Raw genomic sequence first — 118,751 nt, forward strand, 5'->3', positions numbered from 1 at the left:
TGTACCTCTCAATTAATTTTATCATATGTTTGATTTACAATTGAAAATATCTTAAGTTAACGATATCATATCCTCAAAAGAAGTCATCTGGCGCTTAGTCATCACGCAAACATAGAACGGCTTATATTTAAAAAAATATAAAAAACGTTTCAAAATTAAAATAAAATAAAAATCGCATAATACATAATTGCTGATAGGTATCTAAGCTATCTTATCATTGAAAAACAATAAATGTGCTGTTTTCGGCCCAAATTTCATTTCTTACTCCAGTCTTCATTGAATCAATATATTGGATCACAAAATTACAAATCAACAAATTTATTTTTAGAAACTGTTGCAGGAATAAGTGATGTTTAAATAGATACCATAAATTCCAACAATAGTTCTTTTCATTTTCAATTACATAAAAAACAAACTTGGTATACTTTCATTTGCCCCTCAGTTGAGATTGTTGAATCGAGCCGTGCTGAAGACACACGGATATGGTGCTGACAAATCTAGAAACATAATCTGGTCGAATCTAGATTCGAACCCACAATCATAGGTTTCTGGTGTGCCCAAGGGACGCAACGCTGCACAACGAATTACGGCGCCTTGGATGACTGGGCCACCCGTGCTTGGAACAAGGAATAAAAGAGCACAGTCATGACACCATAAGAGTCACCAAGATACACATTACATGCATCAACTACTTTGTTACGGTTGCTGAAAGTAATAACTGCACTTTTGATTGCATTATATTTAAGCCGCCACCTATTTGCATACCAGTGACCTATTTGTAACAGTCTTTACAACCAAGCTGGAGTGCTACATTCTCGTGGTGTCCTGTGCAAGAAGATTGACACACGGATATCTTAATCCAAAGTTAAAATTCGCAAAACAAATCTTTAATGGAGAAATGAAAAACATATGTACTTTATATTTTCCAATAGAAAAAACGACATTTGTCCTGTCTGATTAAAGGCTACAATCAGATTTTGTTCTTTTTATATGGACGATTCCATCCCCAAGTGGAGGTTATAGTTTTGTTGTGCACTTAACCAGAAATGTTATAATCTAGAACAGGGTGTCAGTTTGTCAACGGGCACATTCTAATCTGGCCTTTCGCCCAAGAGAACTTAAAGGACAATTATCCTTATTTGACGATATAAATACCTAATTGGATAAGAGCTCAATTGAGGAAATACTGTTTCACCCTGAAGTACAAGGTTGCATGTCAGCAGAGGAGGGAGACATACAAAACATGGCGGACCTCGAGAGCAAGGAAGTTACAGGTCCAAGCACCGTAGTTGCAAAAGAAGAGCAACCCCTTCAAACTACCCAAGAGTCTACTGCATCGGAACCCGCAGTGTCTACTCATGTAACTAGCTTTGAATTCAAGGAACAGGCAGTTGTTTCACAAGGCATGGAGCGGGGCCATTGGGCCTGTAATGCAGAGTTTATTATGGCCGCGTTGGCCGTCACCACAGATTACAGTCTCATTTGGAGGTTCCCCTTTTTGTGTTACATGAACGGAGGAGGTGAGTGCCCAAATTGTACTGCTCATGTTTATATCTTTCTCGGCTCGGGGAACATTGCAGATTATAAAGATGCCAATCCTTCACTTACTTCATTCATTCATGTGGACACGTAGGCAATATTAAGTTTCTGACGGATATGAAGCTTCCAATACATAGGTATGTAGGCAGTATTCCGGTACTTACAGGTAACACCATAGACACGATTAAGGTATATATTTCTATGTAGACATGTACATAATATCAAGTATTATGTAGAAATTTACATAATATCAAGGAATATGTAGAAATGTACATAATATCAAGTTATATGTAGAAATGTACATAATGTCAAGTAATATGTAGAAATGTACATAATGTCAAGTGATATGTAGAAATGTACATAATATCAAGTAATATGTAGAAATGTACATAATGTCAAGTAATATGTAGAAATGTACATAATGTCAAGTAATATGTAGAAATGTACATAATGTCAAGGAATATGTAGAAATGTACATAATATCAAGTAATATGTAGAAATGTACATAATATCAAGTTATATGTAGAAATGTACATAATATCAAGTAATATGTAGAAATGTACATAATGTCAAGGAATATGTTGAAATGTACATAATATCAAGTAATATGTAGAAATGTACATACTATCAAGGAATATGTAGAAATGTACATAATATCAAGTAATATGTAGAAATGTACATAATGTCAAGGAATATGTAGAAATGTACATAATGTCAAGTAATATGTAGAAATGTACATAATATGAATAAAGACCACAAAAGGAATACATATTAAGCCACTTACATATATGAATGTAAACAATATTTAATGAATTTAAAGTGTTTGAAAGGAGACAACATTAATGTTCTTACATTTTATAATGTAGACATATTAGACTTCATACACGTAGAAATGTACACACTGTTGCTAAACAAATATGTAGACGTTGGAATATGTTGGAATATGTACGAAGCGACAAAATTCGTTTCATAATCACAGGAAGTTTCTGCTACAAACAGAGTACTTTATACGATTCCGACTATATCATAAACATGAGTTTAGGAATCACTATCATATCGGGAGGATACCAAGTTTTCGCGACACCCGTGACAAATACATGCAAAGGCAGAGTATATAAACGTAAGGATGTAGTTAATATTAAGATAGGTTACATGTAGGCATGTAGTCAATACGTAGTTACTCACGTGAAATAATTCTGGCAGAATTAGTGAGTGAGTGAGTATGGTTTTACGCCGCTTTTAGCAATATTCCAGCAATATCACGGCGGGGGACACCAGAAATGGGCTTCACACATTGTACCCATGTCGGGAATCGAACCCGGGTCTTCGGCGTGACGAACGAACGAACGCTTTAACCACTAGGCTAACCGTCCGCCCCGGCAGAATAAGTCCTTACATACAGGTATGTAGATAATAATTATGCACGTTGGGCATGTAATCATAATCAAACTACCTATATTTGGGAGTCGTGTGCCCTAATTAATCTCAGCCAATATTTACTGTTTTTCATATACAACGGAGAGTGGTATCATTTCCCGTGCGAAAGGCCAGTTCATACCTTATTACACTCCAACATTTAAATATGCTTTTACATGCTAATTGATCCACGGTTTTGATCGTGCCATACTGTTGGACACCCGATACACAATAGAGAAGTATTAGTTGAACGTGTGTCCTTGGAAATAGCCCGGCAAATTTTACTTAGTGACATGATCATATGCACGTGAGATCATTAGCTGAAGTAGCTATTCAGATGGGCGTGATCTGAGGATGATATACAAGAAACTATTATGCCCAGATTAGAGCTTGGACGAGTCGGAATTTACTACCCGGGTACCCACCCCCCTATTACTCGACCCTACCCGGATACCCACTGTAGGTCTCAAGAGCATTTTATTTACCATAGCACTGGCAAAACGTAGATACATGTATTAAACAATCTGGTCATGCATACACTGAAGTTGACTCAAGTTATATCTTTATTCAATGATATGAAAAGTCAGAAGGAATGGGTGCATAGTCAGAAAGAAATGAGAACATTTGTGACTTGTAGTGTAACCACAGAGTTCTAGATACCTTCCATCACGTGACTAACCACGGGTCCGAGTAGTCCTGTGGATACCCGGGTCCTACTCAGTACCCACCCGACCCGGGTAACCGAGTTACCCGTCCCAGCCCTAGCCCAGATGCTTATAACCTTTCACAACGTAAACAGGTTATCCCTTTAAGATCCATGTTTACTGTGAATATACCGTTAGACCTCAGTTATCTGCATATGACTGCATGTATGGAATTGCGTGTACAGTTTTATAATCGTGTACCAAAAGCTACTATAGCTTCAACGGCCAATAGCTGCACTGGTGAAGTACTTCCAGGCTGCGCATGTGAGGAGGACCTGGTTTACAAGATTTTGTCACTGTGCAATAGAAAGGCCCATGTTGTTTTGTTGGCAGTGCTAACGTACTTATCACAGGCATCGTGTAGTACGTGGAATGTGATTCTCGTCTTTCATCTGCGGGTTCATGTCAATTACAGATGACCTTATCATTAATTACATGGTAGTTGCCGATTACGACTGTTAAACTCACCGGGGCTAATGGTAACTTACTGGCTTCTCAGGGTTACTCTAATATTAATAGTGTTGTGCTTATTGCTCATAAAATTATTTCAAATTATTATTAGTTCTCCCAATTGGCTAGCTATTTGTTGAGTGTTTCATCGCCTGTTGTAGGGTCAACATTTTTCCACTGCATAAGGGTCCGGTCATTTAATACGGTTAGGTGGGGGTGGGGGTGGGGTATGTGTGTGTGTGTGGGTGTGTGTGTTTGTTGGTGTGAGTGTGGGTGTGGTATGGTGTGGTGTGGTGTGGTGTGGTGTGGTGTGGTGTGGTGTGGTGTGGTGTGGGTGTTGGTGTGAGTGGGTGTGAGTGTGTGTGTGAGTGTGTGTGTGAGTGAGTGAGTGTGTGTGTGTGTGTGTGCGCGTGTGTGTGTGTGTGTGTGTGTGTGTGCGCGCGCGTGCGTGCGTGTGCATGTGTATGTGTGTGTGCGTGCGTGCGTGTGTGTGTGTGTGTGTGGTGTAGGTGTTGGTGTGGGTGTGGGTGTGGGTGTGGGTATGGGTGTGGGTGTGGGTATGGGTGTGGGTGCGTGCGTGTGTGTGTGTGTGTGGTATGGTGTTGGTGTTGGTGTGGGTGGGTGTGGGTGTGGGTATGGGTGTGGGTGTGGGTGTGGGTGTGGGTGTGGGTGTGATGGTGTTATTTCGGTTACTGCTTCAAGGCACATCTTTGCTCTCTGAAAGCAGGAACTGGACCATTTTTCATTTTATAACACAATGTTTTAGGACATCAAACATGCTCTGAATACACAATGCCATTTAGAAAGTGGTCAAATGTAACAAATGTTATATTTGGGATAACACTTTCTTAGTAAAGTACAGATTCCCGTCCGGGATTCGAACCCACACTTGCCAGAGTGAGGCACCTAATCGCCAGCACACAAAGTCAGTGATCTTACCAACTCAGCCACCGAGGCTTCCACAAAAAATGAAAGTCGTCAAAATCGTAACAACTGCTGGGACAGTATTATGCCGTTATTGCGACAATATTCTGATTTATCCGAGAACTTATTAATTGATGTTATATACATCACTGTGTACATTTGTAGATAATTGTATTGTTGGATGACGGAGGACAATGTGTTAAGATAAACATAATTTGACTTAGTAGGATTCACGACGGTCAAGAACATTTGGAAAATTACTCCTGCAGTTTTGAAATTCTACATTTTGACAAGAAAAAAAGAAAGCTGAAGTTACAAGTGAGGTTTTGGGCATTTTATTTAAAAATTAAAATGCTGAATTACGAGAGCGACTTTGATCTTTTGACTTTTTACGCCCAACGCAATCTGTTTCGTGGGATAATCAAGACTAATTAGTCTCTGGCCTTGACGTTCTACATAATTCTTCAAACAGAGTGTTAAAACTTGGAACACAATATCTATGTTGAGCTTTTGATGTCTTATTCTCAATAATATTGAAAGCTGAATTGTCAAACGTTAGCGGACACCATATCCGATTTCGCCGAAGTGGTAAACTTTTACCCCCCGCGTTCATCAAACTGAAACGATGTTACATAACCCACTCACTCACTCTGTCACTGTGTCCTACTCCCCAGTTGTCTTCATGATCCTGTACGCCATCTTTCTCCTTCTGATCGGAGTCCCCATCTTCTACATGGATCTAAGTCTGGGGCAGTTCTGCGGCAGAGGCCCAGCCCACATCTGGAACTTCAGTCCACTCCTCAGAGGTAAGGTCACACTTAAAGAGGCACAACCATTGTATAAAACACATGTACCATCTACACTCTCATTGTCTGGTAAGCATTATTTCAAGAAACACATGTGCCATCTACACTCTCATTATGTGGTAAACATTATTTCATGAACCACATGTACAATCCACACTCTCATTATGTGGTAAACATTATTTCATGAACCACATGTACCATTCACACTCTCATTATGTGGTAAGTATTATTTCATGAAACATGTGTACCATCTTCACTCTCATTATCTGGTAAGTATTATTTCATGAACCACATGTACAATCCACACTCTCATTATGTGGTAAACATTATTTCATGAAACACATGTACCATCATCAATCTCATTATCTGGTAAGCATTATTTCATGAAACATATGTACCATCTATACTCTCATTATCTGGTTAGCATTATTTCATGAAACAAAATGTACCATCTTCACGCTCATTATCTGGTTAGCATTATTTCATGAAACACATGTACCATCTATACTCTCATTATCTGGTAAGCATTATTTCATGAAACATGTGTACCATCTTCACTCTCATTATCTGGTAAGCATTATTTCATGTAACATGTGTACCATCTATACTCTCATTATCTGGTTAGCATTATTTCATGAAACATGTGTACCATCTATACTCTCATTATCTGGTAAGCATTATTTCATGAAACATGTGTACCATCTTCACTCTCATTATCTGGTAAGCATTATTTCATGAAACATGTGTACCATCTTCACTCTCATTATCTGGTTAGCATTATTTCATGAAACATGTGTACCATCTATACTCTCATTATCTGGTAAGCATTATTTCATGAAACATGTGTACCATCTATACTCTCATTATCTGGTAAGCATTATTTCATGAAACATGTGTACCATCTATACTCTCATTATCTGGTAAGCATTATTTCATGAAACATGTGTACCATCTATACTCTCATTATCTGGTAAGCATTATTTCATGAAACATGTGTACCATCATCACTCTCATTATCTGGTAAGCATTATTTCATGAAACATGTGTACCATCTATACTCTCATTATCTGGTAAGCATTATTTCATGAAACATGTGTACCATCTATACTCTCATTATCTGGTAAGCTTTATTTCATGAAACACATGTACCATCTACACTCTCATTGTCATGAAAACAAATCTGACAATACATCAGAATCATATTTTGTTAATTATATAGCAATATGAAGTGTTGAATGTGATTGGGAATATATAATAATGGCGGCTGGATATGTTTTTGATGAGAGAATAGAGATACTTGATAAGTGTTAGTGTGAGGCTTCAACTGTATAAACCTTTGTTGAAAATTTAAATTCGAGTACACATGCTTACCAGTGAGGTGAAGTGAGGTGAAATTGGGTTTAACGTCGCGTCCAAGATTATTGCACTTATATAGCGACGTGCATTCACGTGTATGTGTGTGTGTGGCTGCTTGTACTAGTCCGGACTGATGCCGATTTATAGTGCTAGCTCACTGAGATACCATGCCGCAGTTTAACATGAATACCCCACTCAGACACAGTATACTGACTCCGAGCCGACCAGTCCTTGTTTTAGCCCCTTAATGCCGAGCGCCATACAGGGTAACAACAAGTACAATCTTTTAACGTCTTTTGGTATGACGCGGCCCGGGATCGAACCCTGGACCTTCCGCTCTCCGGGCGGACGCTCTACCACAAGACCACGGAGGCGGTCGCTTACCAGTGAGAACCAGCGCGTTAGTGGAGATCGGACTGCAGGCGATCGTCGCCGACGTAGCATCAGGTTTGCCGCTGTACAAAGCGATCTTAGCGCTAATGTGATCGTAACTCCTATACCTTAACATAGGCTTATGAGGGGCGGTCGGGTAGCCTAGCGGTTAAAGCGTTCGCTCGTCACGCCGAAGACCCGGGTTCGATTCCCAACATGGGTACAATGTGTGAAGCCCATTTCTGGTGTCCCCCGCCGTGATATTGCTGGAATATTGCTAAAAGCGGCGTAAAATCAAACACACTCACTCACTCACTAATATAGGCTTATGACGGTCGTAGCGCTAAGGTTGGTTTGAACAAGGCACCCTGATCATTAATTGATATCGCAATATCTATACTTTAGATATTGACCCGTGAAGATCCGGGGTAGAATAGGTCTTCAGCAACCCATGCTTGCCGCAAAATGCGACTATGCTTGTCGAAAGAGGCGACTAACGGGATCGGGTGGTCAAGCTCGCTGACTTGGTTGATGCATGTCATCGATCCAAAGTTCGTGGATCGATGCTCATGTTATCAATCACTGGATTGTCTGGTCCAGACTAGATTATTCACAGATCGCAGTCATACAGCTGGAATATTGCTGAGTGCGGCGTTAAATAACAAACAAACAAACTTCAGATATTAAATACATATGAAGCGAAATGAATTTGTATTCGGTCTTCTGTAGATTTCACAAATTCAAGTTTGCAAACTACCTTTGTTTTGTCTGTTCCAGGCTCACCTCTCATTGTTGAGCAGGTATTTGACATTTTTAATAAAAAATACAATCAGTCTGTGAATCATCTATTTTCTGGTGAAGGTAACGACTGGGTGATTTAGTGATGTATGTCTCCTATACGTTGCATGTATTATCTCGTCCACATAATTAGGCACATTCATTCATTCATTTTGCCTATTACGCTCAATGGAATCCTTTTCAACGGATAATCGAGTCTGATTCTTCTCTGGCGTTGAGTTTCATAATTCCATCACGTGCTTCGTGACATTTATGTAAACCTCAGATTAAGTGCTCAGTTGTGCTGTCAAATCAAGCTCCAGGTGTACAGTGTATATCCAACACTATTTTACTATTTTTTCGAACCACAATTTGTCATAGGGAGTGTACAAATACGGTCATTGCAGCGCCTATCTATGTGGTGGTCGCTTAGATAAACTGTATTTCTTCCCCGTTAGGGCGGTCGGGTAGCCTAGTGGTTAAAGCGTTCCCTCGTCAAGCCGAAAACCCGGGTTCGATTCCCTACATGGGTACAATATGTGAAGGCCATTTCTGGTGTCCCCCGCCGTGATAATGTTGGAATATTGCTAAAAGCGACGTAAAATCAAACTCACTCACTCACTCTTCCCCGTTACAGGGATAGGTTTGTGTTTGACGGTTCACTACAGGTGCAAGCATGACGCACGCAGGGTCATTGAGATATTCTTCCCGCTCTGTTGTTACGATAAGGGGTGGTTGAAAGTTCTGAGCCTCATTATGATGGACCGAGTTGAGTCAGCTGGTTGATCATTATAATTCAACATAACCCCATCCGAGGTCGACACCATGTTAACATGCCCGCATGGCTGGCTGGCGGAGTTCAGCTCAGATATTTGATGACAGCTCGGTAACCATTTTCAACAACAGAGAATATCTCGTCACTTTGAAGCATGCAGAACTAGGCTGCCTAGGCCCACTTGCATAAAGCGATCTTAGCGCTAAGATGATCGTAACTCCCATACGTTAACATAGGCTTACAATAGTCTTAGCGCTAAGATGATCGTAACTCCCATACGTTAACATAGGCTTACAATAGTCTTAGCGCTAAGATGATCGTAACTCCCATACTTTAACATAGGCTTACAATAGTCTTAGCGCTAAGATGATCGTAACTCCCATACTTTAACATAGGCTTACAATAGTCTTAGCGCTAAGATGATCTTAACTCCCATACGTTAACATAGGCTTACAATAGTCTTAGCGCTAAAATGATCGTAACTCCCATACTTTAACATAGGCTTACAATAGTCTTAGCGCTAAGATGATCGTAACTCCCATACTTTAACATAGGCTTACAATAGTCTTAGCGCTAAGAAGATCTTAACTCCCATACTTTAACATAGGCTTACAATAGTCTTAGCGCTAAGATCACTTGGTGCAAGTGGGCCCTGGTTGTGTATTTGGTTCAAATGCAGTCTGTAAGTATGGACAGCATTGTACTTACCACGTGAAATAGTGTTAAAGGTGTTCTGTACATCCGTCGTAGTAAGGATCAGATCTATTCTCCCACTCCTCGTACATGTCCATGTTTGGGGATAATCGTAATAACATTGTAGTCCCCCCTTTCTGGTACAGGTGCATGTGAATGAGTGAGTGAATTTGGTTTTACGCCGCTTCTAGCAATATTCCAGCAATATCACGGCGGGGGAAACCACAAATGGGCTTCACACATTTTACCCATGTCGGGGATTGAACCCGGGTCTTCGGCGTGACGAGCAAGCGGTTTAACCACAAGGCTAACCGACCGCCCCTACAGGCGTGTGTACGGGCATGAGGTGGTCTTATGAAAATTGGCAAGGGCAAATAGCTGTGGAAATTATATGAATGGACCACTGATTATTAGTGATGACACCAGGTGTTGGCGAGAAGTGTAAGCATGGCCTGCCCGACCGGTAGAACCCAACACATTATTTCAACTGCCATGCGACGTCAGCCAATCCAGCGATCGATGAACCAGAAAATCCAGTGACACGAGTGTACCATTACTGATTTTGTTGAAACTAAATTAATATTAACGATATGTTAATCTTGAATTTTAAAAACCGTGTTCTTATTTTCCTTGTTGCAGGTGGTGCAGATATAGGCAGGGACATGAGTGGTCGTTGTCAAAACTGTATTCTTATTTGCCTTGTTGCAGGTGTAGGCGTGGGAATGGTCGTCGTGAATGCAGTGATTCACCCAATGTATGGCGTCATCCCGTCATGGGGGATGTACTACCTCTTCCAGTCAGGGTCCACCGCCCTGCCATGGTCAACCTGCAGTAACTCCTGGAACACCCCATCATGCGTCGAAGGTCAAACCCTACCCTTTAATGCGAGTGGAAACTCCTACGTGTTTGGTAGCCCGTCGACCCCTGGGCTAGAATACTTTAAGTAAGGCACTTAAACAGTTGGAAAAAAATCACACAAAAAACAGGCATATGAATGCCGACTTGGTTTATCGGCAATATTCTGTATTATGATTTCGAATAAATATTTGCACAATGTAGACATCTTCAGTATCATGGTATTGTTTTCATTTAGAAGTATTCATTTGTGGATATAGATGTGCAGAGTTGCGTCCCTTAGCCATGTTAGGATCCGAAATTTGTGGTTTAGAATCCTAGATTCACCATTATTATTATCCTTGGCCTTCAGCACTAGTCCCGTGGTAGTTGGTATCCTTTGTGTTATAAAGTGTCGAACAGCAAGGACATGTTTGTGTCAACATTTTTTATTTCTTCCCCAATTAATCTGACACGACGTGATATAACTGAAATCTTGTTTGAGGCAGCTTTCAATCCTTTGTAACTCGTTCACACATCAAGATTAAAACTGTGTTACCGGTGTCAAGCTTCACATATTTCCACTGGCGACCTTTCCCATCTCAGCCTTCACGTCAATGCCTTCTGTTCAGAAACGCTTATATAACATTAATTTTGATGTTTAGAGGATTTTCATAAGATACTCCTTTCCCAACAAGGTATGTTTTTATTTAAAACATTAAAATGTTGAATATACAGTTATCCGAACAACGTGGTCACTGTGTATATGTTGATGTCATCTTTATTGATGAGTGAATGGCTTGCTTTAAAGGTCAAGGTCATAACAACATAAATTAACTTTGAAAACTGCCCGTGACGCAAATAACAAATGACGAGTATATGCATATTCACCTAACTAGGCATACGTGACCGCTTAGGCAAGATCTACAGTTGATCTCTTTTTGACCATCTTTGGGCTTTCAGTTCTATTTATTCTTCATTATCAATGACCATTTTATAGAAGCAAACTATACATTTCATAGGATTGTTAGCTAATATTGCAGTAACACTTCATTTTAAGGGTAGAAAAAATGACATATTACTGCAAGATATTTCGAAATTAGATTTAACCTAATATATTTATTTTCATTTATCTACCTACACTGTAAAAAAGTATATTATCGCCTTTATTTTTTAATTTCTTTTATATACAGAATGATAGTCAGATCACACTTTGTCTCCAGCGGAGAGGAGCATTTTAACATAGATTTTAGATGGCGGTTTGTGTGTGTGTGTGTGTGCGTGCGTGCGTGCGTGCGTGCGTGCGTGCGTGCGTGTTCGTTTTCACCTTATTTGAATCTTGCAACATGCAGGTATATTTATGTAACCTCATTAGATAATAAAATGAAGATGTGTTTATTTCCTTTATATTGCAGTAATCGAGTCTTGCAAATTTCCTCTGGAATCGAAGACCCCGGGGGACTTCAGTGGGAGCTGGTCGGATGTAGGTTCGGCACCGTGGTTCTCATATTTGCTGCTTTGTTCTGGGGAGTTAAGGTTATTGGAAAGGTATGTACGTTACATTAGTTATTTGCACCCACAACATAGCACGCGTGGCTTGTTGAATGACAAGGATGGGACCAACACATTGTACTCGTGTGGGTCATCCAACCCAGGCGCATCTTCCAAAGGCAAGAGAGGTAACTGACTATAAAAGTCCAGTTTCCACCCTTGCCGAACTAGGCTGGTATTGTGGAGTTACATTTTGGCTGGACTAATGAGTCTGTGCATAGTCCGATCAAAACCGCGCACCGAAATCGAATTCCGGTTCGTAAACCGTCGTGCAGATTTCGGTCGATTGCAGGATTTGCAAAGTATGTGCACCGCCAACTCGTTGTCAGCAGATATTTTTCAAATCTTTTCATGTTTTTAATTAATGTGCTCGCGTGATTTGATGCATTTCGCGATGTAAGACCCGTTTTATCACAATATAGATCTTGATTATCGATCAGATCGTCCTGACTGGGCGCCACCATTTTGTGTGAAGTGATACGAGAGGTGGAATCTGATTGGTCCATGGAGAGGCTTAGAAGGGCCATCACTAGAAACAGCCATTGGTGGCGCTACGATCGAGCCCAGTAATCCCAGCCTAGTTCGGCAAGGGTGGAAACTGGACTTTTAAAGTCAGTTAACTCTCTTGCCTCGGGAAGATGACCCAGGCGATGATCACCCTGGGATTGATTGTTGTTGCAGACAGGATATTTTCTTCAGTCACTGCGTCAAGATATACACCTTTTCCTCTGACATGGAGCCTAACAATAAAGTTTGTATTAAACGCAAGAAGGTCCGTTGTTCACTATAGACTGACCGTCTCTCCAGGTGGTGTTCGTCACGGTGCCACTCATCTTCGTCCTCCTTCTGACACTGTTTATAAGAGGCATGACGTTACCCGGATCACTGGAGGGTATAAGGTACCTCCTCTATCCCTCCTTGGGGCGTCTTTTGTACAAAGAGGTAAGGTTTGCTTTACGTGTTTACATGAGTGTAGTTTTACGCCGCTTTGAACAATATTTCAGTTAAATCACAAAAAGAAAAAGTGTCTCAGACATTTGTTTATTTGAACTCTGGTTAAACTCGAGGATAACAATTTAGACGAACTTTAGATTCGAACGCACAATCAGCGGATCCAAACATAACTTAGGAAGAGCAACCCTGTTGCGCACCCCTAATTTTAAGCCATCTGTATCGTGAACGTGTCAACCCGTCACTCTATTATGTTTCATTTTCACGTCATGTCTTGTGAGACTTTGCTTGCCGTAAGTGGCGACTAACGCGATTCGGGTGATCAGGCCCCCTGACTTGGTTGATGCATGTAATCGTATCCCAAGTTCTTTGATCGATGCTCATGATGTCAATCACTGGATTGTCTGGTCCAGACTCGTTTATGTAAAGACCGCCGTCATGAAGGTGGAAAACAAAACAAACAAACATGTCTTGTAGAGTGTGCACCCCACCCACCCCTTTTCACAATTGTGGTTCCTGTCTGGTACCAGATCACATGAAGACACAGAGAAAGGCGTTGTCATGTTACATGTTTCATATTTTACACTGGTTAGAAGAAACACGTGGGGCGAAGGGCTAGCAGTGGTTAAAACGTTCGCTCGTAACGCCGAAAACGGGCTCTACATGTTATAAAGGTGAAGCCAATTCTGGTGTCCCCTGCTGTGATATTGCTGGAATATTGTTAAATATAACTCTACAGTTAATTAATGATCGATAAACGTTTGTTGACCTTTTTCATATACATGTAATTCATCATACCATCTTCAGTTGTTTCATGAGACTATATTTCCATTCAGACGTGGAGCTCTGCATTTCTCAGTGCAATGTATACAACAGGGATGGCAACAGGCATCATCAGCACTCTGGCAAGCTACAAACGCTTCACCTCTTCAGCACTGAGGTCAGCTGTATTTTCATCAGTTGAAGCTTACCCTGCGACCGCCTCCGTGGTCTAGTGGTAGAGCATCCGCCCGGAGAGCGGAAGGTCCGGGGTTCGATCCCCGGTCGCATAATACCAAAAGACGTTAAAAGATGGTACTTGTTGTTATCCTGTCTGGCGCTCGGCATTAAGGGGCTAAAATAGAGACTGGTTGGCTCGGAGTCAGTATACTGTGTCTGAGTGGGGTATTCATGTTACACTGCGGCATGGTATCTCAGTGAGCTAGCACTATAAATCGGCATCATTCCGGACTAGTACAAGCAGCTTCACACACACACACACACACACACACACACACACACACACGGGCATGCGCGTAGCTATATAAGTGCAATAATCTTGGACGCGACGTTAAACCCCATTTCAACTTACCTAGGCGTCACCAAAGAGGGCTGAACACATGAATATCACATTTCTATAACATGTTTTACATGTCCATGATACCCGTTTGAAATTCGAAAAGGCAACGTCATAAGCACGTGTTTTGGGGAATCTCAAGTAACAACTTCATTACTTGATCCATGGGGTATATTCCACTAAATGTGGCGACAATAGATATATTTGCATTTTTAATCTTCAAAAGTTCTGGACAATATGCAAAAAAGTGAAAGCAAATGTCATATTAAGGTTACCGAGAAACAAAATGTGAGATGTTGGACTCCAAAGAACGATTTGTGTTCCGCTCCTTTCTGATCTGTTTCGTTATGCTTACGAGTTGGAATATCTGTTCGGATTGGCGTAATCAAAACAAAGGAATTTGGACAAGAAGATACAGCTCCAGGTATATCGACGACCTGATATTGTTCAATATTGGTCAATTAGTCACTTACTTGTCACTGATTTACTCACCTGAGCCAGAAATAAATGATCCCGTGAAACCCTTCATTTAGATCTATGCAGAAAGATTCAGAGGCACTAAAAACTATCCAAGACAAGAGGGGACTTCAACTTTCCACTTATGTCGAGCAATATTCCTGCAGCTCCAGTTAACAACTCTTGAGGTAAAATCGAGCATGCTCTTTCTACCCAGATTTGAAAGAGCGTCATACGATTCTTGCTCAAAAGTTGTTTGATCAAGGTTACAACATTCAAGTAAAGCTTTCATAACGTTTAAGGGTAGGCATGTGGAGGACATTAACAATCTGAGGCATCACTGACAAGAATGATGTCCGATGCAATTCCCTATTTGACTTCTACCATATGTTCCGACTCTTGCTCAAAAGTTGTTTGATCAAGGTTATAACGTTCAAAGCCTCAGTAAAGTTTTCCAAATTTGAAGTGACAAAGTAATGTCCCATGCAATTCCCTATTTTGACTTGTACCATACGTTTCTTTAGACGAACAATAAGCTTGCAGTTGCATGTGTCTGTGACAGGTGCCATCGGTGGGGCAGGATACGCTTACCTTGTCGCGAACACCTGATATCAGCACTATCTTATAGTGGTTGAAAAACACATGCTTATGATATAGCGGGAATCGTACATCGGACTCTATTTTAGCAGATAGTTCAAATTAATATGGGAAGGGTTTTGTGGCTTTTATTTGTAAAATATACAGCCCCCATGTCGACGTCTTGGTCCCATGTGTCTGATACTTGGCCAGTCGTTACGATGACTGAATCTGCCATTCTAAAATATAAGTAATAATGCAAAACACACCATATCAATATGAAGGTAGTTACACACATCCTCACATTTAATTGATTTAGTTTTATGAACAGGTTTTATCAATGACATAGCAATTGATCCACCACGACTTCTATTGCTTTCAGACATCCTTTACAGTTAATTTAATTAATTTGATTAATTTATTTTTGAACAGGCATTCTCATTGGCATACGAAATGATCCATCACGGCTTTTGTTGTTTTTAGAGACTCCTTTATAGTGTATGGTGTAACGCTGGGCCTGGGTATTGTTACCAGTGTTATGATGTTTGGCTTCTTCGGGGCTCTTGCACAGATTAAAGGTGTGGGGATAAATGAAGTTGTAGCTTCGGGTAAGTTTTGCAGATGCATCGTATATTGTTTGTGAGATAGTGAGTGAATGAGTGAGTAAATAGGGTTATTATCAAATTATTATCATACTCTCGGTTACATCACTGGGTAGGAGGGGCACCCTAGGTCCTAGAGGCCAAGACCATGGATCATAATCAATGTCAATCTGAGAACATGACTCCAAGTCATCGGATCCTCCTGCAAGTTGCACAGGTTGATGCGGTCAGATGCCACATTCAGTCTATTGTAACAATCATATCTCACAAGAACGAGTGCAGTTTCCTCTGTGTATCTACACATACGAGTTTAGAATTTCATCTAACATGAATCAATCTTTCTCACATCCCTTTTTCTGTACTTTTTATTATTTTATTTTACTTATTATATTTTATTACAGGTCCAGGAGCAGTGTTCGTTGCAATGGCGGAAATGATTGCACATCTTCCAGTACCCAACTTCTGGAGCTTTATATTTTTCTTCATGCTCCTTTTGATGGGAGTCAACATACAGGTACAGCATATACCCGATACCACACTATGAACACATACTAATCCACGTGTGACTGGTGTGGTGCTAATGTTCTAATCAGTATTCACTACAACCGTTTCTGTAAAACTGCAACTGGAAGAACCACTCGTTCACGCTTGTTTAATATTACAGGTAACGAGTTTACGTCGCAAAAGCAATTACTCGTAGCTGCTGTCACTCACACATTTACATTTTCGACATCTCATCTAAAATTACAAGGCTCCTAAATCTGAAACTGTGTATGAATGAATCAAACTATATCATGGCGCTCACAGAATTCTGATCCGATTTTTAGAATGGCAGTCGCGACAGTGATATTGAGCGGGCCTTCTTCTTTTGAATTACTGAGCTATTTATCCGTGTATGATTATGAAAATTGACATGTTTGTTGTTGTTGTTGTTGTTGTGTTGTTTAACGCCGCACTCAGCAATATTCCAGCTATATGACGGCTGTACATAATCGAGTCTGGACCAGACAATCCAGTGATTGATGCCATGAGCATCGATCCACGCAATAGGGATACAATGACATGAATAAACTAAGTCAGCGAGCCTGACCACCTGGTCCAGTTAGTCGCCTCTTTTGACAAGCATACTCGCCTTTTACAGGCAAGCATGGGTTGCTGAAGACCTATGAAGACCTATTCCAGCTATGTGACAACTGTCTTTAAATAATCGAGTCCGAAACAGTCAATCCTTTGATTAACGTCATGCACATCGATCCACGAACGAATGAGTCAACCAAGTCAGCGAGCCTGACCACCCGATCCCGTTTTACCGATCGCCTTTTACAGCAAGCATGGGTTGCTGAAGACCTATTCTACCCCAGATATCTTCACGGGTAGATCGTAAACAGGCTGAATCTGGGAATCCAACCCATGTAAGGACGTTAACCCTAAACACGGGATTTCACGGCCTCAGACCACCGGACCACCGTGCCACATATATGTTTACAGAAAAGATGCTAAAATTGTTCATATCCCGTCTTGAACCCACGCAAACGTTACAATGGAGGTTAGACTAGTCATTCATTGTATTCTTGTTTGACCAAAGTCCCTGGTTCGAAATGTTCAATCATGATGTTCCATTTCGCCATACAATACGAGGTGAGGTGAGGTGAGGTGAGGTGAGGTGAAATGGGGTTTAACGTCGCGTCCAAGATTATTGCACTTATATAGCGACGTGCATGTACGTGTGTGTGTTTGTGTGGCTGCTTGTACTAGTCCGGATTGATACCGATTCATAGTGCTAGCCCACTGAGATACCATGCCGCAGTTTAATATGAATACCCCACTCAGACACAGTATACTGACTCCGAGCCGACCAGTCCTTGTTTTAGCGCCTTAATGCCGAGCGCCAGACAGGGTAACAACAAGTACCATCTTTTAACGTCTTTTGGTATGACGCGGCCGGGGATCGAACCCCGGACCTTCCGCTCTCCGGGCGGACGCTCTACCACTAGACCACTGAGGCGGTCACATACAATACGAAGATATACAGGTAACACTGCGAATCTGTTTCAGGTCCTTGGTGCAGAGGTTGTAATAACGGCAGTGCTTGATAGTTTGCCTCGCCGATCTCGGCTGATAAGACTCGCCATCACCGCAGCCATCTGTGGCGGTTCCTTCCTCTTAACCCTTCCTTACCTTGCCAAGGTAAGGCTAAACTCCTCACAGCAACCTTTTATCTAACGTTTAGCAATGAAGTAACTTTAAATGCAATATATATATCCACTTAAACGAATACGTAATTTCTTTGACATGATACCAAGTCTATTAATTCTTAAATCTGTATTATGGCATATCCCTGCACGAATTTGATTTTGCAGTATACAAAATGCAAAATACATTGTCAGCTCACCTTACTGAAAGTTATGTTTTGGCCTATTTGCCAGTCTTCCGTCGAAACCCTAATCTTCTCTAGAGAAACATCAGCCTCGATTGTCCCACGAAACAGATTCCATCGGGTGTAAAAGTTAAAATGGAGGTGAAAGTCATATGAATGGATCACTGAAAATCCAACCACAGCATGGACGAATATGAGCACCACACTGACCCTTTTTGCAAAATGTATTAATATTATTTTGTATTTGAGGAGTAAGAAATGAAGTTTTACATGTGTGCTCCGATGTTTGCGATTATTTAAATTTTGACCTTATTTGACCATTACACTTTGACCTTGCTCCTTAATACCCTCTGCCCTTATCGGTAAACAACTGATGCAGTAGGGAGATTATTCCATAGCAAGATATGGGAATGAGAGGGAGGAATTGCTATACACACCAATATTTCACTGCTTATCAATGCAAACGCACAGCAACGCCTTGTTTATGGTGCAACTATCTTAAGCAGGAGACTACCATATAGGTAAAATAGATCATCACCCTTTACATTTCATTTGATGACATCTCATGTATTTGGATATTATTTTCTTTTTCAGTGTGACACGAATTATCGAACAGAATTAATTGTCCGGGAAATATACTTTAAAAAATACTTTAGATTGTGGAGAGAAAAAAGTCTCTCACAAAATTAATTTTGATTTAGACTCACAGTTTTAACTTAAAATAAATCTGGTTTTTAGTTGTAGATGAAAAATATCTAATCTCCGTACAAAATCCCAATAAATGCTCTTCTGAAGACTTTGTATTTTTAATGATGAAACACTATATTTGTCTTAAAACATAAAATCGATAAATTTCACTTATGGCTTTGTCAGTCATGTAAACAATATATTTTTCAGATCAATCTGATGAGATTACATCGTTATCTTATTGTTATCTTATTATTATTGACACAAAACGTCAAATATTCTCTACTGGATTGAAAATGGCATCCATATACTTTGCACATGCAAAGAGGACAATCGCCAGCGCCTTGTGGTCAAATGAACCTTGTAGTTTCTGCTATGTCAGGCATTCCTATACACCCTGAATATATAACTAAATAATGGAAAATTTGATCTACATCATATACTTCTCGATTCCATACCAAAAGTCATTAGGGGTAAAGTTTCAAAAAGATGCATTGTAGAACATTTATACATGCTTTGTGTATTATCTTTGTTTTTCATTTTCAGGGCGGAGTGTACTTTTTCACTATGGTCGATGTCAGTGTTATGAGGCTTTCTTTCTTTATACTTGGTTTCCTCCAGTTCCTGACAGTCGGATGGATATATGGTATGTGAACTGAAACACGCTTAAGTCACCTCTCGGCTCTTACTGCTGATGGACCGCCTCCGTGGTCTAGCGGTAGAGCGTCCGCCAGGAGAGCGGAAGGTACGGGGTTCGATCCCCGGCCGCGTCATACCAAAAGACGTTAAAAGATGGTCCTTGTTGTTACCATGTCTGGCGCTCGGCATTAAGGGGCTAAAATAGAGACTGGTCGGCTCGGAGTCAGTATACTGTGTCTGAGTGGGGTATTCATATTAAACTGCGGCATGGTATCTCAGTGGGCTAGCACTATAAATCGGTATCAGTCAGGACTAGTACAAGCAGCCCCACACACATACACACAAACACACGTGCATGCACGTCTCTATATAAGTGCAATAACGACGTTAAACCCTATTTCACCTCACCTCACCTTACTGCTGCTGACAGAGGCACTCATAACATAATGTAAAATTTGTTTGTTTGCTTGTTGTTTAACGTCGCACTCAGCAATATTCCAGCTACATGACGGCTGTAAATAATCGAGTCTGGACAAGACAATCCAGTGATTGACATCATGAGCATCAATCTACACAACTGGGATATGATGACATGCATCGGCCAAGTCAGCGAGCCTGACTTCCGTTCCCGTTAGTCGCCTCTTACGACAAGCATCAGTTGCTGAAGACCAGTTCTAACCCAGAATCTTCACGGCTAATACCCTCATTCCACTAAGCGGGACTCTGTGTCGCTCTTACAAATCGGGGGCGGTCGGGTAGCCTAGTGGTTAAAGCGTTCGCTCGTCACGCCGAAGACCCGGGTTCGATTCCCGACATGGGTACAATGTGTGAAGCCCATTTCTGGTGTCCCCCGCCGTGATATTGCTGGAATATTGCTAAAAGCGGCGTAAAACCATACTCACTCACTCACTCACTCTTACAAATCGCCATATATCGCCATTTTGAGCGCTAAGAACTCCAAAAGCGTTAATGGATCGCTTTCAGATCTGTAACTAATCTCCTTGATCGTCAAGGTCGCCGCCTGTGAATTCCCCTGCAGATCAGTAAAAAGATGGTACTTGTTGTTACCCTGTCTGGCGCTCGGCATTAAGGGGCTAAAATAAAGACTGGTCTGAATGCCGTCAGATCGCTACTCGATCGCCGAGATCGCCATCGGAGCGCTACTTGATCGCCAGTCGTATTCAGAGCGCTACTTGATCGCAATGCTCATGGTATCAATCACTGGCTTGTCTGGTCCAGACTCGATTATTTACAGATAAAGCTGGAATATTGCTGTGTGTGGCGTAAAACAACAAACCAACCAACCATAAGTGGACAGAGACAGAGAACCGCTTAAGGTGACCAGGAAAATGCATACACTTGTATTGTATTACCGCTGTAGTCTTATTCAAACGACGTGTAGATGTATTTGTGTAGTGACAACATCGCAGACAACAATAATACCACGGCAAGGAACGTTATATTTCAGGTATGGATCAGTTTAGCAGAGACATCAAGATGATGACCGGTCTACGACCTCCTGTCGTCTTGAAGTTCATCTGGTGTTTCGTACTTCCTCTCCTTATCCTGGTAATGTCAAGAGTGCCTGAGTGAGTGAGTGAGTGTATGGTTTTACGCCGCTTTTAGCAATATTCCAGCATTATCACGACGGGGGACACCTGAAATGGGCTTCACACATTGTACCCATGTCGGGAATCGAACCCGGGTCTTCGGCGTGACGAGCGAACGCTTTAACCACTAGGCTACCCGACCGCCCCCAAGAGTGCCTGAACATTCATAAGGAATTTGTAGTGCACTCAGGATTGTCTTTGATGCTTGATATCTTTGGCGATGTATGTGTCAGAGAGGAGGGTGTATTGGGCTTAAAAATATTAAGGTCTTTTGAATAAATGCGACAAAACCCTTTCCATATAGAAATAGAAATCTATTGTACGATTTTACGATTTCGACTACATGATAGTCTATTGATGTGTACGTGTTTATGAATCACTATCAAATAGTGATGATACTAGGTGTTCGCGAAAGGTGCCACCCATCACAAACACATGCAAAGACAAGTCAATTGTTCACCTGAAAAACCACGGGAACATACGGTACAAGTCAAAATAGGCAATGACATCGGGAATCATTTTTGACACTGATGCGTAAAATTTGGAAATGTCCTCCACATGTCTACTATAAAACTTGTAGTTTGTCAACTCTAACACATCCTGCTAATGACTCATGTTAATATGATTATGCATAAACAAGATTAAAATATATAGATTAGGTAACTAGTTTTGTGTAGCAGCGCCATGTTTTTCTATGTGAGCACACAAAAGGCTTGGCAAGCATGTAAACGTCACAATAAACATTACGACTGTAATATAATTTCTGATGCTATTATCATGCATTACCTTGAGTTCGATAACAACGTTTTATCATAGAGGTTTTATTCATGTTCCTTCATTAAAAGAGTTTTTATGATAAAAATTATCATTTAAAAACGGTAACTGTAACAGCACTTCTCGTCTTTCCTTTCAGTTGTTGTTTTTGCTGTCGCTTATACAACATTACCGGCTTACTTATGAAAGCTACAGTTTCCCCGTGTGGGCTGAAGTGATGGGCTGGTTCATTTCCCTGCTGCCACTCGCACCGATTCCAGTGTTTGTTGTGGTCGCGATCATTTTTACTGGTAATCAGGTAAGATAAAGAGAGAGAGTGGGGGAGAGAGAGAGAGGGGGGAGAGAGAGGGGAGAGAGAGAGTGAGAGAGAGAGGGGAGAGAGAGGGGTAGTGAGAGAGAGAGGGGAGAGAGAGGGGTAGTGAGAGAGAGAGGGGAGAGAGAGGAGAGAGAGAGAGAGAGAGAGAGGGAGAGAGAGAGAGAGGGAGAGAGAGAGAGAGGGGGAGAGAGAGAGAGGGGGAGAGAGAGAGTGAGAGTGAGTGAGTGGAGAGAGAGAGAGAGAGAGAGAGAGAGAGAGATTGCCCAGAGCCGTTGATGTATAAGTACTTTCAGTAAAGTTTAAATCAGTGCATGTAGGTTCGTACGTAACCATTGCTTGGTACGTGAGGAATGTATTCCATTGACTGTATTTTTCTGTATGTTGAATATTCAGCCTCCTATGAGTCCAAAGCCCGACTGGGGCCCAGCTGACCCAGCCTACCAGGCGGAGTATGACAGGCAGAGGTCCCGGAACATAACGCTGACAGAAAGAATTATGGCAGTCTTCAGAACCTGATGTTATCGTTGGTCTTTGAAACGTGTTTTTCTTCATTCTGGATGAACTTAATTTCTTCATAAAGACTTCATATATCTATTTCAATGATAATATCCATAATATTGCATGCAAACACAAAAATAATCATATTTAACACAAATCTGTATTATTTGTTGTGTTAAGTAAACAATGTTGCCTCATTCTGTCACGGATTCTCAATGTTACTGAAAAGAGTCTGTTAATTGGATCAGCTCGTGGGAGTTATTGTCAAGAATTAGGATATCTCCTGTGCTGTTTGTGGAGGTTTGGGCCATGTCAGAGCTCGGTCTCCTGTGTTGGTTGTGTTGATACCTCGAGGCCATGCCAGAGCTCGGTCTCCTGTGTTGGCTGTTGTGATACCTCGAGGCCATACCAGAGCTCGGTCTCCTGTGTTGGTTGTTGTGATACCTCGAGGCCATACCAGAGATCGGTCTCCTGTGTTGGTTGTTGTGATACCTCGAGGCCATACCAGAGCTCGGTCTCCTGTGTTGGTTGTTGTGATACCTCGAGGCCAAGTCAGAGCTCGGTCTCCTGTGTTGGTTGTTGTGATACCTCGAGGCCATGCCAGAGCTCGGTCTCCTGTGATGTAGGTTGTGACACCTCGAGGCCATACCAGAGATCGGTCTCCTGTGTTGGTTGTTGTGATACCTCGAGGCCATGCCAGAGCTCGGTCTCCTGTGATGTAGGTTGTGACACCTCGAGGCCGTGCCAGAGTTCGGTCTTCTGTGTGAGTGCAGGTGAACAGCTTCTCACGCACCACTGAAGTGGAGAAGGGTGTCCTACCTCACCGAGAATCAAGTGACTACTGATAAAATTGATACAGGCCTGGCTCCTTAACACTCCCCTGTTGATAATATTTCAGAATGTTCCTGTCAGCTATTAGGAAATGTGATTTGGAACCTGTTACCAGTGTCTCAGGACAGACGAGGACGTAGTAATGTTTGCTTTTATATAAGTTTACAGTAACAACAGGACATCCACCATGGAACATCCACAGCTGTCTGACTATCGCTTAACTGCGTCATTTGATGTGGTATCCGTAACGTGACAATGTTTGAAGATGATTTGAATTTTGAGCTGTAGTATGTCGTGAGCCTATTGGCGTTGCTGTCTGCTGCTACAATAACTTAAATGCAACCAACAGTCAACATGGGCACTTCAGTATGAACCTGTATCCTTTTCTGTCTTACTGTCCATAGTGTGATAAATTACAGGCATGCATTCATAAACACTGTATGAATAAACCATTTCTGTTCTTGTTCCATTCGTTGTTGTTTCTTTTGGTGTTTTAAGCAGCATTCAGCAATTTTCCAGTTATATAATGTCGGCCTGTAAATAATCGAGTGTGGACCAGACAATCAAATGATTGACATCATGAGCATCGATCTACTCAATTCTGATACGATAACATGCATCAACCACGTCAGCGAGCCTGACCACCCGATACCGTTAGTCGCCTCTTACGATAAGCACAGTCGTCTTTTACGGCAACCATGGGTTGATGAATGCCTATACTTCCCCGGATCTTCACGGGTCACATGTTTAAGGACGTCAACTGTAACTTTCTGCAAAGAAACGACCTCTTTTTATAACTGTTTCACATATATGATTAAATCTAATAAACGAATGTAAGAAGAGGTAAGATTGTTTTTGAGTGGTGTAGTATATATAATAATATTAAGATTTTGACTTCAATCTTCTCCGTAATCGTGACAAGAGGGTGTGAATGGAAGAGGTCCGTTTTGTGACTCCGCTATCATCGGAGAAACACTTTGCCACCAATACCAATGTGAAACTTTAACGTGTAAACCACGATTGTTAGTTTCATTAACAAGGTCAAATTTGAAGTCAACTGTTTGTCTCTGATGTTCCCATTTAACGCCTTCCTAAAATGTGCTAGCAAAGTGACTCGTGTTGTCATTTCATAACGTCAGGTAACACTTTCTTACACAATGTTTAGTAGAAATCGTAATACTAATGGTGTCTCACCGTCCCTCTGGATTCTCGTTGCTAAATCCAATTGACATTTGTGCACAGATAGTTCCTCACCAAACTTCTTTATCAGTGTCTGACTTGATCTGAGAGTTATTCATGAGCATCGTGTCGCCCTTCGAGGAGAGGCAAACTGGTCGCCATTTTTCTGTTTTCGGTTATCTGAAAAACGTGACTAATGACTTCTTATTCCACTATCATCACCACTGTCCCGCTGAGAAACGTCACCAATGACCTCCTATTCCACTATCATCACCAATGTCCCGCCGAGAAACGCCAAGACCCGCCATTATAGTGTTTAATGGCAGCTACCAGTGAAAGATGGCAACACGGCTGATTATAACAGGACTTGTTTTTTTTAAATCTAGTGAGTGGCTGAAGGAGTTGGGTTTAACGCCGCTTTTAACAGTATTCCAGTTATTTAACTGCCCTTGAAGACCTTGGGTGAGTGAGTGAGTATGGTTTTACGCCGCTTTTAGCAATATTCCACAAATATCACGGCGGGGGACACCAGAAATGGGCTTCACACATTGTACCCATGTCGGGAATCGAACCAGGGTCTTCGGCGTGACGAGCGAACGCTTTAACCACTAGGCTACCCGACCGCCCCTTGAAGACCTTGTGATACAAGGTACAGGGCATAAAGTTTACCAACATGTCTGTAATATTCAAAGTGGAATGGACGAGCAGCAATGTGCTCAATACACAAGTGCAAACAAAGTGTGACAGAAATGCGTGTCTGATATGAATTTTCTGATACTAGGATGTGGGGGAAAGTGTGAGTGAGTGAGTTTGATTTTACGTCGCTTTTAGCGATATTCCCGCAATATTACGGTGGAGGGGGGCACCAGAAATGGGCTTCACACATTGTACCAATGTCGGGAATCGAACGGGTCTTCGGTGTGACGAGCGTACGCTTTAACCTCTAGGCTACCTGACCGCCCCTGTGGGGGAAGGAGGGTGTAGGTAGCTGGGTGGTGATTGGTGGCAATGGTAGATAGTGGAGGATGCCAACGCAATCGTGAGCAGAGGATCAGGGGAACTCAACAGGGAATATAGGGGAAGAACAATTCAGGCAGGATGTCGGAACCTTTACGGAATTATTGTGTCATCGTGATAAGAATTATTTTCTTTATGGTTGGGTTGCTGTAGTTATTGGTGGACCAGTGACTGACAGGCATTGTTGGTAATCCTGGCAGACGGCTACATCAGGTAAGTTAATGCATGAGTGAATCTGGCTTATGCATCCTTTAGCAGCCTTTATTCTCGTAATCAAAAGCAACATAGCACTTTCTATGGTCATAAGAAATCTCTGCTAAAAGCAGAATGTACGATTCTGACTATATCATGTGCATGTTTATGAATCACTTTTAAACAGTGATGACACCAGGTGTTCCCGAAAAGGTGAGTGTATCCTGTCTCACACACTTGCAAAACCAATTCAATTGTTAAAGGCAAGGTAAGTGTTGAAATGCAACAAAAACCATGGACACATATGGAACAAGACATGTCTACCATAAAACATTTTGAGAGCTTTACTGAGGACTTGAATGTTGCAACAAATGTTCCTTAAGATATGCATTTGTTCCCTTCTACACCATCCACGGTACAATGAAGGACGGTAACAACACAGCTGTGTGCGGGCCTATGTAAACAGGATCCCTGGTTACATTCTCTTCTACACCATCCACGGTACGATGAAGGAGGGTAACACCACAGCTGTGTGCGGGCCTATGTAAACAGGATCCCTGGTTACATTCACTTCTCCACCATCCACGGTACAATGAAGGACGGTAACAACACAGCTGTGTGCGGGCCTATGTAAACAGGATCCCTGGTTACATTCTCTTCTACACCATCCACGGTACAATGAAGGAGGGTAACACCACATTTGTGTGCGGGCCTATGTAAACAGGATCCCTGGTTACATTCTCTTCTACACCATCCACGGTACAATGAAGGAGGGTAACACCACATTTGTGTGCGGGCCTATGTAAACAGGATCCCTGGTTACATTCTCTTCTACGCCATCCACGGTACGATGAAGGACGGTAACACCACAGCTGTGTGCGGGCATATGTAAACAGGATCCCTGGTTACATTCACTTCTCCACCATCCACGGTACGATGAAGGAGGGTAACACCACAGCTGTGTGCGGGCACATGTAAACAGGATCCCTGGTTACATTCACTTCTCCACCAATGAACATTTTGATTTGTTTGCGCATGTGGAACAAGACTTATCTGTGGTGTTTGTAATGTTGAGCCTAAGTGTAATTACAGTTGCTGTTGCTGTGTGCAAGTAGCGCAGTCCATTTGTCATATGTTCTACGCAATTGGGATACACTGACATACATCAACCAAGTCAGCGAGCCTGACCACCCGATCCCGTGAGTCACCTCGATTATTTACACACCGCCGTCATATAGCTGGAATATTGCCGAGTGCGGCGTTAACCCACCAACAAACAAAACAAACAAAACGTGCTATCAAAATAACACTTCACAAAACAAACAAAACGTGTATCAAAATAACACTTCACATAAGCAAGAATTTACTAAGATGTGATCTTGATCTTAAATCATCGCCAACGGCAAGATCTATGCAAATACTATGTGGGATACTTAATTACATGTGTGTACACATAGACAATGAAGGTGGTGATGAGAACTTAGGTTTCAAGTCTTGTTCAAGATTATTTCACTTGTACAGCGACGTGCATGCACGTGTGTTTGTGAGGCTGCTTGTTCTGGCCCGGGGTTCTGCCGGTTTTAAATGCTAGCCCAATGAGATACCATTCCGCAGTTTAACATCGTACTCATACTGACTGCGAGTCGACCAGTCTTTGTTATATCCCATTAGCCGAAAGCTATCCTTGGTAAACACAGTGCCACAAGGGACCGAACCACCGACCTGCCGCTCTCTGTGCAGACACTCTTTCCACGACACCACACGGACAGTCTTGACCATGAAGGAAAACGCCAAAGCCGGATCAAAGAAGACACTCAACTTGTGTCATGATATGTTTATGTATTTGAGTCTTAACTTCCACATTCATCTTCAGCAAAATTTAAATACCTTTACATATCTGTCTGACGTAACATACAGTAAACCGTCACTGTCAAGACAGATGCCATTAGGAGACTGAAGACCATCCTGTTCTTGGAGAACATATCTGACAAACTGACCAGATTCTGTCAGCTGAACCACACTGTTTGAGGTTTCATCGACCAGCAGAATGTCTCCGGTCTTGGTTGTAGTGATACCTTGGGGACATATCAAAGTCCTGTCTCCTGTGGGAGTGTAGGTGAACAAATCGTCTCCTTCATTTGTCACACATACAAGGGAGTGTACTTCTTCATTACAAAGTATCAGGTTGTTGTTACTGGTGACATGGATATAGTCTGGACTCCCTATCACACCCGTGTTGATGGACCTCAGTAGGTTCCCTGCCATGTCCAGTATGTCGACAGTGGGGTTATATGTACCTGCCACCAGTTGTGAAGGACCCAGACAGGCGAGAGCGCAGTACTGTTTGTTTGTTTTGAGAGTTGAAAGCAACACAGGATCTGGAGTTATATCAACTGTAACTATTTCACTCCTGTCTGGAATACTGACTGCTATCTGACTCCCACTTAACGTTGCTATTTGCCATGGATAATCAGAAAGCGGTAGATGTTTTTCAAATGATTTGGAATTTGAGGAGTAATATATTTTGAGTTTATTGTTATCACAATCTGCAACTACTGTTACTTTGATGTCATCAACCATTACCACTGTGATGTCATGCAAAAAAGGATCGCATGTGTCCTCATCCGCTTTACAGTCAATGGTGTGATGTTGAACAGGAGGAGAATGGCGGTCACCAATGTCATGTACGACTTCAACCTCTCCCAGTTGTAGCTCATCAACTGCTTTACTCAGCTTGTCCATGTCGTGTTTGAGGACAACCCTTCCTGGTGCTGGCATGTTGTCCATGTCTCTGTTGTCCGTAGATGCCTCACCCATCGACTCATAGACGGCATACATGTCCATCTCACAGTTGGATGTCACAGCAGTGGCTGTGGACTCATACTGCTGCTGGCATACCTGAAGCTCATTCTCCAGGAGTGTTATATCTGCTTGTAATTTCTGAGTGTGATTATTACAAAATTCATCCACATCCTCAAGAAGATGCTTCTCTTTCTTTAGGATCACTTCTACCAATGTTTCCCTTGATTTTCGGATATGATCTTTAACCCTGTGTCCATTACTCCTTATATTTTGAATTGTAGATTTTCTCAAGTCGATGTAGTTTTTTGTATTTTCAATGTTGATTCTAAGTTGCTCTGTTTTGTTTGTCAGGTGTTCCTTCACAAGAGGAGTCATGCTCTCTATAGTTTCAACATCCTTACAAGCCCTGTGTTTTATACAGCAGCATATTGTGCATATCGCCTGCTTGCAGTCTTTACAGAACAGTTTCACCTTTTCATCTCTGTGGATCTTACACATAAAGCGACGCCTTGTCCTTACTTTGGTAGGACCAGACAAATCCACTACTTCATGATCACGTGACATTGGCATCATGTTGTGCATCTTGACACATCCATCACAGAAAACATCATCACAGATAGAGCACCATGAAGTGGCTGGAGTTGTCTTCCCTTGTGTTTTGCAAACATTGCAGATGTTTATATCTGAAAAGATATTTTTGAATTATATATCGCGTGTATATGTTAGTTTGTTGTTTAATGTCACACTCAGCAATATTCCACCTAAATGACTGCGGTCGGTAAATAATTGAGTCTGGACCAGGCACTCCAGTGATTGACATCATGAGCATCAATCCACTCAACTGGGAATGGATGACATGTCCAGCCTGACCAGTCCATCCCGTTAGTGGCCTCCTACGACAAGCACAGTCGCCTTTTACAGCAAGAATGCTTTGCTGAAGACCTATTTTAAGCCAGATCTTCACATGTCTTGTGTGCATGTTACTCAAAAACAACCAATTTATTGTTTACCTAACAATAAATGAAGTTGTAAATTCAGCAATCACAGACATTGGCAGGACTAACAAAAGTACAAGTAAGTTTCTCAGTTATTCTGTGTGTGTGTGTGTGTGTGTGTGTGTGTGTGTGTGTGTGTGTGTGTGTGTGTTTGTGTGTGTGTGTGTGTTTGCAGAGTTTTACCTTGACATACAAAAGTTGGGGTACAGGGGACCCCCAATAATAAATTGTAAGGGTCCACTTTGGCAAAATGGGGCTCTAGTAAAGTAATGAAATGGTGTAGTGTACTACACATTTAGATAATTATTTAGAACCTGGAATGAATCAATGATTATGTGGACAGTGGTCATGATTGAATGAATGTTATTGTGCGTCCCCTGGGACGCAGTATATATTTTTTCTGCGTCCATTCTCTACATTAGTGCGTACTGGATGCACATTTGTGCATCGGGTAAAACCCTGGTGTGTGTGTGCTTATCCCTCTGATAAAGAATAATAATTCTTGTTACTGTTAATCCTTTGCCTACCATACAGAATTCTGTACCATGTTCAATATTCAGTCTTGCTTGACAACGGTATAAGGATCTATACCGTGTTGCTATTACAGCATAATAAAGAGGTTTTAGCCCATAAATAATTTTGTGTGTGTCTACTTTGACATCCGTCAACTTCTAACTTCTCTAAGAAATGCCTATCAAACAATTTAAATGTGTGCATGTATATGTTAAAATAGACAGACACAGGTTCTTCATTTACACTTGTATTCAAAAGGACTGCCAACACAATACACCTCTTGCACCCACACAGGTTGTCACTCAACTGCCTGGCTAGAGCAAACCAAGATGGCCGCCGTAAAGTCATTCTCAAATCATAGACGGCAGTTTCGTATTCGAGGGGAAGTTTCGTATCCACACATTAACATACTCCCCTTTTTTCTTTTTTCTTTTTAAATTGACATCACATCTGTACAAGTATAAAAGTAACTGTACATTCAAACATGAAATATTATCTTTTGTTTTATATGATTGAAATAAAATATTTAGTTTTTTTTACAACATGAATTAAAAACTGAACGAATAAAAAAGTTTCATATCACAACACTACTTCAGTCCATGAACTGCATTATTTCTTGCAGTTAGACGACAACTGTAACATCACACATGTTAAATGTTCAATTGTCCAGTCTTCAAGATCTCCAGAAGTTTCATCGCAGATGCTCCTCTTTTTGTCAAACTGTCAGCAAGCTGGTCACTTGATTTAACCCAACACACCTTGGAGATTTCTTTTCTTTCTAGCATTTGCTTTATTCCTGCAATGTCTATTCTCAGACGTTTTTCACTGACAGATTTTGTTGAGTGAATGTTCTCACAGAGTGACTTATTGTCAGTGTAGCAATCAATAGGGATAACATTCTTTCCCAAACCATTTGTAAGAATTTCACTGATGAGATATCCAAGACAACTCACTGCTTCTAGTCCATCTACCATGGCAAGGGCCTCTGCAGCAAGTGTGCTGCGTACCACTCTTCTGATTTTAGTAGCCTTCCAAACAAGGGGACAGCACATGTTGTCCTTGCCAATTAAGAAAATGATGAATCCACCAGTACTTGACACACCATCACTCAGATTGCCATAGGATGCGTCACTGAACATCAGAAGACGAAGATCATCTAGCTTCCCCATTTCCTTGAAACAAAGTCTGCATTCTTCCAACTTTATTTTTTTAATGGTTTTGTTTGCTCTTATCAAATCTTCAACTGTTGGCTGCTTCATACAAACACTCAACTCCAGCACATCAAACATGACATCTGGTCTTGTCTGATTTGCCACCCAGCTTAATTGGCCAATAGAGCTTCTACATTGAGTTGTCTCTTCCTTCGTCAATGGTTCACATTTCTGTGATGCTCTTGACAGGTGAATTGGTATACTGGTCAGATTCTCAATGTATGAAAGTTGATCCATCTTGATTTCTCCCTTGCTCTGCTTGATTTCCAAACCAATGTACTGAAAAATGCCTGTTGCTTGTTTTCCAATCTTAAAGGTCTGTCGTATCCTTCCAATAACGAGACTCTCAAAATCTGGTGTCCCTGCCCATATGAAATCGTCCACATGCATTAGGAATATACCGGATAAATTTCCATCGACATGCCAATAGAAAAGAGCTGGATCAATCTCAGATTGCTTGCATTTCAAGAGTTTGAGTACTTCACAAACACGGAAATACCATGTTCTAGATGCATCATTCAAACCATAAACACATTTCTTTAACTTCCATATTTTTCCTTCTGCGTCAGACTCTTTTGGTGGCTTTAAATACACTTCTCTCTCAATGCTTTTCCCTTGCAAGAATGCGGCCTTTATGTCAATGGTTCTGCATTCCCAAGACTTCATACAGAAAATTGCCAAAATTGTTCGAAGAGTATCTTTACCTGCTGTTGGCGAATCACTTTGCACACACTGCTTTTCTTCAAAGCCTCTTGCAACAAGTCTTGCCTTGATTTCTTTCTTTTCTCCATTGACCTTTTCAGTTATCACCCATCTTGTAGATATACATGGCTGACCACAATCATGCACCTCTTCATAAACATCAAACAATTCCCAATTTCTAAGTTCGGATTCTTTGGCAATTTTAACAGCTTTATCCTCATGATTTTTACAAGGGACAAAGGCAACATTCACATCTTCAGCTGACATGAAACTGTCAGTTTCAACCTTTTCCCATCGCTGGACATCAGTTTCAAAGTTCAATGTTTTGACCTCTTGACTATCAGTTTCACGGACATTGAAATACCCTTTATACTTTCCTGTAGCCTTGCCACCTCTACTGATCACCTCAGCTTCTTTCCACTTGTCTGTATTTTGTGGCCAATAATTTTCCCTGTCTTTCACCTTTGGAAATGTTATGATGCTTGGATCATTTTTGTCTTGGATACTATGCTCACACTTGTTCTTCTCAACACCAGAGAGATCATTATCACAGTCTTCCTCATGAAAATTCTCAGTCTCATGCTCGTTTGGACATGTTGGATAGATCACACCATTTCCTTCTTCATTGCTTTCCATGACCTGATCAGGTCTATCATGTCCTTGATTTTGTACCTTATGAAGCCTACAAGTGTGAACCCTGATGTAAATGTTTCCATGCCTAACAAAAACGATCTTGCCATCTTGACCTAACACCTTCCCCGGTCCCTTCCACTGATTGTCTCTCATGTAATAGACTTTTTCGCCTGCATGAAAAGTGGTACCTGATGGTCGAACATTATGCCTCAGTGCCCTCCGAATTCGTTCAGAGGATTCTGTCTGAATGAATGCCCTTCTTGCAGAATGTAGAGAATTCAAATGCCTAGCAAATGTTTCACTGATGGTGGTCCCCTCCAAAGCTGGAGGTTTATCTGTAAGTACAGAAGGCATGTTTGGATTTGAGCCAAAAACCAATTGATATGGACTCCATCCATGTACCATTTGCAGAGAATTCTTTGCGTTGATAGCCCATACTAATGCAGTTTCCAAGTCCAGACGCGGGTCATCTTCCATAATCTTCTCAACACAATTATCAACAACCGAATGATTTCTCTCACACACCCCATTCTGCCATGGACTGAAACCTGCAGTGTTCATAACTTCAATGTTCAGATTTTCAGCCATATCTCTGAACTCTGCATTTGCAAATTCACCACCATTATCTGCCAGAAACTTTTTCGGAATTCCAAATCCACTGCCTATCCATAGTTTTAGGATTTTATCAATGATTATCTCAGGTGTCTTTCTTCTGATGACGGCTGCTAAACTAAACCTTGTTGCAAGATCAATCAGGTGCAGGAAATACACACCTGGTTTCCACACTTTCAAGTCCATAGCTACAACTTCATTGAATTCAGTTGCTAAAGGTAGGCACACAACTGGTCTTGGTGGAGTTTTCTTGAACTTTGAGCAAATTTCACATTCACGAGTAACTTCATCAACCAATTCATGACAAGACTGATCCTTCACTCCAGCATCTTCCAGTAACATTGCCAACCGTTGGCTAGACGGATGAGCAAATTGTTTGTGCAACTTCACTATTGTTTTCTTCTTTTCTATCTTCGTCTTTCCAGTGACTGTGAACAAAACTTCAAATGTATTGTCCACAGGTACCCTTGAATGAACCAATGGGACACAATAATGCCCAGATGAGGTACATTGTAAGTCAATTTCATTTCCAAAGAAAGAGGCTTTATCATTTTCAAGGTCCATGATAACTTTTGCAGCTTTCATTGCAGGCTTTCCAAGAAGTAAGGGTATGTCACTCTCAACTACATCCGTCGTAACAGTACATTTTACCCCAGCTATCTCACATGGAAGCGTAATCTTTTCCATTGATTTTAGACGCCTTCCACCTCCAAATTTAAACAAAGTCTCACTTGGACATCTTGTCACTTGTTCAAGTTCATGTTTATCAAGAGTATCTATGAAACACTTCACCCACACCTCACCAGCTACTGTAGAGCTACATGCACTGTCTAGGATTGCTGTATTTAATGTTTCACACACTAATACCTCGAGTTCTTCATTTTTGTTTCCTGTGAAGAGTACAAATTCTTCCTCCTTTCCACCATATTTTCTTTTGTCCATATTTTCATAGGAGTCGGGGCAATCTTTTGCAAAATGAAATATTGACTGACAAATTTTGCAGTGAAGGGGTCTGCCATCCCTTCCCAAGACATTCTGAACTCTCTTCCCTCTTGCACTTTCTGTTCCATCAAACACATCACTGCTGTTTCTACGTGCACCAAACTGTCCTCCATAACCTCTAAACTGTGAATTGTTCCCCCGCCAACCATAATTCTGGTAATTTCCATAACCTCCCTGACCTCTTCTACCTCTCTTACTACGCGTGTAGTGTGCAGATTCTTCATAGACAGCATAGACTGGTTCAACTTTAATTTCTGATATTGGGATCATCTTCTCTTCACCACCTGATGCTGGTAGGGACTGTTTCCCAAAGAACTTTCTCATCGAAACACTCATCTGTTTGAATAGGGTTGCCTCATTAGTATAATCTACCCCAGTGAGCACCAATTGTCGTTCTGTGTGACTGAGTCCAGCATTCTCAAGTAATTTGAAAGCCAATACAGATTGTGGTAGACTCATTGTGTATTTTTTAGTTCTGTTATAAAGTTTTTCAAATTCTGTGACATAGTTCTCCATGGTCATTCTTTCCAATCTTCTAAATCTGTCAAATTCAATGTAAACTTCATAAGCCTCTGAAAGTTCATCTTTCTTATATACACTGTCCATAAACTGTATGAATGTTTTCACACCATCTTTCTGATTCAATTTTGTGACACCTAATTCACTGAAAACTTTATCACGAATTGTACCTTCATTCTCTGGCAGAGATAAAGCCAAAGCAGGTCCCTGTTTTTCTTCAGGAAGGTCTGTAACAGTCATCCATACACGGATTTCTTCAATCCATCTGTTATAAGGTTTGGCCTCTGAGAATGTCGGGGGACTCTTATAGCTACCACTTGACGCCATGTCTTCTTTCTTGTCTCTCTATTTTTTTTCTTCTTCTTTTTTTTTTTTCTACACCAACAATTTTTTTTTTCCAGCATACAGGAAAAGGTCAGGGACAGGTGTCAACCACGCTCTGCTACCATGTTAAAATAGACAGACACAGGTTCTTCATTTACACTTGTATTCAAAAGGACTGCCAACACAATACACCTCTTGCACCCACACAGGTTGTCACTCAACTGCCTGGCTAGAGCAAACCAAGATGGCCGCCGTAAAGTCATTCTCAAATCATAGACGGCAGTTTCGTATTCGAGGGGAAGTTTCGTATCCACACATTAACAGTATAAGCCTGGTAACATTTTTTCAGAGTGTTTTTTTTAAATCTTTGATTATATTTTTACGCGGAAGATGATTTTTTCCCCGAGGACTACTGTTTTAAAAAACGTGATTTTCGGCGTTTCCGCGGAGATTTCACATCCCTGCTTGTTGGTTTGTAGTTTAACGTCGCAGTCAGTAATATTCCAGCAAAATGATGGCAGCCTGTAAATAATTGAACCTGGACCAGACAATCTAGTGTATAAGTCTTGGAGGCGGGGTGAAATGGAGCTTAACGTCGGGCACAAGATTATTGCACTTGTATAGCGCCGTGCATACACGTGTGTGACCCACACACGTGTATGCACGGCGCTATACAAGTGACATACTGTGAGTGTGGCTGCTTGTACTAGTCCGGACTGATGCCAAATCATAGTGCTTCCCACTGAGATACCATGCTGCAGTTTAACATGAATACCTCAGTCAGATGCAGTAAACTGACTCCGAGCCGACCAGTCATTCTTTTAGCCCCTCAATGTCGAGTGCCAGACAGGGTAACAACAAGTACCATCTTTTGACGTCTTTTGGTATGACGTGGTAGGGGATCGAACCCCAGACCTTCCGCAATTGGGATCGATGACATGCTTCAACCAAGTCAGCGAGCCTGACCTCCCGATCCCCTTAGTTGCCTCTTACGATAAGCTCAGTCGCCTTTTACAGCAAGAATGGGTTGCTGAAGACCTATTCTACCCTGGATCTTCACGGGTTGTCTTCTTTGGGATGATATACATGTCCTATAGGAAGGGCATTTTTCCTAATAGTCAGTGTTTGAAATAAATTATAATGCCAGGCTGCCATTAGGACCCACAGACTTTAGAAGCTGCAGGTCTTGACTAAACTCTTCGGGCACTCATTTGTGTGACAAATAAATCGACATGAAAATTTACTGTAGTCCATGAGGACCCATATAAATTTGAAAGGCATCAGACCTTACGGGTAGGCGCTTATTTCAAACACATTGTCACTCAGAAAAATAATGGCTAATCACCTTCTACTGCCTGTGTTGCCGGTACAAAGTCGTCCATCAGCCCCTGTATCACGTGGCTGGGCTTCAGCTGACTGACCCACTCCTCTAGGGGACTGTCAGGGGTGAGCGCCTTCGTCAGTTGTCTACAGGTTGGACATGGGATGGACTTAGCCTGTATTGCTCCTGGGCGCGTTTTGGTGTATTTCAGCAGACAGGATTTGCAGAATGTGTGATTGCACTGAAGTGTGGCAGGGTGTGAGAACACCCCTGTACAGATGGCACAAGAAAGGTGCTTGTCTGTCAGCTTCTTGTATTTAGAGGTCGCCATCTAAAAAAAGTAAATGATTTGTTTAATTGCACCTTTTGTGGTAAATAGCACCAATGGGTGGAAACACCAGTGCATAAAATGTGGCAGAATCTATGTTGGGTTTTTATTGAAAAAAATATGTTGTCCCCAAAATTTTTGAAAAATTAATTATGCCTTAGACTGTTGAAAAGAATTAGATCATAGTTATGAATAAAATACAGAGATCTATCTGGTCTTGTACCAGTAGCTGAAAAAATATCTAATCTTGATACAAATTCCCAGAGCCCATTCCCCCCACCCACCCCAAGCAGATCAAATGGTCAGTCCCTGAATAATCAACAGAACAAGAGTGACTGCCACACATCGAATATGGTTTTCGGGTGTTGTGAGCAAAACGAGATTAGAATCTACTCTTGTTACCGTAGCATTCACTTGGGACGTGATGTCCATATACACCAACAAGTTGAATTACTGACTATAATGTAGCAATTAATATCATATTTTAACAACAGACGGACTTTACAATAAGTAAGTGAATCTAACTGGAGAATGTGAAGATACAAACAAAACAACCAATTTACCCGGTAGGCCTACTAGATCTACTAGCCTAGTTCGAGAATCTGACCTAACCTCGAACTCTTTAAAGTTATGCCTCTAGTTCTGTTTGTGTGAAGCAAAATAAGTCAGACCTAGGGGGGGCATTGGACATTGAACACTTTCATTCAAAATCAGGTAGTGCCAATCACATGATAGCTGTCAACCCCTGGATGTCTAAATGAGTGAGCGTGAGTGAGTGAATATGGTTTTACGGCACTTTTAGCAATATTCCACAAATATCACGGCGGGGGAGACCAGAAATGGGCTTCACACATTGTACCTATGTCGGGAATCGAACCCGGATCTTCGGCGTGACGAGCGAACGCTTTAACCACTAGGCTACCCGACCTCCCCTCTAAATGAGTGAGAAGCCAGGGTGCAGGGGCTGCAAGGGGTTATAGCTAAAACGGCCCCTCAGCAAAACGGCACCTGGCGAAAACATCCCCGTTTGGCGAAAAAGGCACCTCGCCTCAAGTGAAAAAGGCTACTATTGCCTGGCGAAAACGGCACCCTTTTTTTTCACCTTGGTAAAATAAATGAAATTTAACGTACATGGTCGCTTGCAAACACCAATAATTGTGAAATGTTAAAACTAGTTTACATTAGAAATAACCTCTACTCCAACTATATTCCAACTTAGCCTATACGCAACTCAACTTATTCTGAAAACATAACATCGTCTCTTATAAACACTAATAAAAGTGAAATGTTAAAACAAGTTTACAGTAGAAATTAGCACCCTACTCCAATTTACTCGCCGACTCTGATTTGGAGGCGCAACTAACTTATTGTGAAAATATTATATGCTTTGAAGTAAAATAAATGAAATTAAACCCACATCGTCTCTTACAAACACCAATAATTGTGAAAATTTAAACAAGTTTACATTAGAAATAAGCACAGGAACTCGTTATTGGTCAGTAAATAAAAATATATACCCCCTATATGTAAGTAGAGTACATATAGACTATAGAGGGTATATATTTTTATTTACTGACCAATAACGAGTTCCTGTGGAAATAAGCCCCCTGAGCCAGCTACTGTCACAATGCTTGGTGGTACATGGGCCGATATTGTAAACTGTGATGAAGATGAAAACTGAAGAATTGTGTATATGTGAATGTATGAGGTTATCTGTGAACAACTGGAAAACAGGAAATAATATGTAAATACATCAAATAATATGTAACAAATAAAATAAATCAGATATACTACCACATAAATCGTTCTTATCGTTATTAGAAATAGAGGTGCCGTTTTCGCCCGTCACATAGTAGCCGTTTTCGCCAGAGAAATCGGTGACGTTTTACTGACGTGCCGTTTTAGCCTGCACCCGGCTCCGAGCTCCGCTGAGTCTTGGGCTAAGCGCAGGGGGACTAAGCATCCCCGGCGAAAACTGGTTTTAAATGATTTTAAGACCATTTTAATGGTCTTAGATAGCATGTATTCTGAAATAACAACAAGTAATTGCGCGAAAGGGGAAAGATGAACCCAGTCTCGCCGTATTGGTTGCAATCGCGACAAATCGAAAGAAAAAAGCGTTTCAAAATATTTTTATCTACATTTTATATGAATACATGAGAATTTCCCAATCTTTCGTGTGAGCGTGACATAGGTGATAAATGCGTGAGACTCACGCGAGATGCGTGAGAGTTGACAGGTATGCAATCACATGAAGCTTTCAACATTACACCTACCTCTAGCCTCCTTGTGCAGTTCGATGGCGTCTATGTTGTCACGTGGTATTGTTCTACGCTGTGCGTGAGAAGTGGGCACATATTACAAACTGGTCTACATAAGCAATAAAGTCACTCAGTCGTCCATCTTTAGTTACTCGTGTTGTGTGGCAGCCTTGTACGCATGACAGATCCTTAAGCCAGGCGACTAGAGCCTTCGGCGACTCTTGTTTACAACGATGGGACTTGTGGGTAATTGTATCGGAATTGCATGCATTGTCATATATGTCTAAGTGTGTTTTTTATATTTTGGTTTAACGTGAAATGTGTCTTATACACTGATTCTATGTATGAAAAATACTAAGTATATTTTTAAAGTCTAATTTCGATCCAGCAATTCTATCAAACATTTTGGCACAATAAGGAGAGGGAGACATTTCTACCCCACGGTCACTTCTTGCAAGAAGATTTTACAGACGCTTTAGTGACTATTGAAGAGGCAATGAATATGGTTTTACGTCGCTTTGGGCTATATTCCCACAAAAACGATAGCAGGGGACATCAGGAATGGGCTCCCAAATTCTCCCCATGTGGGTACTCGAGCCTGTGCGGGCGAATGTTATTTTTTAATCTTGACATTAATTGCACATAAGTTTAAGAGTGCATAGTAGCTTTATCGGCTGGTATCTCTTTCAACAGGGTGAATATATCATGTAGTATTATCATGAAAATGAAGCAATGTGCACACTTTATACAATGAACCGCCAAATAAAGTATACCAATTTTGATGAAAATTGTAAGAACTGTTGATTATGTCTATTTAACCATCACTCATTTCTGCAACAGTTTGTAAACAGTAATCTGTGGCTGGGGAGGTTGGGGGAGAAATGAATTTGCAACCACATGGTCCCTACCATGCTCGAAATGTCGTAGTGAGTGAGTTGGGTTTAACGCCGCTTTTAACAGTATTCCAGTTATATCACGGCGTGTCAGCTTAATGTGGGAGGAAAGCCCGAAGTGATGTAGGGCTCAGACGTTTACCACTTCGGTGAATCCCACGAGCACGGGTAAGGTGCTGACAAACATTGAAACTTAATCGGGGCGAACCGGGACTCGAACCCACAATCAAATGTTACTTGGTGCTCAAGGGACGCAACTCTGCACAGCGAATCGCGGCGCCTCAGACGACTGGGCCTCCTCTGTCCCTCGAACTGTTGTACATTTGTGTAAATATATTAATTTTCAAAGATAATATGTCTAAGATACCCATCAAACATAAGGTAAAATCAACTGAGAGGTATAGTTTCTTAAAGCATATTTGTGTCACTCTCCACCTCTCCTTAGTTGACCTTATATTGACCTGATGGTGCCGCACGTGTTGACAGGAATTTGCGTGGTTCCTGTATTGATTTCGGAAGGTCCTTTGATTCGGAGTTTATCCGAGCTGGTCAATTTATTTTCAGCATTTTTTTCAGATGTCGCTCCTCGGTGTTTCTTGGCTGCGTTAGCTGAGCCGGTGTATATTTGTACATTCGTAGGTTACCGGAGGCATGGTTCGCAACAGGGCATAAGGGGGGACTAGACACGCGTCCTATGTCTATTTATAGAATTGTGGGTTTCCTTGACAACACGTCCATTGGGTTCATTCCCGCATACCTGGTCTATACAAATAGTTTACCAACACCTGGTAGTATATGTATGTCGCTAAACAAATAGCACACACCACCTGGTAGTATATGTATGTCGCTATAGAAATAGCTTACCAACACCTGGTAGTATATGTATGTCGCTATAGAAATAGCTTACCAACACCTGGTAGTATATGTATGTCGCTATACTAATAGCTTACCAACACCTGGTAGTATATGTATGTCGCTATACAAATAGCTTACCAACACCTGGTAGTATATGTATGTCACTATACAAATAGCACACCAGCACCTGGTAGTATATGTATGTATGTCGCAATACATATAGCACACCAGCGCCTGGTAGTATATGTATGTCGCTATACATATAGCACACCAGCGCCTGGTAGTATATGTATGTATGTCGCTATACAAATAGCACACCAGCACCTGGTAGTATATGTATGTCGCTATACAAATAGCACACCAGCACCTGGTAGTATATGTATGTCGCTATACAAATAGCACACCAGCACCTGGTAGTATATGTATGTCACTATACAAATAGCACACCAGCACCTGGTAGTATATGTATGTCGCTATACAGATAGCACACCAGCACCTGGTAGTATATGTATGTCGCTATACAAATAGCACACCAGCACCTGGTAGTATATGTATGTCACTATACAAATATCACACAACACCTGTTAGTATATGTACGTCGCTATACAAATAGCACACAACACCTGGTAGTATATGTATGTCGCTATACAGATAGCACACCAGCCCTGGTAGTATATGTATGTCGCTATACAAATAGCACACAACACCTGGTAGTATATGTATGTCGCTATACAGATAGCACACCAGCCCTGGTAGTATATGTATATCGCTATACAAATAGCACACCAGCACCTGCTAGTATATGTATGTCGCTATACAAATAGCACACAACACCTGGTAGTATATGTATGTCGCTATACAAATAGCACACCAGCACCTGGTAGTTTATGTATGTCACTATACAAATAGCACACCAGCACCTGGTAGTATATGTATGTCACTATACAAATAGCACACAACACCTGGTAGTATATGTATGTCGCTATACAAATAGCACACAACACCTGGTAGTATATGTATGTCGCTATACAGATAGCACACCAGCCCTGGTAGTATATGTATGTCGCTATACAAATATCACACAACACCTGGTAGTATATGTATGTCGCTATACAGATAGCACACAACACCTGGTAGTATATGTATGTCGCTATACAAATAGCACACAACACCTGTTAGTATATGTATGTCGCTATACAGATAGCACACCTGGAAGTATATGTATGTCGCTATACAAATAGAATACCAGAATATATATGTGTATGTATGTACAGTAAACTACGGTTATAACGAACTGACGGGAACCACTTATTTTAGTTCGTTATAACTGTAGTTCGTTATGTGCATATAAACATCGAATTGACTGGACCAGATCACAGTTCGTTATATCCGAACGTATATTTTGTACATGTGGTTTTCATTAATTTTTCGTCATCATTAATTTCTTTGTACATTTGTCAAATTAAAATTTGCTCTATCAATAATTATGTTATAACATCAGGGATGTTTTTTGTCCAATACATTTAAAACATCATGAAAATAATCTCTGACATCATAAATGACGGCACAAAAAAGGAGAACGTATCCTCATTAACCCAAACTTCTCTAAAATCTCTTATCGCTTTAAGAAATATCTTTATACGTTTTCTGCATACAATATGGCAGAAAACCCAACACGGCCCCCACCCCCGCCTTAACATGGCCACCACTCCCGCCTTAACATGGCCACCACTCTCGCCTTAACATGGCCCCCACTCCCGCCTTAACATGACAAATGCCTCAGCTATTCTCGCTTCACCCATAGCCCGTATCTGATGTCAAGGTCGTTTCCCCAACTCCGCTGGGCAACTTGTTTGCCAGTGCCTTTCAGTGGCGACGGAGAACCCTGCTCACAACTAATAGAGACGCTCTTTCGGACATCACACGCAAAGGAGTCAGTATACTATTATTTTATTTCTATCACCTCCCTGTATTATTAAATGTCCGCTTTTACGGGATTGCAGCGATATTGCATCATAGTTGCAGTCTACGACCACGTTGTTTTGAAATTATCGGGTCTATTTATAGAGAATATTCACAATACGGAGGACGCCGCCGTTGCGTAGTCGTGGGCAGGGACATTGAACATCTCTACCACGGTAGGGGAAAGTGCGTTCGACGTTTGGTACTTGCTGTGGTTCAGTCAATCTGATAAATCCATGTCCAGGTACCGGGATATCGTAAAAAACAAGACTAAACATCTACAGTACGGATACCGTTTATTGTAAGCACTTTGAATGTAGGCATCTATGAACAGTGTTCGAAATAGACATCGGCCCGTAGGCCCGAGGCCGACAAATTTGTTCACGGGCTGATAGTTTTAAATTTCAGCAGGCAATTACGGCATTCAGTTTATTTAAGTTATTATTTATTAAGCCTTTTTAAAGTAATGTGATAAACATAACTATGGTATTTATAAACAGTAGGATGTGACCTTTCAAATGGTGTATGCTTCATCTATCACCTTGTGTCTCTGTGAACTCGGTGTGATAGCAGTAAAAGCTTCTGGTTGACTGGTTGTGTTTTGTAATTTCTATTGCAGGAGTATGTCTCACTGCTTCAGCTGAAATGTTTGGGCCTACAGTTTTTCCACTGGGCCTACAGTTTTTCCACTGGGCCTACAGTTTTTTCCACTGGGCCTACAGTTTTTCCGCTGGACCTACAGTTTTTTTAATGTGCTGGCCCTCAGTTTATTCTGCTGAGTTTCAAACACTGTGTATTAATGTTCTTGGATAAATGACATCGACTGTGATCTCATTGTCACTATTTGTTGTCTAAGGCGCCGCAATTCGCTGTGCAGAGCTGCGTCCCTTGGACACGCCAGAAACCTATGATTGTGTGTTCGAATCCCGGTTCGCCCCGATTATGTTTCTAGGTTTGTCAGTACCAAACCCGTGCCCGTGGGTTTCACCGAAGTGATAAACGTCTGAGACCGACATCACTTCGGGCTTTCCTCCCACATTAAGGTGACACGCCGTGCTATAACTGGAATACTGTTAAAAGTGGTGTTAAACCCAACTCACTCACTCAAAAGTATAACATTGGATCACATATAAATATAAATGTACATCATTTTTTATCTCATTTTAATGATATATAATTTAATCTCATTTTGTCCATAGCAGCATAACGCCGTGATGTGACTGGAATAATGTTGAAAGCGGTGTTAAACCCAATTCACCCCAACCATAGAAGCATAACATGTTTCAGTACATTTACTCGAGATGTACCAACTCGGATACATTTTCCGTGCACTCAGTTACCCACATGGTGTGTCTGTGATCGTCCTCCAGGACACGGATTCTGGCACCGATGTTGACGTTTCTGCGTTTACTGGGAGCTGTCCGGGCCCGTTTAACTGCATGTACACACCTCTCTGACGTCACCGACTGCTACATTGCGTCGATGTGATGATGTCATTTCCGGATCAAGATGTGCGCAGCGGAAATACCACTCTCGAATGTTGGTGTCAGGGAACTCTTCACCCACTGCATTATGGGCTGCAAGTCTAACTGAAACACAGCAGGGTTCAGGTGCAATCCCAGTTTTTGAAAAGCTAATTGGATATATTCAAACACTCAGACGTAAGTTTCTTCTTTTCTGTTCGGACCGCCTTCGTGGTCTAGGGGGTTCGATCCCCGGCCGCGTCATACCAAAAGACGTTAAAATATGGTACTTGTTGTTACCCTGTCTGGCGCTCGGCATTAAAGTGCTAAAACAAGGCCTGGTCGGCTCGGAGTCAGTATACTGTGTCTGAGTGGGGTATACATGTTAAAATGCGGCACGGTATCTCAGTGAGCCAGCACTATAAATCGGCATCAGTCCGGACTAGTACAAGCAGCCACACAGACACACACACGTACATGCACGTCGCTATATAAGTGCAATAATCTTGGACGCGGTGTTAAACCCCATTTCACCTCACCTCTTTTCTGTTCGGTTGTAGACAGTACAGATAGGTGGAAAGACTTAAACTCGTGCATCTCCATGAGTGGTATACGTCTGGTGAAAGAGGTGTAGATAGTGTGTAATTATGGTACGGTAGATTCGTACAGCAGCTCAAAGTTCCTGTCGAGGGTGAAGACCAGTAGTCTTTCGCTTCAGTGACGAAGATATGTGTGTAATCACCTGATTATAGTACGGTAGATTCGTACAGCTGCTCAAAGTTCCTGTCGAGGGTGAAGACCAGTAGTCTTTCGCTTCAGTGACGAAGATATGTGTGTAATCACCTGATTATAGTACGGTAGATTCGTACAGCTGCTCAAAGTTCCTGTCGAGGGTGAAGACCAGTAGTCTTTCGCTTCAGTGACGAAGATATGTGTGTAATCACCTGATTATAGTACGGTAGATTCGTACAGCTGCTCAAAGTTCCTGTCGAGGGTGAAGACCAGTAGACTTTCGCTTCAGTGACGAAGATATGTGTGTAATCACCTGATTATAGTTCGCTAGATTCGTACAGCAGCTCAAAGTTCCTGTCGAGGGTGAAGACCAGTAGTCTTTCGCTTCAGTGACGGAGATATGTGTGTAATCACCTGATTATAGTACGGTAGATTCGTACAGCAGCTCAAGGTTCCTGTGAGTGGTGAAGACCACTCTTTCGCCTCTGTGATTATACCCATTTTACATCCCGGTCCCAAGACCTTTATCGATGTCGCGGTTCTGCAGTAACCTTTTTTTTAAATTCGACGTCTCGGTCCTACACCTTTGGAGGTGTTACTGATTGATGCAAACAACTGAAATAAACCCCTTAAATCTACCTTCCCCACAATTTACCGTGTAGCTTGTAAACAGAACACGTTCTAATGGGGACATTCGTGCAAATGAACTTTAAAGACAATTATCCTGATTTGACTACATAGATAGACAATTGGATAAGGGCTCAATTAAGGAATATACCGTTTGACCCTGACAATACATGTTTACATTTCAGCAGAGGAGGGCGACACACGAAACATGGCGGAGCTCGAGAGCAAGGAAGCTACGGTTCTCAGCAACGAATTTGCCGAGCAAGAGCAACCTCTTAGAACTACCCAAGCGCCTTCTGCATCGGGACCCGCGGTACCTATTCATGTAACTAGGTTTGAATTCGAGGACCAGACAGCTGTTTCTCAGGGCATGGAGCGGGGGCATTGGACCTGCAATGCAGAGTTTATCATGGCCGCGTTGGCCGTCACCACAGATTACTCCTACATATGGTGGTTCCCCTATATGTGTTACAGCCACGGCGGAGGTAAGTGATCAGTGTTAGAATGTCTTGCTCATATTCATACCATTTCAGGGGGCACGGGTGGCCCAGTAGTCTAAGGCGCCGCGATTCACTGTGCAGGGTTGCGTCCCTTGGGCACGCCAGAAACCTATGATTGTGGGTTCGAATCCCGGTTCGCTCCGATTATGTTTGTCAGCACCGTACTCGTGCTCGTGGGTTTCACCGAAGTGGTAAACGTCTGAGACCTGCATCACTTCGGGCTTTCCTCCCCGACATTAAGCTGACACGCCGTGATATAACTGGAATACTGTCAAAAGCGGCGTTAAACCCAACTCACTCACTCACTCATACCATTTCACGGATCGGAGAACATAACATATTCTAACCATGCCAACCCTTCAATTATTACCTAACTTCACGTTCATTTAGACACGTACGTAGGCAATATTAGAGTTCTAACGTGTTCGTGTACGCATTATTAGGGCGCTTTCATGTGGGCAATACATATACGTAAGGTGAGTACAAGTTGACAACTTGAAGGTACACTTAGATAAATAGACAATAATTGGGTACTTGCAGGTAAGAATTTAGACAATTTACAGGCACTGTGATGTGGAAATGCAGACAGTCTCGTCTAAATACAATGCAACCATGACACAATATGACTGGCAAAGTATATAAAATGTGAAGCTTGCCTTTCATCCCAGTCAACCCTGGGAGCACTGGTTACTCAATCGTCAAAGTCACCTTAATGCTCTGTGCCAGAATGCATGATCGCTGGTTCTAATCCAAGAATCCCTTTTATAATTCTTGGCAGCACAATAGCTCAAATTCATGATATATATTGAATGATATAACACGAGGAAAATATTGTATACACCGATCCTCGGCGTCAGAGGCATTTGCTTACTTTATTTACTTTTGTTTGTTTGATTGTTGTTTAACGCTGCACTCAGCAATATTCCAGCTATATGATGGCGGTCTGTAAATAATCGAGTCTGGTCCAGACAATCCAGTGATTGACACCATGAGCATCGACCCACTCAATTGGGATACGATGACATGCATCAACCAAGTCAGCGAGCCTGACCACCCGATCCCGTTAGTCGCCTTTTACGAGAAGCATAGTCGCCTTTTACGGCAAGCATGGGTTGCTGAAGACCTATTCTATCCCGGATCTTCACGGGCTACTTTATTTAGTACTGCTTGAATAAAATAGTCTTTTGAAATCATAACAACTACTGGGACAGTATTGTATCGTTGCGAATTTAACGTTTAGCGACAATATTTAGGTTTGTACGAGAATATATTTATTCATGGAATGTACACTTTCGGAGATAAATGTCTAGCTGGATAACTCACAAGGGATGTAATATGTTAAAATAGCTCTTGCAGTTCTGAATTAGTTCATGATGACAGAAAAAGAGAAAGCTGAAGTTAAAGTGAGGTTTTGAACATTTTATTTCATTTTATTTGAACAAAGCTAAAATATTGAATAACGAGTTTGAGGTTTTGAGTTTATTTTATTTCAAAACTACCGTCTGTCGGCTTTATGACGGCGGTCTGTAAATAATCGAGTCTGGACCAGACAATCCAGTGATTGACATTCTGTCATGTCCTACTGCCCAGTTGTCTTCATGATCCTGTACGCCATCTTTCTCCTTCTGATCGGAGTCCCCATCTTCTACATGGATCTAAGTCTGGGGCAGTTCTGCGGCAGAGGCCCAGCCCACATCTGGAACTTCAGTCCACTCTTCAGAGGTAAGGTCACACTGACAGACACAACCATTGTATAAAACACATGTACCATCTACACTCTCATTGTGGGGTAAGCATTAATCATGAAACGTATGTACCATCTATACTCTTATTGTCTGGTAAGCATTATTTCATGAAACATGTGTTCCATCTTCACTCTCATTATGTGGTAAGCATTAATTCATGAAACGTATGTACCATCTATACTCTCATTATCTGGTAAGCATTATTTCATGAAACATGTGTACCATCTATACTCTCATTGTCTGTTAAGAATTATTTCATGAAACATGTGTACCATCTATACTCTCATTGTCTGGTAAGAATTATTTCATGAAACATGTGTACCATCTATACTCTCATTGTCTGTTAAGAATTATTTCATGAAACATGTGTACCATCTACACTCTCATTAACTGGTAAGCATTAATTCATGAAACATGTGCACCATCTTCACTCTCATTATGTGGTAAGCATTAATTCATGAAACGTATGTACCATCTACACTCTCATTGTCTGGTAAGCATTATTTCATGAAACATGTGTACCATCTACACTCTCATTGTCTGGTAAGCAGTCCTCTCTCTCTCAGCCACACAGTCAGTCATATCTTATCTCACTTTGTCTCTCTTTCTCTCTCAGCTACAGCCAGTCTCCTCTCCCCTTCTGTCTCTCAGCCACACAGTCAGTCATATCGTATCTCACTCTGTCTCTCTGTGTGTGTGTCTCTCTCTCTCTCAGCTACAGCCAGCCCCCCTCTCTCTCTCTATCTCTCAGCCTCACAGTCAGTCATATCTTATCTCACACCGTCTCTCTTTCTCTCTCAGCTACAGCCAGCCCTCCTCTCCCCCTTCTCTCTCTCACTCACTCACTCACTCTCTCTGCCACACAGTCAGTCATATCGTATCTCACTCTCTCTCTCTCTCTCTCTCTCTCTCTTCTCTGTCTCTCAGCTACATCCAGTCCCCTCTCTCTCAGCCACACAGTCAGTCATATCTCTCTCTCTCTCTCTCTCTCTCTCTCTCTCTCTCTCTCTCTCTCTCTCTTAAAGGTATGGGCGCTAGGTGGCCGAGTAATTCCTCCTAGCAAGTGTCGGTAGGCGCTGGAATGGTCTTTAAGAGCCTGTAACAGTAACAGGGTAGGGTTGAACGTAATGGAACCTGCATTTCTCACCTTTTACGGGTTAGGTTGGGGTTGGTCATCAGGAAGACTGTGTTTCTTCCCTTTTTGTTGCAGGTGGAGATATAGGTAGGGACATGAGTGGTCGTTGTGAAAACTGTATTCTTATTTGCCTTGTTGCAGGTGCAGATATAGGTAGGGACATGAGTGGTCGTTGTGAAAACTGTATTCTTATTTGCCTTGTTGCAGGTGCAGATATAGGTAGGGACATGAGTGGTCGTTGTGAAAACTGTATTCTTATTTGCCTTGTTGCAGGTGCAGATATAGGTAGGGACATGAGTGGTCGTTGTGAAAACTGTATTCTTATTTGCCTTGTTGCAGGTGCAGATATAGGTAGGGACATGAGTGGTCGTTGTCAAAACTGTATTCTTATTTTCCTTGTTGCAAGTGCCGATATAGGTAGGGACATGAGTGGTCGTTGTGAAAACTGTATTCTTATTTGCCTTGTTGCAGGTGCAGATATAGGTAGGGACATGAGTGGTCGTTGTCAAAACTGTATTCTTATTTTCCTTGTTGCAGGTGCAGATATAGGTAGGGACATGAGTGGTCGTTGTGAAAACTGTATTCTTATTTGCCTTGTTGCAGGTACAGATATAGGTAGGGACATGAGTGGTCGTTGTGAAAACTGTATTCTTATTTGCCTTGTTGCAGGTGCAGATATAGGTAGGGACATGAGTGGTCGTTGTGAAAACTGTATTCTTATTTGCCTTGTTGCAAGTGCAGATATAGGTAGGGACATGAGTGGTCGTTGTGAAAACTGTATTCTTATTTGCCTTGTTGCAGGTGCAGATATAGGTAGGGACATGAGTGGTCGTTGTGAAAACTGTATTCTTATTTGCCTTGTTGCAGGTGCAGATATAGGTAGGGACATGAGTGGTCGTTGTCAAAACTGTATTCTTATTTTCCTTGTTGCAAGTGCCGATATAGGTAGGGACATGAGTGGTCGTTGTGAAAACTGTATTCTTATTTGCCTTGTTGCAGGTGCAGATATAGGTAGGGACATGAGTGGTCGTTGTCAAAACTGTATTCTTATTTTCCTTGTTGCAGGTGCAGATATAGGTAGGGACATGAGTGGTCGTTGTGAAAACTGTATTCTTATTTGCCTTGTTGCAGGTACAGATATAGGTAGGGACATGAGTGGTCGTTGTGAAAACTGTATTCTTATTTGCCTTGTTGCAGGTGCAGATATAGGTAGGGACATGAGTGGTCGTTGTCAAAACTGTATTCTTATTTGCCTTGTTGCAAGTGCAGACATAGGTAGGGACATGAGTGGTCGTTGTGAAAACTCTATTCTTATTTGCCTTGTTGCAGGTACAGATATAGGTAGGGACATGAGTGGTCGTTGTCAAAACTGTATTCTTATTTTCCTTGTTGCAAGTGCCGATATAGGTAGGGACATGAGTGGTCGTTGTCAAAACGGTATTCTTATTTGCCTTGTTGCAGGTGTAGGCGTGGGAATGGTCGTCGTGAATGCAGTGGTTCATCCCATGTATGGCGTCATCCCGTCATGGGGGATGTACTACCTCTTCCAGTCAGGGTCCAGCGTCCTGCCATGGTCAACCTGCAGTAACTCCTGGAACACCCCATCATGCTTCGACGGTCAAACCCTTCCCTTAAATTCGAGTGGAGACTCCTACATACCTAGAAGACTGTTGTCTCCTGGACAAGAATACTTTGAGTAAGGCCCAGTTGGAAACATATCATGTTCAACACCTGTATGAAGGCCAACTTTGTATATTGGCAAAGCGCAATCATAATATATGAACGGGGCGGCCGGGTAGCCTAGTGGTTAAAGCCTTCGTCACGCCGAAGACCCGGGTTCGATTCCCGACATGGGTACAATGTGCGAAGCCCATTTCTGGTGTCCCCCACCGTGATATTGCTTGAATATTGCTAAAAGCGGCGTAAAACCATACTCACTCACTCATATATGAACACAGTGACGACATCTACAGTATAATGTACATTATACTGTTTTTTAATGTATAGTATCATTAGTAGAGATAGTTGTATAGGGTTGTGGCCCTTAGCCATGTGAGGATCCGGTCACTGTGGTCAGCGGATGGAACTTACACAAATTCTTCTTCAACACTACTGAGGATAGCAGTATGATCACATGTTCTTCATGTTTTTGGCAACGAAAGGAGGCTTTTTTTATTTTAAAAAAATGTAGCCTTCGCATCAACGTTTTCTGTTCGGAAAAGATTTAATAAACATCCTCCTTTCTAAGAAAGTCAATTTGTCATTTAAAATTGAAATGGCAGGCATGGCAGTGTTTGGAAATAAGTTTAAAATCCAATTAAATCTGTACTGTTTCATTCACACTTGAACTAACCTGTGTATATATTTATGTCGTCTTCAATGACGTATGAATGGCTAGCTTTAAAGGTCAAGATCATGACAGCATGAAATAAGTTTGTAAACTGCTTGTGACGCAAAAAACAAATAAAGTTTGTATAGTCTTCTAACTTAGCACACATGACATCCTTGACAAGATCAATAGATGATAAGAATTTGGTAGAACTTTATGACCATCGTTGTGCTTGCCGTTCTATATATTCTAGATTGTCAATAACTATTTTATAGTAACAAACTGTATATTTTATAGTTGTCCTAACTTTAATTGTAAAATATTTGCAGAAACCTCTACAACATATTTTCAAAATATATTTTACTCTATGTTTGAATCAGTTTTATATATTTACCTAGACCTAATGACTATATAGTATCTCCTTTATGTTTGACTGGCCCAAGTGGAATGGCGTTTTTAAACATAGTTTTTTAACACGCGGCTTGTAGCACTGACCATAAAAATAATTTACGTTTGTGTGTGTTTTTATCCTATTTTGAATATTGTATGATACAGGTACAGTAAACTACGGTTATAACGAACACGCTTATAACGAACTGACCGATATAACGAACTTATTTTTAGTCCCGGCCATTTGTTGTACATATGCTGTATATATGCCTATAACGAACTACGGTTATAACGAACTAAAATTAGTGGTCCCTTTGAGTTCGTTTTAACCGTAGTTTACTGTATATCCATGTATTCTGGCTGTGCGATATGACGTGACACCTTATGCTCATTATTATTTTATAGAAATAATATTTGTATCTTTTGGAAACAAATCTATACATTTTAAAAGGGAACTTCCATTACAAATTGTTTATATAATATTTGATGAGAAAAAGCTCTAGTGTTAATGCATCCAATAAATTCATCCAGTGTGCACTTATGCTATTCTGGTTTTCAGATTTCCCGAGTGAGTGATTGTTTAGGGTTTAAGGCCGCTGTAAATGGACGCAGCAATACAGGATTTATTCCGTGTATGTTCATTGTCTACTCCCGAGAAATAGGTCATAGAAGCGTATGCAGTGGCGACCTGCGTTATGAACATCAGGCCACGTACTTTTTATGAATGAAGATGTTTTTTTTCCTTTATATTGCAGAAATCGAGTCTTGCAAATTTCCCCTGGAATCGAAAGTCCCGGGGGACTTCAGTGGGAGCTGGTCGGGTGTAGGTTCGGCACCGTGGTTCTCATATTTGCTGCTTTGTTCTGGGGAGTTAAGGTTATTGGAAAGGTATGGAAAATAAATCAGCCCATTAGCACAACATAACACTGCTTGCTCTTAAAGTGACCGAGTTATCCATTTCACAGAATGAAACAGCAAAGGGTGTGATTGACACATGTGGTGGGTGTGGTGTGGTGTGGTGTGGTGTGGTGTGGTGTGGTGTGGTGTGATAGGTGTAGTGTGGTGAGGGTGTGTAGTGTGTGGTAGTGAGGTGTGTGGGATGGTTTAATGGATGTGTAGCAGTGTGGTGTAGTGTAGTGTGGTGTTGGATGGTTTGATGGGTGTGGTGTGCAGTGGTGTGGTGTGGTGTGAATGGTGTGGTGTGGTGGGGGGTGGGGTAGGTTGGTTGGATGGGTGTCGTGTAGCGTACTGTGGTGTGGGATGGTTTGATGGGTGTGGTGCAGTGTGGTGTGTGTGTGTGTAGTGATGGGTGTGGTGTGGTGTGGTGCGGTGTGGTGTGGTGTGGAAGTGTGTAGTGTGTGGGTGTTTGTGGTGCAGTGTGGTGTGTAGTGTGGTGTGTAGTGATGGATGTGGTGTGGTGTGGTGTGGTGCGGTGTGGTGTGGAAGTGTGTAGTGTGTGTGTGTGTGGTGGTTTGATGAGTGTGGTGTGTGGTGTGTAGTGTGGTGTGGTGTGGTGTGGAAGTGTGTAGTGTGTGTGTGTGGTGGTTTGATGAGTGTGGTGTGTGGTGTGTAGTGTAGTGTGGTGTGGTGTGGTGTGATGTGGAAGTGTGTAGTGTGTGTGTGTGTGTGGTGGTTTGATGGGTGTGGTGCAGTGTGGTGTGTAGTGTGGTGTGGTGTGGAAGTGTGTAGTGTGTGTGTGTGTGTGGTGTGTAGTGTAGTGTGGTGTGGTGTGGAAGTGTGTAGTGTGTGTGTGTGTGGTGGTTTGATGACTGTGGTGTGTGGTGTGTAGTGTGGTGTGGTGTGGTGTGGTGTGGTGTGGTGTGGTGTGTGTGTGTGTAGTGTGTGTGTGTGTGGTGGTTTGATGAGTGTGGTGCGTAGTGTGGTGTGGTGTGGTGTGGAAGTGTGTAGTGTGTGTGTGTGTGTGTGTGTGGTGGTTTGATGAGTGTGGTGCGTAGTGTGGTGTGGTGTGGTGTGGAAGTGTGTAGTGTGTGTGTGTGTGTGTGTGTGTGTGTGGTGGATTGATGAGTGTGGTGCGTAGTGTGGTGTGGTGTGGTGTGGAAGTGTGTAGTGTGTGGTGGTTTGATGGGTGTGGTGCAGTGTGGTGTAGTGTAGTGTGGTGTGGGATGGTTTGATGGGTGTGGTGTGTGGTGTGTAGTGTGTGTGTGTGTGTGTGGTGGTTTGATGGGTGTGGTGCAGTGTGGTGTAGTGTAGTGTGGTGTGGGATGGTTTGATGGGTGTGGTGTGGAGTGGTATGGTGTGGTTTGGTGTGGTGTGGTTTGGTGTGGTGTGGATGATGTGGAGGGTGTATGTGCAGGCTTTGGGATTGATCTTGGAATGGTTATAATTTTGGAGACTGTATGTCTGTTTTCAATCACAGTTTAAATACATCCTCTCTGTTCTCTGTAAGGAGGCACCTAACATTGAGTCTTTCTTCACAACACCATTCTTTCAGCATTCAAGGCAACATATGATTGTCGTGTATTTTCTGGAACATGATACCACATGGTCATACCCTCACTGACTGTCAATTGACCGTCTCTCCAGGTGGTGCTCGTCACGGTGCCACTCATCTTCGGCCTCCTTCTGACACTGTTTATAAGAGGCATGACGCTACCCGGATCACTGGAAGGTGTAGGGTACCTCCTCTATCCCTCCGCAGACCTTTTTTGGGACGTACATGTAAGGTTTGCTTTACGTGTTTAAGTGAGTGCAGTTTTATGCCGCTTTGAACAGTATTTAGTTGTATCATGGCGTTTCACAAAACGTGGCATACATATACTTACTTGAACTCTGGTATGTGGCCCTCACAAATCAAGGATCATTAATTGGACGAATTTTGGATTCATACCCACTATCGGTGGATCCAAACACTCAGACCGGAAGTAGGCGTGTTCAAGGGGCCCACGCCACTTATTTTAAGACAACTACTGGTACTAGTCCGGACCGATGTCGATTTATAGTGCTAGCCCACTGAGATACCATGCCGCAGTTTAACATCAGACACAGTATACTGACTCCGAGCCGAGCAGTCCTTGTTTTAGCCAAATAATGCTGAGCGCCAGACAGGGTAACAACAAGTACCATCTTTTAACGTCTTTTGGTAGGACGCGGCCGGGGATAAGACCCCGGACCTTCCGCTCTCCGGGCGGACGCTCTACCATTAGACCATGGAGGCGGCCACTGTTATAAGGGCGAACAGTTAATTGATAAGCGATAAACGTTCGTAACTCATGATTTTGGCCATTTTCATATGTATGTAACTCTTCATCATGGTATCTTGAGATCTTTTGGTATATCATGCGACTATATTTCCATTCAGACGTGGAGCTCTGCATGCCTCAGTGCAATGTATACAACGGGGATGACAACAGGCATCATCAGCACCCTGTCAAGCTACAAACCCTTCACCTCTACAGCACTGAGGTCAGTTTTAGCTTCATCACTTCTTAGCTCACCTGGCCCTCAACAAATACGTGGCCTATCATTATCAGTGTAATGGGCCATTTGACGTATACATATTCACATTAATTCTTAGCGCTGCATTGTTAAAGGCAGTAATTCAATTAACAATGTAAAACAAATACATATGAAGACAACGCGCACCACTTCATGAAAAGTTATTGCCATCGGCATATAAGAAACGATGCATCGTGGCTTCTATTGTTTTCAGACATAACGTATATTTAATTTAATTAAATTATGTTTTTCATGAACAAGTGTTGGCATAAGTTTGCCACTATCCATCATGAATACTATTGTTTTCAGATTTAACGTTATAGTTAATTTAATTAATTAATTTCGTGAGCAAGCATTGGCATTATGTTGTTTTTAGTGGTTATTTTATACTTTATATAATTTAATTCAATTAATTTCGTTTCATGAGCAGGTATTGTCATTAGCATAAGACATGAGTGAGTGAGTATGGTTTTACGCCGCTTTAAGCAATATTCCCGCAATATCACGGCTGGTATAAGAAATGAAACATCATGGCTCTCTATTGTTTTCAGAGACTCCTTCATAGTGTATGGTGTAACTCTCGGCGTTGGGGTTGTTGCAAGTATCGTGGTGTTTAGCTTCTTCGGGGCATTGGCTGAGAAGAAAAACGTGGAGATGAGCAACGTAGTTGACAGAGGTAAGTTTTGCATCTGTACAACCATATGACCAGTTGAGTGAGTGAGTGAGTGAGAAAGTGAGTGGGTGGCTGGGTGAGTGAGTGAGTGAGTGAGTGAGATAGTGGGTGAGTGAGTGAGTGAGTGAGTGGGTGGGTGAGTGAGTGAGTGAGTGAGTGAGTGAGTGAGTGCGTGCGTGCGTGGGTGGGTGGGTGGGTGGGTGAGTGAGTGAGTGAGTGAGTGAGTGAGTGAGTGCGAGCGTGCGTGCGTGCATGAGTGAGTGAGTGACACCAAGGAGCATGCGCAGGGCGAATCTGGGATTAAGACCGTAGCTCATCGGATCCTGGCACGAGCTAATATAGTTGTGTTGTGTCCAACGCTTCATTGAATACTATGTTCGCTATATGGCTGAATTATTGCCGATGCGATGTAAAATTTAACTCACTCACCACTTGAATACTATGTTAAAAAAGCGAGGCCGCAGTTTTTCCTGAACATGAATTAATGGAGTGAGTGAGTATAGTTTTACGCCGCTTTTAGCAATATTCCAGCAATATCACGGCGGGGGGACACCAGAAATGGGCTTCACACATTGTACCCATGTCGGGAATACAACACATGCTCATGATTCAGTCGGAATCGTTCAATCGACTTTGTTTTTGACGAAGAAATCCTGTGAGAATGGAAAGGGTTTTGTCGTTGTTATTTTTACATCACTATCAAATAGTAATGAAATCAGATGAGCGATAAAACGTAAGGGTATCCCGTCCCACAGGTGGCGCGTGACAAAGACATGCAAATCCATGTCAAGTGTCACCGGAACAAACACGGAAGCATCTGGTACAAAGAAAAATAGGGAATTGCATCGGATTTCATTTTTGTCACAGAAGCGTCACATTAAATGATTTGGAAATGTCCTCTCCATGGCTACCATTAGACTTTTTAAAGCTTAATTTAGGCCTTGAATGTTGTAACCTTGATCAAACACCTTTTGAGCCAGTGTCGTATGACGCTTTTTTAACTGTAGACAGCACAGACTGGAGCTGATAGAATATTGCTCGACATGAAGGGAATGTTAAGTATTGTGAAGTATAAATTCTCCCTCCTGTAATTCAGTTTTGTGGCGATGTTTTGGTCTCGAACTGTCTGTGATATTCACTCTTTGTGAATCTTAACAAGCACGTGACGTGACGCACTTAAATCTTTTTCAACTTTACCATGCAGACACATTGGACGAGGCCTACATCTGTGCCTATCGCAACCGACTTTCAATACACTATTCAGCGAGGTGAAATGAAATCATTTGAGAAAACTTCGAACCATACATAGACTTACTTACCTCTTGCGGCTGTGTCACCTGTGTCTCCATACAAGCATATTTTGTGGCACTGTTTTCGAAATGTTTTATGAAAGACAACCCAGATCACTCGTGCGGGACACTCCGGATACCAATCGTGCGAAAATTTGTGGATGAGTGAGTGAGTGAGTTGGTTTTAACGACGCTTGAAACAGTATTCCAGTTATATCGCGGCGTGTCAGCTTAATGTCGGTGGTGGCCCAGTCGTCTAAGGCGCCGCGATTCGCTGTGCAGAATCGCGTCCCTTGGTCACGCCAGAAACCTATGATTGTTGGTTCGAATCCCGGTTCGCCCCGATTATGTTTCTAGGTTTGTCAGCACCATACCCGTGCTCGTGGGTTTCACCGAAGTGGTAAACGTGTGAGACCTGCATCACTTCGGGCTTTCCTCCCACATTAAGCTGACATGCTGCGATATAACTGGAATACTGTTAAAAGCGGCGCTAAACCCAACTCACTCACTCACTCACTCACTTGTGCACAAGAGCAGCAGGAACTCTTCATACAGGCGTATGTTTAGGCATCTATCGAATTGCTTGCGCAACCAGATGTGTCACAAATTTGGGTTTGGTAAACGAACGAAAATTTCGCTCCGCCAGAAACGATAGATGTTAATTCTATTATTAACATGGTATCAAGATAACGAGTGTTGTATTCTCTATATGTATCTGTCTGTAAGATTTTAGGATCATCGATCAATGTTTCCCTCAATCTTTGTCTGTAGTTTTAATGAAGTTTATATCTGAATACAATATGTTAATGTTTTTGTGTATAACAGGTGTTCAGGCAGTGTTTGTAGCAATGGCGGAAGTGGTTGGGAACCTTCCAGGATCCAATTTGTGGGGCTTTGCATTATTCTTCCTGGTTCTGTTGATTGGGCTCAACATACAGGTAAGGTCTATATCCGAGAGTGAGTGAGTGAGTGAGCGAGTGAGTTGGGTTTAATGCCGCTTTTAACAGTATTCTAGTTATATCACGGCGTGCCAGCTTAATGTGGGAGGAAAGCCCGAAGTGATGCAGGTCTCCGACGTTTACCACTTCGGTGAAACCCACGAGCACGGTTATGGTGCTGACAAACCTAGAAACATAATCGGGGCGAACCGGGATTCGAACGCACATCTTTATCTGAGAATCCAATAAGAGACAAGAGCTGCGTGACTAGTGCTGTGGTTATGTTCTGATCAGTATTCACAACTATGTCTGTAATACTGAAATTAGTAGGTGGCCAGTGGGGGAAAGGCCATTCGTTAACCCTTGTTAAATAATTAGAAAAATATAGGCCTATTTCGTTTTGTAAGATTTGCGTGATGTTATGCTGTCTTTGATAGGCATTTAGAAGTTGAGAAAACATGAATAAATGAGTTTCATTCACCTGATGAAGACGCAAGACGTAGCTCTGAAACGTCCTGACAAAGTATAGAAGAAGTTATCCACAAAAAAGTGTCATTTACTCGTGATATTGTGCTGAATGGATGTACGGAAATTTGTTTTGCACACGACGCCGTAAAAAAAGAAAATATGAACATCCATTCATGATAACATCACGTAAATCATACAAAACATGATGTTTATTGACATGAAAGTTATATTAAATCAAGGAACTCATTTACTTAGCGCATAACGCACGACACTAATCACTGGTTTCAAGGTAATCTAATTTACATGTGAAGCAGGGCGTGGAGTCATCCCACTTTGTCATCCCTACTTTGACAGGGTTAATTTATTTGATCAAGTGGACAAGGCGTCTGACCTCAGGTCAGAAAGTATGTGGGTCGAATATCATAATGGGACTCGGTCCTGTTTGGCTGCAACAAGGGCAAAAGAATTCTGAGCACCATACTTTCTAAAATGAAAGTACCAAGGCCACAATAAATTATAAGATTTTCATCCAAATGTATTAAATATGTGAAGAGTGAGTGAGTTTGGTTTAACGCCGCTTTTAGCAATATTCCAGAAATATCACGGCAGGGGACACCAGAAATGGGCTTCACACATTGTACCTATGTCGGGATTCGAACCCTGGTCTTCGGCGTGACGAGCGAACGCTTTAACCACTAGGCTACCCGACCGCCCCAATCTCATTATGATGGTTCATTTGACCTAAGGTTTAAATACGTTTTCACGGCCAATTTCTTAAAAAAAGATAATAACACGAGAAAATCATGTATTTCAATTCATAGTTTTTTTTATTGAATTTCTCATTTTTAATTTGTAGGCATGTGTTTCTTTAAGATACAAAACAAGTCAAATTAAAGAAGACCTGCATGTTATATGACCCCTATCCAGGATAGTGACAACTCGCCTATAATTGAGGTGGTGGCAGAAGCAAGTCATGTGAAACATTTGCAGTCATGCTGCTTAGTTGGGATGGAAATAATTTTTACTGTCACATTAGAACTGCACATTGAAAGAGACCATAGGGCCATTATCAGAAGAACTTAAGTTCTTTACTGGAGAAGTGGACAGTGGTCTTCTAGTTCTTCCTTGGACAGGGACCAAACTCCGTTCATTAGCTGTCGCCGAAGAAAGCTCGATTAGTGCCGTTTCTGATCCGGGGTTGGGCTGGAATGCAACTTCACCCACTCATCAGTTTTGTGATCAGTTATTTTGCAAATCTCGCGATTTTCAATATCTGAGCTTGAGAACAAATTGACGACTGTTGCCCTCTGAGAATGGTTTGAATAAACTTTATTCATCTCAGAGTTTCTTTAGTGCCTTCGGGGCGGTCGGGTAGCCTAGTGGTTAACGCGTTCGCTCGTCACGCCGAAGACCCGGGTTCGATTCCCGACATGGGTACAATGTGTGAAGCCCATTTCTGGTGTGCTAAAAGCGGCGTAAAACTATACTCACTCACTCTTTAGTGCCTTCATTAAGTTGCCTATATCTATTACACCTCTTGGTGACTGATGTAGGCCTTATACCTTTACCACTTTGGTGAAACCCAAGGGAACGATATGGTGCAGACAAACCATTGATTATAACCAGGTTGAACCTGGGAATCGAACCCAGGATCATAGAAACATTACTTTGGAAATGTAAGCCCGGAAATTTCACGGCCTTAGACCACTGGGCCACCTTATCCCATAAATGATTTTAGAATAGATGTATATAATAATATTACGAAATCTATTTCAGATAATTTTTGCAGAAGTTGTAATAACGGCAGTGCTTGACTGTTTGCCACGGCGATCTCGGCTCCTCAGACTCCTTATCACCGCATGCTTCTGTGGCGGGTCCTTCTTGTTCACACTTCCTTACCTTTCCAGGGTAAGTCCAAACACTTCACATGAACATTTATATAACTTTAGAGAATGAAATAACATTAAATACAAACAATTTTGTAAATGCAAAATTGCATAGAAATACTTTCATCATTAGGTATAATCGTATACACCAATTAAAAAAATATTTTCACGAAGTGACTTTACAGGTTCAAATCTGGTTTTCAAAATGGCCCACAGAGTAGTTACTTTAAGAAACGTTATGGCCGTTGCGTGGTCGTTATTGTTCCAACTTACATGTATTTTGGACTATTAGTATGTGTAGTAGGCAGTGCGGTTTCACATGTACAGTCTGATTTTTGCAATATGTTAAATTTTGACCTCAGCACTTTGTCCATGCTCTTTAATTGTATCTCGCCGCGATGTGCTGAAGGGCTGAAATACGTTTGACTAAACATGGCTGTGCGCCAAATCCACACCAAACAGCAGACGCAAAGCGCTACATTATTAGCCATGGTCAATGGCTTAATGTGCAGTCGAATTTCGTTCTCGACTTCCTTGGGAGTACACAACCCAAAATTGCCTTATGAGGCGCTGTAAGGTTAACAGTCACATTGCCATCTCGTCCTATCCGGTACCCGTTCACTGTTCTTCAGTGTGGAGCACGGTCACACATTATCCATACGCTGTACACTCTATACGCTGTACACTCTATACGCTGTACACTCTATACGCTGTGCACGGGACCACGTTCCCACACATCTGTAGTACGACGCTCTAAAAAAGGGGGGCACGGGTGGCCCAGTCGTCTGAGGCGCCGCGATTCGCTGTGCAGAGTTGCGTCCCTTGGGCACGCCAGAAACCTATGATTGTGGGTTCGAATCCCGGTTCGCCCCGATTATGTTTCTAGGTTTGTCAGCACCATACCCGTGGGTTTCACCGAAGTGGTAAACGTCGGAGACCTGCATCACTTCCGGCTTTCCTCCCACATTAAGCTGACACGCCGCGATATAACTGTAATACTATTAAAAGCGGCGTTAAACCCAACTCACTCACTCACTCACTCATTCAAAAAAAGCAGGCACCAGATCACCAACACCCACGTGTCACAGACGGTCGGAATATAAATTGAATCCTGGATAATTCATTATAACATTTTACCTTTTTTTCATTATTAAACCTGTCATTCTGAATACGGGCGACTTTTTGAAATAGTCTTTTGATTACTTTGTGATGGAATACTATATTAATAATAAGTGGCGAATAACGAGATCGGGTGGTCAGGCTCACTGACTTGGTTGATGCATGTCATCGTATCCGAATTTTCGAGATCAATGCTCATGGTGTCAAAACTGGATTGTCTGGCCCGGACTCGAGTAATTATAGACTGACGCCACACAGCTTACATTGTGCTGAGTGCGGCGTTAAACAACACAAAAAAACAAAAACAAACTATATTTATATGACAATATGAAGCCGAAATTGCCCTCGAAAAAAGCAATATAACATTAAAGGAAAAAAATCGATATTTCACATGATCTGACAAAGATGAAAATTTCACTTATGGCTTCGTCAGCAATGGAGCAAGTGGAACAAGTGGGTAAATAATAGCATAGTAGTATATGTATATGAAGAAGTAAAGTTACAAATAGAGACATGGTAGTACATATATTCTTGCGTTGTTTATTATCTTTGTCTTTAATTTTCAGGGCGGAGTGTACTTTTTCTCTATGGTCGATGTCAGTGCTATGAGGCTTTCTGTCTATATACTAGGTTTCCTACAGTTCCTGACAGTCGGATGGATATATGGTATGTAAACTGAAATACGCTTTAGTCACCTCTCAGCTCTTACTGCTGAAGACAAAATAATTCAAAACATAATATGAGATGCAATGCAATGGCTGCCATGTACTTCCATACACATACAACATATTCATGATTGTTTTACACTTAACTGGAAAAGTATATTTTGTCAATAATCACTTTTGATTTTGACCGCCTCCGTCGTCTAGTGGTAGAGCGTCCGCCCGGAGAGCGGAAGGTCCGGGGTTCGATCCCCGACCGCGTCATACCAAAAGACGTTAAAAGATGGTACTTGTTGTTACCCTGTCTGGCGCTCGGCATTAAGGGGCTAAACCAAGGACTGGTCGGCTCGGAGTCAGTATACTGTGTCTGAGTGGGGTATTCATGTTAAACTGCGGCATGGTATCTCAGTGAGCTAGCACTATAAATCAGCATCAGTCCGGACTAGTACAAGCAGCCACACAAACACACACACGTACATGCACGTCGCTATATAAGTGCAATAATCTTGGACGCGACGTTCAACCCCATTTCACCTCACCTAACTTTTGATTTTCATGAAGTTTTTTTTCAAAAATGGTTAAGAAAGTTGTGTTTTGGGCCGTGTTGAACAGTATTTCAGTACATCACTGTTTAATGTGGGAGGCCAGACTGATGTGATGCAGTTCTTAGACGTTTGCTATTTTGCTGACAACCACGAGCATGGGAACCGATGATCAAATTTCAGCAGAATATGGGATTCGAGCACACTGTCATAGGTTTATGACATCCAACTGTGGACGGGGGCACGGATGGCCCAGTCGTTTAAGGCGCCGCTGTGCAGAGCTGCGTCCCTTTGGCACGTCAGAAACCGATGATTGTGGGTTCGAATCCCGGTTCGCCCCGATTATGTTTCTAGGTTTCTCAGCACCATACCCGTGCTCGTTGGTTTCACCGAATCGGTAAACGTCGGAGACCTGCATCACTTCGGGCTTTCCCCCCACATTCAGCTGACACGCCGTGATATAACTAGAATAATGTTAAAAGCGGCGTTAAACCCAACTCACTCACTCACTCACTCACTCACTCACTCACTCACTCACTCACTCACTCACTCTCGGATATAGACCTTACCTGCATGTTGAGCCCAATCAACAGAACCAGGAAGAACAATGCAAAGCTCCACAAATTGGATACTGGAAGGTTCCCGGCCACTTCCGCCATTCCTACAAACACTGCCTGAACACCTGTTACACACAAAAACATTAACATATTGTATTTACGATATAGACTTCATTAAAACTACAGACAAAGATTGAGGGAAACATTGATCCTAAAATCGTACATATAGATACATAATACTATACTCGTCATCTTGATACCATTTTAATGATATAATAAACTATCGTTTACCAAACCAAAATTTGTGACACATCCGGTTGCGCAAGCAAATCGATAGACTCACTCACTCACTCACTCAATCACTCCAACTATGCACAGTGAAATAAAGCGCTGGAGACGATTGGCTCGATACCACCTTTGTCAAGTTATGTTTACTACCTTTGTCATGTTTATGTTTACTACCTCTGTCAAGGTTATGTTTACTACCTTTGTTAAGGTTATGTTTACTACCTTTGTTAAGGTTATGTTTCTACCTTTGTCAAGGTTATGTTCACTGCCTTTGTCAAGTTTATGTTTACTACCTTTGTCAAGGTTATGTTCACTGCCTTTGTCAAGTTTATGTTTACTACCTTTGTCAAGGTTATGTTTACTACCTTTGTCAAGGTTATGTTTACTACCTTTGTCAAGGTAATGTTTACTACCTTTGTCAAGGTTATGTTTACTACCTTTGTCAAGTTTATGTTTACTACCTTTGTCAAGTTTATGTTTACTACCTTTGTTAATGTTATGTTCACTGCCTTTGTCAAGTTTATGTTTACTACCTTTGTCAAGGTTATGTTTACTACCTTTGTTAAGGTTATGTTTACTACCTTTGTCAAGGTTATGTTTACTACCTTTGTCAAGTTTATGTTTACTACCTTTGTCAAGGTTATGTTTCTACCTTTGTCAAGGTTATGTTCACTGCCTTTGTCAAGTTTATGTTTACTACCTTTGTCAAGGTTATGTTTACTACCTTTGTCAAGGTTATGTTTACTACCTTTGTCAAGTTTATGTTTACTACCTTTGTCAAGGTTATGTTTCTGCCTTTGTCAAGTTTATGTTTACTACCTTTGTCAAGGTTATGTTTACTACCTTTGTCAAGGTTATGTTTACTGCCTTTGTCAAGGTTATGTTTACTACCTTTGTCAAGGTTATGTTTACTACCTTTGTCAAGGTTATGTTTACTGCCTTTGTCAAGTTTATGTTTACTACCTTTGTCAAGGTTATGTTTACTGCCTTTGTCAAGGTTATGTTTACTACCTTTGTTAATGTTATGTTTCTGCCTTTGTCATGTTTATGTTTACTACCTTTGTCAAGGTTATGTTTACTACCTTTGTCAAGGTTATGTTTACTACCTTTGTCAAGGTTATGTTTACTGCCTTTGTCAAGGTTATGTTTACTACCTTTGTCAAGGTTATGTTTACTACCTTTGTCAAGGTTATGTTTACTACCTTTGTCAAGGTTATGTTTACTGCCTTTGTCAAGTTTATGTTTACTACCTTTGTCAAGGTTATGTTTACTGCCTTTGTCAAGGTTATGTTTACGACCTTTGTGAAGGTTATGTTTACTACCTTTGTCAAGGTTATGTTTACTACCTTTGTCAAGGTTATGTTTACTACCTTTGTCAAGGTTATGTTTCACTGATAAAGGAGATCCACATGTGTCATATATACCAAGTTACCGATATAGTCACTTTCAACGGATACATGGATGTATGTGTGCAGTCCAAACATAAAAGCATAAAACCATTGCAACAAGCGTTATATTTCAGGCATGGATCAGTTTAGCAGAGACATCAAGATGATGACTGGTCTACGACCTCCTGTCGTCTTCAAGTTCATCTGGTGTTTCGTACTTCCTCTTGTTATTCTGGTAATGATGCTTGAACATTAGTTGTTGTTTAGTACGTCTAGTCACTCAGGATATCCTCGACCATTGGGGTTCTTGATGCTCCATGTCTTTGGGACCCGTGAAGATTCCGGGGTAGAATAGGTCTTCAGCAACCCGTGCTTGCCGTAAAAGGGGGTATGGTTGTCGTAAAAGGCGACTAACGGGATCGGGTGGTCAGGCTCGCTGACTTGGTTGATGCATGTCGTCGATCCCAATTGCGTGGATCGATGTTCATGATGTAAATCACTGGATTGTCTGGTCCAGGCTCGATTATTTACACACCGCCGTCATATAGCTGGAATATTGCTGAGTGCAGCGTAAAACAACAAACCAAACCAAACCATGTCTTTGGGGCTTGATCTGATATTAGCAGGGCGTTTTGGATTTCATAATCTGCAAGGTCGTGTGAAACCAAAGTTCGAGTGCAGTTTGTCAAGCCGCATACGCCCTGAAATTGATACATGTTAATATTATTACATGTAAACCAGAATATAAGATGTAAGTATCGTCACATTTAACATTTCGAATGTAATATAATTCCATTATCTGGTTATAGATTAAAATCTGTATTGGGTAACTGTACTTCTCGTCTTACCTTACAGTTGCTGTTGCTTCTATCCCTCTCTCAAGAACACGGACTATTTTATGGTAGCTACAGTTTCCCCGTGTGGGCTGAAGTGATGGGCTGGTTCATTTCCCTGGTACCGCTTGCGCCGATTCCAGTGTTTGTTGTGGTCTCGTTCGTTCTTGTTAGAAATCAGGTAAGATTAACAGGATAACTAAGTAAGGATAATATTTATGGATGAACAACTTCTTTATTAATTAGGAGCGACGTTTCGGTGTAGGTTCTAACACCGTTATCAAGCAGGTGACAACTTCTTTATTACAATTAGGAGCGACGTTTCGGTGTAGGTTCTAACACCGGAGCGACGTTTCGATGTAGGTTCTAACACCGTTATCAAGCAAGTCGTCATCCATAAATCGTATCCCTACTTAGAGCTCCAACTTCTAAACGCCTCTTAAAGAAGTTAAAAGTATAACGTAAAAGGGGTTGGTTGGTTTGTTGTTTAACGCCGTACTCAGCAATATTCCACCTATATGGCGGCGGTCTGTAAATAATCGAATCTGGACCAGACAATCCAGTGATTAATATCATGAGCATCGATCCACGCAATTGGGATCGATGACATGCATCAACCAAGTCAGCGAGCCTGACCACCCGATCCCGTTAGTCGCCTTTACCGACAAGCGTGTCGTAAAAGGGGAAGGGGAAGAAACATTGAGAAACATTCTCCTGTGAGAAAGTGTTTTGGGGGAGAGAGAAGTTGAGTTGCTATACATTATTCGTCCATCACAAGGTGGCTTGTAGGGAACACTATTTCTTCCGGATAGAGCCGCGATGAAGGGCAAAGATCAACGCCACGGAAATGAAATATGAGTTTATATTGCGCGTTTTATGTGGCTGACTGTGTGGCAGATTAAGAGCTGACCATATGACTGATTCTTGAAAGAACTGAATATGTGGCTGAATGTGTGACTGCTTGTTGTGAGAGTTGACTGTGTGACTGATTGTTGTAGAGGCTGATTGTGTGACTGACTATGATAATAATTAAAATAATGACAAAAGAAGGGTCTTTGTAATGCACTTTAATGCACTGTTGAAAAGTAAGGGACACTGTTGAAAAGTAAGAGACACTGTTGAAAGTAAGAGACACTGTTGAAAAGTAAGAGACACTGTTGAAAGTAAGAGACACTGTTGAAAAGTAAGAGACACTTTTGAAAAGTAAGAGACACTTTTGAAAAGTAAGGGACACTGTTAAAAAGTAAGAGACACTGTTGAAAGTTAGAGACACTGTTGAAAAGTAAGAGACACTGTTGAAAGTAAGAGACACTGTTGAAAAGTAAGAGACACTGTTGAAAGTAAGAGACATTGTTGAAAGTAAGAGACACTGTTGAAAAGTAAGAGACATTGTTGAAAGTAAGAGACACTGTTGAAAGTAAGAGACACTGTTGAGTAAGAATAGATGGGTTTTGAGCATGGATCTGAAAGAGTCCAGTAGTGGAGCATTCCTCAAGAGAGTTGGTAGTCTGTTCCACAGCGTGGGTGGCGCAATAGCCAAAGATCTTAGCCCAAACAGTTTCAGATTCAGACAAAAAGTTCTGGTTTTCAGAGGCTGCGTTCAGGTTTGTAAGTAGACAGAGGCTGTAAAAGGTGACCATGCTTGTCGTAAGAGGCGACTAACGGGATCGGGAGGGCAGGCTCGCTGACTAGGTTGACTCGATTATTTACCGACCGCCGTCATATGGCTGGAATATTGCTGAGTGCGGCGTTAAACAATAAACAAAATGTATGTAGAGAGAAGTTCAGTAAGGTATGACGGTGCAAGACCTTGGTATGGCAAGCATTTGGTTTTAAGCCGGATCTTTGCGTCGACTGGCAACCAGTGCAGATTCTGGAGCGTTGGTGCTATCAGTGACCACTTGGATGTTCTGGTAATTATTCTAGAGGCTGTGTTTTGGATTTTCTGTACACGCACCTGACGATGCTTAATGCCGTAAAGGAGACTGCTACTATGGTCAATGCTAAGAAGAACTATGCTGACATATAAATCAATGTGAACTCTTAATCGTTTGACACTAGAAGAGAAGTTTATCTTGGAAACACTAACTGTGATATTTTGAAATATGGAGGCACTGTGCAGTACCATTCATCATTGCCTCATCTTTAACTGATTGTAGTAAAGTGAGTGAGTGAGTGAGTTGGGTTTTATGCCGCTTCGAACAGTATTCTGGTTATATCGTGGCGTGTCAGCTTTATGTGGAAAGACAGCCCGAAGTGATGCATGCCCTGGACTTGAAACCAATGAGCACAAGTTTACTACTGACAAACCTAGAACCATAATCGGGACGACTCTGGATTCGAACCCACGACCATAGGTTTCTGGCGTGCCCAAAGGACGCAACTATGCTGTGCCTTAGACGAGTGGGCTGATTGTGTTTTCAAAGAACCTGGTAGGGTGAATCGCTGTTCTTGAAGTGAACCAACCGGGACTGCATCACAACTTACTCAATTTCTCTTTCAGATGCATAAACCGTCACTGTATGTGTACGTCCAGTATCATTTGACACATGTACACATTGGTAGGTCCGTAAGAGATGTATAACCTTGACTGTATTGTTCTATGTGTGGATTCTTCAGGCTCCTTTGAGTGCCAAGCCGGACTGGGGCCCAGCCGATCCAGCCTACCGGGCGGAATATGACGCCCAGAAGTCCCGATACATGACGCTGTTAGGAAGAGTTAAGGCAGTGTTCACGACCTGACCATGTAATTGATCTCTGAGACATCTGTGCCTTTTTCAGTTTGGATGTACCTAATTTCTTTCACAACTTCATCTGTTTCAAGGATAAGATTCATAATTATGCATGCAAGACAAGACAATTTATTCAGTATAGAGGCCAGTGGCCCCAAATACAGACATAGAAGTTTCATTTCACACGCACGCACGCACGCACGCACGCACGCACGCACGCACAGAGAGAGAGGTGTATTAACTGGTTAATAGGTATATTAAGTGGTATTGAAGATATTTCTTATTTTTCGCACATTGAAAAGGTACATACAGATCACTGTGTATTTTGAGTGTTCATAATATTTATGAATATGTTTACTGCACTGTCATTTCTGATGTATTTACTTATATACTTTTTTTCTAATAGAGGTATATGCATGACATACAAGTAAACCATGATCTCGTCTTCTAAGTACATTTTGTCATTTAGCCAACAATGAGGACACAGTCTTCAATGGTATGGTATATCAGTGTATCTTCCTGTTTCTGTCATAAGTCTAGGGGCGGTCGGGTAGCCTAGTGGTTAAAGCGTTCGCTCGTCACGCCGAAGTCCCGGGTCCGAATCCCGACATGGGTACAATGTGTGAAGCCCATTTCTGGTGTCCCCCGCCGTGATATTGCTGGAATATTGCTAAAAGCGGTGTAAAACCAAACTCACTCACTCACTGTCATAAGTCTAAAATTGCCACATCTAAATCTTGTTAAACAAATTCTCAAATATAAAGGCATATGCAAAAATAGCAATGCATATGTATGTTTCCACATGTAAAAGGGTCTTATATAACACATAGTTAGCACATTTATGAGAAGAGTGTAGTGTAGACTACCAGTTTTGTTTAAAATCATCAAGAAGTCTTTTTTTAAATATGATAAAAATGTAAATATTCCCAACATCCTAGGTAATCCATACAAAACCAAACTCAAATTGAAATAGAATATGTTTGATAAGTGTAGCCCATGTGATTCTGCCAGCATCACCAAGAGACTTTAACATTAAAAAACATTGATGAGGTACCCTATTTCTATCAAGATTGATTCGTCTACACCAGAACTTAACTGCCAGTGACATGTAAGTAAGCTGAAGTGGAGCTCTACCACATTCTATCAGTACTATATTATTGCTTGTACTTTTACCAACTTTCAGGAAATATTTGCACATTCCTATCTGAACATTTTCAGTAGTTTTACAATATGTTGTTTCCCAGATTTCTGACCCATAGCACAATATTGGTGTAACCATTGCATAAAAAATCCTGAAAAGATCAGATCAATTATTATTACCTACTCTACTTTTGATACCTGTATAAGGGCTTTATTTGCTTGTCATGCAAGGCAGAACTGTGCTTTAGTCCAAACTAGTCTGGGTGTAAATACTATACCTACATATCTATAAATGACACCACCTCAAGCTTCTGGCCGTGAAGAGACCAATTCTCATAGTGTCGCAGTGGGCCGCTGTTACGAAATACGGTAACCTAAGTCTTTTTCACATTTACTTTCATACCAGTTAATTCACGAAGATAATCCAAACCAATCATCTTTTTTTGTATATGTAATGCAGTATCAGCGACATGAGAGCAAATAGATTATATATTTTTTGAAGAGTTTCCCATTTATACCTCATTGTAAGGCTTGACAGTAATACGTCATGTTTGACAGTATCAAAGGCTTTTGCAAAATCAATAAACAAACAGCAGAATTTCCCTTTCTTTTTGCAGGCGTATTTCTTGATCATTGCATAGAGTGAAACTATGTGATCAGCAGTGGAATAATTTGATCTGAATCCTGCTTGTGTCTCATGAATAATAGTATTTTGATCACAACACTGTCGTAACCGATTGTTTAAAATAGAAGTAATATCTTACACACAGAGTCTATCGGTGATATACCTCTGTAGTTGTTGGGGTCAGCCTTCACACCAGATTTGAAGTTCGGACAAATAATGCTTCCCCCCCAGATATCAGGAAAACATCCGTCTTGGAATATCTTATTAACTATTAACGTAAAGAGAGAAATTGTGTAAGGTTTTGATGCTTTAAAGAACTCAGTTGAGATGCCATCTGGTCCTTGAGATTTATTATTTGCAAGATTATCAAAACAGTTAGAGACTTCCTGTTCAGTAATATATTGGTTTAATGAAGCTGTGTATGGATCGACTGTATACATGATTTGGGTTGGTTCGCATCACACGTAACCTCACCCAGATCAACTTAGATAATTATGCATGCAACCAAATACAATCAGCATACGTCGGACCAATGGACATTATTTGTTACGTAAATAAAAATATGCTGCATTATTCTGCTTCGAGTTTTCTATCTTAGTAAATGAGATCATATCAACTGAATCAACTTGTGGAGGTGCTGTTAAGAAAACTTCTGTGCTGGTTGTTGTGATACTTCCAGGTCGTGCAAGAGCCAGAGTCAGATTACTGTCTCCTGTTTTGGATGTTGTTAAACAAGAGCTGTTCTGTCAGACCTGATAACAATTGATTCAAGGTTGGAGAGTGATTTGGAAGAAACTGGCTTGACGTCTCTACTCATATACCTTAGGCATAACGTTTTGAATAATATGGAGATGTTTCAGATGAAAATGCCAGGAAGATCATCGACGGTTTTCCGATTTTTGTCAATATACTTATTCAAGTTGAACATATGCCATGGTGATGTCAGCCGAGCGCCAGAATGCTTGTATTTTCCGAGCGAGAGCATCATTAAGAGGGACATGATCTGAAGCCCCCTTTGAGATGAGGTCCAGACGTTGTCCTTAGTGGCGTGTGGTCCTTCATTTGAATACATCCCAGGAGCCTCGGTTCCTCCTCTGACAGATTATGACAGGTTTTGTTCCCATCTATGCTGCCGTGAGGAGAGACTTAATGGATCAAGTGGCCAGGCTCGGTGCCTCGGCAAACAGCATGTCCTCGTAACCCTACGGCGTGGATATTGGTTTTAATATCATTGGCCTTTATGACAGGCCAAATTCTGAAGTATTGCTACTTGCGGCAAGACCAACAAACACACACACGTGTACGCAGGTACGAACGCAACATCCTTAACGCAACAAGACATGACACATATACGAGGGCTGGTTGAAAGGTTCTCATGTACAGTACAACCCTAAGAGTGTGCATGTCTTAAGTACAATACATGCCATGCTTTCATGTTGCATTTGAGCCAAATACACAAAAAGTAAGCATTTTTCTGTAGGCATGAACGTGACTACTCCCAACAGACATTCATGCGGGCAACTTTAGGAGATAATGCTCCTTCTATTAAGAGGTTGGTGCGGAGAGGAAGAGAGAGCCTCGAGGATGATTCAAGATCAGACAGACCTTCAACTACCACTTTGAGGAAAGTGTTAATGAAATACGTCATATGATTATGGATGATCGACGACACATCAAATAGTCATTACAGTACACATGTCTCATGGGCGAGTTTAGAACATTCCGCGGAATGAAGCGCACATGACAACGGTTGCAGCATGGGCTGGGTTCCTAGGCTTCTGACTCCAGCTCAAAAACACCCTAGGTTCATCATCACTCGTGAAAATTTGAAGCTTTGTTTTGAAGCAGCTGATTTTGTTGAGCTGTAATCATGGCTGTATCTTGGGTTCACCACGAGCAGCCAGAGACTAAACAACAGTCAAGACAGTGGAAACATCGAAAGTCTCCTCCTTCGAAGAAGGCAAAGACTGATACCTTCGGTTTTCTTGGATTCCAAATAAATCTACAGGTTGGCCACCGAAAGTCAAGACCATTAATGACCAACATTGGGGATCTACCAATTGATATTCTGAGAGGTGGGGTTGAGGGCTGGATTTTCATATCAAAAACTGCTACAAAATCAGTTATTTAATTGTTGGAACTTATGAACCTGAATTATTTTCGAGAAATACCTTACAAGAATGTTTTGGCTTTTTTTAATGAACAGTCTGAAGCATAATACATCTTTTTCAAGAATGTGTGTGTGTGTGTGTGTGTGTGTGTGTGTGTGTGTGTGTGTGTGTAAAATGTCCCAGGAATATCAAATGGTCGGTCCTTTATGCTAATCTGCTAAGGCAATATATCAAACGTCGTGGAAAACTCACTAAAGGTGTGCTGTTCCAACAGGACAATGTATCTGTGTGCAAGTCTTTTGTCGCCATGGCTGCAAAGCGTGACTATGACTTTAACACATTCAACATCCTCCGTATTCTTTTCCCAAACTTGATGAAAGAACTGCCTGGTAAGCATTATAGCGTCATTTCTGATGTAAAGGACATTTTACTCTACAGCAAGAAGCCTTTCAGAAAAAAATGTTTCTTAGAAAAAGTCAAATACTCTTAATGCAGAACCGGCCTACGTCCTTAAAACATTTCAGGAAACCATCTCAATACCTCAGAGTGATTTCATTGTCTGAAAATCATACCAATATCACAATGCTTGTATGAACAAACTGATGTGCAATAAACGTTTTCTACTGATCAAGTAATTGTCAAACTGTGCCCACAAGAAGCTTACACAAGAACGTTACAACAGGAAAGAGAAGGAATATACACACAACACACGCATGCGCACATGCGAAACTAAATAGGCAGACTGATTTACCTTTAACTATAAATCGTTGAGTAAATGTCGATATTGCACATTACTGCCGTTCAGAGATCACGACGGTGAAGTCACGTCACGTGACACACGCGAGGCCAGCAACCAGGTGGTGGTGGTGGTGTATTAATACCAAACTCAATATTGTGATGTTTACCTTCCGACTATGTTCTTGTTTGCATATACAGACATTTGGCGCCAAGTGATGCAGGTCTCTGACGTTTACCACTTCGTTGAAACCCACGAGCACGGGTATGGTGCTGACAAACCTAGAAACATAATCGGGGCGAACCGGGATTCGAACCCACAATCATCGGTTTCTGGCGTGACCAAGGGACGCAACTCTGCACAGCGAATCGCGGCGCCATAGACGACTTGGCCACCCGTACCCCGAAAATATGTTAAGTAGTTAGGTGAAAACCTTTTTTGTTTTCATGGGATTGGTGGTTATTTGAAAAATAAATATTTATATTACATATCATGCAAAGAGAATAAAATAAATAAATAACTACAAAAATGGAAAATGGTCATGCAGTGAGACAAGTTTTTAGCAGACATAAGGGGATGGCTTTCACAAACACCATAATGTTGAGAGCCATGTACCTCACATTTTGTCGGAATGTATAGTTCACCTGTGAATGTCAAATGCAGGGGTCGGAAATAACTAAAATAGTGAGTGTGTATGTGGATGTTGTTTTATACCGCAGTGAGATGCATGACAGCATGACAGTTACATGACACACAATCAAACTACCCGACTTTCAATTCTGTAGGCCCCTATGACCAGCATGGGGTGGTGGCTTGTAGTGTCCCCCAATGCCAATAGGTGGAAACAAAATGAAAGATAAGTTCATAGAAGTATATATTGAATGCATACGATTCTGACTTCATCACAAGCATGTGTTTATGAATCACAATAAAATAGTGATGATAACAGGTGTGTTTCGAAAAGCTGGTTTATCTTGCTCAACAGTTGGTGCCTGAACAAGTTCACCCCGGTCACCCTCTCAAAAGACAACTTTAGAGCAGCAAGATTGTGAAAGAAACTGAAGGACCCGATGCTTCATATGTACATGTACTTGTAAAATATGTGCTCATCTCGCAGGAAATAGGAAATTGCTTCTGATATCCTTTTGGCCCCTGATGCAACAGTTCTTGCATAAACTGTTTTGAAAACTATATCAAAGCATTGAATGCTGTAACCCTCATCAAACAATCTTGAAGAGATGTATGACATCTTCGTATTGATTCGTTGACGTTAAAAGTCGAGGTGACTACTTTTGAAGTAAGCTCGTCTTCCTTCAGTTATGTTTGTATTTATTACAAATTATTAGCTTTTCCTATGATTTGAGTTGGGAAAGTCATTTTATGGAAAAGGAATATTAAATGCACCCCTAACTAAACTCTCTGTTTCACAGATGGCGACCGCTAAGGCGCTGACAGAAAATCACCTCACCTGTGTAATCTGTACAGAGGTGTTCACAGACCCAGCCACACTTCAGTGTCATCACACATTCTGTAAGTTATGTCTGCTGAAATACACCAACACACGGCTTGAAGCAATACAAGCCAAGTCCGCCCCATGTCCCTCCTGTAGACAACTGACGAAGGTGGCCAACTCTGACAGTTCAGTAGAGGAGTGAATCAGTCAGCTGAAACCAAGCCACGTGATACAGGGGCTAATGGATGACTTGGCACCAGGGACAGAAGGTAAATAATGGATAAATATATTCAGATGTCATAGAAAGATGGCTTAATCTCAAATGTAAAACCGAATTGTATGTATTTTTTACAAATATTTTAGAAATGCATGTACTCTGTGTATGCGTATATTATATGAAACGTGTAATACGTTGAACCCAAATGCGAAACTGCGTGGACGTTGATGTTCCGAACCAATGTCGTAGTATAGTATACTTATCATCTACATGCATGTGTTCATAAAATATATTATGAAATGTATATAAATATTAAATCCGTAAACAGACATATATAGTCTAGAAATATACATCTAGTAATATTTTTGAGGTTCTCAAATACTGTCAGTTTTCAACGTTTACAAAATTGTCAAGTTTATAATTAAAAAATACCAAATGATGATTTGTGCGTCCCCAATGTAGACTAATATTTTTCTTTACAGCTGCCGATGCAAATGTCTGCAGTGTTTGCAAAACTCAAGGGAAGACCACTCCAGCCACTGCATGGTGCTCCATCTGTGACGATGTTTTCTGTGATGGATGTCTCAAGATGCATAACATGATGCCAATGTCACGTGAGCATGAAATAGTGGATTTGTCTGATCCTACCAAGAGATAGACAAAACGCCGCTTCATGTGTTATATCCACAAAGACAAAGCGATAGAGTTGTTCTGTCAAGATTGTAAGATGGCCATTTGTCACACATGCTGCAGTCTAAAACACCGGAAGTGCGACGATGTCGATGCTTTAGATAGTAAAAGAAAAAGTGTCAAATGAAAACCATGAACTGAAAATCAACATGACAGCTTCAAAAAAGAGAATAATCTTGAAGAAATTTCGAATCAAAGAAGTAAAGACTAATGCGCAAAATATCAAAGATCAAATCAGAAAATTACGAGAGAGAGTAGTAGAAGTCATTTTAAAGAAAGAGGAACAGCTTCTTGATGAAGTCGACCAAACTTCTGAAAAACAACTACAAGAATTATCAGTGGATATCCAATTCCAGGAGATGCACCAGCAGCAGTATGAGTTCCCAGCCAATGCTGTGTCGTCCAACTGTGAGGTGGAAATGTATGCTGTCTAGGATTCGATCGGTAAGGCGCATACAGACAACAGAGAAGCGGACAACAGACCAGCACCAGGAAGGGTTGTATTCACACACGACATGGACAAACTGAGGAAAGCAGTTGACGAGCTACAGCTGGGAGAAGTTAAAGTCGTCCCTGATGTGAGTGACAGTCAGGCTACTCCTGTTCTTCACGACATCATTGACTGTAAGGAAGATGGGGACAGGCACACTCCTGATTTACACGACGACACAGTGTCAGAAACTGATTTGATCATCACCACAGCAACAGATATTATAGATTTCATTCACGAGAAAGCCAAAAGAGCGCTATCATCACTAACTCATCGTGAGTCATAAACCCATGTTCATGTTAACATCGGACACGTACAATGGACTCTTCTTTTTACAAATATTTTAACGTTTAAAACAGTCAAAAGACAATATTGTCTGCGTTTTAAGAACGTCATAATTCAAAACATATTGTCAAAATTCATTGATTGCAATTTATTACTGTCATTTTTCTAAATGCTGATGTGTGCGTCCGCACTTAAGACTGCTATTTGTCTTTGCAGCTGCCGATGCAAATGTCTCTAGTGTAAAAAAAAATTAAAAAATGTAAAATGGCCATTTGTTATAATGCTGCAGTATAAAACACAGGAATTGCGACGATATCGATACTTTAGATTATTGTGAAAGAACAGTTTTCAAATCAAAACCAAGAACTGAAAACCAACATTACAGACTAATGCGCAAGATATCAAAGATCCAATCAGAAAATTACGAGAGACAATAGTGGAAGGCATTTTTAGGAAATAGAAGCAACTCATTGATGGCGTCAACCAAACTTCTAGTTCACAAGTAAAGAAATTACAAGCAGATATGAAATCCCAGGAGAATGAGCTCGGCTGCACCACCAGCAGCAGCAGCAGCAGAATGGGTTCACAGCCAATGCTGTGGCGTCCATTTGCAACTGTGAGATGGACATGTGTGCCGTGTGTGAGTCGATCGGTAAAGCGTATACAGACAACAGACCAGGGTTGTCTTCACACACGACATGGACAGGCGGAGGAAAGCAGTTGACGAGCTACAGCTGGGGGAGGTTACATTCGCTCAATGTGTGAGTTATTCGAGTCCACTTCTGTTCTACATAACACCATTGACTGTATGGTTGATGAGGACACGTGCAATCCTTATTTTCATGACGTCACAGTGGTAATGGTTGACGATATCAATGTAACAGTAGTTGCAGATCAGACTAACATTAAACTCAAAATATATAAACATGACATTCCAAATCATTTGAAAAAACATATGCTGCTTTCTGATTATCCATGGCAACGTTAAGTGGGAGTCAGACAGCTGTCGGTATTCCAGACAGGAGTGAAATAGTTACAGTTGATGTAACTCCAGATCCTGTGTTGCTGTCAACTCTCAAAACAAACGAAAAGCACCACGCACTAGCCAGTCTGGGTACTTCACAACTGGTGGCAGGTACATGTGATGAGTTAGCGGACATACTGGACATGACAAGGAACATACTGCAGTCAGTCAGCATTGGAGTCCAAACTGTATCCATGTCACCAGTAGCAAGAGCTTGGGGTGAGGTGAAATTGTGTTTAACGTCGCGTCTTGATACTCAGTAATACAAGACCAGTGACGTCGACGCTGTTTTCTCCTACACTCCTACAAGAGACAGAGCTCTGACTCGGCCTTTGATTATCACAACTGCCATCACCATCTCCTGTATAAAGATGAAACCTGCGTCAGTTTGTCAGATATGTTCTCCAGGAACAGGATGGTCTTCAGTCTCCTGATGGCATCTGTTTTGTCAGTGACGGTTTACTGTATGTTACGTCAGACATATGTAAAGGTCCTTAATTTTTTCTGACTCTGGATGTGCAACTTCACACTCAAGTATATAAAGATCCACGACACCAGTTGATTACTTATTTAGATCCAGTGTAGGAGTGTTATTATACCTAGACTGTCTCCGTGGTGTCGTGTAAAGAGCGTGTGCCCGGAGAGCGGAAGGTCGGTGGTTCGATCCCCGACCCCGTCATATCAAAGGACGTTAAACGATGGTTCACTTGTAACCCTTCCTGGGGTTCGAGATAAAGGGTATAAAACAAGGACTGGTCGACACGAATGATTGGAGAGTCCATGTTAAACGCCGGAAGAGTATCTCAGTAGGCTAGCACTATAAAACCGGTATGAATCCGTGAACACACAATGCCATTTAGAAAGTGGTCAAATGTAACAAATGATATACTTGTGATAACACTTTCTTGGTAAAGTATAGATTCTTGTACTTTTTGTTGGTTCGAATCTCGGACGGGACTCAACCCCCCAAAAAGTACGAGAATCTTTACTTTACCAAGAAAGTGTTATCCCAATTATAACATTTGGTATTAATCCGGATTTCACATCTTCTAGGAAATATATGCCTATACCTTACAACTTCACATATACGGTAGTTGTGATATTCTCTTAATAACTGTATCCCGTCAGACATATTAATGATATACCGTTAATAAAAATATGCCGTAGTTGTTGTGACAGGTTCAGATTGAGAGACCACTCCCTTGCATTTTTATTGCTTATGCACCTTAATGTTTTTTAAATTGTTTGGTATGCATTACTTAGAAGCTGGCGGATGACAAAGAAGACAAAATGTATGGATAAAAACGTCTTTATTTACTATAAAAGCGACGTTAGTGTACAGACCCTTATATCGTTGGGTTTTTAGTTACATTTTGGGCGGTAACTAAATAATTTCTTAAACAATTTTATTGTATATAAAAAAATGTTCTTTATAAGCAAACTCTGCACCTTATCATGATGGTATTTTTACTCATGATAGTTTAAATGCTAGAACGTAACATCTGGTTAAAGTTTGTTGACAAACTCATTTAACAGCCTTGGTTGACCGCTTATGGAACACCACCAACAAAATGACTTACAAATGACAGCTGTGATAGTGATTGAAGTTACCGTAAAATATCACAATAACCACCCCGAACAAGGATAAAAAGCTGAAGCGTGTCCACATCAAAGAAACTTTCTAGCCAGGTCTTAAATAAACGTCATGCAATCCAACCTTGCATTCGATGTCGAAGTTTCAATGATTTGTGTTGTCAAGATGGCGTTGTGATATGGCGTTTATTATTATACGCATTCATTCGACCATATCATAAGCGTCCTTGTTATCATCTTCCCGAGGCAAGGGAGTTAAGTGACTATAAAAGTCCAGTTTCCACCCTTGCCGAACAAGGCTGGTATTATGGAGTTAACATTTTGGCTGGATTAACGAGTCAATGCAAAGTCCAATCAAAATCGCGCACCAAAATCGAATTCCGGTTCGTAAACTGTGGTGCAGATTTCGGTCAATTGCATGATTTGCAAAGCATGTGCACCTCCAACTCGTTGTCAACAGATAGTTTCCAAGTCTTTTCGCGTTTCAAGGTGCTCACGTGATTTGATGCACTTCGCGAGGTAAGACCCGTTTTATCACAATATAGATCTTGATTATCGAGCAGATCGTCTTGACTGGGCGCCGCCATTTTGTTTGAAACAAATGCAATTGATACGAGAGGTGGAATCTGATTGGTCAATAGGAGAGACTTAGAAGGGACATAACTCGTAATGACCAGAGGCGACCTATGGGGTGCTATTAAGAAAATGAGTTAGTAAGTTGATGATTTTGCATTTTTTGAAAAATATATTTTCATTCATCTGGTATCTCAAGAGTGGGCAGATCCCAGTACAATATAGGATTAGTTGTTTTGTGCCAAGACTGTTAAATAGATGGATGTAATTATTGTGACTGTCTTTTAACTGACGGGATGGCTCAGTTGAATCGCCGTGCAGGTTCCTCGACCTTCGCTGCCTGGGGTCGTTGCTCATATTATCAACCACTGGTTTGTGTGATCCCTAATCAATGCTTATGGTGCTGATGAATCGTACAATGGACTCCTCTCTTAGGAGAGATGTTTTTATAATTATGGAAATTATTTTGTCCCTTTATGTTGTAAAATGGTAGTAATACAGGTGGAGTGAGTGAGTGAGTATGGCTTTACGCCGCTATTAGCAATATTCCAATAATATCACGGCTGGGGACACCAGAAACGGGCTTCACACATTCTACCCATGTCGGGCATCGAACCCGGGTCTTCGGCGTGACGAGCGAACGCTTTAACCATTAGGCTACCCGACCGCACCTAATAAAGGTTTGAATATTGCTAACTGTTTGCACAACATTCACTCGTTCCTTACTACTGCAACGTTGTCATCGCTCGATCATGATCATAGCGAGACTATGGTGCATTTCAAGAAATTAAACATGTGTTTTTACGACTATTAGTATTGGGTTTCCTTAAACATTCATCCTAAACTCTATATCATCTTGAAGTGTTCATCATTTTGCTTAAAGTGTGCTCAGTAACATATATCATTTATGATGTTCCTTATGTATAAACTTTTATCAATCAATTGTTAATCATACATTTGTGCAAAATAGTGTAGTGTCAGGCATGACGGAAGTGGGTGCTGTACAAAAGGTGATTACAGTGTTTTCGACTTGATTTAGTTACAAGGAGCTGCAACAGGGTCTTTTGAACCAGTACCTTACATAACATTGGACAGCTGTATGTAGCTCAACATAACATGTGCATCTGTGCATCGAGAGTGGGTGATATATCAGAACTCCAAGAGCAGGACGATTATGTACAATGTGTAAGGTTCTAGCTATCGATGATGAATGTCACTTATTACTTGTATGCCTATTTCGGGGCGGTCGGGTAGCCTAGTGGTTAAAGCGTTCGCTCGTCACGCGGAAGACCAGGGTTCCCGCCATGAGTACAATGTGTGAAGCCCATTTCCGGTGTCCCTCGCCGTGATATTGCTGGAATATTGCTAAAAGCGGCGTAAAACCATACTCACTCACTGTATGCCTATTTTACCCAACGGAGAAAAAACAACTATATTTCTATATACTACTTTAATTATCCCAATATTGTGAGATTCCGACATCTGTTAAACAGCCTAGATAAATTAATAACACATAACACGCCCATGTACATTTATATATAATTAAAAGCGACAAAACCCTTTCCATATTAAGCAGAGTCGATTATACGATTTCGATTTTGCATGAGCATGTGTTTATGAATCACTATCAAATAGTGATGATACCAGGTGTTCGTGAAAAGGTGAGCGTATCCTGTCCCACCAGTGGCACGTGTCACAAACACATGCAAAGGGAAGTAAATTTTTCACCTGAAAAAACACGGGAACGCATGGTACAAGTCAAAATAGGAAATTGCATCGGACATTATTTTTGTCACTGATGCGTCATATTTGGAAATGTCCTCCACATGTCTACCATAATACTTTTTGAAAGTTATACTGAGGCCTTGAATGTTGTAACCTTAATCAAACAACTTTTGAGCAAGAGTCGCATGACGCTCTTTGCAATCTTCGTATGAAAAGAATGTTTAATTGGACCGGCCAGGCCAGGGGATCGAACCACCGACCTTCCAATCTCCGGCAGACGCTCTGTCCACTAGGCCAAAGAGGCAGTCCATTAAGACGGGATAAATAAGAATTAATGTCACAAAATCATATAGGGTTCGTTCTTGTTGAGTAGTATTGGTCATAGATAATAGGAATCCAGTGCCGAATAGTTCCATCTTGTAAAGCCCATTAACGCCTTGAATACCTTGAAACGCACGAGTTGCATCCCTTAGACCGAGACAGTTTTATAAAGAGAGGCGATTCCGATGCCTGACGGGGTGGCCAGCAGCCGTTTGTTTCTATCCGAAACTATATATAGGCCGCACTTGGGTGTTGCTGACGGACAGTTCACTGTAGGAGACATACCATGGCTTGATCATAATGAGATTCGTGACTCGTCATTAATAAAACATTAAGGGTTTCTTTCTTGTTGAGCACAAAATGTACTCTATCATAATTCAAAGATGTACAAGTTCACCATTACATCCAGCTTGTATAACCTTCAGCACTGTTTTTAATTCCTAGTTATGTCGAAACCCACGAGTTACGTCCCTTAGACCGTGACACGAACACACAGTCCATGCACTACAAACCTTTCGCCTTTGGGGAATTAAAACACGCACGCATACAAAACTTTAAAAGAGAACACATCAATTCCTTATACGAGTTTCTAAATATGTATACTGCTAATGTCATGACGATGGCATTTTGACATGACACATGGCATTTCCGGAGGTACTGACGTATGAGCGACGCCCATTGTTGTGTGTATCAATAGTTCTTAAGGTTTTCGAATCTATAAACTTATCAAAAGATAGAAGTAAAAGAATAACATATTTGTTCATATACATGTTAATATATTTAATCTGGCGATATTTTTGTCAAATGATTATAGTTAATCTGTCATGCCATACTTCATCTGCCATGACATGACAGACTAACTGTCATGTGAAGAAAATCTTCTTTTGAGTGGTATAGTATTCTAATTGCTCGAAATGTTAACATCACTATATAGGTGGCAACTGTGGTGTACAGAAAATATATTGTAAAAGAATAACCTTTTCCTGGTTTGAAGTTGTTGGACAAAAGAGCTGAGTCTGGGTAATTTCAAACGCAGTGATTGGCCGATCATGTTCTTTGATTGACAGGTGGGGATTGATCAAGCATTGTCAATGAAATTGACCGGGATTAAACACACGTTCAGCTATTAAACAGAGTTTGAAATACGAATGCTGATAACATGACGAAGGTTGTAGTTACCTTTGTCCATAGAAAAAAAAAATTCTTTCCTTTTTGTCAATTTTATTGTCTGCAATTGATTTGGGATTTTTTTCTGGCGAAGTCAAGTAGTTTTGTCATATCAAATATAATTAGATTATTTAAACGAATAAAACATGACCAATTAAATTCATTCGTCATCATAATTCGATTTATGTAAGGTTCGTTTTTACCTTTTCTCAATTTCGTCGAAAACTTACAAACTTATCTCTTCTTTCTTAAAACTATTTTATTATTAGTAATTTAAATCATTAAAACATATTATCTGGTTCGGCAAAGCTCGAAGCTTTATTTGATAAAATATAAGCGACAAAACCCTTTCAATAACCAAAATAGATTGTGATATTTTACGGTGACTTCAATAAGTAGCTATTCCAGTAGAATTACTATTTGTTTTTAGACTCTCAAACCCTAAAATAAAGATATCTGAAAACACTAACATACTTTGGCAAGTCTAGATGTCTTCAGCTCAAGGATGAAGAGCGTCTCTGGCCTACTTTTCATTATATAAGACAATGTAACACCCAAAAACATCTAAATTATTTGTTTTATTAGTAGAAATAGTGATGAAAATGAGTACAGACTGCATTAAAAACCTAATGATGAAAGCGACAAAAATAGTAAGAAAATATGTTAAACAGTCTATATAAATTAACAACACATAACTTGCTCATGTATATATAATTAAAAGCGACAAAACCCTTTCCACATTCATAAGACACTATTGCCGAAAACAGAGCCCATTGGACGATTCCGACTACATCATAAACATATGTTCATGAATCGCTATCAAATAGTGATGATACCAGGTGCTCGTGAAAAGGTGAGCGTATCCTGCCCCACCGGTGAAACCCGTCACAAGCACATACCAAGGCAACTCACTTGAACACCGAAAAAGTCAGTCAGTATTTGCCAGTCTACAACATCTGCATACAGGACAGAATAAAGTGAGCATTTTCTCCTTCCCTGAACCAAGGTCAACACACATGAGTTTTCATCAATTCAGCAGCCTGTTATTACTGTAACCTACATCCACCATGTCATTCAAAGAATCAATACCATGGTGTTATTTGAGATTCAATAATGGTCGTGGAGTGCGTGAGTGAAGAACTTACCAGGTACTCAAACCAAACATTGTGTTGAAAGTACCGTGCTACGTCTGTAAATAAATGATAATTCTTACAATCGGCTGATGTTTAATGAGATTTTGTCTGGAGAGTAGATATTTTTTCAGCAACAGCTTCAAAACCAGATAAAAAATATATCTGTGGATCTAAATATATTTTATAAGAAAAACACCTTGCAAAAAGTTAATTTTTGTGGCAGACAAATTCTTTTTTTAACAGTCCGAAACATAATTACTATTTTCAAGAAAAAAAATTACAGTTTAATTTTTTCGATAAAATCCTCCCCACCTCCCCCAAATATCAAATGCCGATCCCTTAAAGTTTACCCCGATAATTACCCAAACTCAGTAGTCCTTCCTATACAGGACCTAAATGTGATAGCTTCGTCAAAGAAAGTTTCAGAACTGCTGAGTCATATCCCAGACTCACATGTCAGTTTGTATGTCATCAATGCATAGGCCATCAGATTGTAATTTCATATCCACCAAAATACATGTGAGACAGTGATACAGAGATGAACCTATTGTTCATATTGCATGTTTTGTATCCAGACGTTTTGCTAGTTATAATCGCAAGTATATGAGTCAAGTAATATGGGGTACCAAAGCGCTCGTGTTTTCCTCGTACCAAATTTAGATCAAAAACACCCGGAGATGGCTACGCAAATATGACCAAAGACTAGAAAGGCTTTTTCCCTAGTTTCAACTAATTTCACTATGTATGGGCCGAGTATTCAAACATACGTTTGTCTGTTCTTCAAGAAATTCTGGAACCCACATTCCAAAACAAGAACCCAATTTCCGGAAGTCGCGGCGCCATGTTTGAAGGGTCTCGCCTCTTTCACGCCAGGAAGACAATAATATGTATCTCAGGAAATTGTCGCAACAACTTCGGAGGAAATTAAACGCCCGAACAGTTGTTAGAACTCGCCTTTTTATTACTTTAAAAATGTTTAGAAGAACCTGAGTCAGATTTGAAAAGAGGCCCTCTTTGGGTTGCGAAATCTGACAGTATTAGCGACTGAGTTTAAGAGTGTTTGTCTCCTAATGACCTCGTACGATCTTGAAAGAAATATCACATCTATTGGTAAAGTGCATATGACAGAGACAATTTATACACAGTCTTTTCAAAATTGTTTAAATGTTTTAGTTTATAATGTTCAAAATAATTTGAAAATAATTATGCAATCCAAGCAAACATGTTGGTAACCGAATCGGGTCCCCATCTTGACAAGAAGACCTTTCTTCCCAAATCTACCCATCCTCTCAATAAAGTGAACAAGGCTTGTTTGAAATCAACCAGATTGTTGCATGACAATTGAATAGTTTTATGAGATAACACTGTCATGAAAACCACCAATTAACAGATACTTCTCTGGGCGTTTCTCGTGCGACTCCCTGTAACGAAGTTAATTGACAAGCCAGTGTATTATTCATATCTCATTGTGCCATGTACCCGGGGTGTCGACAGGGCGACTTCACGCAATGTACATCTGTCATTCACAAACAGACAAGCATTCTGATATGTACATCATTGTTTTCACCCGCGTAACCTCGCGTCAAATCACTACACTCTTGTAAAAATTTCCTTCAAAAGACCATGAAAATATTTGCCCGAGCTCGGCGATCATCTTGTAGCAATCACGAGGACCGAAAACAAACAATTACACGTGTTAAGGCATATTCGTCTTCATAGAACTAATATTCAAATAGACCCTGTATCACCCTAGTGTATGCACGACAAACAAACGGATGGACTAAATCAGTTGTGTATGCAACCCAAACCCTTTGATCCTTGCCGCCTCAATGCAATTGACAAGCTCATACTCCTGTGATCCTTCAAAACTCACATGAGAGATTGGTAAACATTTCACTTTAGCGCGAAACATCCTTGGTCCCAATGGGACATAATTATATCAAAATAAAAAACCCGTGAGGGAGAATTAATACTTTTTTCCACGTGTTTGCTGACAAAACGAAGCGCTGGAGTAACATAGGTGCCGGGAGTTGTTAGAACCACACCAAAATGTGCGAAATTTTGCAAGCATTGTGAATTAGTGACGGAGACTGCGAGCGTGTTCATTTCGAGTGTTTGGTGTCGTCAATTTCAGCTTTTGAAATCAACATGAAATATACCAGCTGGTCTTTCTCACTTCATTGGCGATCACGACGGGTTTGGTTTGCTCAGCTCGGAAATGTAATGATAACATACAATCTACATGTTCTGTGTTTGTCTGTCTCTCGTCACAAATACTGAGCTCTCGTGCTCTACAGAAAATGATCATCAATATGAAATTTGCATCATCTACAAAGAGGCTCTGCTGAGGTTGGGAAATGTTTGACGACGATGGCACTCTTCTGCGGAGGTACCTGCTCATTTGGAACAGTAAGACATGCCCACATTCTGTCGATTTGTTTTATAGAATCGAATATTTATCCATAATAGACGCATCCAAATCTTTTGATTTTAAAATGGATTTTTATCAAATATTTTAGCATCACAAATGTTTCATGAAAGTGTAATTAAAATTATCATTTGTTATCGTTGCAAAACATACTGTATTTCCACTTTATGACTTATCACTGTGGGTGACTTTGCGAGTTTATCATTTAAATAATCTTTCAGAATCCACGTGGACTGGGTCCAAAGTTAGGTCTAAAAGTAACCTTTAGAGGAATGAAATTGAACTTTTTTCAAAACGATGCATCAAAATAGAAAACGTCAACGCCAGAAAATAACCAGTCTCGGTTATCCGACGAAACAGATTCCATTTTGCGTAAAAGGCAAAATCATGGTGAAAATTATATAAACAGATAACTGAATATTAGTAATAACATCATTTCTGTCCGTCATAGAGAAATGAACAGGTAAACTGCTTTTAGCAAAGATTTCTCATGATTATAGAATGGGTTTTTATCGCTTGAATTTAAAAATCTACGACGAAAACGTGACATCACACCAAGCAGCCACGAACATTTAAACTAGGGCGAGTGGCGCTTTCTACTCTTCAGGAAAATACCTAAAACCGTTCGATTATTCTAAAAAGGCGATTTAATAAAACCAGGATATATCACAATGATAAGTATCTTTCTCTCTCCAGAGAGGTAATTTTCTTGTGTTTTCAATTCAACAATGAACAAATGTAGAGTTATTACTTAATTCACACATTTTATGGCCAGTTTCTGAAACATTTAACGCAACAATCATCAGCTGTATTAGATCACCAAATTAATATATTTATCCATTGCTGTGGAACTGTGTCTATCTGCACCACAAGATATTTTTGTAATGCTTGTATGTAAATGTATGTTTATGTGTATGCATTTATGTATGTCTATTACATGTGGTTTGTATTCATATACGTGCACACCGCGTAAATCCCCAGACAGTGAGGCGGCTACATAGGTGTGTCATATAACTCAATCCTATTGTACATTCAACCAATAAAAACATAACTGTAATAATGTAATTTAGATCATTTTTACTCCATAAAGACAGCTTAATGAGCACAAATGTATGTAGGTTTTTGTGATTTTCATATTTTTCATTTATATATAATTAGCATAACAGACAATGGGCAATATATCCTTTATCACTTCACATCGCCATTTTTATCCTGTATAAAAAATGAAAACTGGCTACGTTTACTATAGAAATTTGTAAACATTGAATGATGCTTATGATGTTAATGACACTTTGTGTATTAAAAGCATCAATACCCTTTCCACAATCATAGGAAATATCTCTCAAAGGCAGAGTTCATTGTACGATTTCGAACACATCATATGTCCATAAGTTAAGTGTCCATAAGTTAGTGATGTGTCTCGGGGTCAAAATCACAGCCAGGAGATAAACCGACTTGGTAAAATAGAACCTCAAGGAAGGTGGAGTTCATATATACCGGATTAATGAACTTGCGTATTAACAAATGTCCTTTGTAGATAAATACATGTAAATATCCCCAAAAGTGATCGTCCGGCAAGTTTTCCGGATTAACGGGGTCTCGAGCTATGGAGGTTTTCACAGTATACCTGTTGGGAACATTTCGTTCTTCTTGCAAAGCTATCTTTCGAATGACAAAAACATTCCAGATGATCGCAAGACCCAACATGTCTTTGTCGTACCTGTGTGCAATTGACAAAGTGACAATGAAATGTACCTCTTGATGGATGTAACGCGAAGGTAGAATCTGTTATTTACAAGGCATTTCTTATCACTGTGTTGTCATTGGAGCAACTAACAACCTCTTAATGTCCCGACCGCCGTGAAAAGGTCACATGTCAATATACTTTCACAGCTGATTGCTGATGTTCATATCACGGGCCTCTTAAACGCATCAAGCCACCTTGTAAATTACATTCTGAAATTGACATGTGATAGCAGTGTTGTAAAAACTGAATGTGTCATTCGCGATGTATGTCTAATTTCCACGCCGTAATTTGAAATTAACGTTAAAGAATCCCCGATTTTGACGGGTGTCCGCATGAGTGAGAAGATATGGACAGCACACCTGACAGGTGAAATTGACAATATCAAAAGACGAAATTGACATGAAAGTGTCTGCATTCGCTTTGATCAGCGAAAACGAGTTTATTGTGGATTAGTGAAGCGGTGAGAAACTATTACGAATGTGTTGCGATGAAAAGGATAGGCGCCAGAGAAAGTTACAACTTTCCTTCCCTGCAGTCAAAGCAATGGGTCGGATGACTGATCCATCCCAAAGTAATTAGTCGCACTATTTTTTTTATCGAATAGAGTTAAAAAATAAATAAAATGTAAACACATACAATGGAAAATCATCAGTTAGGACCTCCTTAATCTGAAAATGAACAAAAAATGTAAAAAGGAACCGTTACTATGGTATTTCTAAGCCACTCTTTCTCTCCCTGTGCTGAGAAATTCAAGACCAATTAGGCTCTGTGATTTTCATTTATGTTCTTGTTCTCATTATGTAATGTTCTTGTAAGTAATAATACGTTTCAATCTACATCTAAAACAAAGTTTGGATATCGGTACATAATGATTTTTGATGACACGAATTGTTGATATGATTTACACATGATCATTTACTTTCTGAATTTTCAATTTTAATAATATTGTCATGTTATTGCATGGTCATTAAATATCCAGTTATTAAATATCTGTCATGTTCGTCAGCATGCATTTTAGGTTGCCAAGCGATGTCATTTCTTGTCATTCTTGCGATCCAGATAGAAACGAAAATCAATCTCTACATCATGCCACGGCTTCCCTTTTGGATAAGATGTGGTATTTTTAGTTGCACACATGATAAATGTAAAACAATATTAATTAAAACAAAGTTCTTTTAATTTATTTCGCCGGTTTAAGTGAGGTGTTGGTCTTAATATGAAAACAATTTTTATATCAAGACAATACACAAACATTTTAATTATGATAATAAATTTAAGCATGTCTTCTGTAATGACATGACAAAAGCATTGCTGACATGAAAATATGAAAGAACATTTATACTATGACAGTCTCACACAAATATATTTGTTATTATCATTAGATTTAAATTATATTAATACTTTGCAAAAGTTACATCAATAATTATGATATGATAATTGACAGTGACATTTTGTTACTATGACAACATTACCCCATGTTTATACCATAATAATTTGTCAAAATTATTTATGTCAGGACAAAATGATAATATAATTTCAGAAATGTATTACATTTTCATATACAAAACATTGCAGCAGTCAAGAACAATTTAAATATTTAATATTTCGTGAAACTCAATTATGTCTGTACTCCTTTCGATAAGATTGAACCTGTAACCTGTGTGGTAAGATACGCTCACCTGTTCGTAAACAGCTGACACCCCTATTTGACAGACCGCCTCTGTGGTGTAGAGGGTAGGGCGTCTGCCTGGAGAGCCGGGGGTTCGATCCCCTGGCCGCGTCATATCAAACGACGTGAAAAGATGGTACGTGATGTTACCCTGCCTTGTGTTCGGCATTAAGGAGATAAAACAAGGAATTGTAGGCTCGGTTTTCTGAGTAGGGTATCCATGTTAAACTGCTGCATGGTGTATCAGTGGGTACAAGCACACACACACACACACACACACACACACACACCATTTCAGCTCACCTCACCATCTTTTGATTGAAACCAATCTCACGACAATGGTTATGTGACTGTCATCCAAATTTATCATATACCGAAAACCAATACCGCGTATGTGCAAGTGTACACTTCTACCTATTAAACTCGGACATGTTTCACAAGCTGTCTGACATTAAACATTGTACTGGGAAGCGGGGACCGATGGCGAAGGGGAAAAGAAAACATATTGTCCTTCAGGTATTAAGTAAATAATAAATATGTATTTAATTTTCCTATTCTAGAAGCCCTTCCTTCGGCCAGATTTTGCAAATAAACTCAAGAGCTTATCGTAGACGAGGATAATACGTGCTAGTTATTTTTTGACTCTCCAAATCGTATCTCGGCCACGTGGAATATGAAACAGAATTGGGTCCTCCATGAGTACTCAACAATTTCATTTGTGTCAGGGTGTTTCGGATATATGATTGAACTCATTACGAATAACTTATGAACGATTATAAATATGAAATACATATGTTTACATACATGCAGACATATCCATGTAGCATCGGAGCACCCACTGTCCATAATACGTATGAATAAACGTGTGTTTGAAATTATTTTTTAACATTCATTGTGGCAGATGCAACACTTTTGTAATCTCTTGTACAGTTTACTGTTTCACCCCTTCCAATTTAACATTAAACAGAGCGATAACGGAAGTGTGGTGGCACCAGCATGGCACTTTAAAAGTAGAGGCACCATACCCTTTTATATGGAACAGTTCATCGTTTGTACTTTAACTGAATTTGAAGTTTCTTCACCTTAATATTGGGGTTTGACACATAACCTCAAACATTCTCTAAATGTTTACAAACATATGATGTTTTCTTCACGAAGAAACTGTTTATGTTCAAGCATATTCAACATTCTGCAACACATATACAAATGTAGAGCTACTATAAAAGGTGAATCAGAAACCCATCACAGGAACTCGAGACATACCGTCACCTGTTCAGGAAAATTAGCATTGCCTTCCTAATCTAATCATCAGCGTAGGCATACATCCCCTTCTTTTCACTGTACAACCACCGGTATGCCATTACATGCGTAGACGAGCCTCACACCTCAGCTCAATAGCTAAAACCGGTCAAAAGTCGAGATGATTTCACAATCCATTGGCCACCAACGATTCTAAATAGGTGAAGCAATGTTTTCGCACCTTACAGGTGAGAATAGAAGATGGTAATCGGCGAGCAGGTAACAATTGTCTGTCGTTGAAACGTCACGGTACCAGTTTAACGACTTCCGTTTACTTTGTATATTCTGGGATTTCCTAAACCTTTATTGCCGTGTCATATTAATGTTGAATCGTGTTTGTGTTGTAGTGAACAGGTTCAGCTCGGAGATTTCCATTTTACTGTCCGGTTTACCGCAGTGGTGGTGTTTGGAGCAACAACCTCAATCAAAGGTGTATTTGTTAAAGATTCGGTTGGAGAACACGGGACCACCGTGCGAGAGGAGACCAATAGTCCCAATATTTGAAAGACCTGCATGTAAACACGAGATTAAAGAGTCATTAGTCCACCTGTGTTTGTCCCCGTTTTCAGTAATAACCACTACTGTGACCAGTTTTATGGGGGTAAAGATTTAATTAGAATAAAAAACAAGGGGACGGATACAAGTCGGACGAAGCGCAAACGTCGAAATGCAAGGTAGAATAATATTGATATTGGGGAGGGCTGTTTGATCTTATTGGCAAAGGAATTGTCAGGTGGGATAAGAATGAAGTGAAAGAGCTCATTTGTAAACTGCTTTGACTTGAAAAGATGTTAAGAAATATAGAAACAGTTGAGCCTCGCTATGAATATTAATGAAGGGCTGGGAACCCAGGTGGTGTACAAAATGGCGGTCATTTCCGGTAATGGTGGATTATGGTCACGTGAAAGGAGCGGTTGTTGAGGGATGGATTTGATAGAGGTGATTGACAGAATTAAACAAAGATATGCTCCTCATCTGTCCGAAGTCACACCATTGTGCAGTCATTGTGATTGTCCGGCATCGTGGGCGGTTAAAAGATTAACGGTCGTTTGACCAAGGGTCAGTTTGTTCAGCTAGCAATTGAGCGGTCATTTCCAATATAGTTTTCATTAATCCTTGATAAACAATTGTGTGATTTATGGAACATTGGCAGGTCTGAGAATGAAAACGTCTTGAGAAAGAGTGCCAACCTCTCGGAAATGCCAGCCACCCATTGTTGCTCATTGTTAACACAGCTGAGCTGAAATACGGTGATCGTGTCGCAAAATCATTACAGATTTGTTTCAATGAAAAATGACTCAATAATCATAATCAAATTATTAATTTCTCATTGGAGAAATCGATCGAATATGCTTAAATCTGAAGTAACACAGTCATTCACGGCTATAGGAATATGGCTAATCCAATAACCAAATAATTCACAATGATAGCTTAATACGAAATGATTTTTCTGTCAGGTATTAAATAAAGAAATTGACAGATGACTCTCAGTTAGAAATGATTGGATTGTCTTGACAAGAGAGCAACCTGTGCGTTGATTGGTCAGAGGAGTTTCAAGATGCACGTGAGTGCTCCCAAAGTGGTTACTCAAACACTTAATAATGCCATCTAAGTGTTTTAATTCCCACTGGCTTTATCAATTAATTTACCCCTTGGAAATTGAAATGAAATCGTTTAGGATTACGCTGTTAGCATTTCATGTGATTAATTTGTTTTTTGCCACGATTAAAGTGGCATTATGTACTCCAAATGATATTAGTCATTGAATCCTTAGTTTTATGTGTTTGGCGACATGTTTGGTTCTGACAGAGGTTAAATTTATACAGTTCAGTGTTATATTTATGCAGTAAATAATTTTTGAAATTCATGTATGTTAAAAGGCGAATTTCGGATTCGAAGGGAAAAATATATTCTGCAATATAGATAGACTTTGCTTTTAGCAGACATTTCTTATGAACATGGAAATGATTTTGTCGCTTTTATTGTTTTTTTTAGTTAACGTTACGAATAGATTTCAAACGTGTCTAAGGCAGGAAAAATAGTTTTTAGGCCACTTATTCGAAATATAATACCTTTGCATATCAGTTTTCTTACGAATAATATTTAATTTATAATCATCTCCTGTAATGCTTCCTTTCTTTTATACAGTAGCCTAAAATTGTCATTGCAACCTCATTGTGGCCACGTAAAAAGTAAATCAGTCGTGAGGCAGGGCTACTGCTGTGCGGCGTCAGACAACAAACAAAGACTTACATTTTTTGCAGATTGTGTGAATGGCGGGTGATAAAGGTAGAACAGGACATGCTTGTATATACAAAAAGATTAACTATTTAATATACACAAGTGTTTTATTTGCATGTATCGACTTTGCTAGTACCTTTGAAATTATCTCAAAACTGCTGATCCAAACTTCAAATGTATTCTTCTTGTAATTCCAACATTTAACGTCGTTGAGGCTCAGTTGTCTGTAATTCAATTACGTATCAATACTTATAAAGCATAATTATTTTGTTCACAAATACTAGTAATGGAACGACAATTATTTCTTAATTCGATTTCCAAGTCAGTAAATAACAGTCAGCGCCAGAAATAACCAGTCTCGATTATCCGACGAAACAGATTCCGTTAGGCGTAAAAGGCAAAGTAGCGGTGAAAATTATAAAAATGTTTCACTAATAATCAGTGATGACATGAATTGTTCGCAAAAAAAGTGTCAGTATGCCCTGCCATTACCGGTAGCACCCGCCACGCACACAAAAAATATATGTATCTTAGTACAAATGTCTTATATATCTCCGTCAGATGAAGACATCTAAAACATCTCCTTAATATTCCAGAAGAGCCTTACAAAATAACTTAATGTTATACACAAAAGAAAAGGTTAAACGCATACATTATTAGGTGCATGTTTCTGTTGTAAAGAAAGCATGCGTTTTCATGCCACGGTGTTCAGTTTGTTATTCTGCTACGGTTATGTTAGGATTCAAAAACATTTTTTGTGTTAAATTCAGAGCAGATTAATGGGAATATATTTTAGAATATTGAATTTGGTGTTGGTATAGTACCCTTTCGGTATTATGTGCATTTTGTAATAACCAAGTTACAATTACATATAAAATTCAATTAATCTTGTTGAAGAATTAATATTTTTTATTTTTTTTTGAAATGCGTATGAAACTGACATAATGGGGACGTTATAATTATATATATAGCTTCACGTCAAAACCTGTTATGGAAATCGCCTCCGTGGTCTAGTGGAAAGAGTGTCTGTCCGGAGAGCGGAAATTCGGAGGTTCGATCCCCTGGCCGCATCATAACAAAAGACTTTAAAAGGTGGTATTTGTCGTTACCCTGCCTGGTGGTCGACATGAAGGGGATAAAACAAGTACTGGCCGGCTCGGAGGCGGTTAATGTGTCTGATTAGAGTGGCAATGTTGAACTGAAGTATTTATCTCACTACATCACACCAACCTTCATTGGCTGTGCAAGTACAAGCAACCACACACACGCATGCATGTACATCGCTCTATACGTGAAATGATCTTGAAGGCGACGTTAAACCCCATTTCACGTCACATGTCCTGTTGTAGAACTGAACCGGAAAGACAGTGACAGATATATACATGATCGTGCCTCTACATAGCAATAAAACGCCACCTAGAGTCCGCGTTCTGACCACCTGCTCCAAGTCTCAGAGTAACGTCTGACAGCCTCATCACAGATCTGTCCAGTACTGTACATCACCACTGGGGACCACACATCAGGTGTCTGGCTTCATCAGATCCATCATCCCCATCCTACAAATACCAACTGAAAACACATCCCGTCACACAACGCTGCCAGCCGTTCTCCTTCCGTCAGCATTAACTAGGGGAACATCCATTTAATTGTGTAGAACAATCTATTTCCTCCCAGCTATATCAAAGAAACTTTACATTAACTGAACACCATCACACAATCTATTCATTTTCACTATTGACACAAAAAATTTTTTTCCTCAAAACAAACTTTTCATTTTTTTCACCACTGCCAACAAACTATTCATTTTGCGTATATTTCTGAGTAAACTATTAAAAAAAATAAAAACACCCGACCCCAAAGAAATCAAATGGATTTTCCCTTACTTAAAGGAATCACGCGTTATTAATGGACCTATTAATAATATTCTTAAGCGGAAGGGGTAGTTTCAGTGTCTTATTTATGATTCAGCTTAATTCAGGAGTCCTTATTTAACCAGAAATATAATAAACGATGATACATGTATATGTGAAAGTTTTTGTTTGTTTGTTGTTTTATGCCAAACTCAGCAATATTACAGTTGAATGAAGGCGGATTGTAAAAAAAACGAGTATAGACCAGGCAATCCAGTGACTGATATTGTGAACAACGACCTATACCGTCGGGGTACGATGACACGCTAACAACCAAGTCGGCGAGCCTGATCACCCGATCCATTTCATCGCCTCTTACGACCAGCATAGATTGCGGGAACCAGCTCCAACCGAATTCCCCACGGCATATGTATAAAGTACAAAGTGTATATATGAGAGGACAGTGTCTTTTCGGGAACACCTGGTGTCATTACTGATTTTCAGTGATCTTTTCATATGCTTTTCGTCGCTATTTAGCATTTTACGCTCAGTGGAATCTTTTTCGGCGGATAATATTCTCTGGTGTCAACATTATATATTTAACATTTTAATGTTTTTCTCTCGTATTATTTATGAGCAACTACAAAAAAACATCTGCACACAAGTTACTGGTTGTAGGGATGGATAGATTGCTTTTTGAAGACAAATCTATTTTTTCTTTAAAAGCGTTTACTTCCTGAACCCGTGGATTTGAGATTATTAGTTTATTTCATGATTTATAACGAAAATAATATTTCAGCGAAAAATAATTTAAGCAACTACTGTATAATTATTAAACATTTTATTCAACACACATGTGTTTTTATTAATAATTAACTAATTGAACGTTCCGCTGAATGAATAGGAAACAATAGAGAGGTCTTCAAGCAAAAGAGTGATTTCATTTTAGATGAAAGAAAATTTATTCTGAAAAGATAAAAGCATTTTCATATTTCTCTCAGGAAGTGAACTGGAAGAGTCAAAACTGGTTTAAGCGAACATTAGAAAAGAAACACAAAAATGAACACGTGCTCTAGATGATGTTATTGAAGCTTGGCACACTTTAAGTGTCAGGATCTTATTTCAATTTCATGTTCTGTTCACAAGGTTAAATAACTTCTTTAATACAAGTAAAACGCGCATTAGGTATCCAAACACCTTCCATACACATCCATCGAGATCAAAGCGAACTAAAAATACCCAACTTAAAAAAATCTCATTACAATGTAAAATAAATATTGATACTTTGTCGTAAGGAAATTTCAATGAGTTGTTAAACGCCGTGTGATCAAGAAAAGATCATCGGAGTACTATGGTCCTTCCCGATTCATAATGATAAATAACATGTTTGCCAATCCTCTCAACGTCCACGTCTGAGTGTAAATTCCATAGTGTTTTCAGCAATATCAAAGCCCCATTATTATATTCAAGACATGGTAAAGCTTGGTGACTACAGTTGGTAAATACGGAAATAGCTGTCCAATTTCTTTATTCTTTATGAAAAGAATTGAAAACCTTAAAACGCCCATCGGTGAGTTCAAAGCGACCATCTGGTCCAAGAAAAAGTACCTTTTAGTTCCGATTTGGTCGAATCGAGCGGCTGTCCAATTCTCTAGTGCGAACTAATAAGTGTTAAAGTATCAATGCTATTTAATTCCATCAAACAAGCGATACCGGGCCCTTTTGATGATCTTATTAAGACCTTGTTGATCGGATTAGTCTTCACGGGAATGGTGCAAAGGTTTATACGAAAACTTCAATCGTAACGTCATTCGGATCAGGATTCTTCTGTCCCATTCTTGAGGACTATCGTTCATTACCCTTGGGATTTTCCAATAAGGGGGCATTTTCTATTGAAAGCTAAAGTTTTCGACCTCTTTAACGCATTTAAAGGACGAATTAACTAAACTGTGAGCTCACAATAAGAGGTCAACACATGTTTTCAAGTGCTCTCAAACGCATTTTCAAATCCGTTCCTCTATGGCTTTAGATATGCATTTAATTCGGAGACAATAGGAACTGGTTCAATTATAAACTTAATTCAATGGAGAGGGACTTTGTACAATAGAGATACTGACTTCTCACAACTAATTAAAACTTGATCTTTTTCAGTAACAACAATGGCGAAGGGAGAAGGCGGGTCGTTTGAAGTTCATCATCAATTGTTATCATTCGTAAATAGTCATCAAGACAATCCATTCCACTCAAACAAAACTACTGAAACTCATCAACAAATTTGATAGCGACGGACACGGACAATGACACCCTTCAATAACGATAGCTAATCGGTGTGACAATTTACACATCGAGAGACTTGGAATCAAGAAGTAACACACGAATGATTCCAACACTGAAGACGTCTACATCAAGAAAGACACCGCCAAGAATCTGCAGGATCACTAATAAAACATTGTTGCATCTATAACGGGAATCGAAGTAAAGTACCGGGCAAAAGAAAGTATACACTTGAAAATTGGATTTGACCAAATATTTACAAACGTTATCAAAACGTTATTAGGATGAAAACAGTCGCTGTACTATCGGAAACGTAACGCCCAAAACTCCTTTTCAAACTCATCACCATCGATGAACCTTTTCTTGTTTGTTTCATTTTTAGCCACCGCCAAACATGGGTGTATAATTACTTTTGCCTGGCGGTATATACGTAGGCCTAACTATCCTCCTGTCTTCATATATAATTATATACGTGCACTGACAGGTTAACGGTAATTCGTTTTCAAACTCATAGGATATTATGCATCACCACACAGATCTAGCATAATTATACTCATTTCATAACAACCAGTTTATATGGCACTTTTGGCCATAAAAATCGACTATTGTTTCCAACAGTTTGAAAATATTACTGCCGTAAAATAAAAAGTTAATGAGTGGACGATCAATTACAAAAAGAAGTTGTACTAATATTGTCACATTATATGACGGATTTTTTTATATATCACGTAATAGATTTCAAACAGAAATAGATTTAATAGGTATAAATGGAAATTCGAAGTATTTCTTCATTATCTTTCAATGTATACCATTCATTTTATATCACCGTATTTCCAACAGAAATAGATTTAATAACAATAAATGGAAATTCGAGGTATTTCTTCATTATCTTTCAATGACTGTAATGTATACCATTCATTATATTCGGCATGCATATTTCAGAAATAGGATTTGGTGAACCTTCGTCACAATGGAAACGTCTCCTTCGTTTGCATCGTCGTTCCGATCTTAATTTCATCTAAAAGGACAAAAGGTTCTTTGTATACCATCTAGTCCAACCACAAAACGATAGCCAACACCCTAAGTCACAGTTGGCACTCTTTTCACTACTTATTCACTATAGTTAAACGATTACAACATTTTGACTTGAAATTGAAAGAGTTAGAGTATTTTGGACAAAATTTGTTTTAAATCAGACAGATGTCCATTCACGCAACATCGTTTGACAACCAATCAGATCATTTCGACAAAATCTTTTTGACAAAAAACAAGTGTCTTTTTGCGCAATGTCATTTATCTGTAAAATTGGAAACGAAACGTGAATCGTATATACTAAACACATCTAAAGAACATATTGTAGAAACTTAAGCTCTTTATCTCCCTAATTGAAATTTAAACTGTGTATACCTTTGCTCAGGTGGGACGTTTCGGGACAGGTAAATAGGTAGGTGTCACCGTTTGATTAAGCTATCATACCGTAACACCTAACAGGTACTGACCATTGTCCGGCATGCCAGGTAGCGGTCATCATCGGTCACTTATCATTAACCACCTTTTTACGACCAGCGGGACTATAACCCGTCGCGGTTTAACACAATGCGTAGGGCGGTCGGAGTGATAAAAGCGCAATGATTAGGAAGAGTTACGTTTTGAGTGTCGATTTCAATTTGATGGTGAGCGATTACATTTTAATCGATTGTCGTTAGACAGAAATATTGTACGACGTTCCGTGTTAATTGTTCGGAGTTTTTTGTTGCACTGTAGATTTCAATTACGTGTTTGGGTTGTAAGACGTGCTAAGGAATTTTTAATTGTGTAAGACGGCAATGAGAGACGGAATTATCTCATTAAATGTGAAGGACGTTTCTATACTGTTTGGTGTGGGGGAAGATTTGCTGCGTTGTAATGTAAGGCAGATGATTGTTTCCTTACAACTGTTTACAACATGTCGGCTGTAACTATCTGTTCTGGTTAAAGCACATTTTGATCTTTTGTTAAACTTCAGATGAGTTTAAATTGCAATTGATGCTATGTGTCACGGTAGAGAACTTTATTATATCTCTTTTTACGAAAGTTTAACTTTTCGTGTTTCTTGAAATCCGTTCGTCCTTAGCATTGAACTATTTACCTGCGTGAGTGAACAATGACTTGCGCCAAAGGGAATGCTTGCAAAACTATCTCCCGATGTATAGTTCTACACTGTATTTAAGTGTTTTGAAAATAATTAAAGAAGGACAAAATGCGCATGCAATACAAATGCATACATACCAACAAGAAAATAATCTCAATGCTTCATGAACTGATAATACAACGGTGTGGAATTTGTTGTAGAAATATTGAATCTGTCAGATTCCTAATGCACGGCTTCTTCGACTTTTTTATATTTATTTTATTATTTCGTTTTTTTGTCATCCTGTAATAATGGGCCTAAATTTTTACTGACACGATGGAAACAATCATCATCAAAATATATTTGGTATGAGCATTTATATTTTATAGCAACGATTGCAGAAGATAGAAATTGTATAATTTATTAAATGAAAATGTCTGCCCGGGTATAACAGACGAAAGTATACCATTTACGACACTGTGGTAGCTCAAAATGAGGATTTTTTTTTTGAGCGACATTTTGAATATAATGTAATATCTCTTGGAATAGCATAATCGCAGTTATTTGCAATGCTCCTGGTAAACGTGTTTCTTCCTGACAGCGTCACAGAACATAGAACGTGTTGGCGTATTCAAATAAATCTGCTTGAAAAAGATGTTTCGAAGACAGTGTTTTTGAATCTCTTTTGAACTATCGTCCTCGCAGTTATTTCGAGTTATTGTCAGCAAGTTGACCATTGAGTCCATGCTGCTTATAGCTTTATCATGGGTATTCTTTCGCACATTTTGCTCAGCCATTGAATGTTTGGTTAATAGGTCTTGCAAGTTGGACATATCACTTAACAATTCTGTAACATACGCGGTGCTGCTGGTAATCCTGTTTATTACTGAGAAACAGCATCCCCTGAACATAGAATGTCTTGGGGTTTTTGAATTATCGGTTTGAAGATGAAAATATGGGAAAATGGAATATTTTAGACACCTGAGTGTGTAGGAAAGAAGAATATTTGCGCCACATCTATCCTATGAAATCTTAGGTTGAATATGAGTGAGTACGGTTTGTTGTTTGTTGTAAGCTACTTATCGAACACCCGTAGTGCAATTCATTGGAATCATCGGGGAGAGTGAGTCTATATTTTCGTCGCGTTAAGCATAATTCCAAAATATCCCGGCGAGGGGCGCCAAAGTATCCTTGGAAGTATAACTACACATACATATGTTTACAAATTAAGGAAAAAGATATATATCAAACTATATTAACTGGAAATATTAACTATATCATATATAAACTGGAAAGCTGCTAGTGAAGTATTTAGCATGGCAAATAAAACACCTCGAAGAATCACGCAGTATTCAAATAGGAATTCTAGTAGAATACCAAGTGAAAGAACACCCACTGTGGAAGGCTGTGTGTTGCAATACCCACCAGCCATGGCAGGGTTACTATAGTCATATGAAAAAATTGGATGTTCTTAACTTCTTTTGACTATCATATGTTCACGCCATTTCGGTTGTGGGAAGAGATGATGTATTTACTGGCAGAGAATTCCGTTGTCTGTTATTCTACCAAAATTCATACTTGAAAACTGCATATTCTTCGAGGCTTGATAATATAAAAAATGGTTTGTTAGAAGTCTAAAGTCCATGCGGTGAGTCCAACCCGTGTCACGGCATGATTCTTGTATAACAAGATAAATGGCCATATTTCGCACCTATAACCAGCTTGTCGTTTGTAGGAGCATGTTTGTGTTTTTACATAAGACCATCTCCTGCACACGCTAACAAGGTTCGTGGATTTTCAAATCCTGGGCCGTAGGTGGTCCAATGAGCTCGATCACGATCCTAACTATTCCCACGAAACCCGAGCCCATGTAGACTACCTCTGAATCCACAACGGGAACATAAGCTTGTCATTTGTATTACATATTCGGTCATGATTGCACCACGATAACGATCCAGGGGATACTTCTCTCTGGAGAAACCCGACCGCCATCCCGGCATGCTTTGCCGCCATAGCGCCCCCTGGTGGCAGGAGCTCCGGGCATGTTTGACATGATGTCAACATGGCTGCCCGTTTTAAGATGAGTCTTATCACTCCGACAGCTCCAAACTCACACGTTTCACGATATATACCAACCAAACAATCACTTGACATCGGAAAGGGTGTACATTTATCATGTCAGACTTTTAAACAATTGCATCGGGCTTAGCCAGTTTGACATGGGTATTCCTCTCAAGGCGAGGCGTGTTACACGTTGCTGCAAGGGGTCGCAACGTTTCCAAAATGGCGGACAGAACAGAATTGGAGATCAAGGTTTTTTAAGTAACCAATTCCCCAGTTCCTTTTGTGTATTGACACTCGGATTAGTGTTTATGTCGTACAGCGAACACGAATTGCTGGCAGCTGCAATAGATTATAGTGTGAGGTCAACGTGATTGCCGTTTCACATCTGTCCATTTTTTGATACCTTAATCTTGATTATAGACCACCAAGACGAGAGTAGATATACGAGCAATCAATCAAATCTGATATACGTTGTTGTTTATAAATGTGTTTCACGAACTGAAATGTTGTAAGATTATATAGCGAACTTTGAACTGTATGTGTCGAGTTCTCGTTCGTTTATAATGTATACCTAGGAGTTGATAGGACCAACGTTATTTTCTATACCCATATTCATATCAGTGTGGGGCGGTGAGGTAGCCGAGTGGTTAAAGTGTTCTCTCATCTCGCCTGAGGCCCGGGTTTGAGTCCCCACATGGTCACAGTGTATGAAGCCATTTCTGGTGTCCCCCGCCTTGATATTGGGGAAGATTGCTAAAGAGCGGTGTAAACCCTAACCCACGCATGTCAGTATTGATGTATATAAACACTGTTACCAGAGTTAAAGCATTCATAAATTGGGGCGGTGGGCTAGCCTTGTGGTTAAAGCGTTGGCTTTTCACGCCGAAGACCCGGGTTCGATTCCCTACATGCGTACAAAGTGTGAAGCCCATTTTCGGTGTTCCCCTGGAATATTGTCTAAAAGCGGCGTAAAACATTCTCACTCAATCACCGTTATCAGCATGATAGACTTGATGATCAATTATCAGCCACTTTACCAGCTTGGGAGACGCCAATGAAGCGTAGCGGTATAGCGTTCTACGCCAATAACGCACCAGGTCAAGGATTTAATCCAAATATGAATACACATTTGATGCCTACATGTATTATTGATGCCATCTGTTGTACGATTCCCCACATGGGTACAATGTGTGAAGATAATTTTTCGGTGTCCACCGCTGTGATATTGCTGGAATATTGCAAAAAGCAACTCACTCACTCATTCATAAGTGACCATGGCAATCGTCATAACTGATGAAAACTCAGCGATGCTCATGATGTGAATCAATGGACTGTCTGGCCAAGACTCGATTATTTACAGAACGTCGTCATATAGCTTGAATATTGCTGAGTGCGTCTTTCTACAACAAACAAACACACAAACAAACAAACGAGACCCGCCCTGAAACACTATTCCTACCCCATAGACCCTACACCACTACCCCCACCCCGTTAACCATACACCGCCATCACCACCCATTAAAAATACACTACTATCTCCAACCCATTAAATCTATACCAGTGTCCCCGACCCATTAACACTACACTGCTACCCCCATCCCATTACAATACACTACTATCCCCATCACATTACAATACACTCCTATCCCCATGCCATTAAACAATACCACTATCCGTACACTACTATCCCCATCCCATTGAAATACACTACTATCCCCAACCAATTAAAATACACTACTATCCCCACCCCATTAAAATACACTACTATCTCCAACCTATTAAACCGTTACCACTATCCCTACATCACTATTCCCAACCTACTACCACAACTATCCCCACCCATTAAAATACATTACTATCTCCAACCCATTAAACCCATACCAGTATTCCTATACCACTATTTCCAACCTATCAATAACACTACACAACTACCCCCATCCATTAACAATACACCACTACCCCCATCCCACCAACACTACACAACTATCCCCATCCCATTAACACTACACCACTACCCCCATCCCATTAACACTACACAACTATCCCCATCCCATTAACACTACACAACTACCCGAACCACCATTAACACTACACCACTACCCGAACCACCATTAACACTACACTACTATCTCCATCCCATTACAATACACGACTATCCTCATCCCATTAAACAATACCACCATTCGTACACGGCTATCCCCATCTCATTAAAATACACTACTATCCCCATCCCATTAACACTACACCACTATCTCCATCCCATTAACACTACACCACTATCCCCATCCCATTAACACTACACGACTACCTCCATCCCATTAACACCACACCCAGCCCGAACCACATTTAACCTAGGCTACTATCCCTACCCGACCAAAAGCTGTCTTGCGGCTACAGTATCACATTAACCAGAGAGTCTTTTCTTTTACTTCTGCCTATAACACGATCTTAAGCAACGTCAATGCAGTGAGGCTACACTAAAAATGGAGCCCTATTTAACGGCTGCGTGCGCCAATAAACTCACCCATCAAATTGTACCGTCTTCATTCAGTTCGAAAATGGACTCACAGCATGATGCCATAAAATAAACCAAGGAAGGAAAGAGTCTTATTGTGGAAAGTACTTTAAATTCATTTTGCCATTAACAAGGTGTAACCGTCGTCATAAAATGATACCTCTTATATCTGGGACACGGTAAACTTCTAATGGCGTATGTGTGACCTCATCATGTCAGCTGCTGAACTGTTAAGGCATTTACTTTTCAGATTAATTTCTGTTATGAATCCGAATTCAGGCCCGTGGTGACGAGTGTTTTCATAAATACACATTTACTTTAATCCTTCTTGTACAATGTAACAGTGTAAGCATATTGAGATTCCAAACTTTCATGTCATCCAAAAGCTGAATCGAATTACAGAGCCGAAACGAAACCGTACTACATGGTTTTGTGCTTGTGGTGTTTGATCTTTAGAGAAGCTAGCAATATAGCCTTGTAAGGATGTATCAAAGATATCCGATACTCATTAATCAATGCCAGATTAGGAGAGCGAGGACTACTTTTTTCGGCGGAAGTCTCAAAGAAACTGGTAGTGCTATCTACCGTAGTGAAATTGATTGTCGGTGTGTGTATGGGCTCGTTTTTGCCAGTCATATTGACAAATATCACGGACAATCATTGCAAATAAATGAACCAGCATAAGCTAGGGTACCCTGGGACGTCACAGCCCATGCGGAACAAATCGACCGTACGGGTATTCATCGCTGAATAGCTAGAATGTATGGGCATATACCGCGACCGCTGTCAGTTTATCGATATTTGATAAGGTAATATGTTGCGGGATAAGCTGTTTACGCTTAACTAGACAAACGACATACAACATGTGTACTTACTGGTCAGTATCAAGTCGAGGTCACCCCCCGGGTTCCCACTCCACCCCCGAGACCGTACATCTGGCGGGGGTCAGCAAGGACAGTTTTTTAAGTATCCCAACGCTAACGAGAAAAAGAGTGGCGAGTTATAAGGTTGTATTGACCACCTAACTCTTTGGGTACCAATGGAATAGATGTTAGATTCATTCTATGGGGTTTCCTTGCTTTTAGCCATATTGAGAAGTTGACAGCCATGGGAGTTTGTCATTGATGGGTGACAACCACACACAAACTAACTGTCAGGTCTGGAATTGTTTCTGAAGGATGGACGCGTTTTACTTTGTACAAGTTTGACAAGGTGTTTATGGGAAGTACAGGCAGATCGTGGTGGTGTTTCACTCTTTCAGGTACATTGAGCGCGGCTTTACAATAACATGCACAAGAACTGAGGTTGTTTAGATTTGGATAGAATCAAGCTGCCCTTATTGGGATTGGTTTGGGAGCGTCAAACGCCGATGCAGAAATGTGCCCTCCATTCAAGACCACCCCTTGTCGAGGCTGGTTACTCTCTGGCGTGGACGTTTTATATTTACATCTGTGGAAAAGGGAAACACAGAGGGTATTGAAGTTAACGCTTTCAGTTTGATGTCCACACTGCCTTTTCTGCTACAAGATTCACTTGCGTCACATTCATTTGTACTACATAAAAAGGATAAATTACATTAAAAGAATTAAATTCGAATGTGGCCATTTTCTTTCAAATAATCAATCTATTTAACTAACATTTGCGCGCGGTTATCCAGAATTATATTGAACTACTGAACTCATTCTCCCTATTTATCGACCAGAGCAACATGAATTTCAACTGAATGGGTGGGTGGCATTCAGAACCTATGGGGCGGTCGGGTAGCCTAGTGGTTAAGCGTTCGCTCGTCACGCCGAAGACCCGGGTTCGATTCCCGACATGGGTACAATGTGTGAAGCCCATATCTGGTGTCCCCCGCCGTGATATTGCTGGAATATTGCTAAAAGCGGCGTAAAAGCATACTCACTCACTAAGAACCTATTTCAGCCTAGGTTTTGACGTCATTGTAACAGCGTTACTGCTAATTTGCATATCACCATAAGGGTTGGCAAACAAAAATAGTTTTGAAAGACTTGAACCAAATTTGCTCCGACTGACAAATGACCCATCTGTCCCTATTTAATTGTGATGTGGAGGAATTATCAAAACTGGTACCATTCTGTAATTCGGGGTATTAAACTGGTTTCCTGTTTCTGCCCAGCCCCTAGAGGAGCCGTCTGTGTGGTAAGCAATGCGGTTGCCTATATCAGCACTTAACGTTTTAACGAGGAGTGGGTGGGTTGCTGTATACATATGAAGATATTATTAGTTATAATGTTTTATTTATGTATTTTATTGATTGTATAATTTTAGGTGTCTTTTAGGCCAGTAATGGCCAGGTGTATTATGTACACATGACACATTAAAACTATATTATCATCATCATTATCATCATCATCATCATCATCATCATCATTATTATTATTTAACCCTGACTCAGGAGCTGGAGTTTACTTGACTTTCACCACGTTTCTCTACTAAGGCTTTAAAACAACAGAGAGCGCTTCAGCCATATGTTGTCACGGCCAAAAGCTGTCACTATACATAAATACATCATTGCGATAATGCCGAAAATCTCGCCAATGCAGTGATGAGAGATAAATGTGATACAGACAATGAACCTAATAATATTCAGATGACATTTTGCTTGATAAGTTATGTACATTATGTCATGCAAACATGGATGGAATATAGTCTGTTACGCAAACCAAATTAAAGCAACATTGATTGTATCGTTTACCAGCTGACCAATAATGTCTACACAACTTTAGTTGTGCAATGTACGAATATCATTGTATCACGAGTATTTAATCTGTTATCAGTGCCATAAGCTCAACCGAATAATGCTTACGGCAAAATTCATTCACCATGAAAATTACAGATTAGATCTAATTATTATCATAAGTATCTTACAAAAAGCCCGGATGAAGAAACGATCAGGTAGCCAATCACATGGCTTGTTTCATACAGCGTTGGGAAAACTTCAAGATGGCGACCATTACTTTGCAACTCTAATTATTGTCTCTTCTAGTCAAGTTTTATCACTATTGCCTGAGGGTTGGGCCGAGGCATGACGGGAAATGTGGTGCATTCCTTGTACCCCGGGGATCGTATCACGTGATGAGGCGTGAAGATAACGCTATTGTAACCTCTGTACCTGGGGCAGGGATGAGCGGTGTAGCAACAGTTTATTCTCTATGCTTGTCATGTTTATGATGAATTAGGCCTAGTAAAATTATGCGATGAAGATCTTGCTACACTGGCCCTAGGGCACATATCCTCTGTAGCAGTTGTGGAACAATCATCATGGCAGCTTATGATCATATACACACCATTATCTACGTCACTGCACCCGTAGCGCGGTAATTAAGACTACTGAATTCATATGAGTCATAGTTTGTTTTTCCATTGTTTCACCCGATTCGTTGATTATTTATTTTTAACTTTTCTACCCAGTGCGATGGCTAAGACAACTATTGTGTGGATAATATCTCACTTGTAGGTAAATCTAGGATCGGTATTTGTTATTTGTATATCCCTGGGTATTAAATAATTAAAAAATACCTTTTTTTAAATATAAAACGTCCAAGCCAGAGAGTAACCAGCCTCGACAAGGGGTGGTCTTGAATGGAGGGCACATTTCTATATCGGCTTTTGACGCTCCCAAACCAATCCCAACAAGGGCAGCTTGATTATATCCAAATCTAAACAACCTCAGTTCTTGTGCATGTTATTGTAAAGCCGCGCTCAATGTACCTGAAAGAGTGAAACACCACCACGATCTGCCTGTACTTCCCATAAACACCTTGTCAAACTTGTACAAAGTAAAACGCAGGTTCTGGATAACGGCGCTTGCCTCTAAACCGAAACGTGGCAGCCATTGCAATAAAGAAGATGTATAACCATAGAGCTCTCCCCTTGTCTATCATACCAAGTGCCAAATAATAATATTATAATAACTACAGATTTATATAGCGCTGGTATCCAGTTCGAAGAACTGCTCATAAGCGCTTCATTTGAGTCTACACAAAAAGAAGACATTACACAGCTAGGAAAACACAAAGCCTCAATACTCCAAGAAATATTTGGTGAAAAGATAGGTTTTGAGTCTTAATCGGAACAAAGTAGGACTGTCAATGTTTCTGATATCCAATGGCAGCCTATTCCATAGCTCAGGGGCAACTTTGGCGAAACTCCGACCTCCAAAAGTCGCCGTTCTAACACTAGGCACAGAGAGTAGGGACTGGCAGTTTCATCTGAGAGATCTCCCAGGCACGTACTCTTCAAGAACCTCGCTGATATAAGTTGGTTTTTGATTGTGTCTCGCATTGAACACGGCTTCAATGAGACTTTAAAAAGTTGTAAATACCCGTTGAATACGGCAAGCGGAAGACTTTGTCAAGTATAGGCCCTTAAGCTGAAATCGTACAACAGATGGCATCAATAATACATGTAGGCACCAAACTGTATTCATATTTGGATTAAATCCTTGACCTGGTGCGTCCTTCGCGAACGCTTAACCGTTACGCTTCATCGGCGCTTCCCAAGTGGCTGATAATTGCTCATCAAGGTTATCATGATGATGAGTGAGAATGCTTTTACGTCACGTTTATCATTATTCCAGCCATATCAGTGCGGGGGACACATGAACCCAGGTGGGGAATCGATCCCGGACCTTCAGCATGACAAGCGAACGCTTTAACCACAAGGCTTCCCCACAGCCCTATAAGAGTGTCGATGAGACCAGATACGCTTTTCCATTATATCCCTTTCCCCCTCCCGTAGATTTTTCTTTAAAAATATTCACTGAGACGAGTGCTGCCAACAAAATAAACGACCTCCCATCATCAATGTTCTCGCTGTCCTCGTTGTCTCGCATGTCACTCTTTCAAACTTTTTAACAGATAATAAAAATCTACTCGGAAAAAAGGCCTATCGAAATGAAAAGATTCCAAAGAGACATTTTTTCTTCCTTCGATCAATAATGTTCTCATGTTTTGAGACACTTGACAGTCGAACAGCCGAACTGTGTACATACCTACACTTTATATTACAGGTGTAGAACACAGAGGGGTAATGTAAGTCAGTCGGGGTGCTGTATAATACAGGGTGTAGGGAGACACTGATGAAATATTATTATTCCCCCCTTCTCCTACAAAGTATCGTCTCTCAACACACCTGGGCGGGCTCGGGCTTTCATCTTCTCTTTTTGATCTATGCCCCGCGATTCAGGTAAAATGAAAATACACCTTGTTTGCGAGATCTCGCTGTGCTTACCTCATCCCGCGGGTTCATTTTGCCGCAACAAGGCGCTAAACAGATAAAACTGTGTTAGCACGGATAATTCGTGATCTTCAATGTGCTATTTTGTTGCCAATGTTTGTAAAGATAACCAACCACCCTACGCTGGTGTTTAGCTAACACGGAAACTAGACGTGCAAACACCGAGGGGACCATCCGACCGCCCGCCTCAAACCACTGAAGGTTAGCACGGAGCGAGCGGAAAACACACGGAGCTGGCACACCTGTGCGGGGTCCCGCGGGGGGTCAGGAGAGGTCACGGGGGATCGGGGGGTGCCCCAAGAGGGGAAAGTGATTCACCCCTCTGCATGTTCAGGTGCAACTGAAAAAGAGGCAGTGTTTCCCCTTCATGTTTCCATCAGTGGTGTTTATTCGCTTGGTTGTAGTTAGCGCGCATCGCGGCTACTATAGCGTATCAAGAAAACGTTTATTGACAAGGTAACGCGTGCTTGTAATCCGTGTTGTTTCAGTGACGCAACTCTTAAGTACATCTGACCTTTGAAATACTTTAAGTTTGTCAGAAATATTTCAAGATGAGACGATTCGCCCACGTAAGGGAATCTTGAATAGAAAAAGAAGTATAACAAGTTTTCAAAAGTTTAAAAGTTTAATGGCAATCGTGCGAGTGGCGATGTCGTGCTGCTTAATGTTATTCCATTTGGAATGTCAAGTACCAAAGAAAATCGCTTCAAAAATCGCAGAAATTCTAGAAAACTAACAAACATAGAAACAAACAGCACTGTGATGTTCTATGCACTCATCCGTGCAAGCCGTTCGGGTTCGAGTCCCTGTGGTACAGTTTGTGATACCATTATCGGTGTTCTTAGTTGTCTGGGTCCCTTGGCTTGATCCCGTGGGTATTCTAGCGTAGAATAGCACGGTATTAATGCTTGACGCACGAGTTGACTTGTGTGAGGATCGGGGCTTTACAAGGAGTGAGGCGAACAAATGATACAGTCACATAAGGCGTCGCAATTAGCTGTAATTGCGTCCCTTGGTTATACTAGGATCCGATGACTGATATCGGTCTGATTATGTTTCTAGGTTTGTCAGCACCATACCCGTCCTCATGGATTTCTCTGAAATGGTGAACGCCTAACACCTTTATAACTAAAACAATCGTACGATAATAGTATTTAGGTGAAAGGTGTCATGTTTTATCAAATGTCATTTCAGGGATAAAAGGGACCAATTAGCCATAAGTCAACATATATTTACATTACACTGAACCACCTTTATGTCAGCGCCACCTTCCACGTTTTTTTTATGAACATACTGAGGTTATATGAACATAATGAGGTTATATGAACATAATGAGGTTATATGAACATAATAAGGTTTTCGGTATATATTGAAAGGTTTGTATGGGCATATTGTGTGGTTATATGCACATATTAAGCTTATATAAATGTATTGAGATTATATGCATGGTTTGAGAGGTTGTATGTACACACTGAGTGAGTGAGTGAGTATGGTTTTACGCCGCTTTTAGCAATATTCCAGCAATATCACGGCGGGGGACACCAGAATTTGGCTTCACATATTGTACGCATGTCGGGAATCGAACCCGGGTCTTCGGCGTGACGAGCGAACGCTTTAACCACAAGGCTACCCGACCGCCCCTGTACACACTGAGAGGTTATCTGAACATATTGATGCTACAAGAACATACTGATAATTTTATATGAACATACTGGCGAGGTTATAGGAACACATTGATATTGAAGAACATATTGAGCTTATATGCACAAATTGAGAGGTGATGTGTGCATATTGAGGTTATATGAACATATTGAGGTTATATGAACATACTGATTAGGTCATATGCGCCTACTGGGGTTCTATGTACATTCTGATGAGGTTATATGAACATATTGATGCTACATGAACATACTGATTAGGTTATATGAACATATTGATGCTACATGAACATACTGATTAGGTTATATGAACATATAGACGAGGTTAAATGAATACTAGCATATTGACAAGATTATATGAACATATCAAGTGATATGAAAATAGTGAGATTATATGAACATCAGAACATTAAATATCAATTGCATTTGTACAATTTCATAAATATGACCATGTTTCAGTCGAAGAATTTGAGTGACTGGACGTATTACAAACTGGTCCAAGAAATGCAAAACAAGATTCTAATAATCGTGTATGTGTATATAAGCACTAATGGTATGCTGGTACAAATACCCTCTAATCTACATGGAAATGCATGTGTTGGTATGAATACTCTGTGATGTATACGACTCTTGCTTCTTGCTGTATGTGTACATATATTTTTGGAAAAAAAAAGAAAAAAAAAGAAAAATGAAATGCAAAACAATCCGAACATTCGGGAAGCTAATGAAAACGAAGAGATATACACAATGACTTGAGGGTATGAACGTCCATTGTGTTTAACGTGGTGTTCACGAACTCCCATCATTGCCGTCAGCTGTGGACACTGTGTTTGAAGCTGTACCGACGAAAGCTGTAAATTTCATCCTCTGATAGTTTAATGAGCTTAATGTGTATCGGATAATTAGCCCGACTGCTAGGCATTGTTTAAAAGAACAGTTAAAGGCTGAAACAATGTTTAGATGCATTAAAGCTGCTTAGAGATTATCTAAACATTTATCTATAGCAGTAATCCCATATTACCTTGTCACACATTATTGTGACGTATTGTCATAGATAGCTTTGTTAATGAAATTACTGGTAATCTATTTTGATTAATGGTTTATTTTTTCGTAATTGTTCAGATGACTCCGCCAGAGGCGGTGGTAGAATTTAACTTTTTGGGGAGTAGTTTAACATGTGGATGAAGAACTTGAGTTTGTTGTAGAAATCATAAATTTAAAAAAGATATAGCTGATATTGTATTGTGTTAAGTTTGTTATTAATTAAAGAATCGTATGACTTTCAGGAACCCTGAATAGTGGCCTTTTCTACTACCATACACTCGTATACCTATTATGATTATTCATAGCCACTATCAACCCTGTGATCATCAACATCACCAACGACATCATCTACAGCTCTTTCAACACCAACAAAACTGCAACTTCGTACTCATTTTGTCATGGATGTTGTGGTTATCGCTTTTGTCTTATATTGTCACAACAATTATCAACCAACCACTACCACCACCGGCATAGACCGGTGTCGAAATTCAGTAGATTAAGGGTTCGCTCGTCACGCTTTTGATTACAAATTAGAGTAACTTGTGTAATGCCTTTCTTCTTGTTAGAGCAGGGATATAGGTATAAGCTTTTGTTTTGTTTGTTTGTTTATTGTTTAACGCCGCACCCAGCAATATTCCAGCTATATGACGGCGGTCTGTAAATGATCGAGTCTGGACCAGACAATCCAGTGATTGACATCATGAGCATCGATCCACGCAATTGGGATACGATGACCACCCGATCCCGTTAGTCGCCTCTTACGACAAGCATAGTCACCATTTACGGTAAGCATGGGTTGCTGAAGACCCCGATCTTCACGGGTCTAGATATAAGCAGTGAGTGAGCTTTTGGGCAATATGACAGCAACATAACGGCTGGTAACATCAGAAATTGGCTTCACGTAGTACCCTTGTGAGGAATGGAACCCGGGCCTTCGGCGTGACAAGTGAACGCTATAACCACTAGGCTACCCCACCACACCATACAGCCAATCCCAATACTCCTCCTCGTTCATTTATCTTTCATTTAACAGCTTAACATATTCCTAAGGCCAAATAAAAACATATATCATGTTTCGTGTTGTATTCAAAAATTGGTAAGCAATGGGAGGTTCTATTTTATATTCATATTTCTTTAAGAAAATACAAATAGTTTTTTTCAGAAAACTCAATTCTACAGCACCACTTGTCCGCGTTTGTTTGCGTCCCCCGAGGCACAAAGCTCATGTATGTAGAGACAGGCCATGGTGAACACGACAATGTTCTCCTCCGAATCTGACACATTATGACCATCATGTGTGCAAAAAGTAGGAATCCGGTGCACGATGAAATTTGAGTCGAAAAAAGATAATATTTTGTTAATATTGGTGGTGGCAATTGTAGGGGCGGGTAGGTCATCAGAATTAAGAAATAAATGTCAACAAACCTAAACAAAAACAGTGAGCTGGCTATTACGCCCTTTAACAAACTACACAAATCCCCACACCTCCGTCAGACAAGTGATCAGCTAATCCACTACGCTTAAATTTGTAGCTCTCAAGAAAAGGTATTTTATACACTTAACGCATGTTGCATTTAAAATATATTTTTTTTGAATTGTTCCTTTTTTATCTTTTCTTTCTTATTATTCACATAATGAATGTTATGTACGCTTTATATACGTACATATGTAACAAATGAAATGTATACGTTGTACAGGAGTGAGAAATAAATAAACAATTGTTTGTAGCTATATTTATATTTTTAAAACACAGCGGCCCCTAATCTAACCCCATCATCGTCATTTTCCCCATCGCCGTTTTTTTCATCTCTGCTACAAGGGAGACATTTTTTCCTGTACCTATCAACCTGCGATCACAGTGCATCAGTTAACCTATGCCCCGTGTCATCTTTCCTCCCATGGACATCTGCGGTGCAGGGATAAGCAGTAAAACCATGAACATTGTTACAATATGTCATACTTTCCCGCCTTGTCATAACAGGGGGATTATGTTTTGTTTCATATAATCCCTCGGCAACAGGTTGAAATGAAAAAACTCTTCATTTCCCGTCAACCAGAAAACATCAACAAATAAACCTTGGTGGGTAATTGCAACGCTAATCTGCTCCCTCCACCAAAAGGCACACCTAAAGTCAATCATGGCTTTTAAATTACTTTAGATGCCCATGAAAATGTTGCATTTACGGGCTGTTCTCTGAAATTTGAATAATACAGCCTTTCTTTCATCCAATGAATAAAAGTACGGTGTTTACCAGGCTGTTTAACGCTTGTATTGGTGTAAACAATATGGCGTCTCATTATCAGTTGACCTACAGCGGTGTCGAGTCATTTTATTACCCGTGCTTGTTGATCCGGCTAAACCAACATGAACAATAAGGGACGTTCGCGGCCCACTGTCTTCGGATAGGGGATAATAGCTTGACTCCGGGCGATTAGAGACAGTGGTGTCATCCTTAGTTTGTTACAAGTCATGTGGAATATATCACCAGTATCATTGAAAGATTGTTGAGATGCGCTTTCTCTAAAAGAAAGGTGTCATCGATTCACTTTAGACATGATTTGTTTTTTTTTGTATTTCTTAAAACTGGGAGTGTAAACTCGTCTTATGGGTCAGATAAAGAAACGTTAATATTATTCACACAAAACGGAATTAACTTGTATCGTAAGCATTTACATATATTTCTGAATTTAATTGTACGCACGACAGCGATGAATTTTATTGCGATTTCAATATTATCATTTGTGTGTGAAATTGAAGGAATTTTCAAGTTAATTGCTTCAATAACTAATTATGAAGCATCTATTGAGAGCATGAGAAATCAGGTTGACATGTACCTCAACCCGGAGCATTTACCATACAGAGCATCTGCACTGGAAAGCTAAACCAATTTGTTGACAACTTGTTACGATACAGTCTTTCACGTACAAATGTACGTACATGTTCCTGTTATTATTTTCCTGATTTGTATTTTTATTATCATTAATGAACAAAATATTAAACTGAAATAACAATAGCATTGTTACTGGTATCTCAAACACAGTCAAGGCGTCCACGTTTGCTATCTCAAAAATCTTTTGTTGCCAAGGCGTTCTACTTTAATGTCTTAGTTGTTGCAGTATCTTGTCCCTAGCAGTGTCCTAATCTACTTCCCAACTGTAGCTAATACATCTGAATCTATTCCTCAACTGTAGCTAATACATCTGAATCTATTCCTCAACTGTAGCTAATACATCTGAATCTACTTCTCAACTGTAGCTAATACATCTGAATCTATTCCTCAACTGTAGCTAATACATCTGAATCTACTTCTCAACTGTAGCTAATACATCTGAATCTATTCCTCAACTGTAGCTAATACATCTGAATCTATTCCTCAACTGTAGCTAATACATCTGAATCCATTCCTCAATTGTAGTTAAATCATCTGAATCTATTCCTCAATTGTAGTTAAATCATCTGATTCTACTGTCTCAACAGTAGCCATGATCTCTACTCTACACGTCAACTGTAGCTAAGGCACCCTAATCCACTTCCTCAACTGTAGCCAAAGCGATCTCATCTCAAATCATCGCATCTTCATCTTCTATCTCAGCTGGAGCCAAGGCACGTCTCATGAACATACCCCGGACGCCATCTCCGTTTTATCTAAACAACATCCTCCCTTAATGAAAGAAAATAAACATACACATGTTTACATTATTAAATGAATTTCGTAACAAGCGTGTCAAAACATAAACATGCTGATCCAATACAGTGACATTTGCTGCAAGCGCTATCACTACAAGGAGTAGGTAAACCATAAACTGTCATTCTACAAGTCTCGAGAGGCAACGTGCCAAAACACTCAAGTGTACACAGACTACGACAGTTTCTATTGTTTAGGTGATACAATTACGCACAAACTGTTGACGTTTCACACTGGTGACCTTCGGCCCCAGTAGTGCAATACCCGAGATACTTTTTAAAGATGGCCGCTGGCGGTTTTCGCTTAAGACAATAGGGAGACGTTTTTAGGGCGAGTGGTTCTTTGGGGAGAGCTGTGGAGGACACAATACGACGGTGTTGGGATTCATTCAATGCCGATTCTTTACTGCATGTAATTGGAAACAATCACGAGTGTCAGTTCGATTACAGTGTATATACGAAATAAACATTAGTACATTTCACCGGAGGGTTGTGATTTATTTGTAATGGTACGCCTTTAGTGATAAAGACAACTTGGCAGGATTATGGCATAATTGTCTGTTAACACTATATTCAGTATTAATAGCAGCAGATAAACATTTCACTAGCTAATCTAACATGACACTCTTAATTGCTTGAAGCAATCGTTGGTGATTATTAAAAATGAAAAAAAATAAAATCGATAGGAACATATCATCATTTAATAGTCATATTTTCTTCCAACTCACCCCCTTCTACAACCAGACCCCCTACCACCAAACCCCAACAATGCTTCGTCCCCTATTTGATTATGCCAAGAAAACAAAAATATGTGTAAATATTTAAACCTTAACAGGAAATATATACTTCATTATTTTCTTTTTTTCTTTCTTTTTTGTTGTTGTTTAACGCGGCACTCAGCAATATTCCAGCTATATGACGGCGGTCTGTAAAATAATCGAGTCTGGACCAGACAATCCAGTGCCTGACATCATAAGCATCGATCCACGAATTTGGGATCGATGACATGTATCAACCAAGTCAGCGAGCCTGACCACCCAATCCCGTTAGTCGCCTTATACGAATGTTTATTTAGGGCAAGTTAATCTTTCGACTTATGAGCCAAGATATCATTGTTTTACGCACACATCAAGCACTATTGTAAGATCCAAAGAGGGAAACGAATACATGTACATATGTATGTTCATTTACACTGTTTGCGCGAAAAAAGATTATTTTCTGCCTACGTTCGATAAGTTCTGAAACAAGTTCATTTCTAAAATCCCCCATCAGTCAATCAGAGTAAAACTAATTTCACTGAAAAATGCTATTAACCCTGAAATAAACACGAGACACCCTGATTGCATACACAGGATACCTTGACTTAAATCATCTATCCAAACAATTAAAATGACACTTTTTAATCCAATTCAGTAGTAATCAATCTCTAGATAATCCCTTTCAAAACAAACTACAACGATTACGCCAAAATACAACAGCACTGGATTTTTGTGTCTTGTCAAATAGGTTTGTTTAACAGAATGACGCCTGGTCGTCGATAGGCAGATTAATTGATCTTTGTTGATTGTTTATTTGTAATTAGAAATAGGTAAATATCATTAGTAGTGCATGACATTTGTTTGTTTATTTTTCAGCTTTGAAATGTTATGTCTGAGGATGAAGACAAGGAAGAGGAGAAATGTGTAGCACAGTCATTAAGTCGAATATAATTATGGACAAAATAAAATAAATAATTAATGTCCTAACTGTAATTCTGCACGCTTGTTTGTATATTTATACTGTACATAGATCACCATATAATATAATTACAGCTATTTACGTAATAAATTATTAATTGTTAAACAATATTGTCCAGTTAATAAGTGTTCCTACATTGAAGATCAGGCATTTCGATAATTTCAAACAGAGCGCAATCCTCAACGTTGATTTTCTGTTTTGATCGCAGTTTCTTGTATTGACCAACGTGGCATTACTTTGTTTCTTTTGGCATTTTGTTTGTTTGTTGTTTATCGACGCATTCAGCAATATTCCAACCACGTGATGTCGGCCTGTAAATAATCTGCCTGGACAAGCCAGTGATTGATATTACGAGCAACGATCCATACCGTTGGAATACCAAGTCACCGAACCCGACCACACTTAAATGGACGCAAATATACTTCACATTCTTCGGTATGAAACTACAATATTTTGTAATACCTACAATGGTATGTTTCATGTTATGTTTCGTTGATGACAGTTTTATTTAAAAGCATTAATTCGTAACTTATCAAACACGCAAAAATACATTGTTGTATACTGATGGAAATAAACAAGGAAACAGTAAAATTATTTGCTGGAATGGGTTCTCAGCCTTGTCTAACAAATAGACGTTGGAAACAATCACACAAACACATCTCAACATCTGATTCTGACATGTGTTGAATTTGTATGCGCGCTATTTCAAATGTACTGACAGTAAAGCCTATTTTTTATCGCACCCTTATTCGTTTCTATCAGTATAATTTGGCTGTTAACATGATTTAACACGCCCGCCTAAAACAAGACAAAAACAAACAATATGTATCGATAACTTCCCATTCACATGCCAGTGACCGTTAAACATACTTCACATGACAACACGTCATAAATCGCATTCATCTATTAAAACATTGACTTTGAGAGTATACGATTACACAAACAAAAAGGTCAACATGCAG

General features: G+C 40.4%; 3 protein-coding genes across 7 annotated transcripts; 2 read left to right on the top strand and 1 right to left on the bottom strand.

The window, feature by feature from the left end:
- Positions 1 to 1,059: 1,059 nt before the first annotated feature.
- LOC124148020 (sodium-dependent dopamine transporter-like) lies at positions 1,060 to 24,314 on the top strand. 2 transcript variants are annotated; one of them, XR_006863024.2, is made up of 14 exons: positions 1,060 to 1,520; positions 5,708 to 5,839; positions 10,521 to 10,755; positions 12,062 to 12,194; positions 13,005 to 13,139; positions 13,985 to 14,088; positions 16,000 to 16,124; positions 16,520 to 16,632; positions 18,174 to 18,305; positions 19,729 to 19,828; positions 21,290 to 21,390; positions 22,345 to 22,503; positions 22,915 to 23,645; positions 23,742 to 24,314. XR_006863024.2 is itself a non-coding variant. In XM_046519330.2 (13 exons), the coding sequence occupies exons 1-13, from the start codon at positions 1,214 to 1,216 to the stop codon at positions 23,035 to 23,037; spliced, it is 1,899 nt and encodes a 632-aa protein (XP_046375286.2). In that variant the 5' UTR covers positions 1,060 to 1,213; the 3' UTR covers positions 23,038 to 24,314. The 2 variants fall into 2 exon arrangements, 1 of the variants encoding a protein (XP_046375286.2); XM_046519330.2 differs by having other exon boundaries at positions 22,915 to 24,314.
- Positions 24,315 to 27,572: 3,258 nt separating this feature from the next.
- On the bottom strand, positions 27,573 to 39,694 carry LOC124147199 (E3 ubiquitin-protein ligase TRIM56-like). The gene is made up of 3 exons (XM_046518153.2): positions 39,477 to 39,694; positions 36,897 to 37,203; positions 27,573 to 29,723 (listed from the first exon to the last, which is right to left on the bottom strand). The coding sequence occupies exons 2-3, from the start codon at positions 37,201 to 37,203 to the stop codon at positions 28,108 to 28,110; spliced, it is 1,923 nt and encodes a 640-aa protein (XP_046374109.2). The 5' UTR covers positions 39,477 to 39,694; the 3' UTR covers positions 27,573 to 28,107.
- A 3,319-nt stretch (positions 39,695 to 43,013) lies between these two features.
- Positions 43,014 to 71,261, top strand: LOC124144769 (sodium- and chloride-dependent glycine transporter 2-like). 4 transcript variants are annotated; one of them, XM_046515453.2, is made up of 14 exons: positions 43,014 to 43,142; positions 46,179 to 46,478; positions 48,084 to 48,215; positions 50,835 to 51,069; positions 52,848 to 52,980; positions 54,637 to 54,771; positions 55,412 to 55,515; positions 56,100 to 56,224; positions 58,336 to 58,448; positions 60,693 to 60,824; positions 62,488 to 62,587; positions 65,493 to 65,593; positions 66,214 to 66,372; positions 68,811 to 71,261. In XM_046515453.2, exons 2-14 carry the CDS (start codon positions 46,202 to 46,204, stop codon positions 68,931 to 68,933), a joined length of 1,869 nt encoding a protein of 622 aa, XP_046371409.2. In that variant the 5' UTR covers positions 43,014 to 43,142; positions 46,179 to 46,201; the 3' UTR covers positions 68,934 to 71,261. The 4 variants fall into 4 exon arrangements, with proteins under 4 accessions (XP_046371409.2, XP_046372216.2, XP_046373009.2 ...); XM_046516260.2 differs by having other exon boundaries at positions 43,020 to 43,142; positions 46,182 to 46,478; XM_046517053.2 differs by lacking the exon at positions 43,014 to 43,142 and adding an exon at positions 43,354 to 43,472.
- The last annotated feature ends 47,490 nt before the right edge of the window (positions 71,262 to 118,751 follow it).

This window comes from Haliotis rufescens, unplaced genomic scaffold (assembly GCF_023055435.1).
Source record: "Haliotis rufescens isolate VD_foot unplaced genomic scaffold, xgHalRufe1.0.p SCAF_17, whole genome shotgun sequence".
Taxonomy (NCBI): Eukaryota; Metazoa; Mollusca; class Gastropoda; order Lepetellida; family Haliotidae; genus Haliotis; species Haliotis rufescens.

Excerpts from the sequence above, each read along its gene's own strand:
- LOC124148020 (XM_046519330.2), top strand. The coding sequence starts at position 1,214 with ATGTCAGCAGAGGAGGGAGACATACAAAACATGGCGGACCTCGAGAGC. Across the intron at positions 5,840-10,520 it reads CTTCAGTCCACTCCTCAGAG|GTGTAGGCGTGGGAATGGTC; the intron begins GTAAGGTCACAC and ends GCCTTGTTGCAG. Across the intron at positions 12,195-13,004 it reads GAGTTAAGGTTATTGGAAAG|GTGGTGTTCGTCACGGTGCC; the intron begins GTATGTACGTTA and ends CCGTCTCTCCAG.
- LOC124144769 (XM_046514702.2), top strand. The coding sequence starts at position 44,709 with ATGTTGGTGTCAGGGAACTCTTCACCCACTGCATTATGGGCTGCAAGT. Across the intron at positions 44,833-46,178 it reads ATATATTCAAACACTCAGAC|CAGAGGAGGGCGACACACGA; the intron begins GTAAGTTTCTTC and ends TTTACATTTCAG. Across the intron at positions 55,516-56,099 it reads TTCACCTCTACAGCACTGAG|AGACTCCTTCATAGTGTATG; the intron begins GTCAGTTTTAGC and ends TATTGTTTTCAG.
- LOC124147199 (XM_046518153.2), bottom strand. The coding sequence starts at position 37,203 with ATGGCGACCTCTAAATACAAGAAGCTGACAGACAAGCACCTTTCTTGT. Across the intron at positions 29,724-36,896 it reads GGCAACACAGGCAGTAGAAG|ATATAAACATCTGCAATGTT; the intron begins GTGATTAGCCAT and ends ATATCTTTTCAG.